This window comes from Oncorhynchus kisutch, linkage group LG13 (assembly GCF_002021735.2).
Source record: "Oncorhynchus kisutch isolate 150728-3 linkage group LG13, Okis_V2, whole genome shotgun sequence".
Classification (NCBI taxonomy): domain Eukaryota; kingdom Metazoa; phylum Chordata; class Actinopteri; order Salmoniformes; family Salmonidae; genus Oncorhynchus; species Oncorhynchus kisutch.
The window spans coordinates 72,925,018-73,065,408 of NC_034186.2; the positions used below are offsets into that span (position 1 = coordinate 72,925,018).

General features: G+C 43.2%; 12 protein-coding genes across 20 annotated transcripts in view; 6 read left to right on the forward strand and 6 right to left on the reverse strand.

Annotated features, from left to right (window-relative positions):
• Positions 1-3,124, reverse strand: part of LOC109879287 (caspase-2-like) — a 10,777-nt gene extending 7,653 nt beyond the window's left edge. Inside the window, exons 1-3 of one of the 3 annotated variants that reach the window (XM_031787228.1) lie at positions 2,996-3,124; positions 2,099-2,255; positions 1,565-1,726 (exon numbers count right to left, since the gene is read on the reverse strand). In XM_031787228.1, coding sequence (XP_031643088.1) covers positions 1,565-1,726; positions 2,099-2,251 — 315 coding nt within the window. In that variant the 5' untranslated portion in view covers positions 2,252-2,255; positions 2,996-3,124. Of the gene's footprint in view, positions 1-1,564; positions 1,727-2,098; positions 2,256-2,406; positions 2,529-2,995 lie in introns of those variants that run through there. The other 2 variants (XM_031787229.1, XM_031787231.1) reach the window with 2 other exon arrangements.
• Positions 3,125-13,803: 10,679 nt separating this feature from the next.
• Positions 13,804-20,364, forward strand: LOC109879290 (rap1 GTPase-activating protein 2-like). Of its 4 annotated transcripts, none has more exons than XM_031787233.1 (12): positions 13,804-14,206; positions 14,322-14,354; positions 14,523-14,613; positions 14,942-14,977; positions 15,091-15,138; positions 15,590-15,787; positions 15,910-16,007; positions 16,105-16,183; positions 16,299-16,354; positions 16,548-16,631; positions 16,729-16,829; positions 16,993-17,014. In XM_031787233.1, the coding sequence occupies exons 1-10, from the start codon at positions 14,136-14,138 to the stop codon at positions 16,561-16,563; spliced, it is 726 nt and encodes a 241-aa protein (XP_031643093.1). In that variant the 5' UTR covers positions 13,804-14,135; the 3' UTR covers positions 16,564-16,631; positions 16,729-16,829; positions 16,993-17,014. The 4 variants fall into 4 exon arrangements, with proteins under 4 accessions (XP_031643093.1, XP_031643092.1, XP_031643094.1 ...); XM_031787232.1 differs by having other exon boundaries at positions 13,809-14,206; positions 14,520-14,613; XM_031787234.1 differs by having other exon boundaries at positions 13,810-14,206; positions 14,520-14,613; positions 15,596-15,787.
• Positions 20,365-25,998: 5,634 nt separating this feature from the next.
• On the forward strand, positions 25,999-31,421 carry LOC109879286 (glutathione S-transferase kappa 1). 2 transcript variants are annotated; one of them, XM_020471466.2, is made up of 9 exons: positions 25,999-26,377; positions 26,496-26,546; positions 26,882-26,953; positions 27,223-27,304; positions 27,464-27,592; positions 29,678-29,823; positions 30,077-30,193; positions 30,350-30,443; positions 31,311-31,421. In XM_020471466.2, exons 3-9 carry the CDS (start codon positions 26,882-26,884, stop codon positions 31,352-31,354), a joined length of 684 nt encoding a protein of 227 aa, XP_020327055.1. In that variant the 5' UTR covers positions 25,999-26,377; positions 26,496-26,546; the 3' UTR covers positions 31,355-31,421. The 2 variants fall into 2 exon arrangements, with proteins under 2 accessions (XP_020327055.1, XP_020327053.1); XM_020471464.2 differs by having other exon boundaries at positions 26,004-26,377; positions 26,496-26,520.
• Positions 31,422-31,679: 258 nt separating this feature from the next.
• LOC109879281 (tyrosine-protein kinase STYK1-like) lies at positions 31,680-44,243 on the forward strand. Its single transcript, XM_020471459.2, has 10 exons — positions 31,680-32,082; positions 35,142-35,197; positions 35,631-35,816; positions 36,062-36,433; positions 36,994-37,175; positions 37,299-37,379; positions 38,368-38,576; positions 38,668-38,708; positions 38,882-38,978; positions 40,699-44,243. The coding sequence occupies exons 2-10, from the start codon at positions 35,143-35,145 to the stop codon at positions 40,889-40,891; spliced, it is 1,416 nt and encodes a 471-aa protein (XP_020327048.2). The 5' UTR covers positions 31,680-32,082; position 35,142; the 3' UTR covers positions 40,892-44,243.
• Positions 44,244-45,072: 829 nt separating this feature from the next.
• Positions 45,073-54,065, reverse strand: LOC109879284 (polyhomeotic-like protein 1). Its single transcript, XM_020471462.2, has 15 exons — positions 53,885-54,065; positions 53,144-53,265; positions 52,637-52,750; positions 50,851-50,916; positions 50,592-50,735; positions 50,344-50,508; positions 50,129-50,210; positions 49,287-49,993; positions 49,063-49,204; positions 48,693-48,871; positions 48,485-48,551; positions 48,062-48,149; positions 47,736-47,907; positions 46,410-46,650; positions 45,073-45,993 (listed from the first exon to the last, which is right to left on the reverse strand). The coding sequence occupies exons 2-15, from the start codon at positions 53,258-53,260 to the stop codon at positions 45,842-45,844; spliced, it is 2,436 nt and encodes an 811-aa protein (XP_020327051.1). The 5' UTR covers positions 53,261-53,265; positions 53,885-54,065; the 3' UTR covers positions 45,073-45,841.
• Positions 54,066-63,856: 9,791 nt separating this feature from the next.
• Positions 63,857-66,516, reverse strand: LOC109883833 (general transcription factor II-I repeat domain-containing protein 2-like). Its single transcript, XM_020475856.2, has one exon. The coding sequence runs from the start codon at positions 66,006-66,008 to the stop codon at positions 64,197-64,199; it is 1,812 nt and encodes a 603-aa protein (XP_020331445.1). The 5' UTR covers positions 66,009-66,516; the 3' UTR covers positions 63,857-64,196.
• An 89-nt stretch (positions 66,517-66,605) lies between these two features.
• Positions 66,606-73,700, reverse strand: LOC109879274 (cation-dependent mannose-6-phosphate receptor-like). Its single transcript, XM_020471453.2, has 7 exons — positions 73,311-73,700; positions 71,767-71,945; positions 71,235-71,401; positions 70,949-71,058; positions 70,633-70,763; positions 70,111-70,237; positions 66,606-68,994 (listed from the first exon to the last, which is right to left on the reverse strand). The coding sequence occupies exons 1-7, from the start codon at positions 73,314-73,316 to the stop codon at positions 68,872-68,874; spliced, it is 843 nt and encodes a 280-aa protein (XP_020327042.1). The 5' UTR covers positions 73,317-73,700; the 3' UTR covers positions 66,606-68,871.
• Positions 73,701-76,484: 2,784 nt separating this feature from the next.
• LOC116353137 (trichohyalin) lies at positions 76,485-91,178 on the forward strand. Of its 2 annotated transcripts, none has more exons than XM_031787236.1 (15): positions 76,485-77,021; positions 78,676-82,940; positions 84,377-84,419; positions 85,092-85,141; positions 86,433-86,833; positions 87,009-87,169; positions 87,313-87,465; positions 87,592-87,721; positions 87,869-87,943; positions 88,048-88,137; positions 88,284-88,426; positions 88,587-88,730; positions 88,849-88,919; positions 89,033-89,137; positions 89,340-91,178. In XM_031787236.1, exons 2-15 carry the CDS (start codon positions 78,698-78,700, stop codon positions 89,480-89,482), a joined length of 5,952 nt encoding a protein of 1,983 aa, XP_031643096.1. In that variant the 5' UTR covers positions 76,485-77,021; positions 78,676-78,697; the 3' UTR covers positions 89,483-91,178. The 2 variants fall into 2 exon arrangements, with proteins under 2 accessions (XP_031643096.1, XP_031643097.1); XM_031787237.1 differs by having other exon boundaries at positions 76,486-77,021; positions 78,676-82,154; positions 89,340-91,173.
• Positions 91,179-91,602: 424 nt separating this feature from the next.
• Positions 91,603-96,101, forward strand: LOC109879273 (gamma-aminobutyric acid receptor-associated protein-like 1). The gene is made up of 5 exons (XM_020471452.2): positions 91,603-91,816; positions 94,367-94,456; positions 94,795-94,873; positions 95,087-95,205; positions 95,471-96,101. The coding sequence occupies exons 2-5, from the start codon at positions 94,367-94,369 to the stop codon at positions 95,534-95,536; spliced, it is 354 nt and encodes a 117-aa protein (XP_020327041.1). The 5' UTR covers positions 91,603-91,816; the 3' UTR covers positions 95,537-96,101.
• Positions 95,724-103,844, forward strand: LOC109879272 (CD209 antigen-like protein A). Of its 2 annotated transcripts, none has more exons than XR_004202518.1 (6): positions 95,724-96,667; positions 96,890-96,991; positions 101,850-101,954; positions 102,125-102,292; positions 102,523-102,941; positions 103,071-103,844. XR_004202518.1 is itself a non-coding variant. In XM_020471448.1 (6 exons), exons 1-6 carry the CDS (start codon positions 98,007-98,009, stop codon positions 103,195-103,197), a joined length of 756 nt encoding a protein of 251 aa, XP_020327037.1. In that variant the 5' UTR covers positions 97,773-98,006; the 3' UTR covers positions 103,198-103,844. The 2 variants fall into 2 exon arrangements, 1 of the variants encoding a protein (XP_020327037.1); XM_020471448.1 differs by lacking the exons at positions 95,724-96,667; positions 96,890-96,991 and adding an exon at positions 97,773-98,112 and having other exon boundaries at positions 102,523-102,674; positions 102,844-102,941.
• A 4,402-nt stretch (positions 103,845-108,246) lies between these two features.
• Positions 108,247-121,436, reverse strand: LOC109879291 (transient receptor potential cation channel subfamily V member 6). The gene is made up of 16 exons (XM_020471470.2): positions 121,328-121,436; positions 119,605-119,765; positions 116,604-116,824; positions 116,359-116,499; positions 116,175-116,273; positions 115,905-116,080; positions 115,660-115,812; positions 115,501-115,580; positions 113,712-113,847; positions 113,515-113,601; positions 113,331-113,407; positions 113,050-113,215; positions 110,739-110,805; positions 110,220-110,488; positions 109,916-110,022; positions 108,247-109,778 (listed from the first exon to the last, which is right to left on the reverse strand). Exons 2-16 carry the CDS (start codon positions 119,733-119,735, stop codon positions 109,511-109,513), a joined length of 2,178 nt encoding a protein of 725 aa, XP_020327059.2. The 5' UTR covers positions 119,736-119,765; positions 121,328-121,436; the 3' UTR covers positions 108,247-109,510.
• Positions 121,437-130,353: 8,917 nt separating this feature from the next.
• Positions 130,354-140,391, reverse strand: part of ephb6 (eph receptor B6) — a 51,854-nt gene continuing 41,816 nt past the window's right edge. The window contains exons 7-19 of the mRNA XM_031787238.1: positions 137,873-138,144; positions 137,565-137,646; positions 135,602-135,726; positions 135,356-135,518; positions 135,145-135,259; positions 134,958-135,013; positions 134,264-134,380; positions 133,857-134,104; positions 133,446-133,664; positions 133,109-133,258; positions 132,100-132,284; positions 131,766-131,921; positions 130,354-131,651 (exon numbers count right to left, since the gene is read on the reverse strand). Of these exons, the coding sequence (XP_031643098.1) occupies positions 131,546-131,651; positions 131,766-131,921; positions 132,100-132,284; positions 133,109-133,258; positions 133,446-133,664; positions 133,857-134,104; positions 134,264-134,380; positions 134,958-135,013; positions 135,145-135,259; positions 135,356-135,518; positions 135,602-135,726; positions 137,565-137,646; positions 137,873-138,144 (1,994 nt within the window). The 3' untranslated portion in view covers positions 130,354-131,545. The remainder of the gene's footprint in view (positions 131,652-131,765; positions 131,922-132,099; positions 132,285-133,108; positions 133,259-133,445; positions 133,665-133,856; positions 134,105-134,263; positions 134,381-134,957; positions 135,014-135,144; positions 135,260-135,355; positions 135,519-135,601; positions 135,727-137,564; positions 137,647-137,872; positions 138,145-140,391) is intronic.

Here is a 140,391-nt window from a genome sequence, read left to right on the forward strand (position 1 = left end):
CCATGGTGGCAAAGTAATTACAAAATACCAATTAAAACACTGGAGTGATTGATGTGCAGAAGACAAATGTGCAAGTAGAGATACTGGGGTGCAATGGAGCAAGATAAATAAATACAGGATGGGGATGAGGTAGTTGGATGGGCAATATTACAGATGGGCTATGTACAGGTGCAGTGATCTGTAAGGTGCTCTGACAGCTGGTGCTTAAAGTTAGTGAGGGAGATATGAGTCTCCAGCTTCAGTTATTTTTGCAGTTCAGTCCAGTCATTGGCAGCAGAGAACTGGAAGGAAAGGCAGCCAAAGGAGGAATTGGTTTTGGGGGTGTCTAGTGACATATACCGTCTGGAGCGCATGCTACGTGTGGGTGCTGCTATGGTGACCAGTGAGCTGAGATAAGGCGGGGCTTTACCGAGCAGAGACTTGTAGATAACCTGGAGCCAGTGGGTTTGGCGATGAGTATGTAGCAAGGGCCAGCCAACAAGAGCGTACAGGTCGCAGTGGTGGGTAGTATATGGGGCTTTGGTGACAAAACAGATTGCACTGTGATAGACTGCATCCAATTTGTTGAGAAGAGTGTTGGAGGCTATTTCGTAAATGAGATCGCCGAAGTCAAGAATCGGTAGGATGGTCAGTTTTATGAGGGTATGTTTGGCAGCATGAGTGAAGGATGCTTTGTTGCGGAATAGGAAGCCGATTCTAGAATTCATTTTGGATTGGAGATTCTTAATGTGAGTCTGGAAGGAGAGTTTACAGACAAACCAGACACCTAGGTATTTGTAGTTGTCCACATATTCATAAGTCAGAACCGTCCAGAGTAGTGATGCTGGACGGGCGGGCAGCGATCGGTTGAAGAACATGCATTTAGTTTTACTTGCATTTAAGAGCAGTTGGAGGCAACGGAAGGAGAGTTTGTATGGCATTGAAGCTCGTCTGGAGGTTAGTTAACAGTGTCCAAAGAAGGGCCAGAAGTATACAGAATCTATGTAGAGGTGGATCAGAGAATCACCAGCAGCAAGAGCGACATAATTTATGTAGGGCTCATAAAATGTATCGGACTCAGGTAGCATTAGGTTTGAATTTTCATTACATATTTATATGCTTTATAATGCTTTTGAATGACACTTTCAGTTTTGGCGGGAAACACAGGTTTACCCATGAGAAAAGTTATTTTATTCTTGGGATGGAACATTTGTAAAATACCAGGAAATATTCTAACTTAGTATGTAGCTTGGGCTAGGTGTTGGGTAGCGCTCACCTCTTTCTCTTCATCCCCCTCTTCCTCACTGTCTTTGACTGGGGTCTTTGTGAATGGGGAATAGCGGTCTGAAGCTTGGATTGGGTATTTTGTGTAACTCACCCCCTCAGCCCTGTCTTTCACCCTAGCTGTCTGGGGACACTGAGTAAGGGGCGCAGTTTGAGGTTTAGGTTGGTTGTGGCACTCACCCCTCTCGCTCTCTCTCCATGTCTACCCTCTCCCCTTTCTATCTTTGTCCTTCTGCTCATCTGTCAGGATCAACATCTGATTATTGTGCTGGTTGTGGTGTGGCTCTCAGTGCCCACTCACCTGTCTCTCTCCGTCCCTCTCTGGTGACTCTGAGAGCAGGGCACATAGGTGCTGCTGCTCTGTGTCTCTCAGTGCTGAGCAGAAGCTGCTGAAGGCTCTGGGACCACGCTTGGGGAGCAGGGACAGCAGACGCCAGATCCGCTTGTGGGAGGTCGGCTCCGCCTGGGAAACAACAGATATCAACAGATTAGAAAGAAAAAATAGAAAGTGGAATACATGTTAATTTACACCAGGGTTTCCAAAACTGGGTCCTGACCCAGGTGCACATTTAGCTTTTGCCATAGCACTACATGACTCAAATAACCAACTAATCATCAAGCTTGGGGGGGGGGGGGGGGGCAAGGAGGAGTTTCAAGGACCAAGTATGGGAAACCCTGATCCACAATAACATTCGGTTATGTAATTGAAATTAATGACATACATCAACAATAAGACATTTGGGCCATGAATGCATGCATTTTTTGGACGTTGATAAGGGTCATAAGTCACCTGACCTGGTAGTAGTATTGAGCTACACAATTGAACACAACATACCAGGATGCTTTCTGCCATGCTGTCGGTGAGAATGTCGTCTGTCTGCAGCGACTGAATGAACAGTTCGTCCACCACCATCTCTTTGCAGAGAGTCACAGCGTATTTCCGAAGCCCCCTTCTGTCTCGTTCCAGCATACCGCATTCCCCCAACATTCTGCTACGAGACAACACACATGAAAACGCTTAATTTACTGTCAACTTCCATTCTTCTTGCAAAACCGTGGCGCGGTATATAGGCCTAGCTTCTCAACAACGTGTTAACGTTACTCATTGGAATTGTATCTAGTTATTATAATAGCTCAATTTACCTTGTTTTCTAAGTCGGAGTGGTAAGGATGCTGAATACGTTTTTCTGTAAGATAACTAACATTATACTAGCTAGCTATAGTAGCTGTCTGGATGAATACGAGAAAGTAATTGGTAGTTATATCTCCTATTCTTTCCAAAGTCTGGTAACACTCAGCAGCAGATACTTACAATGGCTGTCAGGTAACGTTAGCCAACTGTCTCCAGCTAACGCGTTAGCTAGCTAATAATTAATGTGTGAAGGAAAAGTTGACATCACCTTGACGTCCGAACAATACTAACTTGTAAGCTATTGCATAAAAACAGGTAGTTATGCTAAGAAATGTGTTCAAAATGTAAGCAAGTGTCAATCAGTTTCGTTGCATTTTTCAAAACAATGTACATTTACCTTTAGATATGCAACTGCAAATAGCTAAGTTAACGTTACATCGGCATGCTAACGTTGGGATGTTTATTTTTTTTGTGGATTTCAAACATTCAGAACACCTTCAATGCGTTCATCTGCTCCCAACCCATATGTACTAAAACTAGATAGCGAATTTAGCTAACTGTATTTGAAATTATTTCGCACAAATTAACAACATAACTTACCCAAGTAAACCAACTTCCGCGCCTTTGCAATGTGTGAAAATGGTAGCGGGAGTGGTCTAAATTCATTGTGTTGGATTATAACCAATGACAGTTCGGAGGATTTGGATTGACGTTTTCCTGGTCGAATACGAGTCAGCTTTCCCAGGGCGAGGTTGGAAACATATTAAGCAAATAAATTTTGAATTTGAATCGGTTGTTACAGGAAATAATCAACCAATTGATAAGAATATCATGGAAGACTGACATAAACAGCTACCTAATTTTTAGATGATGTAGAGAGGATGGCATGTCCTTTGTAGGAAATAAGGGAGGGGATTCAAGAATGAACTGGAAACAGCTCACATCTGTCCACAAGGAATTTTTGATTGTGACAAATCCATATTTGCCCAAATGCTGTTGATTGATGTGAAAAATGATTCTTAAAATGCCACGACATAATTGACCTTATTGCACAAATGGAGCCTAATATGTTGTATTCATAGATACAGTATGAACATACAGTGCATTCGGAAAGTATTCAGACTTTTTCCACATTTTGTTACGTTGCAGCCTTCTTCTAAAATTGATTAAATACATTTTTTCCTCATTGATCTACACACAATACCTCACAATGACAAAGCGGAAACAGGTTTTTAAACATTTTTGCACATTTTATTTACATAAGTATACAGACCCTTTGCTATGAGACATGAAATTGAGCTCAGGTGCATACTGTTTCAATTGATCATACTTGAGATGTTTCTACAATTTGATTGAAGTCCATCTGTGGTAAATTCAATTGATTTGACATGATTTGGAAAGGTGCACACCTGTCTATATAAAGTCCCACAGTTGACAGTGCATGTCAGAACAAAAACCAAGCCATGAAGTCAAAGGAATTGTCTGTTGAGCTCCGGGACAGGATTGTTGAGGCACAGACATGGGGAAGGGTACAAAAGTAATTCTGCAGCATTGAAGGTCCCAACGAACACAGTGGCCTCCATCATTCTTAAACTGAAGAAGTTTGGAACCACCAAGACTCTTCCTAGATCTGGCTGCTCAGATCAAACTGAGCAATCGGGAGAGAAGGTCCTTGGTCAGGGAGGTAACCAAGAACCCGAGGGTCACTCTGACAGAGCTCCAGAGTTCCTCTGTGGAGATGGGAGAACCTTCCAGAAGGACAGCCATCTCTGCAGCACTCCACCAATCAGGCCTTTATGGTAGTGGCCAGATGAAAGCCACTCCTCAGTAAGGCACATGACAGCCTGCTTGGAGTTTGCCAAACGGCACCCGAAGGACTCTGACCATGAGAAACAAGATTCTCTGGTCTGATGAAACCAAGATTGAACTCTTTGGACTGAATGCCAAGTATCATATCTGGAGTAAACCTGGCACCATCCCTACAGTGAAGCACTGTGGTGGCAGCATAATGCTGTGGGGATGTTTTTCAGTGGCAGGGACTGGGAGACTAGTCAGGATCGAGGGAAAGATGAACAGAGCAACAACTACCTTAAGCACACAGCCAGGAGTGGCTTCGGGGCAAGTCTCTGACTGTCCTTAAATGGCCCAGCCAGAGCCCGAACTTGAACCCAATCAAACATCTCTGGAAAGACCCAAAAATAGCTGTTCAGCAACGCTCCCCATCCAACCTGACAGAGCTTGAGAGGATCTGCAGAGAAGAATGGGAGAAACTCCCCAAATACAGGCGTGCCAAGCTTGAAGCGTCATACCCAATAAGACTTGAGGCTGTAATTAACGCCTAAGGTGCTTCAACAAAGTACTGAGTAAAGGGTCTGAATACTTATGTAAATGTGATATGTCTAAAAACCTGTTTTTTTGCTTCGTCATTATGGGGTATTGTGTGTAGATTGATGAGGGAAAATGTAATCAATTTTAGAACAAGGCTGTAACATTACAAAATGACACTAAGGCAATGTATATGGATCTGTGCCATTTACTTTGAACTGGACTGTGTTTATAGCATGAGCGGTCATGAGTAGATGTTTTGAGATCAAAGCGAGAGCCACGTGTGCATATTTTGTTCATATCCTTTGCTAGTTAATGAGTTTTTAGCCCAGTTACATTTATTTGTTGACCATGTTTAACTGACCATCCTACCAATCCTCGACTTCGGCGATGTCATTTACAAAATAGCCTCCAATACCCTACTCAATAAATTGGATGCAGTCTATCACAGTGCCATCTGTTTTGTCACCAAAGCCCCATATACTACCCACCACTGTGAACTGTAGTCTCTCGTTGGCTGGCCCTAGCTTCATACTCGTCGCCAAACCCACTGGCTCCTGGTCATCTACAAGACCCTGCTAGGTAAAATCCCCCCTTATCTCAGCTCGCTGGTCACCATAGCAGCACCCACCTGTAGCACGCGCTCCAGCAGGTATACCTCTCTGGTCACCCCCAAAACCAATTCTTCCTTTGGCCGCCTCTCCTTCCAGTTCTCTGCTGCCAATGACTGGAAAGAACTACAAAAATCTCTGAAACTGGAAACACTTATCTCCCTCACTAGCTTTAAGCACCAGCTGTCAGAGCAGCTCACAGATTACTGCACCTGTACATAGCACATCTATAATTTAGCCCAAACAACTACCTCTTCCCCTACTGTATTTCTTTATTTCTTTATTTTGCTCCTTTGCACCCCCTTATTTTTATTTCTACTTTGCACATTCTTCCACTGCAAATCTACCATTCCAGTGTTTTACTTGCTATATTGTAGTTACTTAGCCACCATGGCCTTTTTTTGCCTTTACCTCCCTTATCTCACCTCATTTGCTCACATCGTATATAGACTTATTTTTCTACTGTATCATTGACTGTATGTTTGTTTTGCTCCATGTGTAACTCTGTGTTGTTGTATGTGTCGAACTGCTTGGTTTTATCTTGTAAATGAGAACTTGTACTCAACTTGCCTACCTGGTTAAATAAAGGTGAAATAAATCAAATAAATTAAGTAGCCCACTCTGGTAGGCCTACATTATGATCAAATAGCCACAGTAGCCTACATGGCCACTGTTTAGACTGTAACTTAAAGTGGGTACAGCCTCTGTGTTCACAGTAAACGCATGCTCGAAGTTGCAATGACTTTTCACAACTTTCGAGTCTGCGCACTGCAGACCTTAAATTTGCTCAGTGACGGAAAAAATGTGAGGGAACATTGCTCATGACTTGTATGGGATTTGTGCCACAAATGCTAACGTTTGCAAGTTCAAACTGCCAGGGAAACTAACCCAAATCATGGATTGCTGTCATACCTTTTCCATAGACTGGATAAGTAAATTGTTATCCATAGACAGGATAAGTAAATTGTTATCAACCCTGGTTCCAAAGGTTAACCTACCCAGTGCAAGGTTTAGTCCTGGTGTACTGTACAATAGATAACTTTGGTAATATACTTCTAAAACAGTGACATAACTTTTGGAAAATCATAGAAGCAACTGGTATTGCCTATTTGTTAATAAATAGCTGCACAAGTAGGGCTGGCACAATAAACATATAGCCAGCCGTATAACTGACAATTCTAGACAAAAAATTCTACAATTATGGCTAGTCATGAACTACAAACTATAATAGTTATAATCGTTTTAGCTAATACTGTCACGTTCTGACCTTTATTTCCTTTGTTTTGTATTTATTTAGTATGGTCAGGGCGTGAGTTGGGTAGGCAGTCTATGTTTGTTTTTCTATGATTTGGGTATTTCTATGTTTCGGCCTAGTATGGTTCTCAATCAGAGGCAGGTGTCATTAGTTGTCTCTGATTGAGAATCATACTTTGGTTGCCTGGGTTTCACTGTGTGTTTGTGGGTGATTGTTCCTGTCTCTGTGTTTGCACCAGACAGGGCTGTTTAGGTTTTCGCACATTTATTGTTTTGTTAGTTATTTCATGTATAGTTCCTTTATTAAAGAACATGAATAACCACCACGCTGCATTTTGGTCCGCCTCTCCTTCACCACAGGAAAACCCTTACAAATACATTTTGTATATAGTAGATATATTTTCAGGTATAGGCTTATACTTTACCCAATAGCAGTTTTAATTTTTTACATGAAGAGGGTAAAATTAGTATTTATTTTAGGAGCAGAGTGCACTTAGCTTATAAATTAACTAGAGACAATGTCCAAGATGGATGCCTGTTGTTTTCAACATAAACTACTCACTTTCGCATGGTCATTGCTAGATGGGATACAGTTTATCAAATTGATGTCAAAAGTTGATTATTTTTTTTCATTTTAGCTAACCCTAACCTTTTTCCCAAATCTAACCTAATTCTCCAAACCTGCTACATTTATTATCCGAGCCTACGGTGTAAGTTCTCCTAACCTGCTATGAAAAGTCCTTTCTGACAAACTAACCATCTAAACCTGTGTTTATTGCCCTCTTTTTAGATTCGGTTTATCAGAGCAGATAACACCTGCACACTAGCACAGCTCAGTGCTATCCAAAATCCTTGTGACGTCCCTACCCCATTGAAGTTGACATTTCTGAAATGTAACATGGATAATTAACAATTAACAGCCAAAGCATTGCTTCCACTGTCTTGATGGCCTTCCTCCCTGTGGTGCCTAGTAGTCATAATGCCCTGTAGAAGGGTTGACCTTCGAACCTTCTGCATCCCACTTCGACAGACTCAGAACTTGCTCTTTGGTACTGCTCCACCAGGTTCTCGTACTTCGGCCTATTTTCTTTCATTTGCCTCCTCAATGCGGTCCTCCCAAGGGACAATGAGCTCCATTAAGATGACCTGCTTGGATGTTTCAGAAAGCAGCACCTCTGGCCTCAGTGTTGTTGCTGTGATGATGTCAAGGAACTTGAACTGTTTTCCCAGGTTGACTTTCAGCTCCGAGTCTTGAGCTGTTGCGAAAAGACCTGTGGAGGTTCTGGTAGCTGGTGTTGGCTTTTCCCCGGCTCTGATGATTGCAATTGCCTACTTCGCTTGTCGGGGGCGCTTGCAGTGGCTGATCCCACTGAAGATGGTTTCCACAAAGGCTTTAAACACCAGGTTGTGGCACCAGCGGTAGTGACCCTCGCCTAGGGCTTTTGAGCAGCAGTTGAGGATGGATGTACTCCTCTCTTTAGGCAGAGAGCATGATTGTGAATCGATCCTTGCCCCAGCAGAACAGGTTAGATGGGCTTGGTAGGATATTGTAGATTATACCCTGATGAAGACAGCTGGGCCGTTTATTAAATTATTGCATCTGAGCTCCTAGAGTCTGCGGCTCTCCTTTTCTTTTTCAGGACATCGTAGACATCATAGAACTTGATGCGATGGGGCTCAGCCTTCCACAGCTCGGACCATGTGCTTTCCACCATTTTCTCCCATCTTTTTGCCTTATTGCCGCATTCCTACCATTCTGCTGGCTCCCTCCTCCTCGACTGTTGCTCACACTTCCTCCGCAACCAGCTTTCGCCTGTCTTTCCCCTGTGCCTGGTCATAGTGTGGTGTTGCAATGCTACCAAGGTCAGCTCTTCCCGGAGTCACCTTACCCACCAGCACACTGTGCCATAGCCGTGACTCAGCCTGCTCTACTGCATCCTGAGCCCTCCCCTTCCTTCCTGTCCTCACCTCTATACCTGCCTAGGATACTTTTGGGTTGCTTGAATCCCTGTATTGCAGCACCTCCCTTGTACGAGTTACAATGAATTCCTCATTCAGGCTGCTGATGGGTAGCTTCAGTTTGTTCTTGTGAATGTACAGGGCAATGCTGCTCAGGCTTCAAGATAATCCCAGCCATTTGCAGAGGTAGCTACTGAACCTTCTTTCAAAGCACTTAACTGTAGAAATCGGGACCTTGTAAACCAGGAGGGGTCAGAGGATCCGTGGGAGGACACCATGTTGGTATATCCAGGCCTTGAACTTGCCGGGTAAACCTGACATGTCCACTGTAGCCAACCACACTCCCAGCTCCTGGTTGGATGTCTTGATGGATGCTGTGTCCCTCAGGCTGCTGTCAAACTTGAAGTTCAAGTGGCAAGCTTCCCCAACCCCTGCACAATCCATCTACTCCCTGGGATGGATGTTGTTGTCACAGTCAGGTCGTCCATGAACACTCTGTTGTCGCATGCCAGACTTGGTCAGCAGGCCTCAACATTCCACCTCCGCTGACATGGCAAGGGCGAACAGGATCACTGAAATGGTGCAGCCTGTGATGATTCCATTCCCAGGCCTGTGCCATTCCAATATTGTGGACGCTAAGGTGACTCTCAAACTGAAACTGTTGTAGTAATTCAGTATGAGATCCCTGATCTTGTCTTGGATGTAGGGTATGAAGCCTTTGGCATTTGTGAGGTCTAGCCACAGTACAACAAGGTATCTTCTGTTCTCCCGGGCTTCCCTGATTAACTGCTTGACCACACCTGTGTGCTCCAGTCATCCTGGCACCTCCAGGATCCCTTCTTTCTGGACTGCTGTAGGAGTTCTTCAGGATGTCGTCTGTCAGAAGGCTGGCCCCAATGCTGAATAATATATTTCCTTTAACACTGAGCAGTGAGATGGTTCTGAAATGGTTGATGTTACCATACTCCTTCTGCACATCTCCACTGTTGAGAGACTTAGCCCCTCCTCCAGGTCACCTTCAGGATGCTCTTGCCCTCTTGACAACCTCATGTACATCCTTCCAGCAGGGCTCCTTCTTGTTTAACTCTGTGGTTGGTACTGGTAGATTTATCAAAGCTTGCATTGCTCCAGATCATTCTCTCTGATTGCGTTGCTGTACATGCTGCAGAGATGGTTGTTGATCTCATCTTTGGAGCAGGTAAGGTGACCACTGTGCGTCTGACCTAGCAGCTGTTCGGTGAATCCAAAGAGATTTGCTAAAAGGCAGCCCGCTTCCTTGCCCTCTTTTTCCTGTGCCTTCTATGCCACTCAGCTCTCTGAAAGGCCCTGAGGATGTTCCGTAGTTCTGACAAGGCTGGTCTTTCTTCTTCACTCGCCTCCTTGAACTGTTCTTAACTCCTGCCTTATCTGGTGCATCTTTGCCGCTCTATGCCCAGTTGGTTAACCAAGCTGTCTATGACCTGAAGGAGTATTCTCCTTTTGACAGCTCTCAGCTCTCACTAAATCAAATCAAATCGAATTTTATTTGTCACATACACATGGTTAGCAGATGTTAATGCGAGTGTAGCGAAATGCTTGTGCTTCTAGTTCCGACAATGCAGTAATAACGAACAAGTAATCTAACTAACAATTCCCAAAAAAACTACTGTCTTATACACAGTGTAAGGGGATAAGGAATATGTACATAAGGATATATGAATGAGTGATGGTACAGAGCAGCATAGGCAAGATACAGTAGATGATATCGAGTACAGTATAACATATGAGATGAGTATGTAAACAAAGTGGCATAGTTAAAGTGGCTAGTGATACATGTATTACATAAGGATGCAGTCGATGATATAGAGTACAGTATATACGTATGCATATGAGATGAATAATGTAGGGTAAGTAACATTATATAAGGTAGCATTGTTTAAAGTGGCTAGTGATATATTTACATCATTTCCCATCAATTCCCATTATTAAAGTGGCTGGAGTTGAGTCAGTGTCATTGACAGTGTGTTGGCAGCAGCCACTCAATGTTAGTGGTGGCTGTTTAACAGTCTGATGGCCTTGAGATAGAAGCTGTTTTTCAGTCTCTCGGTCCCAGCTTTGATGCACCTGTACTGACCTCGCCTTCTGGATGACAGCGGGGTGAACAGGCAGTGGCTCGGGTGGTTGATGTCCTTGATGATCTTTATGGCCTTCCTGTAGCATCGGGTGGTGTAGGTGTCCTGGAGGGCAGGTAGTTTGCCCCCAGTGATGCGTTGTGCAGACCTCACTACCCTCTGGAGAGCCTTACGGTTGAGGGCGGTGCAGTTGCCATACCAGGCGGTGATACAGCCCGCCAGGATGCTCTCGATTGTGCATCTGTAGAAGTTTGTGAGTGCTTTTGGTGACAAGCCGAATTTCTTCAGCCTCCTGAGGTTGAAGAGGCGCTGCTGCGCCTTCTTCACGATGCTGTCTGTGTGAGTGGACCAATTCAGTTTGTCTGTGATGTGTATGCCAAGGAACTTAAAACTTGCTACCCTCTCCACTACTGTTCCATCGATGTGGATAGGGGGGTGTTCCCTCTGCTGTTTCCTGAAGTCCACAATCATCTCCTTAGTTTTGTTGACGTTGAGTGTGAGGTTATTTTCCTGACACCACACTCCGAGGGCCCTCACCTCCTCCCTGTAGGCCGTCTCGTCGTTGTTGGTAATCAAGCCTACCACTGTTGTGTCGTCCGCAAACTTGATGATTGAGTTGGAGGCGTGCGTGGCCACGCAGTCGTGGGTAAACAGGGAGTACAGGAGAGGGCTCAGAACGCACCCTTGTGGGGCCCCAGTGTTGAGGATCAGCGGGGAGGAGATGTTGTTGCCTACCCTCACCACCTGGGGGCGGCCCGTCAGGAAGTCCAGTACCCAGTTGCACAGGGCGGGGTCGAGACCCAGGGTCTCGAGCTTGATGACGAGCTTGGAGGGTACTATGGTGTTGAATGCCGAGCTGTAGTCGATGAACAGCATTCTCACATAGGTATTCCTCTTGTCCAGATGGGTTAGGGCAGTGTGCAGTGTGGTTGAGATTGCATCGTCTGTGGACCTATTTGGGCGGTAAGCAAATTGGAGTGGGTCTAGGGTGTCAGGTAGGGTGGAGGTGATATGGTCCTTGACTAGTCTCTCAAAGCACTTCATGATGACGGATGTGAGTGCTACGGGGCGGTAGTCGTTTAGCTCAGTTACCTTAGCCTAATTGACGTTGGCCTACTGTTTACTATACACCACTTTATTCCTGTACATATCTACGTCAATTAACTCGTACCCCTGCACATCGACTCGGTACTGGTAAAAAAAAGTTAGCATTACTCATTACTTTTATTATTCACATGTGAAACTGCAATTCACATGTGAGTTGAACACATTTTATGTGAAAAGGTGGTGTTAACATGTGATCTTAAAATGTAATAGATGTGAACATATGGTTTCACGTGAACATTTCAGCTCAACATGTGAAAACAGCTATTTCATATGTGAAAATGCAAATATGACTTTTTTTTTGTAAGGTCGATTCTTAGATGAGCTTCACAACAGCTCACTGATACGGATGATTCTGCAAGGTTACCATGCGTTGTGTTTGATCTCTAGGAAGCAGCTCCTTGAAATCAATAAGAATGTCGCCATTATGGAACCAGTTGTGAATTTTGGTTCAAATAAATATTTGTGGTGGATAAACAGAACTAGATTGAGCAAATTCAGACTTCTTCTCTTCAATGTTCATGAATACAATTACATGTATAATATGTTCCTGGTACATTTTGTTTATCAGTCAAACTGGGGAAATATCATTCAGCATGTCAACTGAAGGGTTTTCATATAGAATATAGTAATCTGTTCATCCAACATAGCTAAAACTTAATACCACAAACGTTATCTCCATTTGAGAATCTTGAGTTTCATTGATTGGAGAGCCCGGCTCTATAGTAAGTGGGGCTCCTATGGTCACAGCCAGAGGAATAGATCCTATGTCTGGATAGGACAAAAAATGTGACATGTCACTCCCTATGCAAATGAGGTGTAAGATTTCAAACCCTGTATCTCAGCTCCTTGCGGAGAGCGCCAACTGAGTTGGGAGACTCAGCTGTTTTGCTGAATTTAAAGCAATTGACGTTGCACTGTTCACAGAACGTTCTGTACACAAAAATGTAGGTCATTCGGAACCAGTCCAGAACTGCTACGAGTCCCCTAAATAAGGGACTTTACATCAGAGGTTAACAATATACCCTACTAACAATCAACTTCCTCACCTCTGCAGTGTGGGAGTAGTGGGACTGATAGAAGTTTTGGATTATAGCCAATGACAGTTCAGGGAATTTTGATTGACGTTTTGCTGGGCGAACACATTTTTGGTTTCTCATACACTTAAAATGTTTTGATTATTGCTTGAATAGTCGCAAAGATTATATTTGTTTGTGATCTTTAAAAAACATATTTTGGATGTAGCAGTTGTTAGCTAGAATGTGAAAATCCAATCATAATCCCTAAGTAATGTGAAATTGGGCAGCAGGTAGTTGAGCATTGGGCCAGTAACCGAAAGGTTGCTGGTTTCTAATCCCCAAGTCGGCTAAGTGACAAATCTGTCAATGTGCCCTTGAGCAAGGTACTTAACCCTAATTGCTCCAGGGTCGCAGTCAATAATTGCTGATCCCTGGCTGTGACCCCACTCTCCGAGGTTGTCTCAGGGGGAGAGGGATATGCAAAAAACAAATGTCCAATTCACAAATGTGTATAATACACACTTGTACATGTGTGAAATAGGACAAATGTAAGCACCCACCTAATTATTATTATTATTATTATAAATCTACTCATAAGCAACATGTAAATGGAGGCTTTCTTAGCTGACCGTCTATGAGAACTTCCAATATTGCGCGCATCACCCCCCTGCGGAAATGTTTGCAAACACAGAAAAGGGTCTTTTGATTGATATGAAAAATCTTCCTTGATAACAAAGATTTGTTTAAATACTACCAATGCCACAACATAATTGACCTTATTGCACAAATGAAGCTTAATGTTGTCTAACCTCCCTTCCTCTTTTGTATTCCCCCTTTAGCAGTGTGCCTCAACACCCTCCCCCCTCCACTACCACCCCTCCCCATTCCCCTCCTCTCTCCTCTCCTCTCCCGCTCCCTTGCACCTCTCTCAGTATGTGCTGTCAATAATTGATGGTTCTACAGACTCAAAGGGTAACAGGTCCAATCTCTCATGTATTTATTTATTTACCATTCCTACACACACCCAGTCAGTGAGACCACTATCTGTGTTTCTTAGAGCATGGCGATCGATACCCAGCGACTCCTCTGTCTCTATGTCCATACATGTACTGCATGTCAGGGCAGGCTCATGGGGGTTTGTTATCCATCAGTGCATGTCCCTGCGGCCAAGATGGGGTTAATATTTCTAGTCTGGCTGACAGCAGGATAGAGGGAAGGAAGTAGAGAGATTAAATGAGTGAGAGGCAGGGGGCAGAGGAGAGAGAGAGAGAGAGAGAGAGACGAGTGATTTAGTTCATCCCTGATTGACTATAGCTAGCACACTGGCACTCACAAGCACTAACACCCACACCGAACGATGGAGAGAGACAGCAGAAATGAGAAGTTCTTCTCCAGAAAGAGAAGTTTCACTTTTGGGGCATATGGAGGGTGAGTAGCAGTCAAAGTATTGACAAGGAATTAAAATGCTTTGGTTCTAGTGTCAGAATCTGAATAAAATGTTGAAATAGTTCATAGAAGTAGTCCTTAATGTCATGTGTCACAGTGTGGACAAGTTCATATGTGAAAATGAGACTAGGTGAGAAAAACTTTAAAATACCTTTATTTACCTTTATCCACATTAGATGTAGTTTATTTCTCGCTGGTCATTTTACACTGGATTTAAAGCTTGATAAACTTGCAGTTGATGAATAGGAAAAGTGATGGGTTGCATTGCTTTGCTCTGTCATTCCACCTGTTGCAGCAGACCAGAACCTTTAGAACACAGCATTCTGGATATTTTGGACTCCCCTACCAGCGAGACCAAACCGTTCCTTTCTGCTGGCAGCAACCGGAAGGTAAAAGGACTTAATTGTGATAATGTGTCTTTCATCATATCCTTTTTGCATTTGTTGATCACATCGTCACTAATTTAGTCTCCCTGCATTTCCCTTAATCTGTGTCTAATGTTGTTTCTCTTTCTCTTCCTGTTTCTCCCTGAACCTCCTTTCTGTCTGTCTGTCTGTCTGTCTGTCTGTCTGTCTGTCTGTCTGTCTGTCTGTCTGTCTGTCTGTCTGTCTGTCTGTCTGTCTGTCTGTCTGTCTGTCTGTCTGTCTTTCTGTCTCTTTCTGTCTGTCTGTCTGTCTCTTTCTGTCGGACTTTGTCTGTCTGTGTTTTCCATGTAAGGTGACAGAGCTGTTTGAGATCATTGAGAAGTTGCAGGTGAGTGTACAGCACCATTTCCCCTCTGTTTTGTGTAGTCTCTGTGTGTACATCAGTTCTCTTTCCAGTTAGTCAATCAGTCAGTCACTGTTACCTTCACTCTCCTTCATCAGAGCAGCAGGCTAGATGAACAGCGCTGTGAATTCCCTCTGCCTTTGAGGGTGAGTCTTTCTCCTAAAATATAATGTCAAGATCTGTGTGCACACGTATTTGTGTTGACATTTGACCTTTCAATATTATCAACTATACAGACATTTTTGTTCCCTAAAACACTGACGTCACAATAGTTGTAACACTCATACCAGCATACATGGGGCGGCAGGGTAGCCTAGTGGTTAGAGCGTTGGGCTAGTAACCGGAAGGTTGCAAGTTCAAATCCCCGAGCTGACAAGGTACAAATCTGTCGTTCTGCCCCTGAACAGGCAGTTAACCCACTGTTCCTAGGCCGTCATTGAAAATAAGAATTTGTTCTTAACTGACTTGCCTAAATAAACAAATCCATAAAATCCATTATTAGGTATGCTGATGCAACCATCATCCTACAGATACTGCTAGATCTACATTTCATTTTATACACCAGACTTTTTAATTCTCACCTCACCCTTTTGAAAGTCTCAGCTTTTGAAGATAGGTCATGACCTTCCTCTGATCCTGCCTCCAAAGCTGGGTGGTTACTGGATAGACCCCCCGCTACAAAAGTTTGCTGAGACCAGTCCGACATCCTCTCATTATGGACTAGACCCAGAGACCTATGACATCATGGAGAGAGACAGCGAGGCCACATACTACCAGGAGTTCTTCCGCTCACGAGTTAGTAGAGTACCGCCCATAGGACTACTCTTATTCTGTTCCATTTGATGGTAGAGATGGACTATGATCCAAGATGATGAAATACATACATAGTAGCTGTGTGACTTTCTCTCCTATGTCAGTATCATCACTCGTTCACAGCAGTGGACCCCTCCCTGGGACCCCTCCTTCTCTCTGTCTGTTTGGAGGAAGAAGAGAAGAGGCTGAGAGTAATCCTGAGGTTATATCTGAAAGAATGGAAATTATTCAATTAATGTAATGAAACACCCTGGTGAATTCCATGAGCAACAGTTATTACGTCTGTCTTTCCTTTCCAGGATGAGGGAATGCTCTATGCATGGGGTTTTCTCTGTGTCTCTGTTCCCAAACATCCCGTCTGCTGTGGAGCTGGCCAAGGTACCATTACTAGTCTCTCCAACAGACGTGTGTATTTTAGATGAACCTTTACTGTGCTTTTACTAAAAACATTTACCATCATTGAAAAAACCCAAACTGACCATGTCCTTTTCAGATGCTATGTAACAGTGTGACAGTGTGTCCAGATTTGATGTGGTCAGTTACCTCAAGGTACTTCTTTTTCACTGTACACATTCCCAAATGCTTTAGGCCTTCATGTTACACAGAATGTACTCTTCAAATGACCTCTAAACCCTGAGACCATTTTGACAAAAATGTGTGCTCTCTCCTTCCCCTTTATCTCTCTATCTCTCGCTCCCTCTCTTTGCTTCTTTCTTTCTCTCTTCCCCTCTCTGTCTTTCAGGCACCAGATCTTATAACAGCATTTGATGAACACAGAGTGTCTCTGAATTTCAAGTTTGGTGTCTTGTATCAGAGAGAGGGACAGGTAAATAACTGGAATGCAGGCAAAAGCTTGGAAGCATTAAATAATAGCACTAGTCTACTGTACATTACCTCTCTTATTTTCTCTCTATCTTTTACAGTTGACAGAGGAGGACATACTCTGTAACAATGAGGAAAGTGAAGAGTTTCAAGAATTCCTCTCTATTTTGGGAGATACAGTCACACTTCGAGGGTTCACTGGGTAATGTACAGTAACCAACATTTTGACATGGCCTTATGGAGAAATTACAGAAATATGACATTGTAACAGGAAGAGATGAATAAGAAGATACCAGCAGCTTACTGTCACTCCCTCTCCCCGACTGCCTCTTCCCTCTTTCTCTCTCTCCCTCCCTCTCTTCCAGGTTCTGAGGAGGTTTGGACGTGTGTCACGGCCAGACAGGAAGTGATGCGGTCTTCACTTCCTTCCACAGCAGAGAGATCATGTTCCATGTGTCCACCAAACTGCCCTTCACAGAGGGCGATACACAACAGGTTAGCTCGAATAACGACACCTAATCATCCTTACCCACAGTCAATCACTTCAACCCAGCTCCAGTGGCTCCCGCTTACCCTCTGCTCATTACTCCTTACAGCTACAGAGGAAGAGACACATAGGCAACGACATCGTTGCTGTTGTTTACCAGGAGGGCCACACCCCTTTTCTGTCTGATGTCATCGGCTCACACTTCCTGCACTGTTTCTTAGTGGTCAGGAGGGTGAGGAAGAGAGTGGGGGATGAGGGGAAGGAGGCAGGAGGAGGAGGGGTGTTCCAGGTAAGAAGATAAAACAAAAGGAGAGACACATCAAATCAAATCAAATGTATTTATATAGCCCTTCGTACATCAGCTGATATCTCAAAGTGCTGTACAGAAACCCAGCCTAAAACCCCAAACAGCAAGCAATGCAGGTGTAGAAGCACGGTGGCTAGGAAAAACTCCCTAGAAAGGCCAAAACCTAGGAAGAAACCTAGAGAGGAACCAGGCTATGTGGGGTGGCCAGTCCTCTTCTGGCTGTGCCGGGTGGAGATTATAACAGAACATGGCCAAGATGTTCAAATGTTCATAAATGACCAGCATGGTCGTATAATAATAAGGCAGAACAGTTGAAACTGGAGCAGCAGCACGGTCAGGTGGACTGGGGACATCAAGGAGTCATCATGTCAGGTAGTCCTGGGGCATGGGCCTAGGGCTCAGGTCCTCCGAGAGAGAGAAAGAAAGAGAGAATTAGAGAGAGCATATGTGGGGTGGCCAGTCCTCTTCTGGCTGTGCCGGGTGGAGATTATAACAGAACATGGCCAAGATGTTCAAATGTTCATTAATGACCAGCATGGTCGAATAATAATAAGGCAGAACAGATCTCTTATCACTGTAGGTATTTTTGTAGGTATTTTTATTGGAATGGAAAGCCTTTTTCAAACCTGGAAGTGGTCTGTTTGCAGGTGTCAGTCACAGCGAGAGAGGATGTACCTCCCTTTGGTCCCTCCCTCCCTGATCCTCCTATATTCACAGAGGTGAGCAGAATTCACATCTGAACTTGGTGACAAGGTAAAAGACCATGATGCATTCTTAGTGTGTCTCTGTTGGCCTATCTTCCAGAGCTCCCTGTTGAGAGAGTTCCTTCTGACCAAGCTTATCAATGCAGAGATCTCCTGTTATAAGGCTGAGAGGTTCAGTAGACTGGAGGTAACCACAGAAGAACAACTCTAACACCATTATAAATGTATACAATAATTCTTGAGGCATTAAACGCACATATCCAAAGACTTTCTAGATGCAAATCTAGTATCTTTTTATGTGGAACAGAAACAAAAGAAACAAATCTTTCCTCTTCTCTAATAGCCTCTAGTGACTCCCCATCCCGGGTGCGGGAGCGTAATCATCGACTGACACTAATTAGCATAACGCAACGGACATAAATATTCCTAGAAAATATTCCTATTCATGAAAATCACAAGTGAAATATATTGAGACACAGCTTAGCCTTTTGTTAATCACCCTGTCATCTCAGTCTAGAAAGCTAGACAAGCATTTGTGTAAGTTTATCAATAGCCTATCATAGCATTTTGTCCAGCTAGCAACAGGTAACTTGGTCACGGAAATCAGAAAAGCAATCAAATTAAATCGTTTACCTTTGATGAGCTTTGGATGTTTTCACTCACGAGACTCCCAGTAAGATGTAGCCAATGTTCCTTTTTTCCCAAAATATTATTTCTGTAGGCGAAATAGCTCCGTTTGTTCTTCACGTTTGGCTGAGAAATCGCCCGGAAATTGCAGTCACGTAAACCCAAACAATATTCCAAATTAGCTCCATAATATCGACAGAAACATGGCAAACGTTGTTTATAATCAATCCTCAAGGTGTTTTTCAAATATTTATTCGATAATATATCCACCGGGACAATTGGTTTTTCAGTAGGACTGATTGGAATAATGGCTACCTCTGTATTTTACACGAGAATCACTCTGGGAGCCATCAGGTGACCAGTTGCACAATGTAGCCGCTTACGTGTATTCTTCAACATAAATGCGTAAAACTACTTCACAATGCTGTAGACACCTTGGGGAATATGGAGAAAAAGTAATCTGGTTGATAGCCCATTCACTGCTCAATAGGGACGCATTGGAGTCACTTCCCGGATTGGATTTTTCTCAGGCTTTCGCCTGCAATATCAGTTCTGTTATACTCACAGACAATATTTTTACAGTTTTGGAAACTTTAGAGTGTTTTCTATCCTAAACTGTCAATTATATGCATATTCTAGCATCTTGTCCTGACAAAATATCCCGTTAACTACGGGAACGTTGATTTTCCAAAAATGAAAATACTGCCCCCTAGTCACAAAAGGTTCTAATTCCTCTCTTCTGCTCCCCATCTCTTACTTAACTCCTATATGATGCCTCCTTCTCTCCTCTGTCTCTGCCTCCCTCTCTCCTCTCATCCTATCTTTTCAAGCTGCGCACTCATTCATCCCTCCTGGAGGGTCTGCAGGCGGAACTGTCCACCCGCTCCCATTGCATGATGGGACATTCGCCTGTGTCCACCCTCTCGACTTCTGAGGGGATGAGGGGTGTAACTGAGGGGAGTGGCGGGTTCATCGAAAACTTTAAGGTGAAGTCAGAAATCCTTGACTTTTCACTCCAGTGTGGGGAAAGGGTGGGTTTTGGACTTGGCATCCATATTTCCTGTCTTTGTTGCAGAGAGCCATTAGGGTGCGCAGTAATTCTTTTGACACTCTTGGGGGACCTAGAAAGATGGGCGGGGTGCCGCTCCCACAGAAGCCCAAGGTAACCCATACTGAAGATGGAAGCACTTTCTCATTTTTCACTGAATATCTTATTGATATATTTGTGGGAAATACTGACCACCCCTGTTGGTTTTTGTCTCCCTCTCCAGGCTGCTACAGAGAGAGATGGAGATAGGTAAGACACTACAGAGAACGGACAAATCAGACAGATGGACGGACAGACGGATGTTGTTTTTTTGTCTTTCTGTGAGTTGGCCTACAAGCCCCCTGAACCCAGCTTTCCGCCCACAGATAACCTTTCCTCCACAGAGGTCAAAGACCACTCCAGTCCCCAGGAGAACATGTAGACAGACAAAATGATGTGTATATTTGAGTAATAACCGAGTGGATACTTTGTATGTACAGTGCATTCAGAAAGTATTCAGACCCCTTGACTTTTTCCACGTTTTGTTACTTTACAGCCTTATTCTAAAATAGATTATTCTACAATGGATGTATTTTTTTTCCCTCATCAATCTACACACAATACCCCATAGTGACAAAGCAAAAACAGGTTTTTAGAAATGTCTGCAATTTTATAACAAATAAAACACTGAAATATCAGACCCTTCAATCAAATCAAATCGTATTAGTCACATGCGCCGAACAGGTGTAGACCTTACAGTGAAATACTTACTTAGGAGCCACTAACCAACAAATGCAGTTTCAAAAAATATGGATAAGAATAATAAATAAAAGAGCAGCAGTAAAATAACAATAGCGAGACTATATACAGGGGTACAGGGTCAATGTGCGGAGCACCGGTTAGTTGAGGTAATGTACATGAACATGAAGGTAGAGTTATTAAAGTGACTATGCATAGATGATAACAACAGAGAGTATCAGTGGTGTAAAAGAGGGGGAGCAATGCAAATAGTCTGGGTAGCTATTTCATTAGGTGTTCAGGAGTCTTATGGCTTGGGGGTAGAAGCTGTTTAGAAGCCTCTTGGACCTAGACATGGTGCACCGGTACCGCTTGCCATGCTGTAGCAGAGAGAACAGTCTATGACGAGGGTGGATGGAGTCTTTGACAATTTTTAGGGTCTTCCTCTGACACTGCCTGGTATAGAGGTCCTGAATGGTAGGAAGCTTGGCCCCAGTGATATACTGGGCCGTTAGCACTACCCTCTGTAGTGCCTTGCAGTCGGAGCCCGAGCACTTGCCACACCAGGCTGTGATGCAACCAGTCAGGATGCTCTCGATTGATCAGCTGTAGAACCTTTTGAGGATCTGAGGACACATGCCAAACCTTTTCAGTCTCCTGAGGGGGAATAGTTTTTGTCGTGCCCTCTTCACGACTGTCTTGGTGTGCTTGGACCATGTTAGTTTGTTGTTGATGTGGACACCAAGGAACTTGAAGCTCTCAACCTAGAGATTGCAACATCTGTGGATCTGTTGGTGCGGTATGTGGGTCTAGGGTTTCTGGGATAATGGTGTTAATGTGAGCCATGACCAGCCTTTCAAAGCACTTCATTGCTACAGACGTGAGTGCTACGGGTCGGTAGTCATTTAGGCAGGTTATCGTAGTGTTCTTGGGCACAGGCACTATGGCGGTCTGCTTAAAATATGTTGGTATTACAGACTCGGCCAGGGAGAGGTTGAAAATGTCAGTGGAGACACTTATTTTATTTTATATATATATATATATTTTTTTTTTTTTCTAAGGGGTGGATCAGCTTAATATTGCGGATTAATATACATATACACATACAGTGGGGAGAACAAGTATTTGAGTCACTGCCAATTTTGCAGGTTTTCCTACTTACAAAGCATGTAGCGGTCTGTCATTTTTATCATAGGTACACTTCAACTGTGAGAGACGGAATCTAAAACAAAAGTCGAGAAAATCACATTGTATGATTTTTAAGTAATTAATTAGCCTTTTATTGCATGACATAAGTATTTGATACATCAGAAAAGCAGAACGTAATATTTGGTACAGAAACCTTTGTTTGCAATTACAGAGATCATACGTTTCCTGTAGTTCTTGACCAGTCACTGCACAGCTATTTTCGGGTCTCTCCAGAGATGTTCGATCGGGTTCAAGTCCGGGCTTTGGCTGGGCAACGCAAGGACATTCAGAGACTTGTCCCGAAGCCACTCCCACATTGTCTTGGCTGTGTGCTTAGGGTCTTTGTCCTGTTGGAAGGTGTACTTTCACCTCAGTCCTGAGCGCTCTGGAGCAGGTTTTCATCAAGGATCTCTCTGTACTTTGCTCCGTTCATCTTTGCCTCGATCCTGACTAGTCTCCTAGTCCCTGCCACCAAAAACCATCCCCACAGCATGATGCTGGCACCACCATGCTTCACCGTAGGGAGTGTGCCAGGTTTCCTCCAGATGTGACGCCAAATGGTTCAATATTGTTTTCATCAGACCAGAGAATCTTGTTTTGTCATGGTCTGAGAATCCTTTATGTGCCTTTTGGCAAACTCCAAGCGGGCTGTCATGGGTTTTTTATTGAGGAGTTGCTTCCGTCTGGTCCCTCTACCACAAAGGCCTGATTAGTGGAGTGCTGCAGAGATGGTTGTCCTTCTGGAAGGTTCTCCCATCTCCACAGAGGCTCTGGAGGTCTGTCAGTGACCATCGGTTTCTTGGTCATCTCCATGACCAAAGCCCTTCTCCACTGATTGCTCAGTTTGGCCAGGCAGCCAGCTCTTGGAAGAGTCTTAGTGGTTCCAAACTTCTTCCATTTAAGAATTATGGAGGTCACTGTGTTCTTGGGGGACCTTCAATGCTGCAGAAATGTTTTGGTACCCTTCCCCAGATCTGTGCCTCGACACAATCCTGTCTCGGAGCTATACGGCTGACCTCACGGCTTGGTTTTTGCTCTGACATGCACTTTCAACTGTGGGACCTTATATTTGTCTTGCCTTTCCAAATCATGTCCAATCAATTGAATTTACCACAGGTGGACTCCAATCAAGTTGTAAAAAACATTAAGGATGATCAATGGAAACAGGATACATTTGAGCTCAATTCTCATAGCGAAGGGTCTGAATATGTAAATAAGGTATTTCTAAAAACCTGTTTTCACTTTATCATCATGGGGTATTGTGCTTAGATTGATGAGGGATAAAAATATTTCATACATTTTAGAATAGGGCTGTAATGTAATAAAATGTTGAAAAAGTCAAGAGGTTTGAATACTTTCGAATGCACTGTACAACCTATAAAATAAGATGTAAAAATGTATACTTTCATAACAGGTAATACAAATATATTATTTTAGAATATTTTCACTGTTAATATGTGTACATCATTGTAGTAAATGTATGATAATGAAGTCATGCAATAATTATTACTATTTTACTATTTCAGAGCATTGTAATAATTCAGGGCTACCAACTTTTGAAGAAAGTTTGGAGTGAGATTTGCTATGTAAATGTCATTGCCCCCTGGCCAATCCATAGACAGAGGACTAGGAGTTTACTGTTTTAAAGTGAATTTCCTGAAATTCTATGTATTTTGACATGGCTTAGGCTTATTACCAAGGTGGACAATTAGGTTTATTCAGGATGCTTTGAACATTAAATGAACACTCCAAATTGGACTACTTTGTTACTTTTGGGTATGATATGTAAAGTATGCTAATATGTTTTTAAATGTTTTTTTTAGGTGGTTTGACACTTTTTTCAGACAGTAATGAAATGAGATAGGAAGACAGGCAAGTGTTATTAACAGTGGGAAGGTTGGAAGCCGAGATTGATCCCTGTTCTCAGGTGGAAAGTTATGAGACATGTGCCCGGAAGTGTTAGCACTACAACAAGGCTCTGCACAGGAAATGTTAATATCAATGGTTGATGGCAGTGGGTCACCAAATCATAGATTGGAGTCTGCTTGTCCATAATCATAGATTGGAGTCTGCTTGTCCATAGACTGCTTTGAAGGTAAGGAGACAAACATTTCATATTCTGTGATTTGGGATCTATCTCTTTAAAATAGGGATGGAAGAAAATCCTCTCCAGGAAGGTTGGCCACCCAGATCTATGTTCACCAAGTGCTGTGTGTTTGAAAATGTTCTTGTTGTAACACCGCATTTTTCAAGACGACCCAACCTTCAAGAAAAATCTAATGAAGATCAATATTCAGGTGGTTTATGACAACTAGTTGAAGATCAATATTCAGGTGGTTTATGACAACTAGTTGAAGATCAGTATTCAGGTGGTTTATGACAACTAGTTGAAGATCAGTATTCAGGTGGTTTATGACAACTAGTTGAAGATCAGTATTCAGGTGGTTTATGACAACTAGTTGAAGATCAATATTCAGGTGGTTTATGACAACTAGTTGAAGATCAATATTCAGGTGGTTTATGACAACTAGTTGAAGATCAATATTCAGGTGGTTAATGACAACTAGTTGAAGATCAATATTCAGGTGGTTTATGACAACTAGTTGAAGATCAATATTCAGGTGGTTTATGACAACTAGTTGAAGATCCTTGCCATCATTTTACTCTACATAGACATTATGTGATGTTTATGAGTTGTGAGTCCACCTACCATCTCTGCCTAGCATGTGCACAATACTAAAATGTTAAAAATTATATTTGATTCCTGGAGCATTTAATATCCAATGCAATGTATGACTTATTCAAAACTGTCCATGACTGGCAAAAATACATAGCCTCATATAATTCATTTTCAAATCCACAAATAGGCATATCAGATTTCAGATATGAGATTGTGCTGGCAAAACTGGAAAGAAGTGGAATACTAAAATACGTGTGGGGGGTGACAGTAGTGTTCTTGCTGACAAGCACAGTAATTACCCGATATTTTAGCCCATTGTTAAGAATGAGAATTGTTCCACTAATCAGACTAAATAAAGTAAATAGCTAATAAAATCTCCTGAAGAAAATGTTACATAAATCTGCCCCTACACTCTACCCAAACAATTGTATATTTTTTTGTATCCCCTCTAGAATGAAATGTAGTCTTTTGGGTTCGCAATCTGTTTGACAAAAGGATTTTCATAGTTACAAATCAGGTCATCCTACCCAACGTCCCTGCTAAAACCTACTGTAGGTCTGTCTTCTGCCTTTTCATTGTCACAGCATAAATGCCAATCACCACGTGAGGGGACTAACGCAAGTGTGGATGAAATTGACTTTAGTACATAAAATCAAATCAAAATGGTTTTGTCACATGCGTTGAATGCACCTTATTGTGAAATGCTTACTTTCAAGCCCTTAACCAACAATGTAGTTTTAAGAAAAATAATAAGGAAATCAGTGAATTGAAATAAATGAATTAGGCCTTAATCTGTGGATTTCATTACTGGGTAGGGGCGCAGCCATGGGTGGGCTTGGGAGGGCATAGGCCCACCCACTTGGGAGCCAGGCCCAACAACTGGAGGGCCAGGCCCAGTCAATCAGAATGAGTGTTTCAGACAGAAATACTGTCTTCTCCCCAATTTTGTGGTATCCAATTGGTAGCTGCAGTCTTGTCGCATCATTTCTGTGAGAGGCGAAGGTCGAGAGACATGCGTCCTCCGAAACACGACCCAACCAAGTCGCAGTGCTTCTTGACACAATGCCCACTTAACCCGGAGCCAGCCACACCAATGTGTTGGAGGAAACACTGTGCACCTGGCGACCGTGTCAGCGTGCATGCGCCCGGCCCGCCACAGGAGTCGCTAGAGAGCGATGGGACAAGTACATCCCAGCCGGCCAAACCCCCCCACCCTAACCCGAATGATGCTGGGCCAATTGTGCGCCGCCCCATGGGTCTCCCAGTCGCGGACCGCTGCGACAGAGCTTGGACTCGAACCAGGATCTCTAGTGGCACAGCTAGCAACTGAGATAAGTGGATGGATTATCTTGACAAAGGATAAAATGCTCACTAACACAGATGTAAACAAATTTGTGCACAACAGTTTAGAGAAATAAGCACTTTACATGTTGCGCTTTATATTTTTTGTGGATGGCTGCAAACTAGGGCAGTGTTTTTGTATCAAAACGAGCAAAGCGGTAGAAGAATGTCTAGTGGTACATGTATGGTAGGTCATGACCGGTATCACACTCCAGGGCAGTAGGTGGCAGTGTATGCACATATCAGTTGGTTGCGATTCGCCAATAAAATTTGAAGAAGAATGTATAAAGTAAACAAACACGGTTTTCACTAGACGGAGTACAGTTTATGTCACAATTGACTATAATTTACTTTTCGCAGCAGGTTATGATAATTAACGTAGCAGGTTATGATAATTAGGTTATAGTTATGAAAAGGATTAGGATTAGCTAGTACAACTACTTTAGAAAGTAAAACTACTTTATTAAACGTAATTTAACACAATGTATCCCATCTACCAATGACCCAGAAGCACTGCGCGCTAGACTGCAGCTAATTCTATTCGCGTTATCTAAAGCGGATCCAAATTAGTGTCTTTATTGTTAGTTTACATGTATCCTTGAAATACACAACGAAAGAACAAAGTTAACAGCTTGTTTGACTTTTGCACGGGTAATTTGAATGATCGTTTGGTGCATATGTACACATTTCTAAACTTGAAAACATTCAGAGTTCAAAGTGCATTTGATTGTTTTCAATGGTTGAACTTTGACATTTTTTTCTTTGACAGACGGACATCTAGCTGGTGGTCAAAGGTAACGTGCACATAATTAACAATGACGTAAGATAGAACGTTTTAATTTACCCCACAAAATAACGTTATAACTAAGTGTTTGTGGCTACAGAAATGTTTTTACTTGCAATAACAATGTTACACGGATGTTACAACTAGCTAAATATTTTGGCTACAGGAACGTTTTTACTTGCAGTGCGATAACAATGTTACACGGATGTTACTGTATCCACACATTAATGATGTCCTGAATTATATTTTTTTCGGGGGGGTTTGCCTGGTGTTCTATTATTTCATTGTTTTCATTGTATTCACAAGAATGTCCCTGTATTGATGTGTAATATTGTTATTATTGTTGCAATAATACAAAAAAAATCCTTCAGATGGCAAGTTCTAGGAAAGTGATTGAACTGTTTTATGACGTGGTCTCTCCCTACTCATGGCTTGGCTTTGAGGTTAGTGTCTTTAGATCAGGGCCCAACCCTCTTCCTGGAGATCTACTATCCTGGTGGTTTTCAGTCCAACCCTAATTTAACACACCTGATTCTACTAATTAGCTGCTGAATCAGGTATGCTAAATTAGGGTTGGACTGAAAACCTACAGGACAGTAGATCTCTAGGAAGAGGGATGGGCAGCTCGGCTTTAGATTGTACATTGTTAAATTTCAGACATAGAGTTATATGCATTGACTGATCATTGTGCATGCATGTATCCGATCTTTAGGTCATGTGCCGTTATAGAAATGTTTGGAACATTGACCTTAAACTACGTCCGGCACTCTTGGGTGGCATCATGCAAGGATCAGGTAAGTAGCTAAGATCAACATTACACAAACCAGGCTTCACAATAGGCTATGGATGGATTGTTATGTTTACATTGCACATGTTGTCAGTCAGCCATTAAGTCATTATGATGAGTCATCTGCATTGTGAGGTAAAGTCTGTACTTTTATCCTGTATTCCAGGTAATAAGCCCCCAGGTCTGGTCCCAAACAAGTTCCTGTATATGACCACAGACCTGCACCGTCTAGCCCAGTACTTCCAGGTCCCCATCAGTCCCCCTGCTGACCCCTTTGAGGCCATGTTTGAAAAAGGTGCACCCCCCCTGCATCTCCTTTATGTAAATTTGCCAGTAGCCTATTTTGCCAAGCTTATGACAACGCTATTGGATATATATTCAGGATACACATGGGTGGGAACAGCATTAATATGCCAGTACTGTTTCTTATATAGAACGTATCTTAAAGATCAATGACGGTTTCCTAATATAGATGGAACAGCATCTTTAACAGGTCTAGGCCTCAATGCAGTAGGCCATGATTTGGTAGCTGGTGCTGTCAGGTCCCTCCCTGTAACATTCCACTGAGTACTGCTGTCTGTTGGACACTCAAGGGGAAAAACGTCTGTGCTGTCAACATGCCTGTTCTATATTATCAATGAGCTTTATCCTTCTGAACCTAATACACTGCTCTGTATGGTCTCTCTTAGCCTTTTTGTGCCTCGCTGTCAAGTAAAATAAACTCCTTGCTGACCTCAGTCACCACATTTTTCTCTTGCAACCATGTACAGTGGGGGCAAAAAAGTATTTAGTCAGCCACCAATTGTGCAAGTTCTCCTACTTAAAAAGATGAGAGAGGCCTGTAATTGTCATCATAGGTACACTTCAACTATGACAGACAAAATGAGGAGAAAAAATATCCAGAAAATCACATTGTAGGATTTTTAATGAATTTATTTGCAAATTATGGTGGAAAATAAGTATTTGGTCAATAACAACTTTATCTCAATACTTTGTTATATACCCTTTGTTGGCAATGACCGAGGTCAAACGTTTTCTGTAAGTCTTCACAAGGTTTTCACACACTGTTGCTGGTATTTTGGCCCATTCCTCCATGCAGATCTCCTCTAGAGCAGTGATGTTTTGGGGCTGTTGCTGGGCAACACGGACATTCAACTCCCTCAAGATTTTCTATGGGGTTGAGATCTGGAGACTGGCTAGGCCACTCCAGGACCTTAATGCTTCCTACGAAGCCACTCCTTCGTTGCCCGGGCGGTTTGTTTGGGATCATTGTCATGCTGAAAGACCCAGCCACATTTCATATTCAATGCCCTTGCTGATGGAAGGAGGTTTTCACTCAAAATCTCACGATACATGGCCCCATTCATTCTTTCCTTTACACGGATCAGTCGTCCTGGTCCCGTTGCAGAAAAACAGCCCCAAAGCATGATGTTTCCACACCCATGCTTCACAGTAGGTATGGTGTTCTATGGATGCAACTCAGCATTCTTTGTCCTCCAAACACGACGAGTTGAGTTTTTACCAAAAAGTTATATTTTGGTTTCATCTGACCATATGACATTCTCCCAATCTTCTGGATCATCCAAATGCTCTCTAGCAAACTTCAGACGGGCCTGGACATGTACTGGCTTAAGCAGGGGGACACGTCTGGCACTGCAGGATTTGAGTCCCTGGCAGCGTAGTGTGTTACTGATGGTAGGCTTTGTTACTTTGGTCCCAGCTCTCTGCAGGTCATTCACTAGGTCCCCCCGTGTGGTTCTGGGATTTTTGCTCACCGTTCTTGTGATCATTTTGACCCCACGGGGTGAGATCTTGCGTGGAGTCCCAGATCGAGATTATCAGTGGGAGATTATCAGTGGTCTTGTATGTCTTCCCTTTCCTAATAATTGCTCCCACAGTTGATTTCTTCAAACCAAGCTGCTTACCTATTGCAGATTCAGTCTTCCCAGCCTGGTGCAGGTCTACAATTTTGTTTCTGGTGTCCTTTGACAGCTCTTTGGTCTTGGCCATAGTGGAGTTTGGAGTGTGACTGTTTGAGGTTGTGGACAGGTGTCTTTTATACTGATAACAAGTTCAAACAGGTGCCATTAATACAGGTAACGAGTGGAGGACAGAGGAGCCTCTTAAAGAAGAAGTTACAGGTCTGTGAGAGCCAGAAATCTTGCTTGTTTGTAGGTGACCAAATACTTATTTTCCACCATAATTTGCAAATAAATTCATTAAAAATCCTACAATTTTTTTTCTTCTCATTTTGTCTGTCATAGTTGAAGTGTACCTATGGTGAAAATTACAGGCCTCTCTCGTCTTTTTAAGTGGGAGAACTTGCACAATTGGTGGCTGACTAAATACTTTTTTGCCCCACTGTATTTGTCTGTCCCAGGCTCGCTGTCTGCCATGCGCTTTGTGGCGGCGGTACAGGAGAGGGAGGTGGGAGGAGATAAGCAGGTAGAGCAGGTGTCACGGGAGCTGTGGATGAGGATCTGGAGCCAAGACAAAGACATTACCCAGCCTGCATCACTCTCTGAGGTACCAGGAAGTACTCAGTCACTGTAGCTTGAGTTCAAGGCTTCTCTCCATTCATCTGTCTAGTGTTAGTCACATGTGCCTTTTATATAATATCTGTTAAATAAGTGCTATCTCCCAACACTAATGTAATTGCACTAGTGGAGGGCATAATCCTCCTAGAGCATTTTGAGATTGGGTCTGGTTAGATATGGTGGTGTGACGGAGTTGAACATTGCAGGTTGTTTGTTTAATGTGATTCATGGTTTTTTTCCAGGCAGCCATGAAGGCGGGGCTCTCAGCCTGTGAGGTGGAAGAGCTGCTGAAACTGTCCACCTCTAAGGAAATCAAAGACAAGCTGAAGAGATCCACCCAGGAAGCACTGGACCATAGGGTCAGTGTCTCCCCCTCCTCTCCCTGTTCCCTCCCAACCAACCCCACCCCATACATGTAGATGGTTTAGATGGCTGTTAATGATAATAGCAGCCATCAGCATCAGTACATTCACTTATTTTGCTATCTCACCATGTCTCTGTACTCTCTACCTCAGGCCTTTGGTTTTCCTCTGGCTGTGTGTCATGTGAATGGAAAGGCGGAGGTGTTCTTTGGCTCTGACCGGTTTGAGCTCATTGCCCACTGCATAGGTGAGCCCACACTTCCTCTGGCATCATAAGATGTCATGTTCCTGCATAAACTCCCACTTTGGCTGCATCAGAATATTCACAAATAGCATATTATAGAATTGACTTTAACCAATATGACTTATCAATGAACCATTATACCAAGGCATGTAATGCTTAAAAACAAATACAATTTGGATTAATACAATATTTAGCTACAGAAGTGCCATTTCTTACCGATCTCTATAGTGTCTGTCCAAAAACAAATCCTGTGATATTAGGTCAACACATACTGTAGGAGTTACTGGCTAGCTTAGCTAACGAACTAGCTACGTCGGTCGTGGGGTGCGCATCGACGAACCACCAAAGTCACACCCCAAATTGAGAAAGGGGCGGAGTTTGACCGTTTTGTGTCCAAAGTCAACCTTTAAGGTGATAACAATTACCGTAGGCTATATACTTACAGCAATTTGGCATTTTACGACATTTAGCAGACTCTCTTATCCAGAGTGACTTACAGTAGTGAGTGCATACATTTTAATACTTTTTTTTGTGCTGGTCCCCGTGGGAATGGAACCCGCAACCCTGTCGCCATGCTCTACCAACTGATCTACACAGGACTGCAATCAATACTGTACATCTTATTGTAATACGTCACATGTCATTGTACACGTTTTATGTCATGCACCTCACAATCTTTTGATTGATTTAGCTATCAACAGGTATGTAAACACACAAGACAGTCAATATCATAATTGCGTCCTGGTTGCTAAATATGGTAGATTCTATTGTTTTGAATTTTGGTTCCTATATCATTACTATCATCTCTTTGAGCCCATCAAGATTCACCTCAGCGCAGACCTTATCCAATCGTATCCTTCTGTCTTCTAGGAGAGAAGTGGATGGGACCCCAGCCTGCTGCTGCCAAACTGTGACTTGAAACATGAAACTGGGGCTGTCATGTATGGAATTCATTAAGATTAATAAATACTATAAATATGATTTGAAATGGTATTTTTTCTAAATCTGCCTGAAATGTATTCTTTGAAATAGATGACTGTCTTTTCACTAATCACTTTTACTGCCACAAAGAAACCTGACATTTACATGTAAAGACAAGCAAGGTTTTAGGAAGATTAGATGCCAGATATGCGACACAAAAGGAAGAGGACAGAAGGAAGTGGAAGGACCTGTTTCCCCAGACAAAAGATAGTTGACAAAGGGCTAGCAAACACAACGAGAGTTTGACAGCTCAAGACAGAATAAGGAGGGAAATAACTTCTACAGACAGAAGTCCACTAAACTGGTTTAATATTACGATAGACTCCCTGGATGAGGGAGGAAATGGAGTGAGAAACGGTGGGAGAGAAAGATGGCTGTAGTGCAGGTGATGAGGGCGGGGTTGAGACGACACTGAACGTGTGACTTACACAAACACAGAGCCGCACAACCGTAATCCCTGGAGCCTGACAAACCCCCTGAGAGGAGAGGGAATGGGAGAGAAACCATGACACTAACCCTGGACTACACACACTGACGGAACAGGGAAAATGTATGAAATGTGTTGCTTTCTGTGACGGAAAGGGCCAAGGATTATATCACTGGATTGTTAAGGTTTCTTTCTTAAGGTCTGAGGCACACACACACACACAGAGGGAGAGAGGTAAGATGACTACACTGTGTGTTTACTTTGTCTATGTGATTGTTTTATAATTTGTCTGAACTAGATCTTGGTTCCATTACTATATATACGCGATAGAGAGCGATTGTGCGTGTTCCTCTGAGTGTGTGTCATTGTGCTTTACTTGTTTGAAAAAATGCAGCCGGACAAGTTAAGTAATCACTGCACTGACACACAGGTGATTAGGGAGATTTAGTTTCCTTGTGTAGCTGGGAGACACATTTTCATAGTTGGCCTGCAGTAAAACGGTAGTAATGTGTTAATGCCAAACCAGGCAGAAGCCCCAGATGCTGTGCCACATAGGTGTACAGATGTGCATTAGTCCTGCAACGTGATGCTTTATACCAGGTTGTGCCCTTTTGTGAAGCTTGGGCATATAATTTTGCATTCACAGCTACAATGAGCTGTGTATGTGAGAGTGAAACAGGGAGGGAGGTTGAGAGAGACTTGACAGGACAAAGAGACTATTTGATTCCTTTAAGTTAGTACAATTGGTTTCCTTTAAGTTAGTACAATTTCTGAATAAATTGGAGGTGACTGTGTGTGTGTCTATGATAATCACAAGTTGTATTAGTGTCTAGGCACACCTCAGATTGATTGTGAGAATCTCTGAGGGTACTTGCTAGGTTCCTGCAAGGGGAAACATCTGTCTCGTGTGTCTTTCGGGGGAGTGGTTGGGATAAAACAGAAGTCCAATTTCAGTTGGACTTTGTGTACACCTGACGAATAAAGTGATCATAATCTCAATCTTAATTCACATCACAGGATCTGATCTAGTTAGTCCACTATAAACAGAGGATCTGAAACTCACTATTACTGGCCATCATGTGAGGATGATGTTGTTCATCATTCATGTGATTCATCCGTTCTTGTGTTTTAATGTTTAAGCAGGTTATTTGTGTAAGTGTGACCTTTCCTCATGGGAAAAAAAGAAACAGAGGATGTGTTACGTGAATATTCCTCTCCCAGGCACTGAGCTGTCTGCCACTGAAACCTTGTTTTAAACCTGATTGAATGTCATCTCTTGACATACAGTACCAGTCAAACGTTTGGACACACCTCCTCATTCAAGGTTTTGAATTTATTTGTACTATTTTCTACATTATAGAATAAAAGTGAAGACACCAAACTATGAAATAACACATATGGAATCATGTAGTAACCAAAAAACTGTTAAACAAATCAAAATATATTTTATATTTGAGATTCTTCTAAGTAGCCTCCCTTTGCCTTCATGATAGCTTTGCACACGCTAGGCATTCTCTCAACCAGCTTCATGAGGAATGCTTTTCCAACAGTCTTGAAGGGGTTTCCACATGCTGAGCACTTGTTGGCTGCTTTTCCTTCACTCTGCGGTCCAACTCATCCCAAACCATCTCAATTGGGTTGAGGTCGGGTGATTGTGGAGGCTAGGATTTCTGATAAGCACTCCATCACTCTCTTTCTTGGTTAAATAGCCCTTACACAGCCTGGAGGTGTGTTGGGTCATTGTCCTGTTGAAAAACAAATGATAGTCCCTCTAAGTGCAAACCAGATGGGATGATGTATTGCTGCAGAATGCTGTAGTAGCCATGCTGGTTAAGTGTGCCTTGTATTCTAAATAAATCACTGACAGTGTCATCAGCAAAGCACCATCACATCTCCTCCTCCATGCTTCATGGTGGGAACCACACATACGGAGATCATCCGTTCACCTACTCTGCGTCTCACAGAAACACAGAGTTTAGAACCAAATATCTCAAAGGACCGATTTTCCACTGGTCTCATGTCCATTGCTCGCGTTTCTTGGCCCAAGCAAGTCTCTTCTTCTTTTTGGTGTCCTTTAGTAGTGGTTTCTTTGCAGAAATTCAACCATGAAGGCCTGATTCACGCAGTCTCCTCTGAATAGTTAATGTTGAGATGTGTCTGTTACTTGAACTTTGTGAAGCATTTATTTGGGCTGCAATCTTAGGTGCAGTTAATTCTAATGAACTTGTCCTCTGCAGCAGAGGTAACTCTGGGTCTTCCTTTCCTGTGGCGCTCCTCATGAGAGCCAGTTTCCTCATAGCGTAAGATGGTTTTTGCGACTGCACTAAAAAATGTATGTATTTAACCAGGTAGGCTAGTTGAGAACAAGTTCTCATTTGCAACTGCGACCTGGCCAAGATAAAGCAAAGCAGTTTGACACGTATAACAACACAGAGTTACACATGAAATAAACAAACATACAATCAATAATACAGTTGAAAAATCTATATACAGCATGTGCAAATGAGGTAGGATAAGAGAGGTAAGGCAATAAATAGGCCATAGTGGCAAAATAATTACAATATAGCAATCAAACACTGGAATGGTAGGACGTGCAGAAGATGAATGTGCAAGTTGAGATACTGGGGTACAAAAGAGCAAGATAAATAAATGAATACAGTATGGGGATGAGGTAGATTGGATGGGCTATTTACAGATGAGCTATGTACAGGTGCAGTGATCTGTGAGCTGCTCTGACAGCTGGTGCTTAAAGCTAGTGAGGGAGGTAAGAGTCTCCAGCTTCAGAGATTTTTGCAGTTCGTTCCAGTCATTGGCAGCAGAGAACTGGAAGGAGAGGCGGCCAAAGGAAGAATTGGCTTTGGGGGTGACCAGTGAGATATACCTGCTGGAGCGCGTGCTATGGGTGGGTGCTGCTATGGTGACCAGTGAGCTTGAAGAAACTTTCAAAGTTCTTGATCTTTTCTGGATTGACTGACCTTCATGTCTTAAAGTGATGATGGACTGTTGTTCTTGAAGCTGGTTGAGAGAATGCCAAGGGTGTGCAAAGCTGTCATCAAGGCAAAGGGTGGCTACATTGAAGAATCTTAAATATAAAATATATTTTGATCTGTTTAACACTTTTTTTGTGTTATTTCATAGTTTTGATGTCTTCACTATTATTCTACAATGTAGAAAATAGTCAAATAAAGAAAAACCCTTGAATGAGAAGGTGACCAAACCTTTGACCTGTACTGTACAATGTTGTAACCTACAAGGCTTCATGTTTTACCCACTTTGCCTTGCTTTGTTGTTAGAATGTCTTCAATATCAGAAGCAGACTCCCGCTGTCAACCAGGAGACACCATCTGTAGTAAGTGTTACACACACCACACACACACACACTACACACACACTCACACACACACACACACACACACACACACACACACACACACACACACACACACACACACTACACACACACACACACACACACACACACACACACACACACACACACACACACACACACACACACACACACTACACACACACACACACACACACACACACACACACACACACACACACACACTACACACACACACACACACACACACTACACACACACACCACACACACACACACACACACACACACACACACTACACACACACACACACACACACACACACTACACACACACACCACACACACACACCACACACACACACACACACACACTACACACACACACACAGTTATCTCTCTTCGTTGTCTTAATGCTCACGTCTGTTCCTCAGATATCAGTGTGTACGAGCAAGAAGTGATCATCGTGCCCATCCTCCTATTGGCTAGCTTCCTGATCGTGCTGGTCTTCATCATCCTGCTACGGTACTGTCCTGACAAGGTGGACCGCATCCGACCACAGAACACTGTGGCCACGTCCAGATCACAGCGCTCCAGGAGACAACTGCACGGCATTGATGGTGAGTGTGTGTGTATTTGTGCTCAAGGATGTGACTTTGAAAGACAAGGCAATTTGAGGTAATGAGTGTGTATGTTTCTGTCTATGTCAACAACATAAGCGCTTATTCTATTTGCACAGGCTAGTAATGAACAGAATCAAACCTGTTATTATTATGTAGCTATCTACTTCTAAACGTCAGGTAATAACCTCTTCCTCTCTCTGTCCTCCCCCTCCTCTCTCTATTCATCCTTCCCTCCCACTCAGCTCCCCTGGGTATCAACCCCCTGGAACATGAGACTATTGCTCTTGATGCCCCCTCCTACTCTACCTTCTCCCCAACTCACTCCCACCCCTCCTCAAACTGTCTCTCCTTCTCTGTGAGGACTCCCTCTCTCCCCCCTATCCCCCCACCCAAGACCTTTACCCCATCCTCCCCATCCAGCCCCCCACCCCAGTCCTTCACACCTTCCTTCACCCCTATGGTCCAGCCCAGGGAGCTGCCTCGCCAGAGGCTGCCAGAGTCCTTCAACCTAGTGGCCTCGCTGCCTGCAGCCTTCTCCCTGCGCTCTGACAAGGCTGTCTCTCTCTACAGGGCCCGCATGGACAACAGGAACGCTGTGCTCCGAGTGCTCAACGGTGAGAGGAGTGGGAGGAGATGAAAAACAGCTACTACTGAAACAAGCTATTTAAATAATGGCTTATAAGCAGTGTATTATCATACCAAAGTGGTGATATAGTCAGAACTACTTAGGGTTAGGATAAGGGTTAAAGTTAGGGTTGACATTAGTGTAAAGTAGAATTTGTGGTCAAAGCATGTTACTTCAATCTTTTCCAGCATGGTCAAGAAGTGAGGAAACAGCCACTGTAAAGAGCCATTGAATGGGGGCACAGCTTCATTAGGCAGTTTCTTCCCTAGTTTCAATAGGTGTGGCTGGTGCTTGTGGATTGTTAGACAATCACCACCATAATTGCAGCAACTGTTTACTTTGTAAAACTGGTCTCTCTACAACCTGTTTCTCTGACCTCCCTTTCAGAAATGTAATTACCAACTGGTACAGCAAATCTGCTTCAAGGCTTTGAGATAAAGACAAAATATGTTCAGTCATAGCAGTTGTTTATCAAAGGCTTTGGAAGGCCGTTTTCGCACAGCATGTTGGCAGGCAATTTCATTTTCCTCTCCTCCTACTCTCCCTCAGACTCTGCGAGCGCCACAGAGAGGCACAACTTCCTGTGCTTTGCTTCCTTCTTATCCCAGCTGGGGCCACACCCCTTCCTGCCGGAGCTCCTGGGCGTGGTCTCTCTGCGTGTGCCCCTAGTTACCGTTGTTGAGGAGCTAGAGAACAGAGATCTGCTCAGCTTCCTGTGGCGGTGCAGACAGGTAGGAACCACATTACCGATGAGACATTGTCTCTACTAGCCCATTATTTGTAGTAAAATTAGGAGCTGTTTGTGATAAGGTTGTTTTGGGGTATAAATTGATTCTCTTTGTGTGTTATGTAAGGATGGTGTGGGCGGGGACCCTCCATGTGAGATCACAGAGAGACGTATATTTACCATGGCCAAACAGGTAGCCTCTGCCCTGGTGAGTAGACTATGGTAATATGTTGGCTTAATGTGTTTCTGCCACATGTTTCTGTCACAGAAATCAACATGTTTAAACCATGAACATGCCCCATTTTCAAACCATGAACATCCCCCATCATCAAACCATAAACATGCCCCATGTTCAAACCATCAAACCATGAACCTGCCCCATGTTCAAACCAAACCATGAACATGCCCCATGTTCAAACCAAACCATGAACCTGCCCCATGTTCAAACCATGAACATGCCCCATGTTCAAACCATCAAACCATGAACATGCTCCATGTTCAAACCATCAAACCATGAACATGCTCCATGTTCAAACCAAACCATGAACATGCTCCATGTTCAAACCATCAAACCATGAACATGCTCCATGTTCAAACCATCAAACCATGAACATGCTCCATGTTCAAACCAAACCATGAACATGCTCCATGTTCAAACCAAACCATGAACATGCCCCATGTATTTTCCACAGTGGCTTCCTGTGCTTATGTATTTTCCACAGTGGCTTCCTGTGCTTATGTATTTTCCACAGTGGCTTCCTGTGCTTATGTATTTTCCACAGTGGCTTCCTGTGCTTATGTATTTTCCACAGTGGCTTCCTGTGCTTATGTATTTTCCACAGTGGCTTCCTGTGCTTATGTATTTTCCACAGTGGCTTCCTGTGCTTATGTATTTTCCACAGTGGCTTCCTGTGCTTATGTATTTTCCACAGTGGCTTCCTGTGCTTATGTATTTTCTTTCTCTGCATTGATTTGGTCAGTTGAATTCCATGGCAGGTTTCCTGTATGTCAGTGTACTGCACCTGTCCTGTGTATTATGTACAGAAGAGGGAAAGGAAACAAGAGGACGAAGTCACTGTGGACTTTAGAGACTAATTGAATGAAAGGGAATAATTTACAAATGTTGAGATATGACACTGTCCCACAGCTTTAACCTCTGACCTTTGACCTCACGTTATCCCCTGTCATCCAATCAGGAGTTCCTCCACAGCCGAGACCTTCTTCATGGCAACGTCCGTGCTCACAGCGTACTGGTCAGCCGGGAGCTGACGGCCAAGCTGTGGGGACTGGGCGGGGTCTACACCAGGAATACCCAGGGAGCTACTCAGACTGAAGTTCCTGGCATGAAGAAATGGCAGGCCCCCGAGCTATTGGCTAGGAGGCCTGCCAATCATAGCAGTGACGTGTGAGTTACTCTAATTAGTCTATGCTGACATTTCAATCAATTTTCAAGATATGCAAAATACACTGATACATGTTTGTCTTTCTCTCACTAGCTGGTCGTTTGGCATCTTGTTGTTTGAAATGGCGACCTTGGGTGAGTTACATGAAATCTATTCTTCTGACTTTGAGTGCCCCTTTTGGCCAATGATACACATAACAACCACTCTCATTTATTCTGATATAATCTCTTTCTCTGAGCTACAATCTCTAATTTGTGTCATTAACCTTTCCTTCTCTCCCCTCTTTCTCTCTTTCTCCCTCTCTCAGGTGATGCTCCGTTTTCAGATATCTCCGTCAACGAGCTTCTACAGTTTCACCAGAGAGGGAAAACACTGAGAAAGCCAGCCAACTGCTCCAACTCACTGTAACTATCCATTATACTGCACTATTATTACTGTGTTATTGCCAGGAGAAGGAGCTTCTTTAGACCGAGAACAAAGAGAAGATAGAGGAATCTAGTTCCTAAAAGCCTGTTTTAGTATGGGCAGCATCATTGAGGAATTTCATCATTTTGAAGTAGTCAACTGGGTGGGACTTCCTATGGGTTAAGGAAGGGTCACATAATTCCATCCAGGTGATCAGGAGGGATCGACCAATGAAATATACTTATGAGCAGGGGAAAGGCGGTACGGCGTCCTGGCAAAATTAATAGTTGGGGTACACCGTACCGGTAAAACACCAATGAGCATATTGCAATATTTAAAACAAAATGTAATAAAAATGTAGGCTCTTCCACCTCTTTTTATCATTAACGAATGTCAGAGGCATGGTAAATGAGCGAAACTGACTTGGAAACGGGTGGTAAAATGTGATGTGGTTCGACGAGATCACAAACATTTGGCAAGGCAGAGATGAGTATCCGACACCGAGATGAGAACAGACAGCAGTGGAAGCATAAGTTCTTGCCTTATGTCATTACACTTTGTGGTGTTTGGTGTAACAGATTCACGTGCCTGGATAACCTAGTAAAGGAGCCCTTTGTGGTGTTGTGTAACAGATTCACGTGCCTGGATAACCTAGTAAAGGAGCCCTTTGTGGTGTTGTGTAACAGATTCACGTGCCTGGATAACCTAGTAAAGGAGCCCTCTGGAGACATGTTGAGACTGGATGAACATGTAAAGGAGCCCTTTGGAGACATGTTGAGACTGGATGAACATGTAAAGGAGCCCTCTGGAGACATGTTGAGACTGGATGAACATGTAAAGGAGCCCTCTGGAGACATGTTGAGACTGGATGAACATGTAAAGGAGCCCTCTGGAGACATGTTGAGACTGGATGAACATGTAAAGGAGCCCTTTGGAGACATGTTGAGACTGGATGAACATGTAAAGGAGCCCTCTGGAGACATGTTGAGATTGGATGAACATGTAAAGGAGCCCTTTGGAGATATGTTGAGACTGGATGAACATGTAAATGAGCCCTCTGGAGACATGTTGAGACTGGATGAACATGTAAAGGAGCCCTCTGGAGACATGTTGAGACTGGATGAACATGTAAATGAGCCCTCTGGAGACATGTTGAGACTGGATGAACATGTAAAGGAGCCCTCTGGAGACATGTTGAGACTGGATGAACATGTAAAGGAGCCCTTTGAGGTGATTGTTTCACAATCAGATGAAAACATCATGACTGGTGGTTTGTGCCACAGTAGAAGGTAATACATTGTAAAAGTTCATTGACACATTTTGACGACTAGATCCACAGAGATCCTATTAAATGAATAGGGATTCTATATGTAAGTAATGATTAAAAGGATTTATGCACGCACTAATAGGAGGTTCCGTACCAGGAAGAAATTAATTCTACTCTCATCTGTGCTTGTGAGCATTCCATAACTGCAGGTGGCAGTAAATCACAAACCTTGGCTTTATACTTGTTCAAACAACACACTCCAGGTGGCAGTGTGCACCCTTTCAGTTTGTTTACCAACTCATAGAAGTAGTAGAAGAAGAAAATTGACTAGTTCATGCCCATGCTCTCACAGACGCCATAATGGGACAGACAGATACAATGTTCTTTATCCTCTGTCTTTATAACTGAGATATACCTCTATTCCCTCTTAACCACGCCCACCCTTCTCACAGGTACTCCATCATCAAGGCCTGCTGCCAATGGAAGGAGCAGGATCGCGCCACATTGGCGGAGGTTGACCGCAAGCTCCAGTCAGGAGAGAAGAGTGCCAACGACAAAGTCCTCAAGGTGCCTGAGCCAATCAACATCGAGCAGTACCTGCAAGAGGCTGGATATGGGGAGTCCAACAGCTACACTGTTTTCTGAGTGGCGGCTGTGCCGTCCAACGAAATGCACTATGCCGAGGGACGACGGTGGATGTTTATATATGTATGCCTCCATTCATTCCAGAAAGATATTAATTTCCTTCTGCCCTTTTTGTCTTTGTACCATAGACTTAAGATAGTTGAACAGACACAATCGTTGAGTCAACTTTGTAGTTGATTGTTTGTAGTTGATCGTGTATACCAGTAGAGGCTGCTGAGGGGAGGAAGGCTCATAATAATGACCAGAATGGAGGGAATGGAATGGTATCAATTTCATTTGTTTGATACCATTCCATTCACTCAATTCCAGCCCTTCCACTCCATTCCAGTCATTATTATGAGCCGTCCTCTCCTCAGCAGGCTCCACTGATGTACACTACTGTTCAAAAATTTGGGGTCACGAAGAAACGTCCTTGTTTTCCATGAAAACATACATAAAATGAGTTGCAAATGAATAGGAATTATAGTCAAGACTTTGACAAGGTTATAAATAATAATTCATTTTTTATGATTTTTAAAATGTATTTATGAATCCCTTCTTACATCAGCTGATGTCACAAAGTGCTGTACAGAAATCCAGCCTAAAACCCCAAACAGCAAGCAATGCAGGTGTAGAAGCATGGTGGCTAGGAAAAACTCTCCAGAAAGGCCAGAACCTAGGAAGTAACCTAGAGAGGAACCAGGCTATGAGGGGTGGCCAGTCCTCTTCTGGCTGTGCCGGGTGGAGATTATAACAGAACATGGCCAAGATGTTCAAATGTTTGTAGATGACCAGCAGGGTCAGATAATAATAATCACAGTGGTTGTAGAGGGTGCAACAGGTCAGCACCTCAGGAGTAAATGTCAGTTGGCTTTTCATAGCCGATCATTCAGAGTATCTCCACTGCACCTGCTGTCTCTAGAGAGTTTATAACAGCAGGGTAGCAGGTCCGGTGAACAGGTCAGGGTTCCATAGCCGCAGGCAGAACCGTTGAAACTGGAGCAGCAGCACGGCCAGATGGACTGGGGACAGCAAGGAGTCATCAGGCCAGGTAGTTGTGTCCTTCAAACTTTGCTTTCGTCAAAGAAACCTTAATTTGCAGCCTTGCAGACCTTTGGCATTCTAGTTGTCAATTTGTTGAGGCAATCTGAAAAGATTTTACCCTATGCTCCCTGAAGCACCTCCCACAACTTGGATTGGCTTGATGGGCACTTCTTATGTACCATACGGTCAAGCTGCTCCCACAACAGCTCAATAGGGTTGAGATCCGGTGACTGTGCTGGCCACTCCATTATAGACAGCATACCAGCTGACTGCTTCTTCCCCAAATAGTTATTGCATAGTTTGGAGTCATTGTCCTGTTGTAGGAGGAAATTGGCTCCAATTAAGTGCCGTCCACAGGGTATGGCATGGCGTTGCAAAATGGAGTGATAGTCTTCCTTCTTCAAGATCCCTTTTACCCTGTACAAATCTCCCACTTTACCACCACCAAAGCACCCCCAGACCATCACATTGCCTCCACCATTCTTGACAGATGGCATCAAGCACTCCTCCAGCATCTTTTAATTTTTCTGCATCTCACAAATGTTCTTCTTTGTGATCCGAACACCTCAAACCTCAAACACTTTTTTCCAATCTTCCTCTGTCCAGTGTTCTTTTGCCCATCTTAATCTTTTATTGGCCAGTCTGAGATATGAATTTTTCTTTGCAACTCTGTTTAGAAGGCCAGCATCCCGGAGTCGCCTCTTCACTGTTGACGTTGAGACTGGTGTTTTGCGGGTACTATTTAATGAAGCTGCCAGTTGAGGACTTGTGAGGCGTCTGTTTCTCAAACTAGACACTCTAATGTACTTGTCCTCTTGCTCAGTTGTGCACCGGGGCCTCCCACTCCTCTTTATATTCTGGTTAGAACCAGTATGTGCTGTTCTGTGAAGGGAGCAGTTCACAGCGTTGTATGAGAACTTCAGTTTCTTGGCAATTTCTCGCATGGAATAGCCTTCATTTCTCAGAACAAGAATAGACTGACGAGTTTCAGAAGACAGTTTTTTTTATCTGGCCATTTTAAGCCTGTAAACAAACCCACAAATGCTGATGCTCCAGATACTCAACTAGTCTAAAGAAGGCCAGTTGTATTGCTTCTTTAATCAGAACAACAGTTTTCAGCTGTGCTAACATAATTGCAAAAGGGTTTTCTAATGATCAATTAGCCTTTTAAAAGGATAAACTTGGATCAGCTACCACAACGTGCCATTGGAACACAGGAGTGATGGTTGCTGATAATAGGCCTATGTACGCCTATGTAGATATTCCACTACAAATCAGCCGTTTCCATCTACAATAGTCATTTACAACATTAACAATGTCTACACTGTATTTCTGATCAATTTGATGTTTTTTTTTATGGACCCAAAAAAAAATGTTCTTTAAAAAACAAGGACATTTCTAAATGACCCCAAACGTTTGAACGGTAGTGTATATTCTGTATATCAGGGATGGGCAACTCCAGTCCTCAGGGGCCTGATTGGTGCCACACTTGTGTCCTAGCCCCAGCTAACGTATCTGACTCCAATAATCAACTAATCAGGATCTTCAGTTTAGAATGCATTTAGTTTAATCACCTGTGTTTGCTAGGGATGGGGAAAAGTGACACCACTCCGGCTCCGAGGACTTGAGTTGCCCATCACTGCTGTTTATGAAGGTTTACAAATCTCGTCTTCAAAATGATTGTGTAATAGGAGTAATAATATATGACTAGAAATCATTCTTTTTGTTGTGATTTGAGGGACTGAAAGAACACATGGGTGGAGACACCAGGCTTCATTAGAGGTTTATAAGGTGTTTATAAGTTGTTTTGTGACACTTCATTTATCATTTTAAGTCCAAAAATGTATGTAACAACTAATGATTCTAGCTTTAATTACGCCTGTCTCATAAGTAGGACCAGAGTTGAATTATCCTGTCCACGTAAGGTGAACAGGAAAAACTCAGGACCCTGGTTGCGCCTCCAGTTTGTTCTGGTCAGGTCATGTGATCATGAAACCTCCCAGAAGAGGAAGCAAAATCTCACTCACTCCTTTTTTCTGGTTCATGAACAATCAATGAAATTAAGAAGACCAGACTCAGCCGCTAATGCCATGGTGCCACCCCTTAAGAAGACCGGAACTGTGACAATTTTTTGTTCTATGGTAAATGAGTGGGATAAATGAGTGGGATATTTGGTACAAGCTATATGGAAGGTCAGAGTTCAGTTGTTGATGTTCTACTGTAAATGAGCACATCTGAAGTCACGTCATTTGCACACTCTCCACAATGTGAATCAAGATAGAAGTTTATCAATGTCAATTAAAACCGTTCACAGTGATGCTTTTTCTCATCTGAATTGGTCAGGAGTACTCTGTGCCAGTGGCTGTTTTTCTCTTTTGAATTCTGTTGTCATTTTTTTCTACTTCTACTTAATGCTTTTCTACAAGCCAGGTGTTACAGGAGTTTGGCCTTGAATGATTGTATCATTGCGCAGTGAGAACCCTACAAGTCATTGAAATGCCACTATAGAGTCAGGGCTAATTATACTGAACAAAAACAGTTCATATGAGGAAATTAGTCAATTTAAATAAATTCATTAGGCCCTAATTTATGGATGTTAATTGACAAGGAATAAAGATATGCATTTATTGGTTACAGATACCTTGGGCCTGACAATTGCACACTCCCTCAAAACTTGAGATGTCTGTGGCATTCTGTTATGTGACAAAACTGCACCCTTTGGAGTTGCCAGCACAAGGCAAACCTGGGTAACGACCATGCTGTTTAATCAGCTTCTTGATATGCCACACCTGTCAGGTGGATGGATTATCTTGGCAAAGGAGAAATGCTCATTAACAGGGAAATAAACAAAAAAATCTGCTTTTTGTGCATACAGAACATTTCTGGGATCTTTTATTTCAGCTCATGAAACATGGGACCAAGATTTTACATGTTGTGTTTGTATTTTTGTTCAGTGTAGTATCAGTCCCGGAGGGCTGAAACATTTCTAGTTTTCATCGTATCCTAATAAGGGACTGGTTCAGACCTGGGACAACAGGTGAGTGCAATTAAACTACCAGGTAGAAACAAAAAACAGAAGTGTTTCAGCCCTCCAGGACCAGAGTTAAATAGCCCTGACAGTCTGTAGCAGCCATATACAAACAACACTCAGAGCATAGTTCCAGTAACAGGTGTTTATTGGTAGTACTGCATACACAGAGTATCTCCCCTCTCAGGACAAATACCCATATTCAGGTAGTTCAGTCAGTTACTAATATTCACTACATCCCCCTCCATGAAAAACTTCCACACCAAAATAATAACTTTGATTGTAGTACAAAAGATCAAAGCTATAAGAGTAATATCTGGTGAAATAAAAAAACAATTTGTTAAAGCTCTTCAATGTCCTTTCATACACTTAATTAGAGCCTGGCATCTACAAATCCACTTTGTAAAAAGAAAAGTGAAATGGACCATTTTCAATAATAACACTATGGTTATAGCACCGTTGAAATGTAGAAGAAGGCAACTTGAACTGTCCTAGCTAGCTAGCCACGGTTACTGTAGGTGACCACGTTTGCAGTGTCACATGAGTATGTATATGTTTCTACTGACAGACACACACATACATCAACTCACCCATACTTTGTCAGTTTACCTCACAAACATGAACTCTAAAGACAGACTATCTGATGCTCATGCTCACCTCTCACTCATAACAGATTTTTTGCACAATGTCCAGTAAAGTCAAAGCATTTTCTAATTATTTCCCCTCTTACCTATATTTAACCCCCTTCTCTTCATCTAGTCTCTAAAATGATTGATGTTTATGATAAAAATCAACCCCCATTTTCCCCTCTCTTTCAGTCTTGGTCTCAGGCTTGAATGTCTTTAGTGTGGGTCCCAGTTTCAAGTTCATTGAAACGCCTTTTCATCCTCCCTCCCCTGTCAGTCTCGTAGGCTGTTGATGAAGGCACAGATCTTGAGGGCGGGTCCTAGTTTGATGTTCATGGTGGAGATTAGGTGTTCTTCTCTGAGTAGCAGCAGGGCCTGTCCGTCTATCTCCTGTGACAGGAACTGGGCAGCCAGGTCCTCACAACCTGGGAGGGGAGGAGAGAGAGTGAATGCGCTATGAAAAGGGACTGCTCACTAGTAATGAACATCGACCTAAAATACACTTTGGCGTGGGTTATGGGCAAACCAGAACTCTTGGTTTCTTTGATCTAATTCAAGGTTACCTAAACTGGGTCCTGGGGCCCCCCTGGATGCACATTTAGGTTTTTGCCCAAGCACTACGAAGCTGATTCAAATAAGCAACTCATCATCTCAGGCTTGAACATTTGAATCAGCTGTGTAGTGCTAGGGAAAAAACCCAAAACGTGGCCCCAGGACCCAGTTTGGGAAACCCTGAACTAATTGACCAGTTGGCCATGGGTTCCATTTTTACAGATTCCCCTACTATGAAGACTCTTAATTCATTGTTTACTTCATTGACTGTTAATGAATGAGTACTGACCTTGTAGTGAAGAGATGAACCTGCAGACCTCCTCCACACCCCAATGGGCGGGGCTCCCAGACAGGAAGTTGGCCTCGTCCAATGGGAGGCTGCCTTGAGCTGAGTCGTCCAAATGGGGATCACAGTGGGCGGGCCTAGGGCAGGAGAGGGAGGAGCTAGGGGAGAGTGATGGGGAATCTTCCTCCTCCTCCTCTCCGTCACAGCTGGACACATCCTCTGAGCGACTGGACTCAGAACGACACTACAGCCAATCATAGAGAGAAGAGCGTCATACATGTAGGCCTGCAGTTTAAATATGGTACTGGAACTGACCCTGTATGTATGTATGTATATTATACATACACACTGAAGAAAACTATAAACACATCATGCAACAATTTCATTTATTTTACTGAGTTACAGTTCATATGAGGAAATCAGTCAACTGAAATAACTTCATTAGGTCCTCATCTATGGATTTCCCTACTGGGAGTACAGATAAGCATATTTTGGCCAAAGAGAGCAACAACAACAACAAAAATGTCCTCAGGATCTCCTCACTGTATTTTTGTGAATTCAAATGGCCATCAATAAAATGCAATTGTGTTTATTGTCCATAGCTTATGCCTGCCCATACCATAACCCCACCATGGGGCACTCTGTTCACAATGTTGACATCAGCTGACCACTCAACATAATGCCAAATTCTCTAAAACAGAGTTGGAGGTGGTTTATGGTACAGAAATTAATATTAAATGATCTGGAAAAAGTTCTGGTGGACATTTCTGCAATCAGCATGCCAATTGCACGCTCCCTCAAAACTTGTGACGTCTATTGTGTTGTGTGACAAAACAAAACATTTTAGAGTGGCCTTTTATTGTCCCCAGCACAAAGTGCACCTGTGTAATGATAATGCTGTTTAATCAGCTTCTTGACATGCCACACCTGTCAGGTGGATGGATTATCTTGACAAGGGAAAAATGCTCACTAACAGGAATATAAACAAATGTGTGCAAAATGGAGATAAATAAGCTTTTTGAGGGTATGGAAAGTTTCTGGGATCTTTTATTTCAGCTCATGAAACATGGGACCAACACTTTACATGTTGTGTTTATATTTGTGTTCAGTATAGTATGCTTACTTACTTTATCATGTTCTTCTCTCTGGTGTGTTTCAGTTCTACCTTTTTAGTTTTAGTATTACATTGTTATTGATTACTGTAGTGTTGGGGTTAGAGCTGGTTAGAAACTATTTTCACTGTACTTGTGTATGTGACATTCAAACTTGAAACAGGAGGAGAGTAAACAACAACATTTCTATTTCATGGATCAGAAACATCCCCTTTACCTCCTTGACAGGCAAATGTCTGCCGGCTATTTTAGCGCAGGCGATCTCCGAGCTACTCCTGCGAGGACCCCTGCGTCTGACGATGTTGTCTGGGGGAACGGGAGGACCAGGCGGCCGTGCAGAAGCTCGCCCCCTACTGACCTGGAAGTGATGACTGCAGCTCACATTGTATCTGGAGGAGAGTGGACAAAGCACAAGGAGTCAATAGTGTCGGCTGCACCCAGCGCAAAAATGTGATGTCAACAGTGCTGACTTTAAAGTGTAGACCTGTTCTGGTCAGAGAGGTGTGTGATATAGTGAGAAGACAGGTGAGGTAGCTAGGGTACCTCTTAGCGCAGGTCTTGGAGCAGAACCTCTTGGAGCCCCTGAACTGGCTGGCTGGAGCCAAGCTCTCACAGTACTCACACTTCAACACTGGTGAGGAGAGAGTCAGACTGTTAGTACAGAGATGACTAGGGGTCAGAGGAGGCTGGTGGGAGGAGCTATAGGACGGGCTCATTGTAATGGCTGGAATGGAATAAATGGAACGTTGTCAAACACATTACAATGATTCCATCCTTTTATAGCTCATCCCACCAGCCTCCTATGCTAGGGATGACAACTACTGTACAGAATCAAGCTATAGTACTGCAACCTCTCACAGACAACTGGATCAGAGGCAGAATCAAATCAAAATAAAGGCTGGTGCATTAGTCAGCTGGTATGGAGTGTATTCTTTAAGGAAGGTAGAAAATATACCACCCACTAACCTGCAGGGCCTCCATTGTCAGCCTGTTGAACACCCATGGCTAGAGGCTCCTTCACTGGCCCAGTCACCTGTCAATCGATGTCAAGTTTGGGTGTTAGAGAAGAATATGTTCTGGCCCTAAAGCAAAGTTCTGTGCAAACAAAACCACATCTCCTCTCCTGATCCATGGTAAGCAGGTAGCTAGGTGCTAGCCAGGTATGTGAACTCACAGGGAAAGGCTCAGCTCCCTCCTGGATAACAAAACCCTCTATGAGGTGGGTGAGGACCTGAGGTTTGACCACTGCCTGGGGCAGAGGGGCTCTGTCTCCCTGACCCCCCATTCCCCGAGACAGGGGCAGAGGCAGAGACAAGGTGGGGGGAGAGGAGAAGGCTGGCACCACTTTAGGAGCTGGAGAAAAGGATAGAGAGGAAGTGAGGGAACCAGGGTAGAAAAGAGTGTGGGTTTTACACTATTAATTCCCCCAAAAAATATGAATCTAAGTTTTACAACTTAACCTTAAATCCTTGTATCAAGCGATCGCCAACCTTAGATAGGATTCAACTAAACAAGAACATACATTATGTCTTCAGACATCTTACCTGAGTCCAACGTGGGGGCAGGAGATAGAGGAGGGGCAGAATCTCTCATTGGTGGACAGCAAAGTTGGGAAAGTTCGACTGCCATCTCATTGGTGGCATCAGTTTCCGACTTCCTCTTCAATGAGCCAATTGCAGGCTTTGCCTGATGCAACAGGAAGAGACAAGTTTTGATTAACACACACACACACACACATCCCAACTCTTTTAGTATCTAAGAGGGTTACCGTGGTGTTCCCTCCAGTAGAGGCTATAGCGGTGCCGTTGTCCTGGGGGCAGCAGCTTCGGGCCTGTGCCAAAGCCTGGGAGTTTCCTACTGAGCCCTGCCTAGCTCCCACCAGCTGGACTGGGACATGGGGCGGGTGATGGCACCCCGTGTTGGGCGGAGCCGGGAGGATAGGTGGAGGGTGGCGTGGGGGAAGCTGGACAGGTAAGCGGTGACCCTGTGAGGTTTTGGGCTGTATGTGCACAGGGCCAGAGCTGTGGCTCACCTTGTCCATGTTAGTGTTGGACTGCTGCAGTGGCTGCACCACCAAGGTCTGGGTGTTGACGTTAGTTTTGGGAGCGACTGAACCTATGGGGTAGCCCTGAGAGGAGGTAGGAACGTTGGAGGTGGGGACTAGGATGTGAGTTACCGTGGCAGCAGGGGTAACTGTGGTTACCGCCCGGGCCTGACAAAGGCCTGAGGGGGAGATGAGGAGCTGGGAGAGAGGGAGCGTGGGAGAGGGGGAGGAGGAGGCGGGAACTGAGGTGGCAGCGGTTGGGGCCATATTCAGCTGGTTTCCAGTCTTGACATTTATACTGGGGAGAGCAGTGGGATGAGTGTAGCTAGTCAGTTTGTTGGCCATATGTTGCTGTTGCTGCTGGGTGTTCTGAGAGAACTGCTGCTGTTGCTGCTGAGAATGCTGTTGTTGTTGACTAAAAGAATAGTTGGCTGATAGAGGGAGAGATAGAGAGTTTAAAGCATGTTTAAAGTTGGAATGAGAGAGACAGTTCTTTGCATCTTAGTGGCACACAAATTGATAAAGAATTGTGTCTGCATATTGGAGGCAAAGATAAGTCCTTTCACCTGCGTCTCTCCTGTCTGGAAACTCAGTCTTCACTGCGGCCACTCTGGGAGTGGAGATACAGTGGAGAGCCAGGTTCTGCACCTGAGAGAGTAAGTAGAGGGAGAGAGAAAATAAGGCAAACAATTAGAAACAATATTATCTGTGCAAAATCTTAATTACAGACAAATGTTGACTGAAAAAAAAATTGCTTCTCACAACAGGAAGTGGTTACTACCTGGTCATTGTCGGATTGGGCATTGGAGGTGGGATGGACTTCCTGTTGCTGCTGTTGTTGCTGAGGCTGTTGCTGTGCAACTGTCGCCACAGCAGCTGTTGCTGTGCCACCAGGCATGAAGATGAGCTGGGAGGCTGCGAGGGGTGCCCTGAGGGAGCGATTGACCTGTGGGCTCATAGGTCAGAGGTTATTGAATATAAAGAGGCTCCTTAATTGACAAAAAAAAGTATTCTCCTCGTTCAACTCACTCTCAGGTACATCTGGCCCTGTCCGGCTGAGTTCCCACCCAGCAGCACTGATTGGCTGAGAGCTGATGATGTCACTGACGTGGCAGGGCCGAGGGGGCGGGAATTGGTCATGGTCCCTCCCCCAGAGGCGGTGCTCAGATTGACCTGTGACAAGAGGGACGCTGCCATATGTGAGGAATCTCAAAGAAAGCTAAGAAACTGCAATTAAGGATAACAGCGCTTGCCATGTTTTATTTGAAATATTAACTGTGAAACTTACAGTGGTGGTTGCTTGGGAGACACTGTGGTTGGGAGAGTTGGACTGGCGACTAGCAGCGAGGGTGGCCTGAGAGAGAAACACAAAATGAAAGAGGTCAAGAGAAAGTAAAAACTTTGAACGTTGTGGCAGTGCACTCCTCTGCTTAGTGTTATTGTGGGATAACTAACCTGTTATGTAAGGGATAACTAAGGGATAACTAACGACGGGTGATGCCTTCTATGGAAAATAATGAATGACGTGGAAGGTGTGTTCCACGATGCGCTAGCGAAGTGGAACTGACCTTCCACGGTGTTGCATTATTTTCCAGAGAACGCAAAGTCCTGAGTTGATTATCCCTTTTATACCATGGCTATAATTTAACACATTTACTGCTAGACATGTGTTAATTTGCCGGTAGAAATGTGTTCAACATCCACTGAAGTAGCTAGCAAGTTTACTAGATAGCTACAGTTGTCTTAGTAAACAAACAAACTTGCTAGTTTAGCTAACGAAAACATCATACCTAGCTTGTTACTATGAACATCGAATTCAACAATACCAATGCTTTCAATTCAACTTTTGCTTTCAAAAGCAGCTCAACAGAACATGCAAGAATGAACTACAGCCATTGATTTCTACAGTGTGTTATAGGGAAATAATGCATGCTCTAGAATGCCATTCAAGCCAATCAAAAAACAATGCCATGGTATAATAGTGTTATTACTTGTTGTTACCTGCTACTGTGTTATTAGCCGTTACCCATTAGTCTTATTACCTGTTGTGCTACCTGTTATTGTGTTATTACCTGTTCTGTTACCTGTTATTGTGTTATTACCTGTTGTACTACCTGTTATTGTGTTATTACCTGTTGTGCTACCTGTTATTGTGTTATTAGCTGTTGTATTACCTGTTATTGTATTATTACCTGTTCTGTTACCTTTCATTGTGTTATTACCTGTTGTGCTACCTGTTATTGTGTTATTAGCTGTTGTGCTACCTGTTGTGTTATTAGCTGTTGTGCTACCTGTTATTGTGTTATTAGCTGTTGTGCTACCTGTTGTGTTATTAGCTGTTGTGCTACCTGTTGTGTTATTAGCTGTTGTGCTACCTGTTGTGTTATTAGCTGTTGTGCTACCTGTTGTGTTATTAGCTGTTGTGCTACCTGTTATTGTGTTATTAGCTGTTGTGCTACCTGTGATTGTGTTATTGCCTGTTCTGTTACCTTTCATTGTATTATTACCTGTTCTGTTACCTTTCATTGTGTTATTACCTGTTGTGCTACCTGTTATTGTGTTATTAGCTGTTGTGCTACCTGTTGTGTTATTAGCTGTTGTGCTACCTGTTATTGTGTTATTAGCTGTTGTGCTACCTGTTGTGTTATTAGCTGTTGTGCTACCTGTTGTGTTATTAGCTGTTGTGCTACCTGTTATTGTGTTATTAGCTGTTGTGCTACCTGTGATTGTGTTATTGCCTGTTCTGTTACCTTTCATTGTGTTATTGCCTGTTCTGTTACCTTTCATTGTGTTATTAGCTGTTGTGTTACCTGTTATTGTGTTATTACCTGTTCTGTTACCTTTCATTGTGTTATTAGCTGTTGTGCTACCTGTTATTGTGTTATTACCTGTTCTGTTACCTGTTATTGTGTTATTAGCTGTTGTGTTACCTGTTATTGTGTTATTACCTGTTCTGTTACCTTTCATTGTGCTATTAGCTGTTGTGCTACCTGTTATTGTGTTATTGCCTGTTCTGTTACCTTTCATTGTGTTATTAGCTGTTGTGCTACCCGTTATTATTGTGTTATTATTACCTGTTGCACGGCAGCCAGGTTGTGAAGCTGCTGGGCACTGTTGATTTGCTGCTGCAGCATGAGCTGCTGGAAGTACTGGGCTGCGTTCGGCTGTCTCTGCAGCGCCTGAAGGGCCTAGAAAGTACATCATCCTCAACATCATATTCATTAAGATTAACATCACTTCATTGTTCAAATACATACAAGGTCCAAAGGAAATTTGACTTCCGCTTTTAACCCAACCACTACGAAAGACACACATACAGGTATTTTCTGGAGAGGTGCGGGGGGCTGCAACACTGGGCGCCCGGGGAGCTGTTGTTGTGGGGGGGGGGTTAAGTGCCTTGCTCTAGGGCACAACTGCAGGCAATGGCATCTAGGATTTTATACCAGCAACCCTCCAGTATGAACATGCTCTTCTTGACTGGCCATTCCTAGACAAGGCTAGTCGTTCAACATTCAGTGCAGACAGTCACCCTGTTATCAAAGATAATGATTCATGCAGCAGGCTTTTAAAAATAAAATCACCTGCACAGCTTGCCTCTCATACAGAGACATGTGGGCTATCTGGGGAGGGCGGGTGTTCCCAGCAGACGGAGCATTCCCATTGGTAGAGCCCGTGTTCTGGTCATCACCTGCATCCATGATCTCTGCACAAAACACAAATGTCAATCAAATCATGCACTAATTTCTTACAGTACTGTCAAATCATTATTATTTTTCTTTCTTATATGAAAATATATACCATAACAATTGCAAAGTAATTGTATAACCTAGAAATCTATATTCTCAGTATCACACATTTGACCTCAATAGACCCCTACCTAGTTATCACGTTCTAATCTAGTCTATAAATTAACTGGCCATAACTGCTAAAGCTATATCTTGCTGTATGTTTTTGCAGTTGCTAGTTTTAGCTAGCGAATGCAATGGGTGAAATTGTCATTAGCAGTAGGAGGCTGGCTGGCTGTCAACAACATGATCGATGACCGAGGGATGCAGCCAGAAGGGAACAAGGACGGACAAGAAGTTGCTCTTCCAAACGTTTAAAACGTTAAAATAGACATTCAAAATTAAGGACAGCCAATTGCGTTTTGATATTAGCTAGCTATATAATTTACTTTCAATGACTGGCAATGTTGAATTAGAACAAAAACTAGGCGAGATCATTGCAGCAACAGTGCATATGGCTAACATTAGCATAGCTAGCTATTAAGCTAGAGCTAGATAATAAATTAACCCCAAGACTTTGTGAAATCTTTCTCTTACCTCAATCTCCTGGACCTTTATTTGTACTTTTTTAATATAAAATCCAGGTTTTATCCGTAAACGTTTTACGCAATTTGCTTTTGGAAGGAATCTTTGGTGATGTTTTTCAGATTATTGTTTGAAGCAAACAACGGTGAGGCAGATGAGAAAAATCCCGCCCCCTCTCTTTCTTTACCGTTCCTTTCCGGCGCCAAAAATTACGTCATTGAGATGCATCAGAGACAGAACAGTAGCCCAATCCAATTATTGCAAGAACTGCGAGCTCTTTAAATTTTAGGTGTCCAAATACCTTAGAAAATGTGGTAGTAATCTTGCTAAGACCAGAAGAGCTGATGAGGAAAAGGTGATCATTAAGATAACGTCCCTTTCTCAGAGGTCCCCAGCAGGCCTCTCGGGGAGGAGAAGGTGGAACTGATTGAGTTACAACATTAACTGGATAATATATATAGATTCAAAGCAGAAGGAGCCTTTATTAGATCTAGGAAAAATGGATTTAGGAGGGAGAACAGAATTCATCCCATTTCTTTAGACTTTAGATATTTCACTCTACAAATAACACTATCCATAAATTAAACATTGATGGTGTTATTACAGACCCCAAATTAATCGCTAAATACTGTAGCAATTTTTACAGAAATTTGTATAGCTCTACGTATTGTCAGGAATCCACATATATGTTTTTGACTCACTGAAATGTTCACTCTATCAGTGATATAGAATCTAAACAGTGTGATGAACCCATCAAAGTTGAAGAGATTATAGAGTCTACCAAACATCTAAAGAACAATAAATCACCAGGTGTTGATGGAATTGTATCAGAATTATACAAATTATTTTCTGAACAAGTAGCTCCCTTCCTATTTGAAGTCTTTTTTTTTAGAGAGTATTAAAAACAATGTTCTCAGGGGTTAATAACTCTGATACCTAAGCCTAAAAAATAAGTGCTGCTCATCAATAACTGGCATCCAATTTGTCTTCTTAACAATGACTATAAGATATTAGGCTTACCACTTGCAAAAATAATAGAAGAAGTCCTGGATGCAATCATTGATGAAACACAGTCTGGCTTTATGAGGAACAGACATATTTCTAACAATATCAGTGCCACGTTCTGACCTTAGTTCTTTTCTGGACGGAAAGGGACCCTGGCCACAGGCTGGAGAATATCGCCGCCCCAAGGCTGAGCTGGAGGCAGCGAAAGCCGAGAGGCGGTGGTATGAGGAGGCAGCGCGGCTGGAAGCCCGAGAGGCAATCCCAAAAATGTCTTGGGGGGAGGCACACGGGGAGGGTGGCGAAGTCAGGTAGGAGACCTGCGCCAACTCCCCATGCTTACCGTGGAGAGAGAGGGACCAGGCAGGCACTGTGTTATGCCGTGAGGATCACGGTGTCCCCGGTGCGCAGGCATAACCCGGTGCGGTACGTAGCAGCGCCTCGTATCGGCCGGGCTAGAGTGGGCATCGAGCCAGGTGCCATGAAGCCGGCTCAGGGCATCTGGTCTCCAGTGTGTCTCCTCGGGCCGGGGTACATGGCACCATCCCTACCCATGGTGTCCCCGGTTCGCCAGCACAGCCCAGTGCGGGCTATTCCACCTCGCCGCACTGGCCTGGCTACGGGGAGCATTCAGCCAGGTAGGGTTGGGCAGGCTCGGTGCTCAAGAGCTCCAGTGCGCCTTCACGGTCCGGTCTATCCGGTGCCACCTCCATGTACCAGCCCTCCGGTGGCAGCCCCCTGCACCAGGCTGTCTCTCCATCTCCTTCCTACAGGTGCTCCCGCCTGCTCAGCGCTGTCAGAGTCTTCCTCCTGCCCAGCGCTGTCAGAGTCTTCCTCCTGCCCAGCGCTGCCAGAGTCTCCCGTCTATCCTGAGCTGCCGGAGTCTCCCGTCTGTCCGGAGCTGCCGGAGTCTCCGGGTCTGTCCGGAGCTGCCGGAGTCTCCGGGTCTGTCCGGAGCTGCCGGAGTCTCCCGTCTGTCCGGAGCTGCCGGAGTCTCCCGTCTGTCCGGAGCTGCCGGAGTCTCCCGTCTGTCCTGAGCTGCCGGAGCCGCCCGTCTGTCCGGAGCTGCCGGAGTCTCCCGTCTGTCCTGAGCTGCCGGAGCCGCCCGTCAGCCAGGAGCCGCCGGGGCCGTCAGTCAGCCAGGAGCCGCCGGGATCGCCGGCGCTGCCGGAATCGCCCTTCGCGCCAGAGCTGCCGGAATCTCCCATCCATTCTGGACCTGTGGCTTGGGTCCCCAGTCCGAGGTCGGCGGCAAGGGTCACCGCGTTAAAGAGGCCACGGAGGCGGGTAAAGAGGCGGAGAAGGACTATGGTGGGGTGGGGCCCAGAGCCGCCACCGCGGATAGACACCCACCCAGACCCTCCCCTATAGGTTTAGGTTTTGCGGAGTCCGCACCGTTGGGGGGGGGGGTACTGTCATGTTCTGACCTTAGTTCTTTTATTATGTCTTTGTTTTAGTATGGTCAGGGCGTGAGTTGGGTGGGTTGTCTATGTTAGTTTTTCTATGATTAGATATTTCTGTGTTTGGCCTGGTATGGTTCTCAATCAGAGGCAGCTGTCAATCGTTGTCCCTGATTGAGAACCATATTTAGGTAGCCTGGTTTCACTTTTGAGTTGTGGGTGATTATTGTCCGTGTTTGTTACCACAAGGGACCGTTTCGTTTGTTTCACTTTGTTATTTTGTATTTTTGTGGTTTTCAGTTTGTCTTATTAAAATGGACACTTACCACTCTGCAAATTGGTCCGACCTCTTTTACTCCTCATCAGAGGAAGACGACGAACGTTACAATCAGACTAGTATTAGACATACCTGACTACTCAGACCTAATAACCGAGGATAGCTTCATATTATTTTTTAGATTTTTTATAAAGGATTTGACATAGTAGAGCATCAGTTCCTCTTCCACTCCCTTGAGAGACTTGGCTTTGGGGATTTTTTCGTAAGGCTATTAAGACTCTATACAAATGGTAACAGCTCTATCAAATTGAAATATGGCACCTCACCTAGATTTGAGTTAAAGAGAGGAATTAGGCAAGGTTGTCCTATCTCTCTGTACCTGTTTTTATTGATCACCCAACTTCTTTCTTTAAATAATAGTCCTGTCCAAGGTATTTCCATAGCTGGTAAAGAAATTATAATAAGCCAGCTGGCTGACGATACTACACTTTTTCTGAAAGACGCTAACCAAATTCCCATATCAATCAATGTGATACAATTCCAAAGCATCTGGTCTATATCTTAACATTAATAAATGTGAACTCATAGCTGTCAAAGATTGTGTGACACCTTCATATTATGGTATTCCAGTAAAATAACTTACATATTTAGGCATAACCATTACAAAGGATCAGATGTCTAGAGGCTAGCTAAATTTGAACCCTCTTATTAAAAAAACCCAGAAGAAGCTAAACCAATGGCTACAGAGGGACTTATCTTTAAAAGGTAGAGTCCTAATAACCCAGGCTGAAGGTATCTCTAGACTAACATATGGCGCTCTATCTTCATATCTTGACGGTAAAATAAGCAAGGAGATAGACCAGATGCTTTTCAACTTTCTGTGGAGGAACCATACCCATTACATTAGGAAAACTGTTGTAATGAACACTTATGAGAATGGTGGGCTGAATTTTCTGGAATTTACTAGCTTAAATAATACTTCTTAAGATTAATTGGATAAAACAATTCCTAAGAAGACCCACTTCTATGTGGAATTTCATTCCTCATCATGTCTTCTCTACTTTTGGTGGCCTTAACTTCATGTTGGTTTGCAATTATAATATTGGCAGAGCTCCAGTGAAACTTTCTGCTTTTCATCGCCAGGTTTTCTTGTCATGGTCCTTAATTCATAAGCATAATTCTTCTCCACACAGATATTATATATGGAATAATCGGAATATATTGTATAAAAATAGTTATATGTTTTTAGAATATTGGTTCTGAATTAATATCCTATTGGTGAGCCAACTAGTCTTTTACTCAGTTATAAAGGATTCTTATCACTTTACAAGGTCCCTGTAACACCTAAAGATTTCCCAATTTTTTTAGATACCATTCCCTCAGGTGTTGCTTTATTATTCAGGAACATGTCAAGACCTGCCCCTCAGAGCCTACCTTCTATTGACCCTGTTGACTCATCAGTAGGAAAGATTTGTTTCTCTTTTGGTCCATTAAGTAACAGAGCGATACGAACCTGGTTTCAGCAGGATGTTGTATCTATACCTTATGTCATGCCTTATTGGAATGGATTTATTGATAATATCTGTTGGGAAAAAGTTTGGATGTTGCCACACACAAACCTAATTGTTAACAAAAATGAAGGAAGTTTCCTTTAAAATTATTCATACATATTATCCTGCCAACCACTATATGAAGAAGTCTAAGGAAAACATCAACTCAAATTGTTCCTTTTGTAATGACCACCCAGAAACAGTGTTGCATCTTTTTTTGGCATTGTATTCATGAAAACTGAGGCAAGACATCAGTAGATTTATAATTGAACACATTTATGAAGATCTTACACTAATGTGGAGATGTACTGCTTGGATTCTTTACCTATGATAGAAATAAGCTGAAACATTTTTATGTCATTAATTTCATTATTCTTTTGGCCAAATGTCATTCACAAATGTACATTTACAAACAAACACCACATTTTCTTACCTTACCATTGAACTGTATTTTAAGACAATGAAATACTCTACTAACAAGAAAGCTGTTAGAATAATAAGTGTCTGTATGTCCCTTAAGGTCCTTGTGTAATGTGATATTGTACCCCCTAGCCCCGCCCCTAGCCCAATTGTCCTTTGTATATTGTGTATATATACTTGTGTTCCCACATGTACTTCCTGTATTGATTTATTGTTAATAAAAAAAACATTAAAAAAACAGTAGGCCAATCCAAAATGGACTCCTAGACTCTACAACCCATGCACTTGTGGAGCTCTAAGACAATTTGACAGGTGTTAGTAATATGGCAATAGCTCCACATTGCCCTCTGATAGTCTCTGAATACGTTTCACCATATTGCTTACACCTGTCAAATCCTCTCTTATACAGTAATGTGGATGTTACTATGATTACGGATAGTCTTGAATGAATCGTGAATAATGAGTAAAAAAGTTAGACGCACAAATAGCATACCCCCAAGACATGCTAACATCTCACACCATGACAATAAAAGGGGAGGTTAGCATTATTATTATTATTATTTTTTTTGGGGGGGGGGGGGGTTGATACTGTATTTGTGCGTCTAACTCTTTTACTCATTATTCACGATTCATTCAGGATTATCCGTATTCATGGTAGTATCCACATTAATGTAGAAGTGTTTAGAGACATATTCTATTATTTACAATAAAAGTGACTCCAAAATGACACAATACGTTATTTAGCATAAATGTCTATTGGGCATAAAATTATCAGAACCATAACCAAAACAAAAAGCAAATGCATCCAACAAGTTTGAAGAGTCACAAGCTTGAAGTAATCATTGCGTGCTAGGAATATGGGACCAAATACTAAACTTTTGACTACTTTAATACACATAAGTGAATTTGTCCCAATACTTTTGGTCTCCTACAAGGGGGGACTATGTACAAAAAGTGTGGTAATTTCTAAACGTTTCATCAATATGGATGAAAATACCCTCAAATTAAACCTGACAGTCGGCACTTTATTGTATCATTTCAAATCCAAAGTGCTGGAGTGAAGAGCCAAGACAAAAAATGATCACTGTCCCAATACCTTTGAAAATCACTTTTTTTTATACTTGTGTGTCAGTAAAGTTGATTGTTTTGCCTACCTATTTCAGTGAGTAAGAAGGTCTACTTTGCTATTTTATACAACATAAAAGGGAAACGTGTAATCTTTATCATTTCAGCCAGTAGTTTTGAAAGTAGAGCTCACGAGCCAAAACAGGTCCCCGAGAATAAAGTCATCCATTTCGTATGATATTTTACGTCTTGCAACATTCTTTTTTCCTGCAATTCATGTGATGTTACAAATTCCAATTTCTACGATATGTTACGAATTTGTAACTGCTTTGGGGCCTGTTCAATATCTTTAACTGCTCTGGAAAAATATTGATGTATGTTTTGTGTTTCTTTTATTTGTAGTCATTGTTGTTGATATTAGAGGCATTTTTATCAGAATGGATGAAATTTGATGTCATTTATTTTTTGTATCAATAGGTCCACACCACTTTACATTGGGAGTTGCCTCTTTTAAGCATATGACAATGATTACAACACTGTCATGGAGAAAATAAACTGACAAGAGTGAGAGAGGATATTGTGAAATAGTGGGCTGGCAGATCCCAGTCTTCTCTACTTTGAGGTTTGTCTGATTGTGAGTCACTTCATCAAACCAAACGGGTCTTTCTTTTTATTTTCCATTTCCATCCACTACAGAGGCTAGAGTTTCTGACCGTAACTCTGGCCAACATGACAGGCTTCCACATGAGAACGTATCTTTGGCAGAGGAGGAAGAATGGGAAATAGAGGAGTGAAGGAGCGACAGACAAGGGGGAAAGGAGGTAGTGCCGAAGGAGGTGAGGAATTAAGATCTCCAGTTAAGGGAAAGAGAAGCGAAGGGAGGGGGAGTAGGGCAGAAAAATGTGCTCTAGGTCAGGAAAATATTGGAGGAAAGGGTGCAAAGACCGGTGTTGGAAAGGGGGGAGGCAGAGTAGGAGCAGCATGGAGTAAATACAGAGGGGGGGGGGGGGGGGGGGAGATGCAAGCAGAGGAACAGAGCTAGTAATCAAATCGATTATAAGTGTCACAAATGGAAAATAAAAATGTTAGAGAGAATGGAGAGGTCGAAGGGATAGGAAATGGAGAAGAACTCAAAGTAAGGGACAGAGGTCCAGGGAGACGAGGGAGAGGAGGAAGGAGAGGAAGGGGGTGACTGCAAATATAGACGGTCTAGGCCAGGGAGATGTAGAACCAGTAGAACTGAAGATAGAGAAGAGAGAAAGAGTGAACAGAGGGGTGGGTGGGAGAGGTAATGGAGGTTTGGGTGTAAGAGGTGGAGGGAGAGATGGATTGGGAGGAGGGGGTGAGAATGAGGTAGGACAGAGAGGAGATAGCACCGTGGTTGGTGGAAGACCAGGAGAAGACACATCTAACCCAGCAGGACTACCTCCAGCTAATGAAATCACTGAGCGTCAGGCTCCCTGAAGGTGTCCTAACCCCACAGATGATTGAGCTGGCTAACATGGAGAGCAGAATCCAGGATGTCCAGGCCATCATCCCAGACCTGGAACACTTCAACATCCGGTTCAAAGCCGTTCCTCAACTGGGCTGCCGGGAGGTTAAAAGGGACAGCCAGGTCCTTCAAATCACAAAACTCCTCTTCTTTGACCAAGAGGATGATGAAGAACAGCGTAGGAAACACTGGAGGGGGAGCAAGACCAACACAGGCTGAGGAATAGGTACATGGGTGATATGGCTGTCTCAACACAGGCGATGTACACCAGTGCTGCCACCAGGAGTTGGGCTAGGTTGGAGGTGGGGGTCTTCGATAGTGACTAAAGGAGCCAGTGAATGTGAAAGACATTGAGAGCAAAGAGTATTGTGACGAGTCAGTGTTTTGGAGGAACGGAGTGTCACCCGGGCCTTGGAGGTTCGGTATGTTCTTCCAGAATAAAGCAGAGGAGTTGGAAATGCTCAAGTTCTTTCATGAGCTGGGAGAGGACGGGTCAGGTGGAACCAAGACCGCATTATACACCAAAGGCAACAAAAGTTTAGTATGGATTCCTCAGCGGAAGGTTGGACTTCCTGGCCCAAATCCAGACGGGCAATTCTGGAAAAAACGGAAAAGCCGCTGAAAAGAAGAAACGTGAACAGCCCGTGATCGAATGCAAAAGCACTACCGGCAACATGGTTGGGAAACTGGTCACTACAATTCCCAACAGTAACCAGTACAGCTACCAGGTCCAGACCTACATGTACATTCTGAATAGGGAGGGGGAGGTGGAAAAGTGTTCTCAGATGAAGAGAGAGGTGATGATTGTGAGACACTACCACCAGGGAGGGAACCCTCCCAGGGACTCCCACTGGAGTTACAGTGCCTTGCGAAAGTATTCGGCCCCCTTGAACTTTGCGACCTTTTGCCACATTTCAGGCTTCAAACATAAAGATACAAAAAAATACAGTTTTATGAAGAATCAACAACAAGTGGGACACAATCATGAAGTGGAACGACATTGGATATTTCAACCTTTTTTAACAAATCAAAAACTGAAAAATTGGGCGTGCAAAATTATTCAGCCCCCTTAAGTTAATACTTTGTAGCGCCACCTTTTGCTGCAATTACAGCTGTAAGTCGCTTGGGGTATGTCTCTATCAGTTTTGCACATCGAGCGACTGAAATGTTTTCCCATTCCTCCTTGCAAAACAGCTCGAGCTCAGTGAGGTTGGATGGAGAGCATTTGTGAACAGCAGTTTTCAGTTCTTTCCACAGATTCTCGATTGGATTCAGGTCGGGACTTTGACTTGGCCATTCTAACACCTGGATATGTTTATTTTTGAACCATTCCATTGTAGATTTTGCTTTATGTTTTGGATCATTATCTTGTTGGAAGACAAATCTCCGTCCCAGTCTCAGGTCTTTTGCAGACTCCATCAGGTTTTCTTCCAGAATGGTCCTGTATTTGGCTCCATCCATCTTCCCATCAATTTTAACCATCTTCCCTGTCCCTGCTGAAGAAAAGCAGCCCCAAACCATGATGCTGCCACCACCATGTTTGACAGTGGGGATGGTGTGTTCAGGGTGATGAGCTGTGTTGCTTTTACGCCAAACATAACGTTTTGCATTGTTGCCAAAAAGTTCAATTTTGGTTTCATCTGACCAGAGCACCTTCTTCCACATGTTTGGTGTGTCTCCCAGGTGGCTTGTGGCAAACTTTAAACAACACTTTTTATGGATATCTTTAAGAAATGGCTTTCTTCTTGCCACTCTTCCATAAAGGCCAGATTTGTGCAATATACGACTGATTGTTGTCCTATGGACAGAGTCTCCCACCTCAGCTGTAGATCTCTGCAGTTCGTCCAGAATGATCATGGGCTTCTTGGCTGCATCTCTGATCAGTCTTCTCCTTGTATGAGCTGAAAGTTTAGAGGGACGGCCAGGTCTTGGTAGATTTGCAGTGGTCTGATACTCCTTCCATTTCAATATTATCGCTTGCACAGTGCTCCTTGGGATGTTTAAAGCTTGGGAAATCTTTTTGTATCCAAATACGGCTTTAAACTTCTTCACAACAGTATCTCGGACCTGCCTGGTGTGTTCCTTGTTCTTCATGATGCTCTCTGCGCTTTTAACGGACCTCTGAGACTATCACAGTGCAGGTGCATTTATACGGAGACTTGATTACACACAGGTGGATTGTATTTATCATCATTAGTCATTTAGGTCAACATTGGATCATTCAGAGATCCTCACTGAACTTCTGGAGAGAGTTTGCTGCACTGAAAGTAAAGGGGCTGAATAATTTTGCACGCCCAATTTTTCAGTTTTTGACTTGTTAAAAAAGGTTTGAAATATCCAATAAATGTCGTTCCACTTCATGATTGTGTCCCACTTGTTGTTGATTCTTCACAAAAAAATACAGTTTTATATCTTTATGTTTGAAGCCTGAAATGTGGCAAAAGGTCGCAAAGTTCAAGGGGGCCGAATACTTTCGCAAGGCACTGTACCTGCAGATAGAGCCCTCTGTCCAGGCTGAGATGGACAAGCTGAGGGCCCTACTCCAGGTGGTGTTGGCTTGCTACTTAGCCCTCCTCATCCTCATATTCCAGAGAAACTAAACCTCAATAACTGTGATTTTTATTATTAATTAGGTAGTATGTTTAGGTTTAGTATATGACTTATTAAACTGGGAGAAAAAAAAATTGATTATCTAGATCAGGGGTGTCAAACTCAAATACCCAGTGGGCCAAAATGTAAAACCTGAACAAAGTCACGGGCCAACATTGAACAAATTAACCTTTTAATATGGACCCAAACAAGTTTTGCTTTAACATTGAATATGGAACAAGCATCGCTTATTACCATACAATATATAATTTAATAGTGGAGACATGCAAAATCGAATTTCAAATGAAAAAACACATCAATGGCATTCATTTATTAAATAAATAAAATTTAAATAAAAATTGTATGCCTCTTTTCTATTTGCAGCCTTCTGATTTAAATACCAAAATAAACTTTTTCCACTGGCTAATAATTTTACAAATAAAATGATAATAAATCAATCAACCATTCAAGCCCATGCCTTGTAGCAAGAAAAAGTGCATAAAGAAAACGTTAATTATTGCACCCTGGTCTAATCTGATGTGCCCAAGCCAGGTACCTGGCATCTCTTCTTGGATGCTAGTTCATCAATGTCTGGGCTCAAGCTCTGAGCTGAAGAAATCCTCAGTATCGAGCGAAGATGTTCATCAGTCAGACGTCTCCTGTGAGTTGTTTTGGTCATCTTCATCGAGGAGAAAAGTTGCTCGAATAGATAAGTGCTGCCGAACATGGAGAGCATCTGAGCAGTTTGGGTGCGGAGCTGAGGCATTGTGTCAGGGATGAACCGTGGAAACTGTGCGGCGCCCACAGCATCATACTTTGACTTCAGCGTGTCGTTGCACTGGAGTTCAATCAGCTCCATTTGGATGTTGGTTGGTGCATTTTCCACATCAACTGCGAAGGGATTACTAAGCAGTTCAAACTTGCATTTCTGGGCATCGAAGTCGGCAAATCGCCGGCTAAACTCAGCGGCGAGAACACTGAGTTTTTCAGCAAACTGTGCGCATGGGAACACGGTGGTAGAGATCTGCGCTTTTATGGATTGGCAGCAGGGAAAATGGCAAGGGTTTCCTTGCATCATCTGATTCTCCCACAGGCACAGTTTAGTTTTGAAGGCCCTCACTGCAGCGTACATGTCTGTGATGATGCGCCCCCGCCCCTGAAGCTGCAGGTTCAGCGCATCGAGATGGCTTGAGATGTCACAGAGAAAGGCCAGCTCACACAGGAACTTTTGCTCCCGGAGCTCTGCTGTATCCTTCTCTTTGGTTTCCAGGAATTGACATATTTCCTCACGCAGCTCGAAACATCTGTTCAGTACTTTTCCTCTGCTTAGCCATCTCACCTCTGTGTGATACGGCACGTCTGCGTATTCCGAACCACACTCCTCCAGAAAAGATTTAAACTGGCGGTGATTTAGACCTTTGGCTCTTATAAAGTTAACTACCTGTGTTACTGTGGTCATAACATGTTCCATCTTTAGGGCTTTGGCACACAGTGCTTCCTGATGTATGATGCAGTGGTAAACAGTTAGCTCACCTGCACAGTTCTCTTCCCGCATCTTCTCCCGAACCATGCCCACCAGTCCACTCTTTTTACCGCACATCGCTGGCGCACCATCAGTCGTTAATCCAACGAGTTTATCCCACGGCAGCTTTATTTCAGTTACACATTTGGAAACCTCCTCAAAGATTTCCTTTCCTGTGGTTGTGCCATGCATTGATTTGAATCCTAATAGCTCCTCCGTAACACACAGATTTGAGTCCACTCCACGGATGAAGACTGACAGCTGAGCAGTATCAGATGCGTCGCAGCTCTCATCCACAGCGAGGGAGAACGCAACAAAATCTTTTCCCTTTTCCATCAGCTGGTCATACAGATTGGTGGCAAGATCACATGTGTGATCAGCTACTGTGTTCCTGCTCAGGCTCACGTTTGAAAATGCTTGTTTTTTCTCTGGGCATACGAGGTCACAAACCTTCATCATGCACTTTTTCATGAACTCTCCCTCATTAAAGGGCCGGGCTGATTTTGCGATCTCTGCTGCCACTATATAACTAGCCTTTACAGCAGCCTCGCTTTGTGATGTGGCTTTTTTAAACATATTCTGTTGTGAAACCAAACTTCTTTTCATCTCCTCTACTTTCTGGCTCCTTTGAGTCATGTCCAGGTCCTTGTATTTGTCATGGTGTTTCGTTTCATAGTGTCGTCTAATGTTGTACTCCTTACTTACAGCCACGTTGACTCCACAAACAAGACAAACAGGTTTGTCTTTTACATATGTAAACAGATATTCTGCCTCCCACTTGTCCAGAAAGCTCCTGTTTTCTGCCTTTCTTTTCGCCATTTTTGGGAAGGGTTAGCTCGCTGACAGTTGTAGCGTCTATGTTGCTATGACTACTGTCACAGAGGAGAGAGCGTTTCTGGGTCCTGTCCTGATTGGCGCGCGAAAACAGCAGAGCATTATGGGATTCGTAGTATTAGTGGTGAATGCGCTGTATAATACCGGCAGGCCAGCTCTAGTAGTAATTTGGTATTGTCTCGCGGGCCAAATATAATTACCCCGCGGGCCAAATTTGGCCCACGGGCCAGAGTTTGACACCCATGATCTAGATCATGTTTATATACTGGGGTGGTTCGAGCCCTGAATGCTGATTGGCGGAAAGCTGTGGTATATCAGACCATATACTACTGGTATGACAAAAACTACTTTTTAATGTTCTAATTACATTGGTAACTAGTTTATAATAGCAATAAGGCACCTTGGGGTTTTTGTGGTACAGTATTTGACCAATATACCACAGCTAAGGGCTGTATTCAGGTACTCTGCGTTGCACCGTGCATTAGAACAGCCCTTAGCAGTGGTATATTGGACATATATCACACCCCCTCAGGCCTTATTGCTTAAATATAAATCATATTTTATCAGTACATACAAAGAGCAATCGTTTTAAAAATATATTTATTATGTTTTACATTGCGTTGCTTTGGGAGTTAATTGTCCCTGCAAACACGCCAGCACACTAAAACTTGTCATACATGACAGATTCAGAACTGTAATAAAACACAATTCATATTTAATTTGATGCAAAAGCACAAAACAAACTAAGCAAATTCTCTTTTACTCTTCCCCTCTTCTGCAAGTACAAACAGCATCACAAACTAAAGCCAAAGTCAGAACTGACCAAATCCTTTGAACCCAGACCTGGTTTAGTTCTGATCCATTTCGCCACATCTCATTGGGGCCTGTTGTCCTGGGTCGGGTCTAACTAATGCCATCTTGATTGAACTAAGCGAGTGACATGGGCTAAGTTTTTTTGTTTTTAAAACACCACAAAGAAACAAAAACAAAATTTTAAAAAACATTCACCCACATGTCACAGATAGTACATGTGTATTTTTCATGATTATATAAATTACTTAAGTTCCATTTTACTGTTGAACACAAAAGTGCCTTCTGTTGCCTTATGAAGGACCTGTTCAATCACAGCATTATATTACAAAACCCTAAACATAATCAATATCCTCAGTATCATTAATAATGCGTTCATAACCAAGTGAGAAGGTGGCATTTACCACATATGACTGGGAAAAACCCACTTGAACACCATTCCAACTGGTAATTACTAATGGGAAACTTGTCTATCATCCCTGAGCTCCGACTTCTCCCTCACGGTGACCTCTGACGTCACCTATAAGAAAATTACCTCGAATAATATAATTTTTGGCTGTTAAATGCAACAAAACATTATTTCTAAAAAATATATTAATATGGTTTTTGAACACTAATTTGTTTACAAGCGTGAAAGCTGTACTTTTAATTTACAGTTGACGCCACCTGTTGGCCATTAGCCAATCAGCGTTTCCCAACAAATTCAAAGAACATGAAACGTATCCAACTGGTATTTACGACTTCACAACTGGTAATTACCACCTTCCCACTTGGTTATGAACACAGCTACTACTCAGTACCATAGTTTGGGGTCAATGCCATTTCAATTTTGTCAACATAGGAAGTGAACTGATGGGAACAGAATTAAAATGGAATTGGTTCCAAGCCTACTCTTCAAATAGCTAAGGAAAAGGTAGAACGGGTCAGAAGTACATTTTGGTCAAGGCCCAGTCAGCATCCTACTCTAAAATAGCAACACAGAGTAAATGTGTATGTCTAGCAGTGCATTGGATGAAATGGCTCTGTACTGTAGTCCAACTGAATTTGAAGGTCATTATTCAATATTTTTACCCATTCATAAATTTTAGGCTAAGTGATAGTGTGTTTATTTATTTATTAACAATAGTAAACATATCTAACCGTTTTAAATGTAAACAATTTATTACAATGACCTGTAAGCATATAAATCGTGAACAAAAGCCTGCTTTTTCACTTACTGTGATATTACTATGTAAAAATTATTCTAAGCAATGTATAAGCAGACCTTCAAATAAAGTGTGACCTACGAGTCAGTACACAGCCATCAGCTACTGAAACAAACTGGATGGGAGTGTTAGAAACTGTTCCTATGGTTGCATTGTGACAGCAGTAACACGTCAGTCATGTAGAAAGGCCTTACGGTTTCCACTAGATAACGAAGTCACAAAGTCAACATTGGCTCTATTGTGAAAATTCATGAAAACAAAATTGTGCTTTTGGTCTCAATTTAAAGGTCAGGGTTAGGCATCAGGTTATCCATTTGGTTAAGGTTAGTTAGGTTTAAAAGATACATTGTAGAAATAGGTGGGGTTTCATGACTTTGTGGCTGCGTAGTAACGACACCTTGTATTGTGCCAGATGAACCAGATGTAACAGAGTCTGTCTGAGACGTCACTCTCCATCCAGAGGTGGCCACTCCAGTTCATGAAAGGAAAAAAAAAGTGTATCCAGGTTTTGTTGCCACCTCCAAATAATGACACCTGGGCCATGCAAACCAGGGCAGGTGACTTACCATATAATATAATTAACTAAGTGTTTAGGAATCCTGGATGTCACAAATCCTCCAGCCTTCCATAAACTGGTGTGCCCACCTCTAAACTCATCCCTGAAACTGTCAAAATGAACTAGGATGACGTTGCGCCTAGACACTGAACTGAGGTCAGTTTCTCCGGACTTGGAGAGAGTAAGTGATGATCCTAGATCTGTGCCTAAGGGCAATATCTATCCGAAGTGTCAAAAGCTTTACACGGGATAGATCCCTCCCACTACTGACATCAGATCACATGGGAAGCAAGTGGTCATCCCTCTCTTCTGGCTCCTCCTCTGGCTCTGTGGACACACCCCTGTATGTGGGAGGTTCCTCTTCGGGGCCCTGTGTTCTACACACAACGTTACATCCATCCTGAGGGTGAGGGAGAGAGAGTGAGTGTTATGACTGACTAGCCAATCCCAGTCCTCAATAGAACAGCGAAGTGCCCTCAAGTAATGCATAATTGTGGCCTTCAACATAGACCCTGAATCCCAAATCAACCCATATAACCTCTTCCAACCTAAAACACTCGTAGGGGATAGGGTTTGGTTTAGGATTGTACCAGAGAGATATGTGACGTCCATAGTCTCACGTCAGATAGTTCAGTGCAGATGGCCGTTGCGCTATCTCATAACTCGCAAACACTCATGGCATAGCTAGAAAGAAGCTTGAAGATGTTACCAAGTTGACATAGTCCACTAAAACCCCTTTCATCCTCAAAAAAAGAGTCAGAGTTAATCATACCAATAAAAACAATAAACCTGTAGCTAATATTGATGTTTTTTCATGAGCAAGTTTTCACTACCTAATTCTCTAGCTAGGTATTTTGTGGTGGTAGAATCAGTATTTATGAAATTTGAAATGTGCAGACATTTGCTAGCTGTCTGCTTACTGAACCAGTCTCAAATCAATCCATATGAAATGAAAGGCAGGAATGCTAACACCACCAGTTCACACACTCCATGCTGAATACTCCCTCTAGTTAGCTAGTGCAGTGAAGTTCCAGCTAATGGATAAATCCGTTTTCATGATATCTGTTCTGCCGTCATTAGCGCGTCGAGTTCTACTGCTCTCTGCGACATTATCGAGTTGGCCAAATGTTCCAAAGTAGCGAGGCACAGTGCCGTCTGTCCGAATCAGATACATGCTGATTTCTGAGAACAGCCCCAGAACTTTGCTGCCGTACTTCATCAACAAGCTGGCAAACTAGCTACTGTATGGCCATTCAAACACCTTGCACTGGGCAGCTAGCTGGAGCAGGTTTGCTCAGCTGACCGAACGGGATATGCCATAGTAGCCAGCACATCATAGCTACCAAGAGAGGAGTGATTTTCAGAATTAGCCATTAGTGTTAGGCGGATGAGCAAAATCTAGATTTTTTTTCGATTAGGTCCTCGTCCTACAAGACAGAACGGTTGAGGGACGAGCTTCACGTAGTAGTGACGCCGCCTGACGTGAGACAGTGATGTGACTTCTACAAACACTCACCGCTGCCAGGTTGCCAACCTCCGTCCAGAAGACATAGTTGGGGAACTGCTGCAACCCTTTGGCCCCGACAATCAACCGCTGGTAGAGGAATCCACAAATGAGGTACACTGACAAGAGGACGAACCCACTGGGACAGAGGAATGAATAAACATTTTAAAAAGGTGTCAAATCCCCAGTTGGAAACTCATCCCATTAATTGACATATAAACAAACATCACAATGATTCACAGTGAAAATTATTCTGGTGTTCTGCTGTGTTAAGTGTTGAGTAAATTAGAGACCATTATTATAATGAATACCAATAAATGTAAATATGATCCGTTTTGCTTGGTCTTGTAGCTTTGTTTGTTGTGAGCAAATGACAAGTCCATTTCATAGGGTATTGAGTATTTGTTAGAGAGAGAAATGGAGAGCTTTGGTTGCTACCCTGCGTGCCAGTCAGTGGGTTGGGGATAAGTCTGAGTATTTCTGTAGTCACCGGAATGTGTGTAATCAGGAAGGATGCATAATGTTAGTACTAACATGATGAGTATTATGGAGCCTGCACTGAGCTGGGATGGCAGAGCAGGACAGACCGCACTGGAGTCCAGTTCAAACAGATAGAAACAGTCCCTGTCCCTCTCCCTCTCCTCCAACACCACTTCCAGCTTCCCCTAAGAGATACATGGGGAGAGAGACAGAAAGAGGTTTGAGCAAGAGGGAGGACGATAGGAGGGGATGTAGAGGTGTGCATCAGTGTGTGACAGTGAGAGAGGGAGATTGGCAAGTCAAATCATCACACCACAGTGATCTACAGACATTGAAGAATACAGACCAAACCCTCCCTTCCCTCTCTCACCATTTCCACTCCTCTGTTGCAGGAGATCATGACAATGGCTTTCCTCATCTCCTTGGAACAGTGGCCGTTATACGTGGTGCCGTTGCTGTAGATCAACATCACCCAGTCACCTGTAGGGGGTGATGGGTAGCAGAGAGCGAGAGAGAGATGGGAGGGGAGAGAGAAAGGGCATCACTATATCTGGTCATGCTAGAGCTGACTTACAGAGATACTATAATATAACACACTGATACGACCGCCACATGACTTTAAAAAAGAAGAAGATATAGAACCTGGACATTCTTACTTCCTCCGATGGCCTGTGTTACAGTGTACAGGCCAAGCACGGTCTCAACTTTTTTCTCGGTATGGCCGATCTGAACGAGTCCCGCTCCTACCGTTTTCCCCACATCCCCACACACCTGGAACTGGTACGTGTATCTCTCCTTGTCGCTTGTAGTCTCCACAGAGAAACTGTAACCAAGGAAACCGTGAAAAAAAGAGGTAACTTTACCTTGTATAAGTGTTACGTGTGATGGTACATGAGTGAGGTAGACTAAAATTAACACTCTGGAACATGAAAACTAAGGGAGTTTCCAAGCTTAATGTGGCCTCCTGACTGCGGAACAATAACCCTTTTATATCATCATGCAAGGCTCATTTCTGTGACAGCTGACAAATTATAATTTCATCTCCACAAGCAATGGACGTCAGTGTGCGTGGAGTCTTACTTTTTGGCTGATAAACAATTGCTTTGATACCCCTCACCTGGTAAAGCAATAGGATATACCACAGATATTTCTATGTTTTCTTCCATTTCTAAAACAGTCATTCCTTACGTCTTGTTAGTGAGCGGTTCTAGAAGACCGAGGACCTTCCGTTCTGCCGGGGACTCAGAGAACAGCTTACACCTCTTGGTGTCGTCACGGGCCTGGCTTCCACACACCAACAGGACCAGCTGAACAGCCAGAACTAACAGCCGCACAGACGTCGCTGTGTGTGGGGGGGACATGGACACCTGGGGGAAATATATAAATGGTACATGATTACAATAATATACTTAGTAAGGCTTATTTGGTCTGTTTCACTGCATGACTGATTCATTGTCTAACCAATTCATTTGACACAGTGACACCGATAAAAGCAGTACACGAGTGCTGCACTTTTAAACGCTGCAGTAGGACTACTGAGAAAAAACACCTGCCATGTGATATTTACAATGATTGTACAAAACATTAGGAACACCAGCTCTTTCCATTACATATTGACCAGGTGAAAGCTATGATCCCTTATTGATGTCACCTGTTAAATCCACTTCAATTAATATAGATGAAGGGGATGAGACAGGTTAATGAAGGATTTTTAAGGACATGGATTGTGCCAATTAGAGAGTGAATGGGCAAGACAAAATATTTAAGTGCCTTTGAATGGGGTATGGCAGTAGGTGCCCAGGCACACCGGTTTGAGTGAGTCAACAACTGCAACACTGCTGCTGGGTTTTTCCACGCTCAACAGTTCTGTGTATATCATGAATGGTCCTTCACCCAAAAGGGCATTAAGCCAACTTGACACAACTGCGGGAAGCACTGGAGTCAACATGGGCCAGCATCCCTGTGGAACGCTTTCGACATCTTGTAGAGTCCATGCCCCCAATGAATTGAGGCTGTTCTGAGAATGGGGGTGCAACTCAATATTTGGAAGGTGTCCTATTGTTTTGTACACTGTCACTATTTCTGTGATTCCTAAGACAGAGACACATCTCATGAGCAAGTAGGCCTACCATGACAAAACTCTACTACAACAGCGAGTCAGACCAAATGAACTCTGACAAGTAAAATGACGCAGCTAGGCTGCTTTCAAAAATGGTGCGTTCAAGAGCACTGGGAACTCGGAAAAATACCAAGTAAAATCATGACGTCAGTGATCTACAACTCGGAGCTCTTGAAAAAGGCCCTAGTTATAGTTAGAATTAGGCGGACAGTTTAAAAAAAATAACGATCGGAGCTCGTTTCTTCCCCTGAGTTCCCAGTTGTCTCGAACGCTCAGAAGTTTGAGATTTCCGAGTTTACAGTTGTTTTAAATGCGGCATAACATCTCTGTTTGCAGGAGGAAATGAAACTATCCCGCCATCTTGACTTGCACACCCACGACCTAAGGTACATTCAGGATGGTTTCTGCAACGTTCCGTGAGCGCTCAAGGCAAAACTGTCGAAGATATCTACCACGGTGTTCAGTTTTCCGTAAATCATTGCGAAATAGATGATAAAGCTGTAATTAACAAAGCAGCTGTCATGCAACTTTTGAAACGTTTTAGAACGTTACGCATCCTGAATCCACCCCTAGCCGCGGCTGATACTGTAACACAAACAACTTTTAGACATACCTTCATTCCGAAAAGATGTAGCCAGTTATTCCGAAGTGTTGGTTGGGTTAGGTTGAAATGGCTACAACCTAGCTGATCAAGTAGCTAGCAAAAGAAAGCTAAGCTAGCTAAACTGGACACTGTCCCCTGTTTTGTCTTGCAAATGCAACAGACTAACACCTGGTAATCAATTTCGATCACGCACAATTACGAAATCATGTTCGTTAACAGTCCGCTATAAATTGTACTTTAAAGTAAACGATTTATGCTATAAAATCATTATACAGCGTCTAGCGTTACTTTATGTGAGATGCGGAAGTGGAACTAAACAAGGAAACGCATGTGACTGTAGCAAAGATGTAACTAAACCAAGATAGACCACAGCTTGTCGTTTCAAATGGTATCAAATGAGTCGTAGGGGGCAGAGCAAGCACGCGCTAGCGATATCCTATTGGCGCGTTCTAGTATACATCTGCATATTTATGTTAGGGAACACCTACTCTGTGAAGTGTGTGTGTGTGTGTGTGCAATAACTCAATTGCTTTTGCACTCCTAAACAGTGAGATTTCTTTTTTTTAAATCGAGCAAGGTATCACGTTCATCTGTACAAACAATAGTACCCAAGTATAAACACCAGGGGACCACAAAGTTGTCATACCGTTCAGGAAGGAGATGCGCTCTGTCTTCTAGAGATGATCGTACTTTGGTGCGAAAAGTGAAAATCAATCCCAGAACAACAGCAAAGGACCTTGTGAAGATGCTGGAGCAAAACAGGTACAAAAGTATCTCTATCCACAGTAAAACGAGTCCTATATCAACATAACCTGTAAGGCCGCTCAGCAAGTAAGAAGTCACTGCTCCAAAACCGCCATAAAAAAGCCAGACTACAGTTTGCAAATGCACATGGGGACAAAGATCGTACTTTTTGGAGAAATGTCCTCTGGTCTGATGAAACAAAAATATAACTGTTTGGCCATAATGACCATCATTATGTTTGGAGGAAAAAGGGGGAGGTTTGCAAGCCGAAGAATACCATCCCAACCGTGAAGCACGGGGTTGGCAGCATCATGTTGTGGGGGTGCTTTGCTGCAGGAGGGACTAGTGCACTTCACAAAGGAAAGGAAAATTATGTGGATATATTGAAGCAACATCTCAAGACATCAGTTACCGGCTGTCACAATCTCTGTACAATCAGCACAAACCCCTCTGGATGTAGCACTCAACAGTGCATCCCGCTTGTAAAGCAGCTGTTTTGTCTTGATGTTCTTCTTTATCAAAGCTACCACAACATTTTTTCCATTTCAAACAAACACGCTCTCTTTCTCCCGGATTCCTCCATTTCGCTTGCTGTGAAGCAGCACAATAGTGGTCATATTCCTCCTTCAACGGCTTCACAACCCTGTCAGCTGATTTGGGAATTTGTAGTTGGGAAGTGCTTGGTAAGGGTGGCAAGAACGAACAAACATCACACAGCAAGTGATGTTTTGAATTGAAACCCTCGCCATTCTCTCGTGTTTTCCCATGACTTTAGCCAGTGTAAATCTGTGAAACAACATTAATGGCTTCAGCAATGCACAGCTTCAAATCAAATTTTATTTGTCAAATGTGCCGAACATACACCTTACAAATACTTACTTACAAGCCCTTAACAATGCAGTTTTAAGATCAATAACTGTTAAGTAAAAAATTGATAAGTAAAAAATTAAAGTAACAAATAATTAAAGAGCAGCAGTAAAATAACAGTAGCAAGGTTATATACGGGGGTATTTGTACAGAGTCTATGTGCGGGGACACCGGTTATTCGAGGTAATATGTACATGTAGGCAGTGTTACAGTGACTATGCATAGATAATAAACAGAGAGTAGCAGAAGCTTAAAAAATAGTGTGTGTGTAGGGGTGTATAGGATGATATAGTTGATATAGAATATAAAATACAATCATTTTGTCCGTCTTTATTTACTTACAAGTCATTAGGCATTTTATAAATAATATGATCAAGGCCTGAATGGACCAGTCATGTGCATCATCACGCAGAGCAGAGGTCTGATACCATACACACAGTTTAAAACAGGAGAGATGTTTGATGTAGGGGGAAGTCACATGGATGTCTACCATGGCTGAATGTGTCACTAAATTCAACATGATGACCATTCTTCCCACTCTTCAGAGGAAACTCAACTCAGCTGACAGTGAAATAACTACATCAAGCTCACAATGGAATAGACAAAAGTATGTTTGAGGATCAACAATGTTTCTTCACTGATCACTGTGTGGAGTGGTGATGGTGATATAGTCCAAACCTGTTTTCTCTGTCTGATTGTCACTAACCTAATTGGCATCCTCCTTCATGCATTTACATGAAAGGATTAGAGGTAGCCCACCACTTCATTTATTGTTTTAAACAGAGTGCATGCACTCCAGGTATGTTTGATCTTGGGATGAGGGTACAATAGGATTATCTACAGGTGGAACGGACAGATGTGAAAATACAGTTTCTTCTCCACAAATATTTTGCAACAGACTTGATGAATATTTTCATCATTCAATTGCCATTGATTGCTGTCTCCCATCCAGGGGGGGTGTAGCTTCCCTCCACTCTGACACCCCACCCTCATCAAACCCCAGCCCAGAAAATACCAGCGGAAAGGAGCAATACCATACATCTATCTGACATGTTAACTTATGGATTTACATGATTTAGTGAACTTATAGATTCCAGTAATTTCTCATGGATAATAAAAAGACTGTTTACATACTTAAATCATTTGTATTTGTAATGACTCGAGCCCCAAGGTTTCCTAATCATGTCACGTGGTCTGGGTAAACTCCTGGCCCTAGCAGCACTGACAGTATAGCTGACATATATATAATTCCCTCTTCCTTTTCTGTCATTGCCCAATCCTGTTACTGTGACTTGAAGATCTAGCTTTCCTTTTCTGTGGAACTTGGAGTCCTTTCCCACTTTACTACTTCTCCAGGGAATGTTAGGGAAGTTTTTATAAGCCTGCTGTAGGCTATGTTGGTGGTTTGTTTGCTGAGTCGCAGTGTGAGTGTGTTCTCACTCCTCTTAGCCTCCCCTCCCCCTTCCTTGATTCTAGAATCTACAACCCCTACCTACCTTAAGTGTGCTATGCAGACACACCCGACTATCCTGCATCAACCAATCACAGACAAGGGAGAGTCACCCAGGAGGTGTACTTCCTGTATTTGGTGAGAGAGGAATGGAGCAGGAGAGAGAGAGATAGTGAGTCAGCGAGCTTCATCTCGGGATCAACAGTAACTGATCACGTCAGTGTTGGAGGAAGGAGAACAGATTGATTTGTGGGATGAAGTCCGCGGGCTTTCATTTAGTTTGTCCAGATTCTTCTGTTCATTAACAGCGGCTGTGAAGACAAGACAGAGAGAACAATAAGAAGGGGAAGATAAGTGTCAATCTGTTCAGACTTGTTTGGGAATTTGAGCAAGGAAGGAGGGAGGAGGAGGGGTGAAACAGCAAGAGAGAGAAGAGCAGTAGGGAGAGGTTGACAGACAGATTGAGGAGAAAACAGATGCTGAGAGAGACAGAGGGTAAGGATTGGATTAAAGTTGAAATAGATCCCCCCCCCCCCCCCCAGCAGATCTGGAGAGGAAGGATTGCTTGTGTTGTGCAATCCTTGTTAGTTCACACTACTAAACTAACTGAGAGCTGCAGAGAGAGGGGAGACTGGACATCTCTAGCGTACTAAACTCAGGTGAGTCCCTTAGATCTCTTTACTGTGTTTCTCTGCTGATCTACCAGTCATTCTACAGTTCTAACATTGATTTATGGCTAATTTGTCTAGGGGTTTATGTGTTACATGTGTTTTCATTGTGTGTAAGAGTCCTGTTTTAGGGTTAGTTGGTGTGCTGTGCGATGTTATGTGGACTGTGCTATGCAGACGTGTGCTGAGCGATGTTATGTGGACTGTGGACGTGTGCTGAGCGATGTTATGTGGACTGTGCTATGCAGACGTGTGCTGAGCGATGTTATGTGGACTGTGCTATGCAGACGTGTGCTGAGCGATGTTATGTGGACTGTGCTATGCAGACGTGAACTGTGCTGCGTTCAGTAAATCAGTGTTCCCAGGTGTCACATTCTGCGGGGCTGTAACTGTCATTATCTACAACACTTTGCTGTTGGCTCTGTTGTTGTATAGATACTTGGCGCTCCAAGCTTAATGGGAAAATATAGTTTTTGAGTAGATTTTCTCTTTAAATGAACTCAAGCAGTTAGCAGTAGAACCCATTGATTTAAAGTGTATTGAATTACAGGGTTGGCTACTAAGTGTTGTCTGACTAAAGGTTGTGATGCTGTGGTTTCAAACTGATCGCATAAACACATTGTTGCCTGTGATTCTTATCATCATAACACCCACAGTTATAACACATTGGACTTGTGTTGTATTATAGTTACAGTATTTTCACCTTTTTGTAATTACATTTTTTTCTACTTCCAATTTGAATGAATGAATAGTGAAGCATTGGTCAGGGCTGGTAAAGACACTAGGCCACTATTCAGCTTCAGTGTTCAGAGGCCACAATAGGCCCAACACGGAACCAAAACCGGTTGCGACGTGCACTATCATGCATACATTTATTTTGTCCCCCCACATCAAATGCGATCACGACACGCAGGTTAAAATATCAAAACAAACTCTGAACCAATGACATTAATTTGGGGACACGTCGAAAAGCATAAAAAATGTATGGCAATTTAGCTAGTTAGTTTACATTTGCTAGCTAATTTGTCCTATTTAGCTAGCTTGCTGTTGCTAGCTCATTTGTCCTGGGATATAAACATTGAGGTGTTATTTTACCTGAAATGCACAAGGTCCTCTACTCCGACAATTAATCCACACATAAAACGGCCAGCCGAATCGTTTCTAGTCATCTCTACTCCTCCCAGGATTTTTCATCTTTGAATTTATATGGGGATCCATCTACACTTTCATAGTATTACCACGACAACCGGCAAAACAGTTTGTCTTTCAATCACCCACGTGGGTATAACAATGAGATGGGAGAGGCAGGACTTTCAGCCTGATCTGCGTCAGAAATAGAAAGGAGTTCTATTTTAGCCCTTGGCAACACAGACGCTCATTGGCGCACGCGAGCAGTGTGGGTGCAATAATTGAAAAACATGGATCTCTAAATTTATTTTGCGACGCACGCGACGTGTCCGGTCTTGTCAGCATGTAATGCTGTTGTTATCCTTCCATTTTCATTGATATCAATATTATTTTATCTCCATTTCGTGATTGAAAGTGTTGCTACTTCAAGTGATTATATTGGTTGTGGCAGTATCCTTGCAGAATGTCCAGATTGTGATGAATTATAAATTAATGAGAGAATATTACCATCTTTCAGGTTCTGAAAAAAGTATGTTACCATGGGCACCAAACGCCCCAGTCTGACTCCCTTTGATCCATCTGATCCATCCAATCAAAGCGCTTCCTACTTGAACCCTCAGCCAATCAGCCAGATCTGCCGTGAAACAAGTCCCAGACCTGGAACTGTGGCCCGGACAGACAGAGAGAGGGAGAGGATCCGAGAGGAGGAATGGAGGAGAGAAAGAGAAATGGAGAGATTTAAGGACAAGACAAGAAATAGAAGAAAAGAGATGGAACCTGGACCAAGAGAGAGGAACAGAGAGAAGGACTGTTCCCCCATATCCAGAGGGAGGGAGGAGGAAAGGGAATGGAGAGAGAGAGAAAGGGGGGGAGCGGGAGAGAGACGTGCCAATGGAAGACCTACTTCAAATCTGGAGATCAGGAACCACAGAGACAGAGAAAAGGAGAGAAAGAAAGGAGACACGTTTCCTACAATTATAAAACATAGCAAAGAGAGAGACAGAAGAATACGTGCATTTGTGGAGGAAGATGTGGGGAAAGAAGGAATGAGACAATTGGAGAGACAGAAGGGAACAGAGATGGACGACTGGGAGAGAGAACGAGAGACAGCAGCAAAGATACAGCGGTATCGAGATGCAGAGAGGGACTTCCAAAGGCACTGGGAGAGGGAGAGGGAGAGAATCAGGGCACAGGAGGACAGAGAGAAAAATGGAGGGAGGCCCATGGAGGATAAGACAGTGAAACGGAGGGAGAGAACGAGGGAAGCGGAGCCAGATTTCAGAGAGAGGAGAAGAGAGAGGGACTCAAAGGGCAATGGCCTATGGAGCAAAAGAGAGCGGTATATGGATGGAGAGCGAGAGAGGCCAAAACTCTGGCAGGGAGAAAGGGAAGTTCGAGGAAGAGAGGGAGATTCACAGAACTATTCGGATAGAGAGGGCAGGGATGGAAGGAGGGAAGGAAATACCGAGGGACAGAGGGACACCAGGAGTGAGGGAGACAGTGATGGAGAGAAGAGGAAAGAGAGAGTGAGAGATGACAACAGAAGAGAACTGAAACATCTGCACAGTAAAAGTGAGGGGGACACTGAGGGGAACGCAGCATGGGATAGAGTGAGGGAGAAAGAGAGACAGAAATGGAGAGGGGGGGAGATGTACAGAGAGAGGGATGGAAGTAAAGATGCTTATAGACAGAGAGTGAGGGACGGTGGCAGGGGCAGGGACATTGATGGAGAGAGGGACATGGACAGATACAGAGAGAGGGACAGGAGGGAAGTGGAGAGAGAGAGGGATGGGGTGAGAGAAGGGGGCAGGCAAGAGAACGGACCAAGGGAAAGGAGGGATCCGGAGAAAGATGGGGAGAAAACACTGCACAATGTAACAGGAGAGAGAGGGAAGCAGATGGATGGAGAGAGATTCAGAGAGAGGGAGAGATATTCCAAGGAGGAGGATGAAGAGAGGAGGTGCAGGGAGAAGAGGGACAGAGAGACAGATCCCAAAAGGGAGGGAGGAGCAGACGGAGCTAGTCGATCGCTGAGCGAGACAGATCCCAAAAGGGAGGGAGGAGCAGACGGAGCTAGTCGATCGCCGAGTGAGACAGCCCCAAGGGTGCCACCACGAGTCCAGAGCAGTGGAGAATGGAGCAGTGACATAGAGAGGGAAAGAAAATGGAGAAGAGGAAGAGAAAGTTATGAAGAGAAGGAGTCAGAGGGAGATGTGGACAGGGGGCAGAGAGAGTGCAGTGAAAGAGAGAGACCAGATAGAGTGAGGGGGAGAGAAGAAGGAAAGGAAGAGACTATACCAAAGCGCCCTGAGCAGAAGAAGATGTGGTTAGAACCACAGAAGGTCAGATATAACAAAGACTCCTCTTTAGAGGATGAGGTTATAGAGCGAGAAAGAGATAGGCACACTAACAGATGGAGACAGAGAAGTGAAGAAGAGGACAGATCCGTGGAACAAAGGACAGGCAGAGATAAAGAGAGGAAGACAGAAGAGGGAGAAGGACAAGAGGATAGGTCGGTGGAACAAAGAAAGTCCATAGACGAAGAGAGAGAAACTGATAGGGAGGGAGCGAGGGAGAGGTTTTTGGAGAGAGGGTTAAATGTAGATGAAGACGATGAGACAGAAGCCTGGAGGAGTTATAGCAGAGGAGAGGAACACCAGACTTACAGCGATGGAGAGAGAGAGGAACGCTGGCAGAGGGACAGGGAGACAGAGAGAGAGAATGTGACAGATAACACAGAAGGTGACAGAGAGAAAGAAGGAGGAAGTGATAGATATGCAGAGTGGGAAGGAGAGAGGGATAGAATCCCTTCCTCTGAGGACGGCTTTATCACTGTGTCCAGTGGTGGAGAAGAGGAGTTTGAGGACTGCAAGGAATTCGTGGAAGTTGGGTTCACTAATCATGTTACCAGGCAACCTGTTAGCTTTCAGGGGAGCGAGGGAGAGATGAAGAGAGGTGGAGGGAGAAGACATGAAAGAGAGAGAGAAAGAGCAGAAGGGTGGACAGAGCAAAAAGATGATGCATTGGAGGGAGAGATGAATGATGGAAAGGGGAAGAAGCAACCCACCTATGTATTCTGTGTGATTGGACAAACACTACCCAGGTCAAAACCCAATCAGACAGCAATCCTGGGTGACATGGAATCAGAAGGGAACAATCAGAATCCTGGTTATGGTCATAGGGACAGTGGTGACATCACACACCTCCCTCATGAGAACCCTTCCAGAGATGGAGACCAAGGTGCAGAGGATGAGAGAAAAATAGTGAGGGATGAGATCCATGTGCCAAAGGAGGAGAGAACAGACACAGAAGAGAGCTCCATAGTGGACGTCAGTCACACCACCCTAGAACGAGAGAGCGGAGAAAGACTGAAGGTCATGGAGGAGAACCCATACGCTGAGATAGAGCGAAGGAGGAACTCTGAGACCGAAAAACTCCTCAAAGAGTGGAGAGAAAGACATGAAGAGTACACAGAAACAAGAGAGAGGGACCCAACAGACAGGAGGAGGATGGAACCAGAGATAGGTCCATCTTCGCATCCCAGTGGAGAGTACCACCACCATGGGATCCCTGTAGTTGACCAAGCCACCTCTGACCAGAATGACCCTGTAGTGATGAGCCCAGAGGAAGCTGTGGCCATCCAGATCTGTATAAGGGGAGCCTGGAGCACAGAAGAGGAGGCCAAGCGCCACTCCCAGGCCTCACACATGAAGTGGGCCAAGAACGTATTGAGCGAGATCCTTGGCAGCTCGGAGGAACCAGCCCTCGGCAACCCCCAGCCAGAGTCACAGGGAGGTCAAGAGGTCAGCCAGACTACGAGAGGGACCGAGAGGGTAGAAGAGGAGCTAGAGGAAGAAAAGGACGAGACGCTAGAGGGGGGAGGAGCCTCACCCGTCTACGCCACGGTTCAGAAGAGGACGAAGCGTGGGAGGAAGTCGGTAGAGGAGAGGCTGGCTGAACAGGAGGCAGAGCCAGGGAAGCTGGAGGATGAGAGAGGTACAGGGGAGAAACTAACAGACGTGCATGCTGAGGCTTTCACAGCTATGCTTGGTGATGGCAAACCCATAGACATGCATGCTGCCCTGACCCTACACAATACTCATGGTGACACACCTACAGACACACAGGGAGAGGAGGTGGAGGGTAACAATGTGTGTGCGGACAGACAAACAGACAGTCATATACATATCCAGGTAGAGATGTTGACAGAGGTTGAGGGTGAGATGGAGAAAGGGGTCGAAGTTGGGGACGAGGTTCATATACTGGATGCAGAGAAAGAAGTGAATGCCCAGAAAGAGGAAGATCTGTTTCTCTCTGTGAGCAACACCCTGTACAAACCAACCAGCTGCCCCAGCCTTATATACAACCCTGATTCAGAACAACCTATCACCACCATAGAGGAAAAGACAGAGGAAGAAGGGGAGAAAGAGAGGACTGTGGGAGATGGGGAAGAGAATAGTGTGGTAGAGAGGAAGCAGGAAAGGAGGATAGAGGATGGGACAGAGGACAGGGGGAAAGTGGGAGAGGCGACTGAGGAGAGGAAAGTGGAAAGGGAGGAGGAGAAGAGGGTAGGAGGGGAAGAGGAGAGGATGAGGGAGGGCAAGGAAAATAGTAAAAAAACGGGAGGAGGGGGGGTGAAGAGCACTTGTAGCTTCCAAGATTTGGGCACCGATGTTCGGTATAGGAGGCTGGGGTTCCGCAAGACAACCGAAAGAAGAAACGAGGAAGAAGAAGGAAGAGGAGATGCAAGGGATCGCAGAACAAGAATATTCCAGGTGTCAGGTGAGACAGACAGAAAGAGGAGGAGGAATAAATCAAGAGAAAAGCAGCTCAACACCTCACACAGATTAACATTAGAACATCCTAATCATGATCTTCATGCTCAACTCCTTTCATGATCATCTCAATCATCTCATTTTGTCAACCTAACCAAACCTTTTAGAACACCAGACAGAAGAGTTCAAACTTTTTCAGTTGAAGACAGTTATACAAATGTTCATTCTTAGTTATTGATACTCACATGAAGAAATACTATAGTATACTATGGTATAAATACTATAATATAAACCAGGTGTTTCGAGCCCTGAACGCTGATTGTCTGAAAGACGTGGTATATCAGACCGTATACCACGGGAATGACAAAAAAGTACTTTTTACTGTTCTAATTACATTGGTAACCAGTTTATAATAGAAATAAGGCACCTCAGGGGTTTGTGGTATATGGCCAATATACCACAGCTAAGGGCTGTATCCAGGCACTCTGCGTTGCGTCCTGCATAAGAACAGCCCTTAGCCATGGTGAATTGGCCGTATACCACACCCCATCTCGCCTTTTTGCTTAATTATTCACTGTAGGGTTTTTGCGGACTTTACTGTTGTATTTGCTGTAATGTTTTTGCAGAATACTGGAATATTTACTGTAGTATACTGTAGTATTTACAGTTAACTATAGTATAAATACTGTAGTAAAATAACTGTAGTATATACAAAAGTAATTAATGTAGTGTTTTTGAGAATTGTAATATGCTGTAGTATTTACTGGAGTGTTTTTGCTGACGAGTGTTTTTGTGGACATTACTGTAGTATTTACCATAGTATTCTACAGTATACTACAACATTCTATAGTAAGTATTGTAATATTCTATAGTAAACTAGTATTTTTTCATGTGGGATCTCACAAAAATCTTAATGAGATCCAACCTCTGATGCTAACTAACCCAACCTTACCACAACTGTGGACTTCTGTTCTCCTGTTTAAATTTCCTTATAATCTTGGTGTGAATTTCATCATCAGTTCATCAGTTCAAGTTAATTTATTGCAGAGACTTACAAGAAACTGCCATCAGCTGAGTCACTGAAATGGGGGAAGGGGGCGGGGGAAAGGGAGGAGGACAGTGTAGGTGGAGACAGTGTGGCAATCCCAGAATCTCGCAATAAATAGGCAGGGTTAGACTGTCTGGAAAAGGAACTCATTATTCCTTATTGACTCTTCTATCCATTCTATCCCAGCTCTGTTTTCAGTTCAGTTCTGTTTAGAGCACACCACCTAGAGTGGAGCACAGCCAGGGGAGTTTTGCAAACAACCCAACCCAAAACAGCTCTGCCTGTTCTGTAGGCCATATTTGGCTGAGCTGTTCTCAGCCACAGTATATTACATTATTGGGTTATGTTGCTCTACCTCTCTGGACTACACTGGAACCAATATGTTCTGCTTCCAGATGAGGAGGAGGTGAGCGTCAACTGGGGAGACGTGGACCTGAGGTGAGTAGAAGAGGGGGCACATGTTATGTTAGTGCACTGGGCTACCACAGTGACTGTTTTATTACATGCTCATATTTTATTTTATGTATAGAGTCAGTCTTTTTATGTCATGCATGCAATAAGTACAGTTGTTGCCTGCTATTTAACCCTAACATTAGGCTCTGTTAGTTAGTGCCTGAGTTAAAATGTTCACGAACCGGCTCAAAGTCTGTAACAAAAAGGGAGACAACGTGGAGATTAGGGATAACAAAAATAAATGTATTAACTGCGGTAACGTAAATACAATTAACAATGGTGTGTGTAATCAGTAGTGTAAGTGAGTGGTTGCGTGCATAAATGTGATAATGAGGGGAGTTGAAAGGGGCCAAAGCAAACGAAAAAAACAACCACAAAAAATGCTACTACCAAAATCTAACCGTGTGTCTGCATGGAGAGAGTTTTCTCAATGAATGGGGAAGAGGTTTATTTATCCCGGGACACACCCGGGCCCAGGTGTGTCCCATGTCGCTGACGACCCGCTCAGCTCCGTTCGCCGAAAACAAGGAAACCAAGAGCAAAGAGAAAGAATACGGCAGACAGAGTGGGAGGGTCGTCACAAAATACACCACACTACTTCTGTAGATGAAGTGTGGACGGTTCCCTGTCCTGACTTCTGTCTCTCCCTCTGTCCAGGAATGTCACGGATACCATCAGAATGGATAGGAGGAACTCCAAATTCTACAGTGAGTATCTCTGCTCTACCTCAACTGCTCTACCTCTACTGCTCTACCTCTACTGCGCTACCTCTACTGCTCTACCTCTACTGCGCTACGTCTACTGCGCTACCTCTACTGCTCTACCTCTACTGCTCTACCTCTACTGCGCTACGTCTACTGCGCTACGTCTACTGCTCTACCTCTACTGCGCTACGTCTATTGCTCTGCCTCTACTGCTCTACCTCTATTGCTCTACCTCTACTGCTCTACCTCTACTGCTCTACCTCTATTGCTCTACCTCTACTGCTCTACCTCTGCCTCTACTGTTCTACCTCTACTGCTCTGCCTCTACTGCTCTACCTCTACTGCTCTACCTCTACTGCTCTACCTCTACTGCTCTACCTCTACTGCTCTACCTCTACTGCTCTGCCTCTCTTTTCTCTCCTTCATCCCTGAGGCACTCACATCCACTTCTCTGAAATGTATTTTCTATGTAATAATATGATAGTAATGTTAGTTCAATAGCACCTTTTATGCTACAATGAGCAGAGAGAGCTAGTCTTGTGTTTATGGCTATGTAGGTATGGAATCTGTGAAGGCACATGTGTTTCTAGGTTGACTACGCTCCTTGTAATTTGAAATGAAAAAGTCAGTAAAATCAAACAAGATACTGGTACTGGTACTGTTAAACAAACATGTCCATAGACAGATTGAATCTGAGACTAGATATGACTGTATAGCAGTGTACTGTGAGTCCCAAGACCGACTTCTTCCTGTGAATGGCTTAATCATGTATACAGCGTGTGCTTGATCCCTTTCTGTATTTTCCCAGATTGTTTTCCAGCTCAAACATGTTGTAGGTTTCTTCCACGGAACCTATAAACTGTAGGATTACATTTTCAGTTCTACTTTCTGACCCAATCGTTTAAACATACCAACATGGCAGCAGGTTTGCAGGTCTATGAGTCATGGTGAAATTGTATGAAATGGGGCAGGTGTGTGTGTGTGTGTGCGTGCGCTCCAGGGCCACAGGCAGGTTTGTGCAGGTATTCATATGTCTTAACGCCAATTAAAACCAACTGTTGCTGCTACAGCATAGCATTCCAAGAAGTGTAAAATGCAAACCATACACTCTGGCTAACCCACTTCTCTGTCTCTCTATACCTCTACCTTTTCATCTATACCCATTCTGTCCCTGTCTAACTTCTCTCCCTCTTACTCTACTCATCTCTCTCGTCACCTCTATTTGCCTCCCCTCCACCTCTACTCCTTTCTCTCTCTTCCCTCTCCCTCCTTTCCTCCCTTCGTCCTCTCTCAGATTCCCAGCTCTACCAGCAGTACAGTGAGACAGCTCAGAACAGGGAGATCCTCAGTCAGTCTTGCTCTGACGCCCTCTCCATCTACGAGGAGCTCCCTGTCCCCCTGTCCCCCGTACCCTCCTCTCTGGCCCCCTCGCTCCCTCCGGCACGCAGGCCCTTACCCTGTCTCCCCCCAGTCATCCACCCCCACTCTCTGTCCCACTCTGGATCTACCTCCAGTGGCACCAGTGCCAAGTTCCTACCCATCCCACAGCTGCCCCAGGCCCCCTCGGCCAGGCCTTCCTCTCCCCGCCTCTCCATCTCCCTCACCCAGTCCCCCAGCCTGTGGCAGGAGATCCCTGAGGTCAGGAACAGTGCTGAGTTTGGGGAGCTGACTAACGACCAAAGACGCCTGCAGGAGGTAAACAAAAACAAACAGTTGACCCTTCAACCAGCGATGTCGATGATGACATTTGCCAGGGGCCTAGTAGCTAATGTTGATTTTTTTTTTTTGAGCCTGGATCTATGGGTCCTCTGGGTATTTGGAACAGTGCCTGTAATCCCCCCCTCTCCCCTTTCTTTCTTCTTCCTGTCAGGTGCAGTTTGAGGTTGTAACTTCAGAAGCGTCGTACTGTCGTAGTCTGGATATTGTGGTGGATCACTTTGTCAAGTCTAAGCAGCTCGGGGAGCTGTTGACTACTCAGGACAGGAGCTGGCTGTTCTCCAGGCTGGCTGATGTCCGAGCCATCAGCCACAGGTGAGAGGACTGGGACTTATTTGTTTGTTCCTCAAGCTAGCAAACCCACAGGCTGAATGTCACGGGCCTCTCTATGCACCTCTTTATCTTGTTTCTGTCAACGTTTACCACATAGTCCTTCTCTGTATTTGTTGTTCTCGTAGTTTTCTGTCGAAGCTGGAAGAGAGGGTAGAATCTGATATGATGCACTTCACCGTGTGTGACATCATCGCTCGCCACTGTCAACGCTTCAAGAAGGTCTACGTGCCCTACCTCACCAACCAATCATATCAGGATGCCACTTACCAGAGACTCATGTGAGTCCTCCCCCAGGGTTCACTTACTGGACAGACTCTTTCTGACACTCTTTGTATTACTGCACATTTATATGTGTTTACGTTGACTTACAAACAGCACCTTCTTTCTCTCTGTCTGCCTTGCAGGGACGAGAACCAAGGGTTCAGGCGGGTAGTGGAGAAGTTGGAACGCAGTACAGTGTGTCAGCGTCTTCCTCTTCGCTCCTTCCTCATTCTCCCCTTCCAGAGGATCACACGAATCAAACTCCTTGTGCAGGTGTGTTTGTGTGACTGTGTGTATATTTTAAGTGCACAATCGAAGTATGCGACTCTTTATAATCCTCTCTTCGACTCGGTCTCACTCTCACTCTCCCCTTCTCAATCTCTCTCATTCTCCCCATTTCTTTCTGTATTTTTGCCTCAGAACATTGTGAAGAGAACAGCCCAAGGCACAGAGGAGGAGGTCCAGGCCATCAAAGCTATGAAGCTACTGGAGAGGGTATACTTACACCCCCCTCCCCCCTCCTTCTGGTGGTGCACTGTTACATGATGTAGCCAAGAGATAACTGTTAACCATCTCTCTTGTCTCCCTCTGTCCTTCAGTTGATCCAGGAGAGCAATGACAGTATTACTCAGATGAAGAGCATTGAGTCGCTGGTCTCTCTCAGTGCCAGAGTGGACTTTGAATGCAGGGTGAGTAATAAACTACATATCCCATGATCCCCTGCTTTAATGCTATCCCTTGAACATATCTGTGTTGAACTGATCACAGTAACAAGTTGCAATACAAGTACAGCAGCAAGCTTTAACCGAGTTTAACCTATGTATGTGTGTTGTAGACTCTCCCCCTGGTCAGTCAGTCTCGTAGGCTGGTGAGAGAGGGGCCGGTGACTGAGATGATGGATTTCTCTCTGAAGGAGACAGAGAGGAGTGTCTACCTTCACCTCTTCAATGACTATCTGCTGCTGTCGCTGCACAAAGAGTGAGTCCCCTCAGACAAACACACTCACACAACAACCAAAGCAAACCAAGCATTTGGAAATCTAGACTGATATCACTTTTTATTGACAAGTTTTTCAATGTTCTCATCATTGGGCATTATTTACTCTCCACTCCTCTCCTCTTCTCCTCCCTCGCTCTAGAGGGGGCAGGTTCACGGTGATAGACCATGCTCCAGTGTCAGAACTGAGAGCTGAGAACTGTCGGGTCAAACTGCACTCTCTAGAGAAGAACCTTTTCCGCCTCCACCTTAACAAGAAAGCCCTGCTACTTAGCACCGACACACAGTAAGACAGAGAGGGTTGTGTGAGTGTGTGCCTGTGTGTGTTACAAAGAATGAGAGTAGTTTAATCCACAGGTGTGTGTTATTGTGTGTAAAAAGTGTGTTTTCTTGTGATCTTTCAGGGGTGATAAACTGCGTTGGATCTCAGCTGTTTCCAGGCCCCATCCTGTTATTGACTACTCTACAGCACAAGGTGGGTTGAAAATTGCTATACTGCCATCCAGCCTAGCATGGCCAGACAATGGGGACATCTTGACCCTCATGGCCCTGCTGTATTTGTCCTCTGACCCGCTCTCCCATTCACAGACTTCACACAGATGCAGTGCGTCCGAGCCTTCGTTGCCCACCAACCAGATGAGCTGTCCCTGGAGAAGGCTGAGGTCATTCTCGTCCACCAGCAGAGCAGCGACGGTAAGGAAGACGGAACCACCCACTTCCTGATTGGGTGTGGGAATACACAACATCTCCATACCTCAGTGTTTTTGAGTGCTTAAAATGTGTTGCTTTTTTAGTTGCTTTTTGTTAAAACTCTTTCCCTTCTCCCCCTCCTTTCCTCTCCCCCTCCCTGTTTCCCTCTCTCGCTCTCTCCCTCTACCTCTCTGTCATTCCTCAGGTTGGGTGGAGGGGACCAGGCTGTCAGACAGACACAGAGGATGGACTCCTGAGTCCCACTTGGAAACCATAACCAGCCTCAGGGTCCGACAGCGCAACCTGCTGGACGCTCTAAAAATTACCACAGCCACGGCTGCAGTATGACATGCCACCCACTGCCTGACTGCACTCGGGGAATCCTACTCACTGTGTTACTGGGGACATGTGGATTTGGACAGTGGATGAAACATAGTGTTTCAGACTGGAGTTGTCCCTCCTGGCCTCACCCTGCTTATTGGGGATGAATGGCAAGGGGATGAATGGCTTTAGAGGGGGTGCCTTAGATGGGGGTGCCTTAGAGAGAGGCACTGGACTGACATGAATACCTTTTAACACTTACAGGAGTGTCAACGTAAATTATTGAAAGGCTTTTGGAGGTGCCTGGGAGTGTCTAGGGTAGCCTTGTAAATCGAACCCTGGCAATGAATGTCGATGGACTGTTACAGGATGTATTGGAAATCAGCCATCTAAAAACATCGTGGATTGAGGTCCTGTGGCCCCGGAGAAGGACAGCAGTTTCTCCATAACTGCTTTACTTGGGGACTTTAAAGACATGGCATGGGGCCTCCCGGGTGGCGCAGCGGTCTAAGACGCTGCATCGCAGTGCTAGAGGCCTCATGATACACCTGGGTTCGATCCCAGGCTGTGTTGCAGCCGGCCGCGACCGGGAAACCCATGAGGCGGCACACAATTGGCCCAGCGTCCTCCGGGTTACAGGAGGGTTTGGCTGGCCGGGATGACCTTGTCCCATCGCGCTCTAGTGCCTCCTTGTGGCAGGTCGGGGGGTTTCTCGACCTTCACCTCTCCCGAGTCCGTACAGGAGTTGCAGCGATAGGAGAAGACTGTAACTACCAATGGGATATCATGAAAAAGGGGTAAAAATACAACAACAAAAACAAGACATGGTATGATGCACCATGGCAGTGTTTTGCCATAGAGGTTATTGTCTTTGAACAAAATGTTTCTACATATTCAGGGCAATGTATTATTTGTGTATATTACAAAGATTATATAAATTACTTTTATGGGGGGTACTTATTGGTTGACGGCTCAAATTGAATACTTCCGCTGCTCTATATTCACTACATACTTCAGTATAAGACTGCCATAGTTGAAGTCATTTGTGGTGACGTCTAAATGAGGGGTGTTGTACAAAACAAATGAATCAGCGACTTGATCATCTTTAACCAATCAGAGTATCAAAGCCAACGAAAAATGTTTTAAATGCCCCTTTACCGATGTGTGCTCCTGATCTGGCCCAACCCATCGGTTTCTGGGACCAATCAGAACGGTTAGACAAATGTTTTAAATGCCCCTTCACCGATGTGTGCTCCTGATCTGGCCCAACCCATCGGTTTCTGGGACCAATCAGAACGGTTAGACAAATGTTTTAAATGCCCCTTTACCGATGTGTGCGCCTGATCTGGCCCAACCCATCGGTTTCTGGACCAATCAGAACGGTTAGAATGTGTTTGCTTTCTAGAAATCATCAGGGAGGTATTCAGAACGTAGAAGAAACTAATGTCTGTGGGCATGGCGTAGCGTTTGACTGGAACAAGGAGTTAGGCGAGGATACTTAATCCCCTTTTGAGATACAGAAGACTGAGATAAAGAGAGAGTTTGCACATTGTTAAGAATGTTGAAAGGGCTGTAAGTGCAATACATTTCCAGAACTGTGCATGTAGCCTACACAATATCATTTTATGGCAAAATAGGTGCAATTATCAAAATAAGCTGTTCTGTCTGTGTCGAAGAGACTGAGAAGTATGCTTTGGAAATAAATGGCCTATGTGAAATACTTTTTCATTTTCTGACTTTTCTTTTGATTGCAAATAGTGAACAGCAGGAGAACTTGGCTACGCCATAGACTAGGCCTAAAATCAATAGCAGACCCTGGTCAAAGGACTTAGACTGAACACAACTATGTTTACAGCCCTGACTTAAAGCGTACTTTTTACAGGACAAATGGTATGTAACGTCTGGCACGTATGCAACGTCTGGCACGTAGAGGAAACAGCTCCTGGCCCAGTTTTCCAACAATTTAATTGGTTGACTAAAACGTAATTCAAGCAAAAACCGAGTTGGGGGGCGGGAAACAGCACCATTACTCCAATGGGAGCATTGTAAACAAACTTAAACGCCGCCCCCCAACTCTGCCCCAGTGGTTAAAAACTTTGGCCGTCAGCGCAAAGGACGTTCATTGGTCTAAATAACTCAAATTGGGCGTGACGGTATTTGTTGTTGTTTCTGGGGCAAGAAGTACCTAGCTGGTTAGAACAGTCGGCTATTTAAGAATATATTTCGTTTAAATAATTTCATCCAAAATAACTGTTCGTCGTGCTCATTATATGATAGCGTTGGTTACGTGAAGAGTCGGTGGGAAAGATCGGTGTGGAATTTTCACTTGTAATTTGTTTTTATTACGTTTTTCCAAAGAAGGTGAGTGTCTGGCTGTTTATTCATTGTCTTCGCTTCGAGATCGTGCAGCATATTCCTCAATCTCGCACAATATCAGAAATATCTCATTGGCTTTGATCGATTTGTTGGCTGGTATTGGCTTTCTTTTGGATGTCATGTGAATACGTTTTTCATTCAGCTATAAGGATTCGCCATAACATCCGCTTGCAACGTAAACTAGCTACTGGAGGCAGCTGACGTTAACCTTCGCCTACTCAGCTGACCAAGCCCAAAACTGTAAATAATGACGTGGCTATCTTGCCATTGTCTGAAAAACCACAACAGTAGGCTACTGTAGTTGGCTGTGATATAAACAGGGCTATACAGAATTCAACCTGTAGCTATTATGATACATTACATTTTAGCTAACGTTACCTTGGCTATCACACGATGTTTGTAAATATGCTGTGTAGCTAATTAATGTATCCACTAGAAAGCAAGACAGTGTGTTCACGCAATGTAGGCTATGTTGTACATTTTCATATCTAATCTCAATATTTAGTTGACCAGCAAGTGCAAATATAAGACTATATATGCATATCACATTTATAAAGTTTAAATTAAAAATTAAAAAACTTTAAACATTGTAGGCCCCTCTACATACAATACATGATTTCAAATGATTGAGTTGTCAAGACAGCATACAGTAGCCTATCCGACTCTCCTTGACAAGTTTGTTTTTGTGTACCTGATTCGTTATGTCATCATGGTCTTGGTACATTGATATCAAGGTACAGCTGATAAGTGGCTCCAGGCTTCACACATAGTCAGCTAGTTAGGCTATATTTGACTTTTAAATGAACTATACACATAATAATAGATGTTGTTTGAAGAGTATCACTTAACATATTTTATCCTGCATTATTATTTGCACAACTGCAAGTAACAGCAGTATACATACAGTGGGGCAAAAAAGTATTTAGTCAGCCACCAATTGTGCAAGTTCTAATTTTCTAGTTGTAATCTTCATCATAGGTACACTTCAACTATGACAGACAAAATGAGAAAAAACATATATCCAGAAAATCACATTGTAGGATTTTTTATGAATTTATTTGCAAATTATGGTGGAAAATAAGTATTTGGTCAATAACAAAAGTTTATCTCAATACTTTGTCATTGCCAACAGAGTGTATATAACAGAGGTCAAACGTTTTTTGTAAGTCTTCACAAGGTTTTCACACACTGTTGCTGGTATTATGGCCCATTCCTCCATGCAGATCTCCTCTAGAGCAGTGATGTTTTGGGGCTATTGCTGGGCAACACGGACTTTCAACTCCCTCAAGATTTTCTATGGGGTTGAGATCTGGAGACTGGCTAGGCCACTCCAGGACCATGAAATGCTTCTTACGAAGTCACTCCTTCGTTGCCCAGGCGGTGTGTTTGGGATCATTGTCATGCTGAAAGACCCAGCCACATTTCATCTTCAATGCCCTTGCTGATGGAAGGAGGTTTTCACTCAAAATCTCACGATTCATGGCCCCATCCATAGTTTCCTTTACATGGATCAGTCGTCCTGGTCCCTTTGCAGAAAAACAGCCCCAAAGCATGTTTCCACCCCCATGCTTCACAGTAGGTATGGTGTTCTTTGGATGCAACTCAGCATTCTTTGTCCTCCAAACATAACGAGTTGAGTTTTTACCAAAAAGTTATATTTTGGTTTCATCTGACCATATGACATTTTCCCGATCATCCAAATGCTCTCTAGCAAACTTCAGACGGGCCTGGACATGTACTGGCTTAAGCAGGGGGACACGCCTGGCACTGCAGGATTTGAGTCCCTGGCGGCGTAGTGTGTTACTGATGGTAGGCTTTGTTACTTTGGTCCCAGCTCTCTGCAGGTCATTCACTAGGTCCCCCCGTGTGGTTCTGGGATTTTTGCTCACTGTTCTTGTGATCATTTTGACCCCACGGGGTGAGATCTTGCGTGGAGCCCCAGATCGAGGGAGATTATCAGTGGTCTTGTATGTCTTCCATTTCCTAGTAATTGCTCCCACAGTCGATTTCTTCAAACCAAGCTGCTTACCTATTGCAGATTCAGTCTTCCCAGCCTGGTGCAGGTCTACAATTTTGTTTCTGGTGTCCTTTGACTTTGGAGTTTGGAGTGTGACTGTTTGAGGTTGTGGACGGGTATCTTTTATACTGATAACAAGTTCAATACATTAATACAGGTAACGAGTGGAGGACAGAGGAGCCTCTTAAAGAAGAAGTTACAGGTCTGTGAGAGCCAGAAATCTTGCTTGTTTGTAGGTGACCAAATACTTATTTTCCACCATAATTTGCAAATAAATTCATTAAAAATCCTACAATTTTTTTTCTTCTCATTTTGTCTGTCATAGTTGAAGTGTACCTATGGTGAAAATTACAGGCCTCTCTCGTCTTTTTAAGTTGGAGAACTTGCACAAATGGTGGCTGACTAAATACTTTTTTGCCCCACTGTATACAGTGGTGTTGCAATGATTACGGTGCATCCATATATGATGTATTATCAAATGTTAACCACTGTTGACCCATCCCTGTGTGTCTCTGTAGATGGACAGTCAGTACCAGCGCTCTGTACCACTGGAGGTGAGGAGGGCAGAGGGTGAGAGGGTGCGAGCCAAGCATCCCGACAAGATACCGGTGAGTGTGAACAGAATAAATGCCAGTAGTGTTGGATAGCTTCCTTTCCTTAACTCCTTTCTCTTATGACCATTGGCCATTGATCTGAAAGGACATCACACTCATGATTGTGAATTAATTTTCAGGGCCTAAAAACCCTATCCATCCCTTTTATCAGCAGATAAGTGATCCTGGCATAGGATTAAAGGAAAGGAAGCTAGGAAGGTTTTATTACGGTCAGATAGGGTTCAATACATGGATGTTAGCCTTGCATGCCAAGTTTCTTGGCTCCAGTTGAATGGGACATGACGGTGCAGTGTGTAATTACTGACCAAGTACTGTGTTCCCTCTTAAACCAGATCATTGTGGAGAGGGCTACCAGGTCGAGAGCTCCTGACCTGGACAAGAAGAAGTACCTTGTGCCCTCTGACCTCACAGGTGAAACTGACGAGATGAGATGTCTGTCTTTCTCACAATTATTTCCTCTCTTCCAACTCATGACCTTGTTCTTATCCTCTTCCTTCTCTCCCCCTTCCTTATTTTCTCCACTATAGCGCCACTCTTCCTCTTCTTTTGAAATGAAAGTCTAGGTAATGTTTAGTTTCGTTCTGTAAGTCCCTGTCTGACCATCTCTCTATTTTTCTCTCTCAGTGGGTCAACTGTGCTTCCTGATCCGACAACGTGTGTCTATGAGACCTGAGGAGGCTCTCTTCTTTTTCGTAAACAACTCCCTTCCCCCATCCAGTTCTCCTCTCTCTGCTGTCTATGAGGTAAACACACACGGACACAACCTTTTATCCTACCCCGTGACCCCCTAACGCCAGATCCAGATGCCAGGCATTTCCTCACGGTCAGTGACACAACTCAATTACATTGAGATTGTGTTGCGTGGGTTTTGCGTATGTTATAAACAATTAGAATTACAATATCATGTTTTATTCAGTGTACATACTTCAGTTATTGTCAGCAGTTCTGCTTTTGCCATTTGAAATCCTTATTTCCCTCCCTGTCCCTGTCCTCCCCGGTCCCTCACAGGAGCACCATGAAGAGGACCTGTTCCTATACATGACCTACAGTAACGAGAGCGTCTACGGTGCCTGAGACGGGACAAAAGGAGGAAAGAGAGAGAGAGAGAGAGAGAGACAGGAGATGGGAGAGAACTCTTTGTAATGTTTCAGCACTATTATTCTTTAAGTATTTAGGAGATGGCGGTGGGGAGGAGAGTTTGGTGGGTAGGAGATGGCGGTGGGTAGGAGAGTTTGGTGGGGAGGAGATGGCGGTGGGGAGGAGAGTTTGGTGGGTAGGAGATGGCGGTGGGCAGGGGAGTTTGGTGGGTAGGGCGTGTATAACTTTTGTCAGTATTTTTGGGGTGATCATATTCTGTGTCAGTATGCTCTCAACCATGGTAAGGCATTCTAAATTTGAAAAATAACGGGGTAATTGGAAATAGGAGGAGTGAAAAATATATTTCAATAAAATAAGAGTGTTAAGGGGAAAGCTCTTAATTTCTATCTTTCTTTCTCAGCCAGCCATCTGTATTTAATGCAAATAGTTATTTTTTTGTGTAAATTAATATCATGGACTTTTGTGGAAAATAAAATCCGAAATGGATGGTTTGCTAGTTCTGCAGTTTGTCATGTAAAAAAAGAACGTTTTATTCAAGCAAGACTGTGTGCGAGTGTGTATTGTCATATCACAAGCTGTCCCCATCTCGTCCTCTATTTTGACAAGTTGTGAATGTAAGACATTTGGTTTTTGCAGAAGTTCTAAGATGTTTCATTTGGATATACTGTGTGATTCATTTTGTCAATCACATTTCCCATAAATCACAACTCAAATAAATTGCTGACACTCAGTAATGGCGAGTGGGAATGACGAAACGTCCTTCATAAAAAAAGAGTGAGTGAGCCAAAGAGAAATCAGTGAGGAAGTGTAACTTGTAATTGAAAGGAGGGATAACTTTAGTACATTGTTTATTTTGTATTCAAGTGACATTATCTATAGAGACTAAGGGAGATAATTTTAATAGACATATTTGGTTTGTGTGTCGGAGACTTGCTACACAAGTAACTTTCTGGAGTTTTTGCTGAACAGGCTTATAGGCTTTCCAGGGAAATAGAAAGTTCTAGACCCAGAAAGAAAACGAGAGAATCATGGAGATGCAAGAAACCCCCCGAGAGAAGGAAAGAGTTGTGGAAGTGGACGAGAGTCAGATAATTCTGGAGACCTCAGGTAAAGAAAGAGAACATCTTCATCACCAAACTTCAGCTACTGGGGTAAATTTGCACCACTTTCCTCGGAATACATCAGCATATTTTCATTTCTATTAAGGTATTAGTTTCAATCCTTTTTAAAAGCGTCTTAGGCTATATGCTATTTTTTGTTGTGTTCTGAGAAGATTAATTTGGTCCTAAGCTTCCACATAACCTATTTGTGTGTCTGCATGTCTATCAGTCGAGGAAGCTGAATCTACAGTCTATTCCAAACTGAAAAGTCCATCGGAGGACATTTATGCTGAAGCTTCTCCTGGCCAGCCCTGTGCCAAAGACAGACCAGGTACAAGTGGCTACAACACTGTTATTATATTATTCATCAAATTTAATCAATGAAATATATTTTCTTAATACATTTTTACAGAAGTAGATGTCACAAAGTGATTTACAGACACTCGGCCTAAACCCCAAATATTATAATTATAAGATTATTACATTATTATTACATATGTCTGAACTAATCCTAAATAAATGGATGTCTAAAAATGTCGTATTAAAATAATAAACATTATTTCTACTTTTACGCAAGAGAGGAAAAAGAGGAATAGAGAAACACTCATTCAGTCTCTGTGTGTGAGAGAGAAAAATAGTCAGTGCGACAGTGAAAGTAATTTTCCCAGTTCCGAATTTTGATTACCGACACATTTCCTTGGTCTAGCCTACTATTAATGTTATGTGTGGTGTGCAACTTGCAGTTTGCATCTGCATGTCTAGACTTTTGAGGTCATTCATTGCCAACCCTTATATAGCACATGTTACAGGTCAGGTGAAGTTGTTATAACAAAAACAGAATGTCAATGTTCCAAAATGTCCATATAACAGGATTTCTATATTTCTGTCATGGAAACATGAAATAATGTGGTGAAAATGTCTAGTTTTAGGGGATAATATTATCTAGCTTGCAACATAACGAAACCCATCTGGAGAGAAAGGACCTGTTTGTCTGTCTCACAATCAAGGCTGAGACATGATAATAGCAGACCTCCAAGCAGAGACCCAATCTATTGTTGAGAAACATAGCCAGGCTGAATGGACATCACTCCAAGGACTTGATATCTCTCCAGACAGTTATTCAGAACGCTGTCTCTAGACACGCAGAGATAGAGAGACAGAAAGTAGCAGCAGCAGCCAAATGATTTAGGGACAGACTGAGTATTGTATTACAGGAATTAGTTATAAATCTGAAAAGGGCACGTTGCTATAGAGACTGAGAGGGATTTTTTTTTTAAACCACAGTGCATGCCATTTAGCATTCACAGTACTTTACAGTCGCAGTCTGTGGGTCAGGAACGACAGTAATGTATATACAGTTTTGCCGTATTGGAGTAAGTCGAGGGACTGCCAAATTACCAGACGAGGCAAACACAAAGTTATCGTTTGAAGTGAAGGAACAGCAAGAGAAAGGTAAACAGGATTTCAATTGTTGCTCGTAGTGATTTTGCTTATAAAATGTCTGATGGTGCCGGCCATATAACAAAGCCAGGGCCGTCCAAGAACGATACCTATAACGAACTATAACATCAAAACAATTGAAATCGTTCTAATTCAAGTGAACAGGAGCGTTCACATTACACCTATAACTACAAAATTAGTGGATAACGAGATATATCTAATCGTTTGGGGTCAAGTTCAGAGCGATGTTTACCCATTACCTAACAACCAATCAAAAACGCGCTCTTGGTTCTAGCTGCGTGAGGCAGCTCCGAGAGGAGGGCACAGTAAACTTGCCTAAAGAAAATAATGTACTTTTTTACTTTATACATTTTCCCTGACACCCAAAATTACTCGTTACATTTTGACAGGAAAACGGTCAAATTCATGCATTTATCAAGGGAACATCCCTGGTCATCCCTACTGCCTCTGATCTGGCGGACTACCTAAACACAAATGCTTCATTTGTAAATTAATGTCTGAGTGTTGGTGTGCCTCTGTCTATCCGTACATAAAAAAAAAATGGTGCCGTCTGATTTGCATTATATAAGCGATTAGACATTATTCATACTTTTACTTTTTATACTTAAGTATATTTGAGCAATTCCATATACTTTTGATACTAACGTATATTTAAAACCAAATACTTTTAGACTTTTACTCAAGTAGTATTTTACTGGGTGACTTTCACTTTTAGTTTAGTCATTTTCTATTAAGGTATCTTTATTTTGTACTTTTTTCACCACAGCTGATATAGAACAACTTGGGAGAATGATGATACATGACAAACAGCCATATCTGCATAAGGCCATATGGTACAGTACCAGTCAACAGTTTGGACACACCTACTCATTCAAGGGATTTTCTTTATTTTTACTATTTTCTACATTGTAGAATAATAGTGAAGACATCAACTATGAAATAACACATGGAATCATTTAGTAACCAAAAAAGGGTTAAAAAAAATCTAAATATATTTGAGATTTTTCAAAGTAGCCACCCTTTCCCTTGATGACAGCTTTGCACACTCTTGGCATTCTCTCAACCAGCTTCATGAGGTAGTCACCTGGAATGTATTTCAATTAACAGGTGTGCCTTGTTAAAAGTTAATTTGTGGAATTTCTTTCCTTCTGAATGCGTTTGAACCAATCAGTTGTGTTGTGAAAAGGTAAGGCTTGTATACAGAAGATAGCCCTATTTGTTAAAAAACTAAGTCCATATTATGGCAAGAACAGCTCAAATAAGCAAAGAAAAATAACAGCCCATCATTACTTCAAGAACTTTGAAAGTTCCTTTAAGTTCTGTCGCAAGCCCTATGGAGTTGGGAGTTGGCTCTCATGGAGTTGGCTCTCATGGAGTTGGCTCTCATGAGGACCGCCACAGGAAAGGAAGACCAGAGTTACCTCTGCTGCAGAGGATAAGTTCATTAGAGTTAATTGCACCTCAGATTGCAGCCCAAATAAATGCTTCACAGAGTTCAACAGACACATCTCAACATCAACTGTTCAGAGGAGACTGCATGAATCAGGCCTTCATGGTCAAATTGCTGCAAAGAAACCACTACTAAAGGACACCAATTAGAAGAAGAGACTTGCTTGGGCCAAGAAACACGAGCAATGGACATTAGACCGGTGGAAATCTGTCCTTTGGTCTGATGAGTCCAAATTTGCGATTTTTGGTTCCAACCGCCGTGTCTTTGTGAGACACAGAGTAGCTGAACTGATGATCTCCGCATGTGTGGTTCCCTCCGTGAAGAATGGAGGAGGATGTCTTATGGTGTGGGGGTGCGTTGCTGGTGACACTGTCTGTGACTTATTTATAATTCAAGGCACACTTAACCAGCATGGCTACCACAGCATTCTTCAGCAATATGCCATCCCATCTGATTTGAGCTTAGTGGGACTATCATTTATTTTTCAACAGGACAATGACCCAAAACACACATCCAGGCTGTGTAAGGGCAATTTGACCAAGGAGAGTGATGGAGTGCCTCATCAGATGACCTGATCTCCACAATCACCCGGCCTCATCCCAATTGAGATGATTTGGGATTAGTTGGACCGCAGAGTGAAGGAACAACAGCCAACAAGTGCTCAGCATATGTGGGAGCTCCTTCAAGACTGTTGGAAAAGCATTCCTCATGAAGCTGGTTGAGAGAATGCCAAGAGTGTGCAAAGCTGTCATCAAGGCAAAGGGTGACTTTTTTTTGACACTTTTTTGTTTTCTACATGATTCCATATATGTTATTTCATAATTTTGATGTCTTCACTATTATTCTACAATGTAGAAAATAGTAAAAAATACAGAAAAACCCTTGAATAAATAGTTGTGCACAAACCTTTGACTGGTACTGTATATGTTAATAGCAATACATCCTGCAATTATTGAAATGATATATTCATTTTTATACACAGTGTACACAACATTAGGAACACCTGCTCTTTCCAAATCAGGCACTAGAATTACTTTAAAAATATGAATGTTTACCAGAAGACAGCCATCCAGAGTTTCCTAGGACCACGTCAACATCCTTTGTCGAATAAACTTGTATTTGCTTCCCTCTGGTGGTTGGCTGCATCATTACATCCATTTATATCACTTCACTGCAACGTTAGGTCAAAGGGGCAGTCCTTAGAAAAACATTTATCCGTCTTGACTGCTACATGGCAAAGCAATTACTGAATTTGTCTCGAGCAGGCAGATCTAAATATATAACTTTCATAGCTCTACGATAAAGATTGCGACCTACACACTCACAAGTTTGTGAGGAAGTCAAACATTTTATGTCAGAGGCAGATAGATACATTGCATGTGTTCAGAATGACAAAATCGAGCCCTTTACATGGCCCTTCTCCCCTTGTCTATAGGAGGGATGCAAGCTGTTTAAATGGCCCAAATGTTGATTTAGACGTTCACACATTTAACAGATTTTGACTATCATTAATATAATAAAGAAGGTGAAATATTTTGGGTAGATATTCCTACATCCGATTATAACTATATATGGACATTTTATGAAGAGTAAAAAGGCTTATTCATTCACAAAAAAACAAACAAATCCTATTTGTATTATACTTGTATTGTGTATTAGATCATATGGGTTGAAGTGTTATTTTCTCAGACATAAATAAACTATTCCAGGTGAAAGCCAAAGGTCATAGATTTCTAGGGGGGGAAACATTACTACATTAATAAAATATTGACCTCTTGCTAGATTGATGACTAAAACCACAGCGAAACAGTGAAAAACAGCTGTCTGCTTTAAAGCCTTGAGACAATTGAGATATGAATTGTGTATGTGTGCCATTCAGAGGGTGAATGGGCAAGACAAAATATTTAAGTGCCTTTCAACGGGGGATGGTAGTAGGTGCCAGGCACCCCAGTTTGAGTGTGTCAACAACTGCAACGCTGCTGGGTTTTTCACACTCAACCGTTTCCTGTGTGTATCATGAATGGTCCAGCACCCAAAGGACATCCAGCCAACTTGACACAACTGTGGGAAGCGTTGCATCCCAGTGGAACGCTTTCAACACCTAGTAGAGTCCACGTCTCTATGAATTCAGGCTGTTCTAAGGGGAAAAGGGGTGTCCAAATCAATATTAGGAAGGTGTTCCTAATGTTTTGTACACTCAGTGTATAATGTTATTTTTATCGTTATAGTTATTGTCTTTGGTGTGGATGTCCCTTAAGACTATTCTTTCCTTGTCTAGACCTGCAGGTCCTGGGGAACGTTGGTCTGTACCGCGCAGTGTGTTTACTACTGTCTGTCATCTGTCTGGTTCTACTGCTCGTCATCATCATCCTCTGTGTCAAATGTGAGTATCATAGACATTCTATTCTAGAATAGTGATTTAGAAACAGGCAAGACAAATTTTTTATTTGATAGAATATCTAGCATGTTGGTTTAGATAGCCTTCTATTCAAGAAAGAACTAAACAAATGTGCAATAGGATTTCATTCTCTTTTTTTCTTCATTATTCTCTAGTTCCATCCCAGCCTCAGGTCTGTCATGGAACTGAAAAAGGGATTGAGGCTAAAGAGAAAGGGAGTGTGACTGAAAAAGGGATTGAGGCTAAAGAGGAGAGGTTCCAGTCCACTGAGGTGTGCAGCCTGCAGACATGCCAAGCACAATACCTCCAACAACAGAGCCAGGGTGAGTCCACTACTGTAGTGTGTTAGTCTAATGTAACCTATTCAACTATATCGCGCTCTACATATTGTCAATGTATCGATCTAATGCTTTGAGATGTATTGTACCACTACAATGTTTTCTCTTTGACTTCATACCATGCTAATAATAATGCTAATAATAATAATTGAACCTACATGTATTAATTGAACTACATGTTGTACTTGAAGAGTAATTTCCCTCCTTTCCTCCAGTCCCTGCCTGCCACATGTGTGATGAAGGCTGGCTGCACTTTGAGAGCTCCTGCTACTTCCTCTCCAGAGACAGAATGAACTGGGACGAGAGCAGGGACGAGTGTAAGAAGAGAGGGGCAGATCTGGCTGTCATAACAAACAAAACAGTGCAGGTGGTTCTACTACAATTGTTACTCCTCTCTACCTCTTGTTTCTCTTCTTTGTATAACAGTGACCATACAATGATGATAGCAACGCACCAGTGATTGTATGACAACCACACATAACAGTTGGATTGACGAAGGTTACTAATAGTCCAATAAAAACGGTGTATTCTCCCAGACCTTTCTAACGATGAAGGGGAACCTGATGTACTGGATCGGCCTGAGACAGAGAACCAGGAACTGGGTTTGGGTCAACAACAATGCACTGGGACAGAGGTGAGACAACCGATGATGATGTTTATTGGCCTTCAAGATGGCAAACAGACTTTGTTATCCAGAAATGAAAATAAGTGTAATGTTTTAGTATGGACAGTACTGAGTTGTTCTCTTTCCTCTCATTGGTAGTTACTGGTCAGGATCCAACAGACAAGGGGATTGTGGGTTACTGACAGGAAGGGATCCTCCTGAGAGAAGCTGGAGCTCCACATCATGTGACCAGTACAGCTTCTACATCTGCCAGAGGGGACACTAAAGGACAGACTTCACCATCTGCCAGCAGTCACCAACCCTGATCCTGGAGAGCTATACGATGTACAGGCTTTTGTTCCAGCCCAGCAGACACATGATTTAGCTAGTCAATGAATCACCTTGATTAGCTGAATCATGTAAGTGTTGTACACCATGTAGGTCAGCAGGGCTAGTGGCCACTGCCATATTCCAACTAAGAAACCTGGCAATACGGATTCTCTTTAGAGTTCTATCATTCAGCCCTATTCCATAGCCTTTTATCCCATGATTACACATCTCTATCAACAGCCTTTTAAACCATTATTATACACTGTATGACATACGTCTATGTTATTATTCATTCATTAGACATCCAGGTATGACCATTGATGGTAAATATAATCACATTACAGTTAGTTATGCCTTGTGAAGATCAATCAAGTCGGCCTTACAGTTTCAGTTAGAATTTCCACTAATGTTAAAGATTAACACGCTATATTGCACTTATTTGCTTGTTTTGCTGATATGTTTTCTTAATGCCTTTGAATGTGATAATGACCTACATGATTATGTGCATTAACCAATCATTATGTTTTAAGTATTGATTCACAATCCTGAAAGAATCAAAAGTTTAATATAACTTGTCCCTGTAATAAAGAATCCGTTATTATACTGTCTCGTCAAATCTTTCATAAAAAGTGTTCATGTGCTTTACTTGGAATGATAAAGCAACATATATGGTCCAAGAAAATTGAAAATGAATCTAGTCTACATTTCAACCCAGTCATACCCATGTACAAATATTTTGTTTTTGACATGTAATACTGCATATACAGTTGAAGTCGGAAGTTTACATACACTTTAGCTAAATAGATTTAAACTCAGTTTTTCACAATTCCTGACATTTAATCCTAGTAAAAATTCTCTGTCTTAGGTCAGTTAGGATCACAACTTTATTTTATGAATGTGAAATAGTAGAGAGAGATTTATTTCAGCATTAATTTATTTCATCACATTCCCAGTGGGTCAGAAGTTTACATACATTCAATGAGTATTTGGTAGCATTGCCTTTAAATTGTTTAACTTAGGTCAAACGTTTGTAGGCCTCCTTGCTCGCACACGCTTTTTCAGTTCTGCCCACACATTTTCTATGGGATTGAGGTCAGTGCATTGTGATGGCCACTCCAATACCTTGACTTTGTTGTCCTTAAGCCATTTTCCACAACTTTGGAAGTATGCTTGGTGTCATTGTCCATTTGGGAGACCCATTTGTGACCAAGCTTTAACTTTCTGACTGATGTCTTGAGATGATACTTCAATACTACTCGTGATACTACTCGTTTTACTGTGGATATAGATAATTTTGTAGCTGTTTCCTCCAGCATCTTCACCAGGTCCTTTGCTATTGTTCTGGGATTGATTTGCACTTTTCACACCAAAGTACGTTCATCTCTAGGAGATAGAACGCGCCTCCTTCCTAAGCGGTATGCCAGCAGCGTGGTCCCATGATGTTTATACTTGCGGACTATTGTTTGTACAGATGAACGTGATACCTTCAGGCGTTTGGAAATTGCTCCCAAGGATGAACCAGACTTGTGGAGGTCTACCATTTTTTTCTGAGGTCTTGGCTGATTTCTTTTGGTTTTCCCATGATGTAAAGCAAAGGCAACGAGTTTGAAGGTAGGCCTTGAAATACATCCACAGGTACACCTCCAGTTGACTCAAAGGATGTCAATTAGCCTATCAGAAGCTTCTAAAGCCATGACATCATTTTATGGAATTTTTCAAGCTGTTTAAAGTCCCAGTCAACTTAGTGTATGTAAACTTCTGACCCACTGGAATTGTGATACAGTGAATTATAAGTGAAATAATCTGTCTGTAAACAAATGTTGGAAAAATTATTTGTGTCATGCACAAAGTAGATGTCCTAACCGACTTGCCAAAACGATAGTTTGTTAACAAGAAATGTGTGGAGTGGTTGAAAAAGGAGTTTTAATGACTCCAACCTAAGTGTACTGTATGTAAACTTCCGACTTCAACTGTATATAGTACCAGTCAAAAGTTTGGACACATCTACTCATTCAAGGGTTTTTCTTTATTTTGACAATTTTCTACATTGTAGAATAGTAGTGAAGACATCAACACTATGAGACAACAGATATGGAATCATGTAGTGACCTAAAAAGTGTTAAACAAATCAAAATGTATTTTAGATTCTTCAGAGTAGCCACCCTTTGTCTTTGTGACTTTTTTTTTTTTTTTTTCCAACTGTCTTGAAGGAGTTCCCACATGAGTACTTCTGGCGGCGACTACGATGACCGACCTCGCTTCGCATTCCTAAGACACTATTTAGCTTTTTTATGTGTTATTTCTTACATTGTTACCCCAGGAAATATGATGTTTTATTACATACAGTCAGGAGGAACTATTGGATATAAGAGCAACGTCAACTCACCAACATTACGACCAGAAATACGACTTTCCCGAAGCGGATCCTCTGTATGGCCCACCACCCAGGACAATGGATCGTATCCCAGCCGGCGACCCAAAACAACGGCGCCGCAGACGGAGCGGTCTTCTGGTCAGGCTCCATAGACGGGCACATCGCACACCGCTCCCTAGCATACTACTCGCCAATGTCCAGTCTCTTGACAACAAGGTAAATGAAATCCGAGCAAGGGTTGCCTTCCTGAGAGACATCAGAGATTGTAATGTTCTTTGTTTCACGGAAACATGGCTCACTTTGGATACGTCATCAGAGTTGGTACAGCCACCCGGCTTCTTCACGCATCACGCCGACAGAAACAAACATCTCTCTGGTAAGAACAAGGGCGGGGGGGGGGGGGGGTGTATGCTTAACGAAATGCTTATGATTACGAGACGTGGTGTGATCATAACAACATACAGGAACTCAAGTCCTTTTGTTCACCTGACCTAGAATTCCTCACAATCAAATGCCGATCGCATTATCTACCAAGAGAATTCTCTTCGATCATAATCACAGTCGTGTATATTCTCCCCAAGCAGACACATCGACGGCCCTGAAATAACTTAATTTGACTCTATGTAAACTGGAAACCACATATCCTGAGGCTGCATTTATGTAGCTGGGGATTGTAACAAGGCTAATCTGAAAACAAGGCTCCCTAAATTTTATCAACATATCGAATGGGTGACCCGGGCTGGCAAAACCCCAGATCATTGTTATTCTAACTTCCGCGAAGCATATAAAGCCCTTCCCCGCCCTCCTTTTGGAAAATCTGACCATGACTCCATTTTGTTGCTCCCAGCCTATAGACAGAAACTAAAACAGGAAGCGCCCGTGCTCAGGTCTGTTCAACGCTGGTCCGAACAATCGGATTCCACGCTTCAAGATTGCTTCGATCACGTGGGCTGGGATATGTTCCGCATAGTGTCGGACAATAACATTGATGAATGCGCTGATTCGGTAAGCGAGTTTATTAGCAAGTGCATCAGTGATGTTGTACCCACAGCGTCAATTAAAACCTTCCCCGACCAGAAACCGTGGTTGATGGCAGCATTCACGCGAAACTGAAAGAGCAAACCACTGCTTTTAATCAGGGCAAGGTGACTGGAAACATGAAAGAATACAAACAGTGTAGCTATTCCCTTCGCAAGGCAATCAAACAAGCTAGTCTCCACTCGTCTGGGAAGGTTTTCCACTGACTGTTGGAACATTGCTGCAGGGACTTCCATTCAGCCACAAGAGCTTTAGTGAGGTCGTGCACTGATGTTGGGCAATTAGACCTGGCTCACAGTCGGCGTTCCAATTCATCCCAAAGGTGTTCGATGGGGTTGAGGTCAGGGTTCTGTGCAGGTCAGTCAAGTTCTTCCACACTGATCTCGACAAACCATTTCTGTATGAACCTCACTTTGTGCACGGGGCATTGTCATGCTGAAACAGGAAAGGGCCTTCCCCAAACTGTTGCCACAAAGTTGGAAGCACAGAATCATCTAGAATGTCATTGTATGCTGTAGCGTTAAGATTTCCCTTCAATGGAACTAAGGGGCCTAGCCCGAACCATGAAAAACAGCCCCAGACCATTATTCCTCCTCCACCAAACTTTACAGTTGGCACTTTGCATTTGAGCAAGTAGAGTTCTCCTGGCAACCGCTAAACCCAGATTCGTCCGTCGGACTGTCAGATGGTGACGCGTGATTCATCACTCCAGAGAACGCGTTTCCACTTCTCCAGTCCAATGGCAGCGAGCTTTACACCAGTCCAGCTGATGTTTGTCATTGTGCATGGTGATCTTAGGCTTGTGCGTGGCTGCTTGGCCATGGAAACCCATTTCATGATGATCCCGACAAACAGTTATTTTGATGATGTTGCTTCCAGAAGCCGTTTGGAACTCGGTAGTGAGTGTTGCAACCGAGGACAGACGATTTTTACACACTACGCATTTCAGCACTCAGCACTCCTGTTCTGTGAGCTTGTGTGGCCTACCACTTCGCAGCTGAGCCATTGTTGCTCCTAGATGTTCCCACTTCACAAAAACACCACTTGCAATTGACCGGGCAGCTCTAGCAGGGCAGACATTTGATGGAAAAGATGGCATCCTCTGACGGTGCCACGTTGAATGTCACTGAGCTCTCAAGTACGGTCCCTTCTACTGCCAATTTGTGTCTATGGAGATTGTATGGCTGTGTGCTCGATTTTATAAACCTGTCAGCAACGAGTGTGGCTGAAAATAGATGAATCCAATCATTTGAAGGGGTGCCATATACTTTTGGCCATGTGGTGTGTATTCTATCATAAGACAAGAATTAAAGCAATTTTTGTATTATCTAAAGTCTAGCAACCTTGCCAGGTGGCATGCCTGCTAAGCTAGTTAGACAAGCCATTCTAACTTAATTGATAGCCTGAAATGACAAGGTAGCTAGTTACGATGATCTAGCTGGCTAGCTAAAACAAACTTTATAAAATTGCAAGGTGGCTAATATGACAGAGAAACTTATTGTGACCACTGCACTCGGAACAGGTGCCGGTAGCAAAATGTAATAGAATTCCTAAATTGTTTAGCTGGTCCGCACTCAAAAAAGAGATTCGAGGTACATTTTTAGTATTTATTTCATTCAAGGGTGGGTAGATAGACAAACGTTTCAGCCTTCGTCAGTGTCATCAGCAACCCCTCTGAAGGTGCACTTCTTTACTTCTTGCTGTATTTATTCATCAAGAAGGAATCAACATCAGCTTGATCAAATTAATTAACAAACAGTCCTGCCCATCACCGGCAGCTAAAATCAGATGAAACGCTGTGTGTCACTCGACACTCTCTCCTCCTTCACTCATGATACTGTCTTCACACATACAGTGCCTTGCGAAAGTATTCGGCCCCCTTGAACTTTGCGACCTTTTGCCACATTTCAGGCTTCAAACATAAAGATATAAAACTGTATTTTTTTGTGAAGAATCAACAACAAGTGGGACACAATCATGAAGTGGAACGACATTTATTGGATATTTCAAACTTTTTTAACAAATCAAAAACTGAAAAATTGGGCGTGCAAAATTATTCAGCCCCTTTACTTTCAGTGCAGCAAACTCTCTCCAGAAGTTCAGTGAGGATCTCTGAATGATCCAATGTTGACCTAAATGACTAATGATGATAAATACAATCCACCTGTGTGTAATCAAGTCTCCGTATAAATGCACCTGCACTGTGATAGTCTCAGAGGTCCGTCAAAAGCGCAGAGAGCATCATGAAGAACAAGGAACACACCAGGCAGGTCCGAGATACTGTTGTGAAGAAGTTTAACGCAGGATTTGGATACAAAAAGATTTCCCTAGCTTTAAACATCCCAAGGAGCACTGTGCAAGCGATAATATTGAAATGGAAGGAGTATCAGACCACTGCAAATCTACCAAGACCTGGCCAACGGAATGGTCCGTTTTTGATTTGTTAAAAAAGTTTGAAATATCCAATAAATGTCGTTCCACTTCATGATTGTGTCCCACTTGTTGTTGATTCTTCACAAAAAAATACAGTTTTATATCTTTATGTTTGAAGCCTGAAATGTGGCAAAAGGTCGCAAAGTTCAAGGGGGGCCGAATACTTTCGCAAGGCACTGTATCTTTGCTCAGTGGTTCACCTAGGAAGGAACCACTTACCATGGAGAATATGGGGGGAGGGGCACTGATTAGGATGCTGTATACACTTTCATCATGATTTTCAGGTATTTTTATGGAGTATGTAGGAGAGACATTATGTGTGTGTCTGAGTGTGTGTTTGCATGTGTGTTTCAAAATGTGTGTGTGCCTCGTATACTATATAATAACAACATAACAATCTTTTTTGTTGTCTTAAACCTCAGATCTATCTTACTTCCTGGCCATCCTCAGGCTCTTCCTGTTCCACATCTAAACCCAAAGCGCTGTGGCGAATCATCTGCCAGCGTGCCAGGGACTTCCTGTTTCCATCTATCCCACCTCTGTGTTTGGGTCTGATCACAGGGCTTCCAGGTCCTTTTGACATGTCAGTCTTCTCCATCTCCTCCCGCTCCTTGCTCTGGTCCTCATCCTTAGAGAAGGCTTGGATGTAGCGACGCATCTTTTGCACCAGTGGGTCGTTGCGATCCTCAACCCTACAATGGAGACATTAAGATAGCCATTATAATACAAAGCCTGTATATGATGGGGATGGGGAAACACTGTTAACACCACCACACCTAACACAGAGAGTACAGAAATAGGCCAGTTAGAAGAAGTGTTGTTGTCTTACCGGAGGTACCAACGCTCCCCCAGGCCGTAGAGCAGTCCACACACCCCCAGCCGGGGCCACAGGCAGCGGGGCAACCTTCTCTCCAACATCAGGGTAGTGGCCACCACCTACACACAGTGAGCAGGGACAAAGGATGTACGGATCATTAGAATGGCACTGATTGGGATGCTGTATACACTTTCATCATGGTTTTAAGCTATTTTTATGGAGTATGTACACATTTTATTTGATGTAGGAGAGACTATGTGTGTGTGCCTGAGTGTGTGTGTGCATGTGTGAGTCAAAATGTGTGTGTGTGGCACACCTGTGTCCTCCAGAGCTCATCCCTCTCCTGGGCAACTCTCCATTGTGTATCACTCATCATGGCTGTGAGCAGGTTGAGCAGCAATATGTAGGAGACCACAGAGAAGGTGCAGTGCAGCACATGGACAATAGGGGGCGTTGTGATGGTGTGGTCCACTGGCAGGTCTATCAGACCCACACTCAGCTCAAACTGAGAGAACAGCGTGATGGGGAAGGAGCGGTACGCAGGTAGAGAGTCTGGGTCCTGAGTCATGTACACCATCCACAGGGCTGGGAGGGAGGGAGGGAGGGAGGGAGGGAGGGAGGGAGGGAGGGAGGGAGGGAGGGAGGGAGGGGGGGAGGGAGGGAGGGAGGGAGGGAGGGAGGGAGGGAGGGAGGGAGGGAGGGAGGGAGGGAGGGAGGGAGGGAGGGAGGGAGGGAGGGAGAATAACCAGCAAATAAAAATAGGAATTATATTTGGTTTAATACATTTGTACTATTAATATGGTTTTTGAGTTTCTCTTTTACAGAATGTACTTACAGGTGGAAAACCCTATGAGCACGATGAAGCTCAGCCACATGAACTTGGTCAGGTCTCCAAATATAATCTAGGAGGAAATAAGACAAAACACCACAACAGTTTAATATGGGAATCAAAACAGCAAAACCATACGTTCTACAGTAACGTCATGCTAATGCTTGTGTGTGTGTGTGCGTTCACATGTGTGTGTCTGCTTCCCTTACATACTTTTATTTTTATTTTTATTTCACCTTTATTTAACCAGGTGGCTAGTTGAGAACACCTTTATTTAACCAGGTAGGCTAGTTGAGAACACCTTTATTTAACCAGGTAGGCTAGTTGAGAACACCTTTATTTAACCAGGTGGCTAGTTGAGAACACCTTTATTTAACCAGGTAGGCTAGTTGAGAACACCTTTATTTAACCAGGTAGGCTAGTTGAGAACACCTTTATTTAACCAGGTAGGCTAGTTGAGAACACCTTTATTTAACCAGGTAGGCTAGTTGAGAACACCTTTATTTAACCAGGTAGGCTAGTTGAGAACACCTTTATTTAACCAGGTGGCTAGTTGAGAACACCTTTATTTAACCAGGTAGGCTAGTTGAGAACACCTTTATTTAACCAGGTGGCTAGTTGAGAACACCTTTATTTAACCAGGTAGGCTAGTTGAGAACACCTTTATTTAACCAGGTAGGCTAGTTGAGAACACCTTTATTTAACCAGGTAGGCTAGTTGAGAACACCTTTATTTAACCAGGTAGGCTAGTTGAGAACACCTTTATTTAACCAGGTAGGCTAGTTGAGAACACCTTTATTTAACCAGGTAGGCTAGTTGAGAACACCTTTATTTAACCAGGTAGGCTAGTTGAGAACACCTTTATTTAACCAGGTAGGCTAGTTGAGAACACCTTTATTTAACCAGGTAGGCTAGTTGAGAACACCTTTATTTAACCAGGTAGGCTAGTTGAGAACACCTTTATTTAACCAGGTAGGCTAGTTGAGAACACCTTTATTTAACCAGGTAGGCTAGTTGAGAACACCTTTATTTAACCAGGTAGGCTAGTTGAGAACACCTTTATTTAACCAGGTAGGCTAGTTGAGAACACCTTTATTTAACCAGGTAGGCTAGTTGAGAACACCTTTATTTAACCAGGTAGGCTAGTTGAGAACACCTTTATTTAACCAGGTAGGCTAGTTGAGAACACCTTTATTTAACCAGGTAGGCTAGTTGAGAACACCTTTATTTAACCAGGTAGGCTAGTTGAGAACACCTTTATTTAACCAGGTAGGCTAGTTGAGAACACCTTTATTTAACCAGGTAGGCTAGTTGAGAACACCTTTATTTAACCAGGTAGGCTAGTTGAGAACACCTTTATTTAACCAGGTAGGCTAGTTGAGAACACCTTTATTTAACCAGGTAGGCTAGTTGAGAACACCTTTATTTAACCAGGTAGGCCAGTTGAGAACAAGTTCTCATTTACAACTGCGACCTGGCCAAGATAAAGCATAGCAGTGTGAGCATACAACAAAGAGTTACACATGGAGTAAACAATTAACAAGTCAATAACACAGTAGAAAACAAAGGGGGGGTCTATATACAATGTGTGCAAAAGGCATGAGGAGGTAGGCAAATAATTACAATTTTGCAGATTAACACTGGAGTGATAAATGATCAGATGGTCATGTACAGGTAGAGATATTGGTGTGCAGAAGAGCAGAAAAGTAAATACATAAAAACAGTATGGGGATGAGGTAGGTGAAAAGGGTGGGCTATTTACCAATAGACTATGTACAGCTGCAGCGATCGGTTAGCTGCTCAGATAGCTGATGTTTGAAGTTGGTGAGGGAGATAAAAGTCTCCAACTTCAGCGATTTTTGCAATTCGTTCCAGTCACAGGCAGCAGAGTACTGGAACGAAAGGCGGCCAAATGAGGTGTTGGCTTTAGGGATGATCAGTGAGATACACCTGCTGGAGCGCGTGCTACGGATGGGTGTTGCCATCGTGACCAGTGAGCTGAGATAAGGCGGAGCTTTACCTAGCATAGACTTGTAGATGACCTGGAGCCAGTGGGTCTGGCGACGAATATGTAGCGAGGGCCAGCCGACTAGAGCATACAAGTCGCAGTGGTGGGTGGTATAAGGTGCTTTAGTGACAAAACGGATGGCACTGTGATAGACTGCATCCAGTTTGCTGAGTAGAGTGTTGGAAGCCATTTTGTAGATGACATCGCCGAAGTCGAGGATCGGTAGGATAGTCAGTTTTACTAGGGTAAGCTTGGCGGCGTGAGTGAAGGAGGCTTTGTTGCGGAATAGAAAGCCTTAGAATAGAATACCTTCTGTATCATGATGACGTAAGGCCCCAGCATCTGAAAGCCTCGGGCGAAGAACATGACGTTGCTCCAGCCCAGCACCAGACACACAGCCATGACAACTGTCTCCCCCTGCACCCCACTGACCCTGAACACACACAGCAGCACCACCAGGAACGCATAGGCAATACTGGGGAGGAAACATAGGTTGTTACACAGGTTATAAATGCTACATAGGCATGACAAAACACAACAACATCACTAGGTAGGTAATAAATACTACATAGGCACCAAGGTTGACTTACAGAATGACATGGAAGGGCCCCCCCAGGGCCGTTTGTCCAAAGTAATGCTTGGCCCCCACTCTCAGCATATCTGGGATCTTAGGGATTGGGAAGAACACAGATTATATTGACAGCCAATAATGTGATCTAATCTACAGTGTAAATATAAGTGACATGTAAAACTATTGGGTGATGTATGTTTTACCTCCAGTAGCAGAATAACCAGGGCACCCAGGACACTGATCATCTCTCCTGCCAGACGCAAGTTGTCCCCATAGGTCACATAACTCTCCTACAGTGACAGAGAACAGGGCACGTGGATCACAAAGGGTTCATATGAACACCTCTGATTGAGGTTTGCACACAGGCTGTCATATGAAGATGCCTTCATGTCTCCCCCACCTTCAGAGTTTTCTGCACGCGGATGGTTTTGTCCATGTCAGATACAGTGTAATTCTCTGGAGCGTCCTTTAGAGGGCGATACACACAACACAGTGTGAAGGTCCCAATGTACAGGAGGTACAGCAGCAGCAACAACCTGTACACAACACAATAATAACATCACAACATTAGACATAAACAAATGGCAGCATCTCAAACACAACATCAGAACATGATCACTGTACAGTGAGGGAAAAAGTATTTGATCCCCTGCTGATTTTGTATGATCGCCCACTGACAAAGAAATGATCCGTCTATAATTTTAATGGTAGGTTTATTTGAACAGTGAGAGACAGAATATCAACAAACAAATCCAGAAAAACGCATGTCTAAAATGTTATAAATTGATTTGCATTTTAATGAGGGAAATAAGTATTTGACCCCTCTGCAAAACATGACTTAGTACTTGGTGGCAAAACCCTTGTTGGCAATCACAGAGGTCAGACGTTTCAGGTAGTTGGCCACCAGGTTTGTACACATCTCAGGAGGGATTTTGTCCCACTCCTCTTTACAGATCTTCTCCAAGTCATTAAGGTTTTGAGGCTGACGTTTGGCAACTCGAACCTTCAGCTCCCTCCACAGATTTCCTATGGGATTATGGTCTGGAGACTGGCTAGGCCTCTCCAGGACCTTAATGTGCTTCTTCTTGGCCACTCCTTTTTTGCCTTGGCCGTGTGTTTTGGGTCATTGTCATGCTGGAATACCCATCCACGACCCATTTTGAACACCCTGGCTGAGGGAAGGGGGTTTTCACCCAAGATTTGACGGTACATGGCCCTGTCTATCATCCCTTTGATGCGGTGAAGTTGTCCTGTCACCTTAGCAGAAAATAATGTTTCCACCTCCATGTTTGACGGTGGGGATGGTGTTCTTGGGGTCATAGGCAGCATTCGTCCTCCTCCAAACATGGCGAGTTGATGCCAAAGAGCTCCATTTTGGTCTCATCTGACCACAACACTTTCACCCAGTTGTCCTCTGAATCATTCAGATGTTCATTGGCAAACTTCAGACCGGCATGTATATGTGCTTTCTTGAGCAGGGGGACCTTGCGGGCGCTGCAGGATTTCAGTCCTTCACGGCGTAGTGTGTTACCAATTGTTTTCTTGATGACTATGGTCCCGGCTGCCTTGAGATCATTGACAAGATCCTCCTGTGTAGTTCTGGGCTGATTCCTCACCGTTCTCATGATCATTGCAACTCCAAGAGGTGAGATCTTGCGTGGAGCCCCAGGCCGAGGGAGATTGACAGTTCTTTTGTGTTTCTTCCATTTACGAATAATCGCACCAACTGTTGTCACCTTCTCACCAAGCTGCTTGGCGATGGCGTTGTAGCCCATTCCAGCCTAGTGTAGGTCTACAATCTTGTCCCTGACATCCAGAGTTTGAAATCTGATTGATTGATTGCTTCTGTGGACAGGTGTCTTTTATACAGGTAACAAACGAATATTAGGAGCACTCCCTTTAAGAGTGTGCTCCTAATCTCAGCTCGTTACCTGTATAAAAGACACCTGGGAGCCAGAAATCTTTCTGATTGAGAGGTGGTCAAATACCTTTTTCCCTCCTTAAAATGCAAATTAATTTATAAAATTTTTGACATGTGTTTTTCTGGATATGTTTGTTGATATTCTGTCTCTCACTGTTCAAATAAACCTACCATTAAACTATAGACGGATCATTTATTTGTCAGTGGGCAAACTAACAAAATCAGCAGGGGATCAAATACTTTTTTCCCTCATTGTATGTGTTGTTACCTAAAGTAGTGTTTTCCATAGAGGTTCCACTTGAGACTGACCAATTGCCTAACAGGAGTCACTTCCAGTATCCTCCTTGCCTGAAGTAGGAGATCATCATCAGTTTCCCTGTACTGTATATTACAATGTATCATGTTTGTGTTTTGTAATGTACTGCACCTCTCTCCTCTGGCTGCCCACGATGAGCTCAAGCACAGAGCAGTCGTCGTCGGTGACCAAGGAGTCGATCTCTGTGAGGTCATAGAGGTTAGAGGTCAAGGGTCCCAGGTTCCACTGGTTGATTCGCCTCCGATTGACCAGGTGCTGGAAGGCCTGGGAGGGACAGATGTTGTTTTATTTTTTATTTTTTACTGTTCCCATGTCTCCCACTGTCCCCTTCTTTCTATCCCTCTATCCATCCTCACCACAAGGTTGCCCTCCTTGGCAGCCAGTTTGAAGGGTGTTAAGCCATGGTAGTTGGGCACCATGTCCAGTGGCACAGCCTGGTCCAGCTCAACGTCACGTGCCAACAGCAGATCCAACACCAGGCATGCTATAGCCTTATTGGGCTGCAGGACCAGGATGTGGAGCACTGTGTTACCTAGGGGGGAGAGAAGGAGATATTAAACTGCTGAAAAGGGGAGAAGAGAGAGGAGAGGGGCAGGACGAGGAGAAGAAAGAGGAATGTTTCATACCAATGGAGTCCTGGGCCCTGGTGCTGGCTCCTGCGTTGATCACCATGGAAATTATGTCCTGATTCCCCACACAGGCCGCAAATGCCAGGATGTGCTCACCTAAAGTAAAGAAAACGGAATCAAATAACCACATTTCCCAAAATGCATTTTTCTACTCCTTACAGACCACAAACAATAATCTTACCATAGTAGAGCAGCCCTCCTCTTCTCTTCCTGAAATACAGGCCTGTGACTCTGGGTGTGGCCACATCTGCCCCTTTACCAATCAGACTGCGGACCAAGTTAAAGTTCTGATTCACCACGGCAATGTGGAGAGGTGTCATGCCTGATTGAGAGCGAGTAAGAGAGAGAGAATATATGATTGTGTGATTAAATATCTGTGTGAGTTTTATGATATTATAGTGTATTTGTGTGTGAGAGTTTATGTACCAAGGAAGAGGTCAGAGGTCATGGGCTCATTGATGAGTTCAGGTGCTCCGTCCATCAGAGCTAAAGCAGCTTCCATGTTATCATTCATAACTGCCACATGCAGCGCGGTCTCCCCCAGAGCCCCTCTCTCAAAGATGTTAGTGGACGCACTGTCCAGAAGTTTCTTAATACAACCTGCACTGTTCTCTTTGGCGGCAAAAAAGAGAGGGACGCCATTTGTCCTATGGGAGAGAGAGTGTGTTTGCAAGTTAAAATTCAAATGCTGCATTCATAACATATTGTAATTATCAGCATATGACTGGGAAAAATTCACTTGAATGCTCCTCCAGCTGGTAATTACTAGTGGGAAACTGTCTATCATTTCTGAGCGCAGACTTCTCCCACATGCTGAGCACTGATGTCACATTCCACTGGGCACAGACATCAGTTCAATGTCTAATTTTGATTTACATTTGGTTGAGTTGTCAGCTATTGTGAATTCGACAGGAAATCAACAAAAAAATGTGGCCTTGTCATTGGATTTAGGTTTACTTCTTATGGCTGGGGGCAATATTGAGTAGCTTGGATGAATAAGGTACCCAGAGGTTCCCAGAGTAAACTGCCTGCTACTCAGTCCCAGAAGCTAAGATATGCATATTAGTAGTATATTTGGATAGAAAACACTCTGAAGTTTCTAAAACGGTTTTAATTATGTCTGTGAGTATAACAGAACTCATATGGCAGGCAAAAACCTGAGAAAAAATCCAACCAGGAAGTGGGAAATCTGAGGTTGGTCGTTTTTCAACTTATTCCCTATTGAAGATACAGTGGGATATTGGTCATGTTGCACTTCCTAAGGCTTCCACTAGATGTCAACAGTCTTCAGAACCTTGTTTGATGCTTCTACTGTAAAGGAGGGGCTCATAAGGGCTCTTTGAGTCAGGGGTCTGGCAGAGTGCCACAAGCTCGTGACACTCGTTCACGTGAGAGGTAGCTCGCGTTCCATTGTTTTTCTGCAGACAAAGGAATTCTCCGGTTGGAAAATTATTGAAGATTTGTTAAAAACATCCTAAAGATTGATTCTATACATCGTTTGACATGTTTCTACGGACTGTAACAGAACTTTTTGACATTCCTAGTGAACACGCTTTGTGAGTTTGGATTTGTTTGCAAAACACGCTAACAAAAGTAGCTATTTGGACATAAATGATGGACATTATTGAACAAAACAAACATTTATTGTGGAACTGGGATTCCTGGGAGCGCATTCTGATGAAGATCAAAGGTACAGTAAGTGAATATTTATAATGTTATTTCTGACTTCTGTTGACTGCACAATATGGCGGATATCTTTTTGGCTTGTTTGGTCTCTGAGCGTCATACTCAGATTATTGCATGGTTTGCTTTTTCCGTAAAGCTTTTTTTAAATCTGACACAGCGGTTGCATTAAGGAGAAGTGTATCTAAAGTTCCATGCATAACACTTGTATTTTCATCAACATTTAGTATGAGTATTTCAGTAAATTGATGTGGCTCTCTGCAAAATCACCGGATGTTTTTGGAACTACTGAACATAACGCGCCAATGTATACCGATTTTCTTTTATATATAAATATGAACTTTATCGAACAAAACATACTGTCACGGCAGTCGTCGGTGGAGGAAGAAGTGGACCAAAGCGCAGCGTGGTAAGCGTACATTTTCCTTTAATATGGAATGATGCCAACAAAACAAAATAAACAACCGTGAAGCTTACGAGGGCTACGCGCCACTAACACAAGTCAACTACCCACACTGAAAGGAAAAGGGCTACCTAAGTATGATTCCCAATCAGAGACAACGATAGACAGCTGTCCCTGATTGAGAACCATACCCAGCCAAACATAGAAATTAAGAAACATAGAAAACAAGACATAGAATGTCCACCCCACATCACACCCTGACCTAACCAAATAGAGAAATAAAACGTCTATCTAAGGTCAGGGCGTGACACATACATGTATTGTGTAACATGAAGACCTATGAGTGTCATCTGATGAAGATCATCAAAGGTTAGTGATTCATTTGATCTCTATTTCTGATTTTTGTGGCTCCTCTCTTTGGCTGGAAAAATGGCTGTGTTTTTCTGTGACTTGGCTCTGACCTTCAGGCTCGTTTGTGGTGCTTTTGCCGTAAAGCCTATTTGAAATCGGACACTGTGGTGGGATTAACAAGAAGTGTATCTTTAAAATGGTGTGAAATACTTCTATGTTTGAGGAATTTTAATTATGGGAGTTCTGTTGTTTTGAATTTCGCGCCCTGCACTTTCACTGACTGTTGTCATATCGATCCCAATAGCGGGATCTCAGCCAAGACGAAATGCCCTTATGTTGATGACTTTTTCCAAATCCAATAAGTTTTCCATGTTGATTCAAAATAGATCACATAGATAGATTTCTTGGGTTGAAATTAAGTGGAAACAACATTGATTTGCCAAGTGTGATACTAAGGAAATGACCCCGATAGCAGTATTTTTGGCAGTTAAGTACAACAACAAAACATAATAAAAAAAAATACAAATGACTAATAACCTCTTTGAGCTAGGGGCAGTATTTTGATGTCTGGATGACAAGCATGGCCAAAGTAAACTGCCTGTTACTCAGGCCCAGAAACTAGGATATGCATATAATTGGACGATTTGGATAGAAAACACTCTAACGTTTCTAAAACTGTTAAAATAATGTCTGTGAGTATAACAGAACTGATATGGCAGGCAAAACCCGTGGACAAACCATCCAGAAAAAATACATTTTCAGCCCACCATTGATTCCTATGGCTGTCATTTTTAATATGAAGGGAATACCTCCCAGATTGCCGGTTTGGGTTTAGCCAATCAGCGTTCTAAGTGAGTTCAAAACTTTTGAACTAAAACAACTCGTTGCTTCCAGGTTACAATTAATATTTTCAGAGTTTCCCACTTGTAATAATATCATATCAACCAATACCAGACAGTCACTGTTATTTTTTACCAACAGGAAACTCACCTTTTGTTCTGCAGCAAAAAAGTTTCATCCAGCATCTCTTTCCACCCCTTCCTGTTCTGGAGGCGGAACCTAAACTGTCTCCACCAATGGTTGAGCTCACTTGGAGCAGATCTTGCCAAGGGCGGGGCCATCCTCTCAGATGGTGAGTCTATTTGAAATGGCTGGGAGGAGAGAGATGTGCATGTGTGTGAGAGAAATTGAGTGTCAGAAACAGAGATGTTCTACCACCAGACTTAACTCAGAAAGAAATACATTCTTCTCCTTATGTACTAGGGACTCAAATCAAATCTATAATGTGTGAGCTGTCAGCAAACTAACTGACAGATCACTCAGGTTTGCACCATTCCACAGACCAGAGGTGAACCTGAAACAGAGGTCCTTATTTCCCCATTAATCCAGGCAAAGGAAGATGTCCACAATAACGTTGTTTTTCTCTATTCTATCCTATTCTAAACAGTTCTGTAAAACGTAAAAGGTAAATACCTATTGTTCCACAAAAAGAGTGCCTTTTGCATCCCTTCGATATTTCAAGTAGAAATTGTGCACCAATATTGCATTTTAAGACCCTGTTATATTAAATGTAGTGCCCTTGACATTTAAAAAATATTTGTTACGTTTTATTTGTTTTAGCAGACGCTCTTATCCAGAGCGAATTAAAGTAGTCAATGCATACATTTTGTACTGAATTCCCCCCATGGGAATCAAACCCACAACAACCCTGACATTGCAAGTGCCATGTACTACCAACTGAGCAACACACAAAATTAACTGATACACTTTGAGAAAACAACCGCTCACGTATCCAAGATTGTGTCCCAAATGTCACCCCATAGCCTATGTAATACACGACTCCTGACCAGAGCCCTATGGCCCCTGGTCTAAAGTGGTGCTCTTTAACAGGGAATAGGGTGCCATCTGGGACACAGCCTTAGAAAGGCCATTCTCTCCTTCTCTTATCGCTTTAATACCTACCACATGGAGAATTCAATAAATCTGATTTTTTATATGAATAAAGACTTGCTAAAGTGCCCAAATTCAGTATTTTTGACATATCCCTCTGTGCCCCCTATGTGACTTCTAGTTAGATTGCTACCCACTTAACCCAAACATTTCTCTTAAGTTTTCGCCAAAGACATTTTTGAAAATAATGATTTATTTCATGTCTGTCCCTCATTTTAAGGTCCACCCTGTTGTGTGAACTGAACTCTCAATTCAAAATGGGTAAACTGTCCCTTTAAAAAAAAAAAAAATATTCTGAAGAAACATTTGACATCTAATATTCAAGTCATAGTGTAAAAGCAGGTGAGCTGGTTCTACTCTTTTTGGCCATTTTATGTGGTTTTGTGGTGGAAAACTAAGCGGGTCAAGCTCAACACGCCAACACTATTACCCATAGGTAGACAGGCTAGAAATGTTTGAACAATTACCCTTTTATTGTGAAGCTTGTATTCAATTGCCACTCCCTGTTGCAAACAACAAGCTTCAGTTCTGCCTGTCACAAGGGGATTGATTAATGGCTGATTTAAGATGAAATCATCAACCCTGTTACTTTGTCAACCCTGTTACTTTATTTGGCACTTATTATAGTATTTTTTATTTTATTTTACCACTTGAGATGGCAAAAAAAAATATTATGACAATGTTAACATTTTGTGAAATCACTTTTTTTTAAATCAAGTTGTACTTCTCAAAAGGCACCGAATTGGTGGAGTGACTCACTTACCTTTTACAGAAGAAAACAGTTAGTCCTTTACTCCTAATTGACAGTCAGGTACTAAGGGAACATGCAACATCAAGCTGACTTGAGAAAGAGAAGGATTCACAGGTGGGGATCTTTATATCGAGAGGAGGTCAAGAGGAGGGGAGGAGGTCAAGAGGAGGATGGATGTCAGAGAGAGGAGAGAGGAAGGGGGAGGGAGGGGCCAAATGGTGGAAAGGAGTAGTAGTCATAACTTGAGCATTATCTTTTGGGAAGATCCATACTTTTATTGGAATCATTTAGCGTATACTAAGGCTGCTTGACATTCTGCTAAAACATCTTGAACGCTCTGGCCTTGCGCTTGACCGCCACACTCAGTTTACCTGGCAGATGTCCTGAGACTGGTCCACGGTCCATAGATCTCCCCCATGGCTCATTTTCAGCCCCTGCATCGCCCCCATGTAAAAAATGTCAACATCATGACAGTCAACACTTTTTGGTCTTTATTCTCAGTGAACCGTTCAGATAACTGGTTCGAAAGTCGTCCACCTTTCAATTGTCTCAATGCTGGTGTGTAATCAAAAAGCTCATATTGAGGTGAGCTTGTCTACCTGGACAAGTATCTGCTGATTCAGCTGTACGATCCTATAGACACCTTACCTGTCAGGTCTATAGAAACTAGTTTTGACTGGCTGTGATCTAGTTCAATCTACACTGAAACAAATAAATGTTCTTAAATGGTTCTTCTTTAGCTCTTAAGGTTCCTTGGAGAACTCTTGGAGAACTCTTGCCCGATAAAGAACCTTTGAGTTAAGTGTGGGGTTCTTGACATGGCATCTACAGTTCTTCGGAATTCTAAAAGGTTCTTGAATTTTATGGAAACCTGCAGATGTGTCCCTTTCATAGCACACAGCAAATTGGCCAGTGTTAACTAGTGTTGAATTTTCAGTGTAACATTTCTAGGGTTGATTCAAAAGTTACATTAACACTGTAGAGAGTTACATTAACACTCAGTGGTGTAAAATAACCCCAGTGTTGGTGTTAATAACCAGAAATATAACCACGCCTGTCATTATCATATTTTCCAGCATGCTCTATTGAAGACAGAGCTTTTTTTAATCGTTTTTTTCAAAATGTACGTTTTTTATGTACATTGATTGATTAATTCATCTTATGCTACTCAAATATAAATAACATACATTTTTATAAACTATTCCAATCTCTTACTTGGACTTATTGCACCCGTTACTGAAAGGGTTGTTTCAGTTTAAATGTTTAAGGCAGTCTCATATCTTAGTCTTCCCTACCTTAGCGCTGTCAGTCATTCTGAATGCAGGTTGTGGGTGACTCAAATATTCCAATTGTTGTATATCCCCACTCTGGCTGGATTTCAATAGGAATTACACATCACTTTGCAAGTCAGCATAATGTAAGTTTCAGGCCACTGTATTAGGGTAAAACTAGGCCCTCAAAATAAGGCCTTATGAAATAGGTAATCTATTTTTTTTAACAATGACAACACTTAGAATCTCACTTGGTGAAGGCCACAGAACTGAAAATGACTGAATGCAACAGCCACGTCTCGGTCACTAGCAAACACAGTCACTGATGTCTGAGTGTTGGAGTATGCCCCTAGCTATCCGTAATTGAATTTTGTTTGTAAATGATGTCTGAGTGTTGGAGTATGCCCCTAGCTCTCCGTAATTGAATTTTGTTTGTAAATGATGTCTGAGTGTTGGAGTATGCCCCTTGTTATCCGTAATTATATTTTGTTTGTAAATGATGTCTGAGTGTCTGAGTGTTGGAGTATGCCCCTAGCTATCCGTAATTTAATTTAGTTTGTAAATGATATCTAGTGTTGGAGTATGCCCCTAGCTATCCGTAATTTAATTTAGTTTGTAAATGATGTCTGAGTGTTGGAGTATGCCCCTAGCTATCCGTAATTTAATTTAGTTTGTAAATGATGTCTGAGTGTTGGAGTATGCCACTAGCTATCCGTAATTTAATTTAGTTTGTTTATGATATCTGAGTGTTGGAGTATGCCCCTAGCTATCCGTAATTTAATTGAGTTTGTAAATGATATCTGAGTGTTGGAGTATGCCCCTAGCTATCCGTAATTTAATTTTGTTTTTAACTGATGCCGCCTCGTTTGCTTAATATAAGGAATTTGAAGTGATTTATACTTTAACTTTTGATACTTAAGTATATTAAAAAAAAAAAACTTTTTCTCAAGTACTATTTTACTAGGTGACTTTAACTTTTACTTGAGTCATTTTCTATAAAGGTATTTAGACTTTTACTCAAGTATGACGAATGGGTACTTTTTCCACTACTGGTTACAATGTAGAAGAGTCACGCTGATTGAATAGAATGGGACAAACACAGCAAGAGTTGCATGGCTTGAGCTATTGCAGTGGCTATTTTAGCATGTACATTTTGGTGGGATAAAACAAATGTAAAGTGGGATGCATGCCAGAAAAGTCACTACACAACACAGCACTAAACAATACATTAATTGCACTATAACGGTGACAAACGGTGCCCACAAAAGCTGTCCCAACAGCAGTCCCAACAGTAGAGTCCCAACAGTAGAGTCCCAACAGTAGAGTCCCAACAGTAGAGTCCCAACAGCAGAGTCCCAACAGCAGAGTCCAACAGCAGTCCAAATACCTTACCTTACCTGGCTATCAGAGGAGCCTTGTCTGGCAGCGAAATGGTTCATTCAGCCTCATTTACTGCCTTTAAAAAAACATAGCTGATATGGCTGCCTGGCTTAAACAAATGTGGTTTCTAATGATAATTGAGATGTACAAACTATGGCATAAGAGGACAACAAGCGGATAAGAGGCAATCTGTAATTTCTATTAAGAGATTAATGAGCGAGCTAGGGTGGACGTAGTCAATATAACTATTTGTTTAGCACTTTTGAAATGTACAGCGACAGAATTCAGAACATGGGCCGTTCTTATTGTGTTCTCCCTGTACACCAAGTCAGAACCGTAGGATAAATAAATGAGGCATATAAGCAGACAATGAAAGCTCTTTCAAATTCGATGAATACATTTCTATAAAACAGGTTATAGGCTACAGGTGCAACACCAAGTCAGAACAGCAGGCAAAATTAAGAGGGCCAAATTGTTAGGGTGAGGCACATGAGCTACTAACAGCTCACTACACAACATACACTTAGTATTACTTTCATAGCTACAGTATACATATCTCCCTGGCATATTACATAATTTATGTACTCACCTTGGTGTGCTGTGCTCACTTGAACAGGAAGGGGGCGCGGTGGTCCTTCGTGGGCAAATTTTGTCATCAAAGTCTGCCATTCTCTGGATTTATGATGCTTTCAAAACAACTGGGAGCTTCGAAAAAACAAGGTTGAATTATGATGATCTTCAGGTCATAGCTCTAGAAAGAGGCCGGACTTACAATTCCGAGTTGGATGACCGTTCAAAACGTATTTTCCCAGTCAGAGCTTGTTTATTCCTGACTTCCCAGATGTCTTGAACTCACTAAAGTCAAGTTTTTTGCAGTTCCGAGGTAACAGTTGTTTTGTGCGCGGCACAAATCATGCTTCATTGACAGCATGGCCGATGTTGAATGATAATCATTTTAAACTTGGAAAAGAGCCCTTTAAGCTCAGATTTGGGACCACACAGCCACTGTCACTGATTCCTTCCAAACCATTCATTGTTGAATTTGAGATTTCCAACTTGTTGTGTAATGTTTATGCCCAATGGCCGATGAGCACCGATACGTTTAATCTATAATTCCTCTTCATTATTTCTCTTCCTATAAAAAGGATTAAAAAGGATTTGCCAGTAGATTGTCGACTTGATTCATGATGATAGCTAAGAATTCTAGCTAAGATTTTGAAAGTATGATGCTGACATGATCAGTCCAATCAAAGCTACTGTACATATAACGTGATTTGACGTCATCTTACCGGTAGCCAATGACCTTGAGCCTTCTTGGATGGGCACTTCTAATGTAACTCAATGGCAGCACCCAAGAAGCTAGAATTTTCTAAGTCTACCCTTAGACTTCGCGGTGACGTAGTGTCCTCATGAGTGACAGAACACTGAGCCAATCACGGCGCAACATTACGTATTTTCTGATGGCTTGCCCCACCACCACAGAGAGCACTGAGCCAGGCTGAAACACTTGGATTTTGGAGCTGTCTTACTCAAGAAAACAAAAAGTAGACCATGTTTGTATGCAGCTTTATTAACTCAATGATATATATATATAATTTTTTACATTATTTGCAAACTAACTCTGTTGTTTTTGTCGCACCGCTTTGCTTTATCTTGGCCAGGTCGCAGTTGTAAATGAGAACTTGTTCTCAACTAGCCTACCTGGTTAAATAAAGGTGAAATAAAATCAAAAATAAAATATGTGACACATTAATGCCAAAATAACATGCAAAACAGGCAAGCCCCAAAAAAGAAAACATTTATTTGTATTTATTTTTTGCTAAAAATGTGGGGCTCAAAACATGAATGACGGGTGTTTTGAGCTGTACTGAGGACTCGTGAGCTCTATCCGCCCATATAACAGCTATAATATTCTTCTGCATTTGAATATTTATGCAAACCTGGAGATTACACCAAGTAGGTGTCAATCTTAGCACCGTTTGGTAGGGTTGTCTCCCCAGCTAGTCTGTGGTAAATTGAAAGGACATAGGCGGGCCAACAATAATCCATTTAGAATATCTAAGACTAGCGAATTAGATCGAGATGACCTTCTCTCGCTAGCCAGACAGCTAACGTCAGCTAACCGGCGAAAAAGCTATGGGTAAACAAACAGTTATCTAAGTATAATACGACAGCATAATCAAAATGACACTGATTCAAGGTTGAGACAAGCAGTTTCTTAACTTTGATGTTAAAATATCTAGTGTTACAATATAAACATTTCAATTTGTCATTGTTGCTAGCTATCTGGCCATCCAGAATCACAACAAGACACAGACTTCTGCCCCATGTGAAGCGTGCACATCGTTTTCGTGACATTGTCTGCTAACCCATCTATGACAGAGTATGTTTTCCTATTAAAAAAAAGATGGTACATTTGGTTTCTTACCATCCAAACCTCTTATACAGTAAAGCACATATTCTAAACTGAATGTCATACAGTATTTTTATGTCCACATATTTGATGACCATCTATTATACATAACAACCAAACACCCAAAACACTTTCCAAATGCCATGGTTTGGTGTGTGTATTCAGGTGTTTGTGTGTACCATGTATAGGTCATGAGTAACATGTTGGTTACCCACAGCGTGTTAAAGGGTTTCAATGAAGGGTTTATATCAGACAGGCCTGGGTAATGGTTCTGACTGAGCCAGTCATCTTGTGTTGTCTTGATAATAGCTATTTACAGCGCCTTGTAGTGAGACACCGGAGTGCTGCCATATAGACCAGTGGTTTCAAATGTCACAATGCCTTTATTTATGCACCATAACAAGGTTCCATTGCAGTGTGTGTGTGTGTGTGTGTGTGTGTGTGTGTGTGTGTGTGTGTGTGTGTGTGTGTGTGTGTGTGTGTGTGTGTGTGTGTGTGTGTGTGTGTGTGTGTGGTTTCGGACTGGCTCAGTAGGGGAGACCAGGCGTTGGTTGTCTCACGGGCCAATTCATGTTAGCATGACAAAACATTGAGGTGAGGGGAATGTATGTGTTTTTCATAGATGAAAGTAAAAAAGTCATATATATTGTTATTTTCTTTGTAAATGTTTAAATTATGGGAGTATCCATAAATAATTATGTTTGTTGAACAGAGAAAAGGGAGAGCTATGTTTCAAACCAATTTCTGAGTTCCTAGGTCAAGCCATGTGGTAAGTAATATCTTAACTAGCATTAGTGTTGCCTCTCTCTGACACACATATTTTTTTCTGTCACGCACCCACACACGCACATACACACATACATACACACACACGCACATACACACATACATACACATACATGCATACACACACATACACACATACATACACATACATGCATACACACACATACACACATACATGCATACACACACATACACACATACACACATACATGCATACACACACATACACACATACATACACACACATACATACATACATACATACACACATACATACACACACACGCACATACACACATACATACACATACATGCATACACACACATACACACATACATACACATACATGCATACACACACATACACACATACATACACATACATGCATACACACACATACACACATACATACACATACATGCATACACACACATACACACATACATACACATACATACATACACACACATACACACATACATACACACATACATACACATACATGCATACACACACATACACACATACATACACATACATGCATACACACACATACACACATACATACACATACATGCATACACACACATACACACATACATACACATACATGCATACACACACATACACACATACATACACATACACACATACACACATACATACACATACATGCATACACACACATACACACATACATACACATACACACATACACACATACATACACATACATGCATACACACACATACACACATACATACACATACACACATACACACATACACACATACATACACATACATGCATACACACACATACACACATACATACACATACACACATACACACATACACACATACATACACATACATGCATACACACACATACACACATACATACACATACACACATACACACATACATACACATACATGCATACACACACATACACACATACATACACATACACACACACATACACACATACATACACATACACACATACACACACACATACATACACATACACACACACATACACACATACATACACATACACACATACACACACACATACACACATACATACACATACACACACACATACACACATACATACACATACACACACACATACACACATACATACACATACACACATACACACACACATACATACACATACATACACAAATGTACTAAAAATGTTATTCTCAAGGCATAAAATGCTGTGTTTTGTTCTGTTAAAGAAAGGCTTAGCTATTTGTTTGTTTGTTATTTTTCTTCATTTCCTGATACAAAAGGAATAAGTTACTAGTGAACATTGTGACAACCAACCCAGCGATTGGGCTGGTTGTCACAAGTGGACAGTGTGTTTGATGATTTATAACTCCATGTTGGAGTTAAAAAGAGTAAAAACGGTCCTCATTTTAATCCAAGATCTTAGTCTTTATCCTAATATTGAAAAGAGTCTTTTAGATATACTGGTGCTGAGAAATAGACATGAGAGTAAGAAGTGCGACAACCAACTCCGGTCTCCCCTACACATGATAACCTTGGGAATATTTTGCAGAACAGGAACAAAGGGTTGAGACTGAGAGGAGTTTTTCTTTTTTACTTTAAGTCTCTAGTTGAGTCGTTTATATTCAGATATTGGATCTTAATTTGATGATCAGGTGAAATGGACATGGTGGTTGTGTAAGAGGCCCTCAGGTCAGATCCTATCTGATGCCACCAGATCTGGGAGACAGGTGTCTTGTCCTCTCTCTAATGCTGAAGTCAACAGATCTCCAACAGATTCAGGTGAAATGTGCTGATCTGTCTATTCCTATCAGACATGGGGGAACATGAAGTTCATTCTGTTTGATGGAAAGGTTATAGTGTGGATACTTTTCTGTTTTATGTCAAATAGGTTTACGGTTTAGAGTTAGGATTTCAGCTGTAAGTGCAATGTATAACCGAAGGATTTCTTTATCTACTTCTCCAGAGTCAGATGAGCTCACGGATACCATTTCTGTCAATCCAGCATGATCTTGCATCGTTCAAAACAACTGGAACCTCGGTACTGGAAAATATCAGACTTCCGTGAGTTCAACACAACTGGGAACTCAAAAAAAATACATTTGGAGCAGTCATCTAACTAGGAATTCCAAGTTGGGAACTCTGGCCTCTTTCTAGTGCTCCGACCTGAAGATCACTGACGTCATGATTCGATCTTGTTTTTTTTCAGAATTCCCCAAAATCACCGTAAATCCAAAGAATGCCGGACTTTGATGACAAAGCTTCATGAAAAAATTTGCCCACAAGAAGGATCGCCATGCCAACTTCCTATTCAAGTGAGCACAGCACAACGGAGTCCAGAAATGTATTGTATGCTGCTGCATATATGATGTAATATGCCAGGGAGATATGTATACTGTAGCTAAGAAAGTAATACTAAGTGTATGTTGTGTAGTGAGTTGTTAGTAGCCCATGTGACTCACCCTAATAATGGGGTCCCTTTTCCCCTCATAACTTAGCCTACTGTTCTGACTTGGTGGTGCACATGTAGCTTATAGCCTGTTTTAGAGAAATGTCTTCATCAAATATTGTCTGCTTATATGCCCCATTTATTTATCCTACAGTTCTGACTTGGTGTACAGGGAGAATACTGTAAGAATGGCCCATGTTCTGAATTCTGTCGCTGTACATTTTAAAAGTGCTGAACAAATAGTTATATTGACTACGTCCGTCTTAGCTCGCTCATTAATGTCTTAATCAAAATTACGGATAGCCCCTTATCCGCTCACCACTCTCTTATGCCATAGTTTCTACATCTCAATTGTCAGTAGAAACCACATTTGTTTAAGCAAGTCAACCATAACAGCTATGTTTTTTTTTTAAAGGCAGTGAATGAGGCTGAATGAACTGTTTCGCTGCCAGACAAGGCTCCTCTGATAGCCAGGCGTAACGGTCGTAAGGATTCCCTGCATGGTGCTGAAAAGAAACAGTGCCCCAATAGTTTGTGGGCACCGTTTTCACCCTTATAGTGCAATTCATTTATTGCATAGTGTTGTGTCGTGGCTTTGCTGGCAATTTGTTTTTGAGTTTGCATCACCAAGATTTACATGCTAAAATTGCTACTGCCCCCTGGTGATGAAACAGTTTTTATGCATAAGACACATAACAGGCTTAATGCAGTGATTTAAATAAAATCATATTCTTTATTTTACAAATTTGCACAATAGTGGAATAGTGGTGAACACATAAAAATAAACACACTTACTCAAGTGCATACACACACACACACACACACAATCCTGATTTATGACACTGTTTGAAGGCTGACAATCTGTGGGTTGTCAAAGGGTTTGAACACACCTTATATCTGAGGCTTTCTTCAGGGAGGGACGTTCCTCCAGAACCCTGGGAGTGTGGACACCATTGGAGGTGTGAAGATGGATGAAATGAATGTTACTGTGTGAATTAAACTGTCATGTTACAAATGTTGATATGTTTTATTGTACTCTAAGTGCTATGGATTTATTGTTAAAGGGAAACTGTGTGATTTTGCTAGCTAGATTTCTTCACGCACGCGCACACACACACTCCTCATACAGCATACACACATGAACATGAACACAAACAGACCCAGAATACTCACGAAGCATAACATCGCCTTCCTTACTTCGATGGGCAATCAGATCACACATAGTCCAGTTAAACCATTTCACATTCACAATGCTCACATGACCCAGTGACTTTATCTATAAAAAAAGGAATGTGAACTGTGAAATATACACAGAGGAGGGTGCTGCTCAATGGTGGGTGACTCCATTCTGCCACGATGTAAACTACAACCCCATTTCTTGAGTCTAATGGAATAATCCCCATAAAAGTGACCAGGCTAGTGACTGATGGGAAAAACCATTGGCTAATGTTTAGTCAACAAGGGTTGCCATTTTCTGATTTCAGTACAGATGATGTGATGTAGCTTAACAAATAATCATGAACAGTGTTCATGATGTCAACATTAATCAATAAAATCAGTTTTGATTGTCTGTGCAATTGCTTGTGACGGGAGATCCCTATGTTTGGGTAAAAATGACATTTTCACTGTTTTCATTTATTGAGGGTGGTGACACGAGTGAAAGAGGGAGGGACAGTAGTGAGACAACGTGGGAGGAGTGAGAGAAAGAGATGAGGAAGAGAGAAGTAGAGACTGGCAAAGAGAGAGTTGGTAACAACAGCAATCAAGTGAAATAAAACACCATTTTTAAATCTTCCTGTTCCTCCTCAGCAACTCTCCTCCCAGATCTTACATTGCCTTGGACTACAGCTCCAATAGTGCACCTCTCTGTTACTTCCTGTGAAGCTCTCAGGTGATAGGTGGGTTCTAGACCTCCACCTGACCCTGGGTGAGGTGAGTTCTGAGCTGCTGGGCTGCATTGGTGATCTTCCTCTGGTGTCCCAACAGGTTCACCCCCAGGTTCTGCACATCCCTGAGGGAAGGAGAGAAGGAGAGAGTTCAGAAAAGTATCCATTGCTTATAAAAGCATGATTAGCATTTTATGAAAATAACTTTCTTGATATTGAAATGGAAGCCCAGGACTCACTCCATGGTTAGCCTGCTGACTCGGTCCAGTGTGTCCAGATGTGCCCTCTCAAACTGGTCCTTATACCTGTCCATCCTTAATGCTGTCAGCCACTCACTGACCGTCACCACCGACGACAGGTCTGTGGGGGTGGGGCTCAGCAGTGGCTGGGTGGAGCTTGAGTTGGAGAGGGAAAGATCGAGATCGAAAATGATTGGCCTAACATAGCAATGATTCAATACATTTACATGATAACGTAATACATGCTCTCCTAAGATCACTGTTTGGGAATGTGATCCGTTACGTCTGCTGTGTAAAATATGGAAGAAAAGGCAGATGGGAAGTGTATTCTCACCGGGGTTGCTCTGCCTTGAGGGAGGCAGGGTGTCGTATGAGCCTGTCCAGGGAGGAGAGGAGGGAGTCGAAGCCTAGCCGGTCGCCCCTCTCAGCCTGCCAACACTGCAGCATCAGGGAGTGGAGAGCTGGAGGACAGTTATGGGGGGCTGGGAGACGGTACTGGTCTGCTACCGCCTTCATTACCTGCATTATAGGGAGGAAAGAGAGAGAAGGTAGGGGAGGGGAGAAGAGGAACAGGGGCAGGGAGAGGGAGAGAGGCAAAGGGAGAGAGAGAGGCAAAGGGAGAGAGAGAAGGTAGGGGAGGGGAGAAGAGGAACAGGGGCAGGGAGAGGGAGAGAGGCAAAGGGAGAGAGGCAAAGGGAGAGAGAGAAGGTAGGGGAGGGGAGAAGAGGAACAGGGGCAGGGAGAGGGAGAGAGGCAAAGGGAGAGAGAGTGGCGAAGGGAGGAAGAGCAAGGAGAGAGAGAGAGAGGGGGGGAGAGAGAGAGAGGGGGGGGGAGAGAGAGAGGCAGAGAGAGGGGGAGAGAGAGAGGCAGAGAGAGAAGGGGAGAGAGAGAGAGAGAGAGAGAGAGAGAGAGGGAGGGGGGAGAGAGAGAGGCAGAGAGAGGGGGGAGAGAGAGGCAGAGAGAGGGGGGAGAGAGAGAGGCAGAGAGAGGGGGAGAGAGAGAGGCAGAGAGAGAAGGGGAGAGAGAGGGGGGGGAGAGAGAGAGGCAGAGAGAGGGGGGAGCGAGAGGCAGAGAGAGGGGGGAGAGAGAGGGGGGGGCAGAGAGAGGGGGAGAGAGAGAGAGAGAGAGAGGGGGAGAGAGAGAGGCAGAGAGAGGGGGGAGAGAGAGGGGGGGCAGAGAGAAAGAAGGAGGAAGCGTATTAGTAACCATCTGGATGTTAACAAGCTGCCCTATATAGAGAGGTCCCATCAGTACAGAGGGACTTAGAGATGATTAACCATTCTGTTCAGCTGTCAGTGTGTTTAGTCTCTGTTTGGCTCTCGCTTAACCCTCCCACAACTCACTTCCTGATTGCTCATGTCCCAGTATGGCCGCTCGCCATATGACATCACTTCCCACATGAGCACTCCGAAGCTCCAGACATCACTAGCTGAGCTGAACTTGCGATGCTGGAAGGCCTCCGGGGCTGTCCACCTGACAGGAATCTTACTGCCCTGAGAGGAGAGAGAGGGATGAGTGGTTGAGAGAGGAGAGCGATGGGGATGAGTGGTTGAGGACTGTGAATGTTGTGATCTTCTATTAACATAAGTAGTCTTTTAGAGTGGAAATACAAGACTAATCATCATCAAACAAACACAGAAGCATATCAACAGGAAAACTCCATTTCCCAGCAGCATGTACCAGTGAGGCAGTGTAGGTGGGCATGTTATGGTCCAGACCCCTCATGAGCCGCGACAGCCCAAAGTCAGACACCTTACACACCAGGTTAGAGTTGACCAGCACGTTCCTGGCAGCCAGGTCCCGGTGGACAAAGTTCCTTTCAGAGAGGTACCTCATCCCAGCCCCAACACCCCTCACCATCCCTACCAGCTGGAGAACACTGAACTGATCCTCATTCTCCTGGGGAGTGAGAGAGATGGAGAGATAGAGAGAGATAGATTATTGTCAGTTATTGTAATATAATGTACTGTTTTCTCAGTCTCACCCTGAGGAGTTAGTTATTGTGTACATGGGAGTACAATGTAGTCTAACGTTGTTTAGATGGGAGTTGTAGTTCTTTGTCTAACATGGTGTAGCTGTTGTAGCTCTCACCCTGAGGAAGGCATCTAGTGGTCCATTCTCCATGAACTCAGTGATGATCCTCTCTGGTGGGTTGTGGGTGACCACCCCCTCCAGCTTCAGCACGTTGGGGTGGTCAAACTGTCCCAGCACCCCCGCCTCAGTCATAAACACTGCCTTCTCTCTGTCTGTCACGCCCCAGCGCAGCGTCTTCACCGCCACCAGCACCTCCCTACGACCCAGGGGCCGGTAGCGCCCCCGAGACACCTCCCCAAACTGGGCTGGAGGGGGTGGGGGAAAGGGTGGGAGAGAGAGAGATATATTATGAGTTTAGTTTGGACCCAGCTTGACTCCTGGCCCAACTTATGAGCTATGAAAACACCTGACAAGCTTTTTTACAGAATTATCCCTGTAAGCATGGATCAAACCAGGACTCCTACCTGCACCAATCACCTCTTCTATCTTAAGGTGAGAGGGGTCGATCTCACGGGCAAACTCCTTGACCGCCTCACTGGGGTCCTCATAGGTGGAAGGGTCTACGTAGTACTTCACCCCCCCTGACAGAAGGAACACACAGAGCAGGGATGGCTGTAGTGAACCAGTACAACTACAAAATAGGGCCTGTGGAGTGTGTTGATGTACAGTATTTGGCCCTAGACTTGGACATGTCTGGGTCAAGCCATGCTGTGTGACATGCTGTGTGACATGCTGCGTGATGGCAGAACACTGAGCCCAGAGGGATAATGGCACCCTCAATAAAAACATACTACGTTTGTAAAAGCAGAACATGTATTTCTTCCTCTCCTCATCTTTCTCCCTCCTTATCCCTCTCCCTTTCATTGCCCACATCTTTTTCTCTCTGTCTCTCTACAGATGTCTCATGCTGTCACTCTCTCTTCTTCTCTGTCTTTCCCTCCCCTCCCCTCCCCCCCTCTTTCTCCCACAAGCCCTTGGGGTTATGATGGTAATGGGCATTAGACACGGTCACTACCTCCATTCTCCTCTATAACACAGTGCAGAGGCATCCTCTGCACCAACATGTCAACAACACCATAGAAGTAGCATATACTGTATGTGCAGCTGAGAATATTACAGACAGAATGGTAATAATAGCCATCATACACCCTGACTCACCTTTGTGGCTGATGTACCTCTGGAGTCTGTCACTGTAGGGGCTCTCCCTCCTCTTACTGAGTAAAGACAACAAACCAGTGTTTCAGAACATTGCACTGTGTGTGTGTGTGTGTGTGTGTGTGTGTGTGTGTGTGTGTGTGTATGACATGATCATGTATGTGTGGATAGGAGTTAAGGACCCACTCACCTGCGGAACACAATAACGACCACTATCGCCACAACGACCAGGAGGAAGGCTGCCCCGCCCATCACAGAACCAACCAATAGAGGGAGCCGATTCTGGATCTGCTTAGAACTCCCCTCTGAGAAAGAAAAAGTGAGAAGCAGAGAGCAATTTAGAGGGTGTGTTTGACTGTGTGTGTATGTGAGTGTGGTGCGTGCATTTGTGTGTGAGTTACCTAGAGCCAATGTAGTGAAGTAGATAGTATGACTGTAGGGGCCATAGCCCCTCTCGTTGCGGGCCCTGATCTGGAAGGCGTAGATGGAGCCGGGAGCCAGATAGTTGACGGTCACTGTGTTGGTCTCACTGAACACACTCACTGCACTGTCCTCATCTGAACCCTGGGAGAGAGGGGGAGGGAGGGCGAATGGTTCAGTCTCTGGGTGTATGTACTTGTGTCTGCATGCATGTGTGTAGCCTATACCTTGTCGTAGTATCTGAGCTGGTACTCCAGTATGTCTCCATTGGGTCTGTCAGGCTGTGGCCAGGACAGGGTGATGGAGTCTGGGGCTCGACTCAACTGGTGCAGGCTAGGGACCGGAGAGGGTACTGGGAGAGAGAGAGAGACGGTGAGAGAGATGTATGAGTTTTGTAAAGAAGAGGGAGGAAGAAAGAGGAACAGGAGAGAAAACATAAGCTGGCATTTCCAGATCATGTAATTTCTGTAGTGACCAGATGGGGGCAGCATGACACAGACTAGTGAATGAGCCAGCTCTGTAGAGTGCTGTATGGCCAAAGACTTGTATAACTGACCCAAGATAGACCAAAGCCTGTTGTTTCCAATGGGAGAAAATGAATCATAGTGGGAAGAACAAGCTAGGAGGTGGGTAGAGCTAAGCACAAGCTAGTGAGATCCTATTGGAGCGTTCTAGCATTTTTGTGTTGCTATCATGTTGTTGTCATGTTGTGTTGCTACCATGCTATGTTGTTGTCTTAGGTCTCTCTTTATGTAGTGTTGTGTTGTCTCTCTTGTTTGGTCCTATATTTATTTATTTTAATCCCAGCCCCCGTCCCCACAGGATGTCTATTGCCTTTTGGTAGGCCGTCATTGTAAATAAGAATTTGTTCTTAACTGACTTGCCTAGTTAAATAAAAAATACAATGAATTAATTAATTTGGGAACGCTTACTATGAAGTGCCCGTCTGCAATAACTCAATAAGCCCTTGCACTCCTTCTAAACAACAACATGTTTTAGAAACGTTGGCAAAGGGTAAAGTATAAAAAACGCAGCCCATTCTGTTTGTTACAGATTATAGTTTTGGAAACAGATAACTGTATGGACATCAAATGTTTAATCGATGAGAAAATGAGCAGAATGACGCCAACTGGACTTACTCTGATCACCATATTTGGTAGTGAGTTGAAACGCCAACCAGATGCTTCACATTTATACATCCATTGAAATATCTGTCTCATTGTTCTAACTGTGGTATGGACTTGCCAGCCAGACTTAGCTGTGTATCTATTACAATTCCTGTCATTTCACAACCCCAAATGCTTTTTCTAACTCACAGAAGGCAACACAAACAGAGGTTATAACAACCTACTAATACCATTATTATTAGCAGATCTCTGGCCGTATGGGGGCTTCAAAATGTTATTTGTTCAAATCTAATTGGCTATTAGAAATACTTTCTTTTTAAAAGGAGGAAAATAGTTAAATAAAAAGTTACAAGTTTCTCTCTGTCTGTCTATAAACTGTCTGTCTAAACTGTCTGTCTGTAAACTCTCTCCCTCTCTCCATCCCTCTCTATATCTCTCTGTCTGTCTATAAACTGTCTGTCTATACTGTCTGTCTGTAAACTCTCTCCCTCTCTCTCCGTCCCTCTCTATATCTCTCTGTCTGTCTATAAACTGTCTGTCTATACTGTCTGTCTGTAAACTCTCTCCCTCTCTCTCCGTCCCTCTCTATATCTCTCTGTCTGTCTATAAACTGTCTGTCTATACTGTCTGTCTGTAAACTCTCTCCCTCTCTCTCCGTCCCTCTCTCTATCTCTCTTCTGAGCATAATGTGAGCTGACAGGATATCGAGCCCAGAGAGCAGGACCGGATAAGATGGAGAGCAGAAAAGAGGGAGAGATAGAAACCCATACTCAAAGAAACTGATGTAGACTGACAGACATGAAGTACACACACACACACACACAAGTAAGTTACAACATATAAAGTGATTTTCAAACACTATGAGATTCACGGTGACGTGGGGAGCAACACGAGAAACTTCTTGCAGGATTTGAAAATTACTTTTAATCCTACAGTGTGATGTTAATGAGAAGCCTTTTAACCACAGATCATAGAAACGCTGTTTTCACGTATGTAGACACTGGTTTGGTGCTGGAGATGAAAAGCGGCAGAAGGGCCCTTTAAGCCTGACTCATGCTCTCACCTGATTGGCTAGTAGTGAAATTGATGCTGGTGAATTGAGGTGGGAAAGGACTCAGAGCTGAGACATCATTGACTGCTTGCACCTGGCAATCAACAGCAGGAAAACGTAAGACAAGGTTAGGTTAACTAAGTGGATGTACATTTAATTCAGTATCTATATGAGGTAGGTGACTCTATTGCACAAGTTTTATACCTGTATGAGGTAGGTGATGGGAAATGTAGTGTCTATAGGGGATAGGGATCAGGGAAGTTTTAGTTCTACCTGTATGAGATAGTTAACTCTAGTGCTCATGGGAGTTGTAGTCATACCTGTATAAGGTAGGTGACTCTGGTGAGCAGGTTGTTAAGGGTGACCTTGGTCTGCCTGATGCCCGTCTGGGATGGGGTGAAGGTGACCGCCTCTCCACACCAGGAGCATGCCCCCGGGGCGGTGAAGGTGGCCGAGGGACAGATCCTACACACCACCCCATACCACACCTCACTACGACCACCCATGTCCACTGGAGGGCGCCAGCGCAGAGACACCCCACCATCACTACTCTCATACTCCCAGGAGACAGAGGTCGGAGCAGAGGGAGAGCCTGGGACAGATAGAGAGAATGAGTGATGTCAGAGAGAGACAGAGAGAGAGGGATGGGGACTGGGGAGACAAATGGGGCTTAGAAAGTAAGGCACAGTATATGTTAGTGAACAATAATCTAATAATTTAAATGTAATCTAGGAAGAGAGGAAGAGAGAGATGGATAAGAAGGGAAGGAAGGAGAGAGAGTAAGGGAGGGAGAAAGAGGGAAGGAAGGAGAGAGAGTAAGGGAGGGAGGGAGAGGGAAGGAAGGAGAGAGAGTAAGGGAGGGAGAAAGAGGGAAGGAAGGAAGGAGAGAGAGTAAGGAAGGGAGAAAGAGGGAAGGAAGGAGAGAGAGTAAGGGAGGGAGAATGAGGGAAGGAAGGAGAGAGAGTAAGGGAGGGAGAAAGAGGGAAGGAAGGAGAGAGAGTAAGGGAGGGAGAAAGAGGGAAGGAAGGAGAGAGAGTAAGGGAGGGAGAAAGAGGGAAGGAAGGAGAGAGAGTAAGGGAGGGAGAAAGAGGGAAGGAAGGAGAGAGAGTAAGGGAGGGAGAAAGAGGGAAGGAAGGAGAGAGAGTAAGGAAGGGAGAAAGAGGGAAGGAAGGAAGGAGAGAGAGTAAGGGAGGGAGAAAGAGGGAAGGAAGGAGAGAGAGTAAGGGAGTGAGGGAGAAAGAGGGAAGGAAGGAGAGAGAGTAAGGAAGGGAGAAAGAGGGAAGGAAGGAAGGAGAGAGAGTAAGGGAGGGAGAAAGAGGGAAGGAAGGAGAGAGAGTAAGGGAGGGAGAAAGAGGGAAGGAAGGAGAGAGAGTAAGGGAGGGAGAAAGAGGGAAGGAAGGAGAGAGAGTAAGGGAGGGAGAAAGAGGGAAGGAAAGAAAAGGCCTTCAGAAAGTTCACCCCTTGACCTTTTCCACATGTTGTTGTGTTTCAGCAATAATTTAAAATCGATACAATTGAGTCACTGGCCTATACACAATAGCCCATAATGTCAAAGTTGAATTATGATTTCAGACATTTTTACAAATTAATACAAAATGAAAAGCTGAATGTCTTGAGTCAATAAATATTCAACCCCTTTGTTATGACAAGCCTAAATAAGCTCAGGAGTAAACATTTTGCTTAACAAGTCACATAATAAGTTGCATGGACTCTGTGAGCAATAATAGTGTTTATCATGGTTTCTAAATGACTACCTCATCACTGTACCCCACACATACAATTATCTGTAAGGTCTTTCAGTTGAGCAGTGAGTATCAAACACAGATTCAACCACAAAGACCAGGGAGGTTTTCCAATGACTCACAAAGAAGGACATTGAATATTCCTTTGAGCATGGTGAAGTTATTCATTACAATTCCAAAATACAGGCGTCCTTCCCTAACTCAGCTGCCAGAGAAGAAAGAAACCACTCAGGGATTTTTACCATGAGGCCAATGGTGACTTTACAACAGATACAGAGTTTAATGGCTGTGACAGGAAAAAACTGAGGATGGATCAACAACATTGTAGTTACTCCACAATACTAATCTAAATGACAGAGTGAAAAGAAGGAAACCTGTGCAGAATACAAATACTCCAAAACACGCATCGTGTTTGCAAACATGTTTTACAGTATTACTTTAGTGCCTTGTTGCAAACAGGATGCGTGTTTTACAGTATTACTTTAGTGCCTTGTTGCAAACAGGATGCGTGTTTTACAGTATTACTTTAGTGCCTTGTTGCAAACAGGATGGGTGTTTTACAGTATTACTTTAGTGCCTTGTTGCAAACAGGACGAGTGTTTTACAGTATTACTTTAGTGCCTTGTTGCAAACAGGATGCGTGTTTTACAGTATTACTTTAGTGCCTTGTTGCAAACAGGATGCGTGTTTTACAGTATTACTTTAGTGCCTTGTTGCAAACAGGATGCGTGTTTTACAGTATTACTTTAGTGCCTTGTTGCAAACAGGATGGGTGTTTTACAGTATTACTTTAGTGCCTTGTTGCAAACAGGACGAGTGTTTTACAGTATTACTTTAGTGCCTTGTTGCAAACAGGATGCGTGTTTTACAGTATTACTTTAGTGCCTTGTTGCAAACAGGATGCGTGTTTTACAGTATTACTTTAGTGCCTTGTTGCAAACAGGATGCGTGTTTTACAGTATTACTTTAGTGCCTTGTTGCAAACAGGATGCGTGTTTTACAGTATTACTTTAGTGCCTTGTTGCAAACAGGATGCGTGTTTTACAGTATTACTTTAGTGCCTTGTTGCAACAAGGCACTAAAGTAATACTGCAACA

Coding starts and splice junctions, on each gene's coding strand:
- LOC109879290 (XM_031787232.1), top strand. CDS start 14,136: ATGGAGAGAGACAGCAGAAATGAGAAGTTCTTCTCCAGAAAGAGAAGT. Junction 14,614..14,941: donor CTGCTGGCAGCAACCGGAAG/GTAAAAGGACTT, acceptor TTTCCATGTAAG/GTGACAGAGCTGTTTGAGAT. Junction 15,139..15,589: donor AATTCCCTCTGCCTTTGAGG/GTGAGTCTTTCT, acceptor CCCTTTTGAAAG/TCTCAGCTTTTGAAGATAGG.
- LOC109879286 (XM_020471466.2), top strand. CDS start 26,882: ATGGCAAGTTCTAGGAAAGTGATTGAACTGTTTTATGACGTGGTCTCT. Junction 26,954..27,222: donor ACTCATGGCTTGGCTTTGAG/GTTAGTGTCTTT, acceptor TCCGATCTTTAG/GTCATGTGCCGTTATAGAAA. Junction 27,593..29,677: donor TGAGGCCATGTTTGAAAAAG/GTGCACCCCCCC, acceptor TGTCTGTCCCAG/GCTCGCTGTCTGCCATGCGC.
- LOC109879281 (XM_020471459.2), top strand. CDS start 35,143: ATGTCTTCAATATCAGAAGCAGACTCCCGCTGTCAACCAGGAGACACC. Junction 37,380..38,367: donor AACAGGTAGCCTCTGCCCTG/GTGAGTAGACTA, acceptor TCATCCAATCAG/GAGTTCCTCCACAGCCGAGA. Junction 38,979..40,698: donor GCCAACTGCTCCAACTCACT/GTAACTATCCAT, acceptor CCCTTCTCACAG/GTACTCCATCATCAAGGCCT.
- LOC109879284 (XM_020471462.2), bottom strand. CDS start 53,260: ATGGATGCAGGTGATGACCAGAACACGGGCTCTACCAATGGGAATGCT. Junction 52,751..53,143: donor ATGAGAGGCAAGCTGTGCAG/GTGATTTTATTT, acceptor TGTACTTTCTAG/GCCCTTCAGGCGCTGCAGAG. Junction 50,211..50,343: donor CCCAATCCGACAATGACCAG/GTAGTAACCACT, acceptor TTACTCTCTCAG/GTGCAGAACCTGGCTCTCCA.
- LOC109883833 (XM_020475856.2), bottom strand. CDS start 66,008: ATGGCGAAAAGAAAGGCAGAAAACAGGAGCTTTCTGGACAAGTGGGAG.
- LOC109879274 (XM_020471453.2), bottom strand. Junction 70,238..70,632: donor GGCTCCATAATACTCATCAT/GTTAGTACTAAC, acceptor CCTCTGTCCCAG/TGGGTTCGTCCTCTTGTCAG. Junction 68,995..70,110: donor AGGTTGGCAACCTGGCAGCG/GTGAGTGTTTGT, acceptor CCTCACCCTCAG/GATGGATGTAACGTTGTGTG.
- LOC116353137 (XM_031787236.1), top strand. CDS start 78,698: ATGGGCACCAAACGCCCCAGTCTGACTCCCTTTGATCCATCTGATCCA. Junction 88,138..88,283: donor GAGTGGACTTTGAATGCAGG/GTGAGTAATAAA, acceptor TGTGTGTTGTAG/ACTCTCCCCCTGGTCAGTCA. Junction 88,731..88,848: donor CTACTTAGCACCGACACACA/GTAAGACAGAGA, acceptor GTGATCTTTCAG/GGGTGATAAACTGCGTTGGA.
- LOC109879273 (XM_020471452.2), top strand. CDS start 94,367: ATGGACAGTCAGTACCAGCGCTCTGTACCACTGGAGGTGAGGAGGGCA. Junction 94,874..95,086: donor TGTGCCCTCTGACCTCACAG/GTGAAACTGACG, acceptor TTTCTCTCTCAG/TGGGTCAACTGTGCTTCCTG. Junction 95,206..95,470: donor CTCTCTCTGCTGTCTATGAG/GTAAACACACAC, acceptor GGTCCCTCACAG/GAGCACCATGAAGAGGACCT.
- LOC109879272 (XM_020471448.1), top strand. CDS start 98,007: ATGTATATACAGTTTTGCCGTATTGGAGTAAGTCGAGGGACTGCCAAA. Junction 102,293..102,522: donor CCTCCAACAACAGAGCCAGG/GTGAGTCCACTA, acceptor CCTTTCCTCCAG/TCCCTGCCTGCCACATGTGT. Junction 102,942..103,070: donor AACAATGCACTGGGACAGAG/GTGAGACAACCG, acceptor TCTCATTGGTAG/TTACTGGTCAGGATCCAACA.
- LOC109879291 (XM_020471470.2), bottom strand. CDS start 119,735: ATGGCCCCGCCCTTGGCAAGATCTGCTCCAAGTGAGCTCAACCATTGG. Junction 116,500..116,603: donor GACCTCTGACCTCTTCCTTG/GTACATAAACTC, acceptor GCTCTCAATCAG/GCATGACACCTCTCCACATT. Junction 113,408..113,514: donor TGGTTATTCTGCTACTGGAG/GTAAAACATACA, acceptor CCAATCCCTAAG/ATCCCAGATATGCTGAGAGT.